This window comes from Echiichthys vipera (genome assembly GCF_963691815.1).
Source record: "Echiichthys vipera genome assembly, chromosome: 7".
Classification (NCBI taxonomy): domain Eukaryota; kingdom Metazoa; phylum Chordata; class Actinopteri; order Perciformes; family Trachinidae; genus Echiichthys; species Echiichthys vipera.
Window position 1 is genome coordinate 3325040 of NC_139832.1, and position 144179 is coordinate 3469218.

General features: G+C 43.7%; 9 protein-coding genes and 1 pseudogene across 14 annotated transcripts; 7 read left to right on the forward strand and 3 right to left on the reverse strand.

Moving 5' to 3' along the window:
• Nucleotides 1–8400: 8400 nt before the first annotated feature.
• On the forward strand, nucleotides 8401–23615 carry cdhr5b (cadherin-related family member 5b; the record flags this gene model as incomplete). Its single annotated transcript, XM_083916381.1, has 15 exons — nucleotides 8401–8494; nucleotides 11519–11697; nucleotides 11810–11866; nucleotides 14308–14334; nucleotides 15002–15088; nucleotides 15312–15413; nucleotides 16451–16636; nucleotides 18735–18825; nucleotides 18923–19020; nucleotides 19256–19459; nucleotides 19760–19870; nucleotides 19956–20022; nucleotides 21874–22146; nucleotides 22578–22747; nucleotides 23052–23615. 15 exons carry the CDS (start codon nucleotides 8401–8403, stop codon nucleotides 23613–23615), a joined length of 2310 nt encoding a protein of 769 aa, XP_083772507.1.
• A 1993-nt stretch (nucleotides 23616–25608) lies between these two features.
• LOC310949268 (GRAM domain-containing protein 4-like) lies at nucleotides 25609–49365 on the reverse strand. Of its 2 annotated transcripts, XR_014593273.1 has the most exons (20): nucleotides 49182–49365; nucleotides 45352–45602; nucleotides 44407–44512; nucleotides 43403–43523; nucleotides 42633–42700; nucleotides 42360–42492; nucleotides 42242–42267; nucleotides 40616–40707; nucleotides 40287–40378; nucleotides 39918–39966; nucleotides 38308–38379; nucleotides 36947–36990; nucleotides 36541–36650; nucleotides 34756–34910; nucleotides 33054–33201; nucleotides 31947–32040; nucleotides 30669–30759; nucleotides 30429–30497; nucleotides 28157–28904; nucleotides 25609–28004 (listed from the first exon to the last, which is right to left on the reverse strand). XR_014593273.1 is itself a non-coding variant. In XM_083916645.1 (19 exons), the coding sequence occupies exons 2-19, from the start codon at nucleotides 45538–45540 to the stop codon at nucleotides 28797–28799; spliced, it is 1767 nt and encodes a 588-aa protein (XP_083772771.1). In that variant the 5' UTR covers nucleotides 45541–45602; nucleotides 49182–49365; the 3' UTR covers nucleotides 25609–28796. The 2 variants fall into 2 exon arrangements, 1 of the variants encoding a protein (XP_083772771.1); XM_083916645.1 differs by having other exon boundaries at nucleotides 25609–28904.
• A 1348-nt stretch (nucleotides 49366–50713) lies between these two features.
• On the forward strand, nucleotides 50714–53781 carry LOC310949274 (cytosolic 5'-nucleotidase 1A). The gene is made up of 6 exons (XM_083916651.1): nucleotides 50714–50876; nucleotides 51537–51647; nucleotides 51791–51926; nucleotides 52741–52863; nucleotides 52963–53087; nucleotides 53175–53781. The coding sequence occupies exons 1-6, from the start codon at nucleotides 50841–50843 to the stop codon at nucleotides 53418–53420; spliced, it is 777 nt and encodes a 258-aa protein (XP_083772777.1). The 5' UTR covers nucleotides 50714–50840; the 3' UTR covers nucleotides 53421–53781.
• Nucleotides 53782–60410: 6629 nt separating this feature from the next.
• LOC310949050 (D(4) dopamine receptor-like) lies at nucleotides 60411–75139 on the forward strand (annotated as a pseudogene). Its single transcript has 4 exons — nucleotides 60411–60751; nucleotides 65741–65853; nucleotides 71479–72068; nucleotides 74922–75139. The product of its transcript is annotated as a D(4) dopamine receptor-like (transcript).
• Nucleotides 75140–78379: 3240 nt separating this feature from the next.
• Nucleotides 78380–89364, reverse strand: deaf1 (DEAF1 transcription factor; the record flags this gene model as incomplete). 2 transcript variants are annotated; one of them, XM_083917308.1, is made up of 13 exons in its annotated part: nucleotides 78380–78998; nucleotides 80034–80123; nucleotides 80283–80384; nucleotides 80746–81041; nucleotides 83561–83710; nucleotides 83923–84046; nucleotides 85274–85318; nucleotides 86595–86660; nucleotides 87290–87429; nucleotides 87696–87845; nucleotides 87956–88082; nucleotides 88205–88302; nucleotides 89163–89364. In XM_083917308.1, 13 exons carry the CDS (start codon nucleotides 89359–89361, stop codon nucleotides 78897–78899), a joined length of 1689 nt encoding a protein of 562 aa, XP_083773434.1. In that variant the 3' UTR covers nucleotides 78380–78896. The 2 variants fall into 2 exon arrangements, with proteins under 2 accessions (XP_083773434.1, XP_083773433.1); XM_083917307.1 differs by lacking the exon at nucleotides 86595–86660 and having other exon boundaries at nucleotides 89163–89361.
• A 3805-nt stretch (nucleotides 89365–93169) lies between these two features.
• Nucleotides 93170–97910, reverse strand: bet1l (Bet1 golgi vesicular membrane trafficking protein-like). The gene is made up of 4 exons (XM_083917380.1): nucleotides 97880–97910; nucleotides 95986–96071; nucleotides 95654–95710; nucleotides 93170–94083 (listed from the first exon to the last, which is right to left on the reverse strand). Exons 1-4 carry the CDS (start codon nucleotides 97896–97898, stop codon nucleotides 93916–93918), a joined length of 330 nt encoding a protein of 109 aa, XP_083773506.1. The 5' UTR covers nucleotides 97899–97910; the 3' UTR covers nucleotides 93170–93915.
• A 6182-nt stretch (nucleotides 97911–104092) lies between these two features.
• Nucleotides 104093–130766, forward strand: LOC310949247 (plasma membrane calcium-transporting ATPase 1-like; the record flags this gene model as incomplete). Of its 3 annotated transcripts, XM_083916615.1 has the most annotated exons (20): nucleotides 104093–104288; nucleotides 109716–109913; nucleotides 110970–111230; nucleotides 112769–112894; nucleotides 114836–114994; nucleotides 116417–116443; nucleotides 119271–119414; nucleotides 121031–121245; nucleotides 121388–121633; nucleotides 123301–123542; nucleotides 123626–123863; nucleotides 123964–124143; nucleotides 125059–125146; nucleotides 125746–125852; nucleotides 126318–126509; nucleotides 128560–128773; nucleotides 128866–129077; nucleotides 129173–129280; nucleotides 129995–130183; nucleotides 130268–130766. In XM_083916615.1, 20 exons carry the CDS (start codon nucleotides 104093–104095, stop codon nucleotides 130619–130621), a joined length of 3696 nt encoding a protein of 1231 aa, XP_083772741.1. In that variant the 3' UTR covers nucleotides 130622–130766. The 3 variants fall into 3 exon arrangements, with proteins under 3 accessions (XP_083772741.1, XP_083772742.1, XP_083772740.1); XM_083916616.1 differs by lacking the exon at nucleotides 116417–116443; XM_083916614.1 differs by lacking the exon at nucleotides 116417–116443 and having other exon boundaries at nucleotides 129995–130766.
• Nucleotides 130767–133153: 2387 nt separating this feature from the next.
• On the forward strand, nucleotides 133154–133465 carry LOC310949606 (histone H4; the record flags this gene model as incomplete). Its single annotated transcript, XM_083917097.1, has 1 exon — nucleotides 133154–133465. One exon carries the CDS (start codon nucleotides 133154–133156, stop codon nucleotides 133463–133465), a length of 312 nt encoding a protein of 103 aa, XP_083773223.1.
• Nucleotides 133466–137124: 3659 nt separating this feature from the next.
• LOC310949900 (histone H3.2) lies at nucleotides 137125–137535 on the forward strand (the record flags this gene model as incomplete). Its single annotated transcript, XM_083917506.1, has 1 exon — nucleotides 137125–137535. The coding sequence occupies one exon, from the start codon at nucleotides 137125–137127 to the stop codon at nucleotides 137533–137535; it is 411 nt and encodes a 136-aa protein (XP_083773632.1).
• Nucleotides 137536–140190: 2655 nt separating this feature from the next.
• LOC310949443 (histone H2A-like) lies at nucleotides 140191–140574 on the forward strand (the record flags this gene model as incomplete). Its single annotated transcript, XM_083916918.1, has 1 exon — nucleotides 140191–140574. The coding sequence occupies one exon, from the start codon at nucleotides 140191–140193 to the stop codon at nucleotides 140572–140574; it is 384 nt and encodes a 127-aa protein (XP_083773044.1).
• Nucleotides 140575–144179: the final 3605 nt, after the last annotated feature.

Consider the following 144179-nt stretch of genomic DNA (forward strand, 5'->3'; position numbering starts at 1 on the left):
AGGAGTGTGTTGTGTTGGGTGTCTGTGTATGTGCGGTGTGTCTGGGTCATCTCCAGGGTGGGTTGGGGAAAGGGGTAGTTTGGGGTAAGGGGAGGGTTGTGGTGGAGGGTTTCTATGATTAGGTGTCTGGTTTGGGTAGGGGAAGGGGGGTTGAAGGTTAGGTTTAGGTGTACGGGGAGGGGGGTGGGTAGGGTCAGGGGACAGGTGGGGTAGGGGGTTAGGATAGGGGGGAGGAAGTAGATGCAGGACCTGGTTCGGATGGGGGAAAGAGGGTTGGGGGTTAGGTTTAGGCATAGGGTGAGGGGAGTGGTAAGGATTAGGGGACAGGTGGGGAGTCTCTACGACGTTCCTATCAAAAGTTATGGCCTATTTAAAATAGGGTTAAGGTTTGGGATTAGGGTTAGGGTTAGGGTTTAGGGTTAGGGTTTAGGGTTTTGGGTTAAACTTGGTTTTTGCACTGGCCTAGAGTATTGTATAGAAGAAAGAAAAGGGGAAAGGGTGGAGAGGGAGAAATATATAAGAAAACAAAAAGAATAAGAAGAGTAGAGGTGGTGATTGTTTTTATTGGTAGAGGGGGGGGGGGGTAGCCTGAGTGTGGGTAGGGTTGGGATTGAACCTAGGGCTACTGGTTGGCAGCCTGCCGTCTTAAGCCTTGAGCCATTGTCCTCAGGTGGATCGTTTGTCCATAGACTTATAAGGAGCTGGATATTTGGAAAGAAATGAAAAAATATTAAAAAATAATAGAAAAAAAATTATTAAAAAAAGGGGAAAGGGGGGGGGGCAACTTATTAGAAGAAGGAAGGGAAGGAGGAAGGAAGGAAGAAGGCGGGAGTGGAGTGAGAGAAGTGGCGAAGGGACATGGTGTGTTTAGGTGTCATTGAGGCCTGCCGGGGTTATTGTGTTAAGTTTGTGGATCCAGATTTTTTCCGCTCTTTTTCTTTGTGAAGTTGTCCAGTGATTGTTGTGTTCTAGTCCTGAAATGATGAGGTGGTCGGGGGGATGGGTTTGGAAGTGTTGGACGAGAGGGGTGGTGAGTCGACCCTCCCCAATGTTGTACAGGTGTTGGGATAGGCGGGTGTGAATGGAATGTTTGGTTTCCCCTATGTAGTGTTTTTGGCAGAGTGTGCAGGTGATGATGTAAATGACGTTTGTGGAGGAAATGGATAATTGTCCAAGTGTGGGGAATTCTGTCTGTGTGTATGGGTTTTGGATGAATTTGCGGTGTTTGTAGTGATGATTGTACTGGAGGGGTAATGCCGGTCTATGGTCAGAGAATTTGGATCTGATGAGGATGGACTGGAGGTTTTTGTGTTTCCTGTAGGCTGAGATGACTGTGTGGTTGTGGAAGGCTGGGTGTTGAGGCTGGAGGGAGGAGAAGTTCTGTTTGACTTGGCGGTGGAAGCCTGTTATTTGGTGTGAAAAGGTGGAGACAAAAGGGATGAGATGTGTGGTTGGGGGAGGAGTGTGTTGTGTTGGGTGTCTGTGTATGTGCGGTGTGTCTGGGTCATCTCCAGGGTGGGTTGGGGAAAGGGGTAGTTTGGGGTAAGGGGAGGGTTGTGGTGGAGGGTTTCTATGATTAGGTGTCTGGTTTGGGTAGGGGAAGGGGGGTTGAAGGTTAGGTTTAGGTGTACGGGGAGGGGGGTGGGTAGGGTCAGGGGACAGGTGGGGTAGGGGGTTAGGATAGGGGGGAGGAAGTAGATGCAGGACCTGGTTCGGATGGGGGAAAGAGGGTTGGGGGTTAGGTTTAGGCATAGGGTGAGGGGAGTGGTAAGGATTAGGGGACAGGTGGGGAGTCTCTACGACGTTCCTATCAAAAGTTATGGCTTATTTAAAATAGGGTTAAGGTTTGGGATTAGGGTTAGGGTTAGGGTTTAGGATTAGGGTTAGGGTTTAGGGGTTAGGGTTATTTTAGAGACTTGAAACTTGGGCTACCCCCCCTATTTCGTGGGTGCCGAGTGCACTCGTGCTGGTTTCGTTGCGATCGGACATCGGGAATCCTTTGATATTTAACAATTGTGTGCCTATTTTTTTTTCCTTAAGTGCTCATTTGTTGAGACTTTGCCTACCCCCCTAATTATGGCCACGCGCTTTCCATTGGTACCGAGATGGAGTCTCTACGACGTTCCTATCAAAAGTTATGGCCTATTTAAAATAGGGTTAAGGTTTGGGATTAGGGTTAGGGTTAGGGTTTAGGGTTAGGGTTAGGGTTAGGGTTAAGGGTTAGGGTTAGGGTTTAGGATTAGGGTTAGGGTTTAGGGGTTAGGGTTATTTTAGAGACTTGAAACTTTGGCTACCCCCCCTATTTCGTGGGTGCCGAGTGCACTCGTGCTGGTTTCGTTGCGATCGGACATCGGGAACCCTTTGATATTTAACAATTGTGTGCCTATTTTTTTTTCCTTAAGTGCTCAGTTGTTGAGACTTTGCCTACCCCCCTAATTATGGCCACGCGCTTTCCATTGGTACCAAGATGGAGTCTCTACGACGTTCCTATCAAAAGTTATGGCCTATTTAAAATAGGGTTAAGGTTTGGGATTAGGGTTAGGGTTAGGGTTTAGGATTAGGGTTTAGGGTTAGGGTTAGGGTTAGGGTTTAGGATTAGGGTTAGGGTTTAGGGGTTAGGGTTATTTTAGAGACTTGAAACTTTGGCTACCCCCCCTATTTCGTGGGTGCCGAGTGCACTCGTGCTGGTTTCGTTGCGATCGGACGTCGGGAACCCTTTGATCTTTATTAATTGTGTGCCTATTTTTTTTTCCTTAGGTGCTCATTTGATGAGACTTTGTCTACCCCCCTAATTATGGCCACGCGCTTTCCATTGGTACCGAGATGGAGTCTCTACGACGTTCCTATCAAAAGTTATGGCCTATTTAAAATAGGGTTAAGGTTTGGGATTAGGGTTAGGGTTTAGGGTTAGGGTTAGGGTTAGGGTTAGGGTTTAGGGGTTAGGGTTATTTTAGAGACTTGAAACTTTGGCTACCCCCCCTATTTCGTGGGTGCCGAGTGCACTCGTGCTGGTTTCGTTGCGATCGGACATCGGGAACCCTTTGATATTTAACAATTGTGTGCCTATTTTTTTTTTCCTTAAGTGCTCATTTGTTGAGACTTTGCCTACCCCCCTAATTATGGCCACGCGCTTTCCATTGGTACCGAGATGGAGTCTCTACGACGTTCCTATCAAAAGTTATGGCCTATTTAAAATAGGGTTAAGGTTAGGGTTAGAGAGACTAGCTGGTGAACTCGTGGAGCGTTCAGAAGCTACAGCGACTGATATCAGGAGTTGATAGAGATTATTACATTCATCAGGTGGACACTGTTGTGGAAAATGGATTTATTCAACAAACAGGATCAGCTTTTTCTCCGTGGTTCATTTTGACAAAGTATTTTCCTCTGCAGACAAAAATACGTTCACCCCTGCTTCCTCACAAGGCTCAGAGTTTAGCAAGAATGACCCCGTACCCACTGGTGCTCAGCCTTTTAGAGGAGGAGACCCCCCCATCCAGACTGACAAGGTCACAAGGTCATAGATAGAACGAACTGTCTTTGGCTGTTGCATTACGTTCTGATTTTATGTTGTTCCAGCTCTTTATTTTAACCTGTACGATGTAATATTCTGTGAATGGTTAGTCTGAGTCTACTACATACTGTCTTGTCTTGATAAAAGCACAAAGACAAAAGCAAAATAACATCTAAATTGTGAATTTGCATCAAAAACTATACGATTATTGCTGATTGTGTTTCAGGCAGCTGCTGTCTGCAGGACTGGACCGCAGGAGGCAGCTCGGGGACATCGAGTTTTCCAACAGATACGCAGAGTTCCTGCGATCCAAAGCCAAACACACCTCCGTCTGCGCCTTCCTGCGTCGCATGCAGGGTGTAAAGAAGAGGTGCGACACTTCAGACACATTATCACAGATGTCATAAACTGTGATAAAACACAAGGACACACAAACTGCTGTGCTAATGGGAAAACAAACATTTTCAGTCTGTTGTTATAACAAGAAAATGTCTTGTTAATAGGACGTCTGTTTCTTGTATAGAAAATATACATAAATATAAAAAATGACATCATAAAGAGAAGATAAGTTTGCTTTCCAGCAGTATCCTCAAAGCAATTTCAGTCCAAAGCAACTGGACTTGGTTGTTTGTCTAGAAAGACATTTTCACCTCTCATCCAAGAGGCTTCATCAGTTCATGTACGCATCTGACCAGGCTGGGACTGGACCAGGACCAGGACCAGGACCAGGCTGGGACTGGACCAGGACCAGGACCAGGCTGGGAGTTGTCCAACTAACTGGTGTGGAGATCCAGGTATTTAACCTCTCACAAGGCCGATGATGTCACTGGAACCCTTTGTGCTCCAGGTGCCAACGCCCGTCGTTAGAGTGACAGTCGTTAGTGGAAGTTGGTTTGGACTTGGTTAGTGCTCTATTGAGTCTGAACGACAGTCGTTGGGGTCACACGGGGCCATTTGTGAACAGTTGGTCCCGAACCTGGTCCTGGTCCTGGTCCTGGTCCTGGTCCTGATCCAGTCCCAGCCTGGTCAGATGCGTACATGAACTAATGAAGCCTCTTGGATGAGAGGTGAAACGTCTTCCTAGACAAATAACCAAGTCCAGTTGCTTTTAACTGAAATTGCTTTGAGGACAACGATGAGCTGGACGAATGAGAACATTCACAGGCCTCTCCAGCAGTGTTTCACTTTTGCTGTGTTTTTGTCCGCAGCGGGATGGGAGGAGACTTGGAGAGGGTGAACCTGCTGCTGAAACAGTACATGTGTCCGTCCGTCTACAACAACTGGCCGACCGACCTGTAGAAGACAAAAGAGAAAAAGATAATGAAACTGTTGTTAGAGGGACAAACGTGTTTCTGACCTTTGTATGTAACTGTAATCGTATTTAATGTGAAAACACAGATTTCTTTGTTATTAAAAATATGTTTTATGAAGTACTTTACATGCTTGGTGTGCTTGTTAACTTCACATTTAGCCTGTATTAATGAGTACTGGTAATTTAAACTTGTACTACGTAAGAATTGAGATACCTTGTTTCTAGCGGCCTCTTTGGCGGTGAGATGTAACTGCAGGCGAGCCTGTTCTTTCAGAGCCTCCATCTTGTCGCAGTCACGGTCGCTAGGTGTTGACTTTTCCTTTTTTTGCTCTATTGTAAACTTTTTGAGTCACCTCTCTACTTCCAGACCTTAAATCCACACACACACACACACACACACACACACACACACACACACACACACACACACACACACACACACACACACACACACACACACACACACACACACACACACACGTTCCTATTACACCTCTGCCCTTACTACGAGCCTGACCCAAGTTGGAAGTTCCCAAATTCAGATTACAAGTGAACGCAGCATAACCGGCAGTGGCGAGCTCCAGCTGCAGAACAACGGCTGGCAGCAGCGTCACTAACATGGCGGCATATTTCCATTTAGATAGGGAACGTCTCCACAGACATCTGGTAACGATGAACCCTGGGCGCCTCCCTAGGGAGGTGTTCCAGGCACGTCCAGCTGGGAGGAGGCCTTGGGGAAGACCCAGGACCAGGTGGAGAGATTAGATCTCCACACTGGCCTGGGAACGCCTCAGGATCCCCCAGTTGGAGCTGGTTAATGTGGCCCGGGAAAGGGAAGTTTGGGCTCCCCTGCTAAAGCTGCTGCCCCCGAGACCCGACCCCGGATAAGAGGCTGAAGATGAGATGAGATGAGATCGCTCTGTGCCACGCTCTCGATTCAAGAATAAAATTCAGTCTTGATCTGCGAACCTCCGCATCTGAGTCCTCATTCCTGTCTGGGCCTGACATTAAAATTCATCCAGATACATCAAATATAAAAAAAACAATTACCACATTTTACACTTTGACTTTTCATACTTTAAGTGCATTTTGCTTTAAATTAAACTTACAAACTTTAACTCCTATAAAGTTTAATTCTTCACGTTTGTAAAAGCTTTTACAGTGAATACAGTGAAATTAAAGTTTTTCTAAATTGTTGTATGACTTTATATATTACTATATTATTTATTGTTAAAGGTAAGATCATGGTATATTATTGTTAGCTATAATTGTTATATAAAAAGGTTATTTTTATGAGAAATGATTGTGTAAGTTCTATTGTTTATTATTAACTAGTGTATTAACTTTTATTAGATTAATACATGGAAGACAGCTCTTATTATAAAGCATCTAAAGGTAAACTGCCTATAAAAAGGCTGGCTCCTGAATCCTTCAACTTCAGACGGTTTACCACGGCCAGTGATGTCTGCATGTTGGAGATCCTAATGTCAGCAGCGTCACTAACATGGCAAGGCATTCGCAGGTCTCTGCTGATCGTGGTGGTGCCTGCTGCCGTGGTCCTACATGACGCTTCCTGCTGCTATTATCACTGTTACTCATATGTACTGTCACTACAAGCGGCCGAAATTTGTTTCCTGAGGAGGGGGGCTGGAGTCTCCCTTAGAGAGAGGGGGAGAAGTTCAGCATCCGTGAGGAACTCGGAGTAGAGCCGCTGCTCCTTTGCGTTGAAAGGAGCCAGTTGAGGTGGTTCAGGATCATCTAGTAAGGATGAACCCTGGGCGCCTCCCTAGGGAGGTGTTCCAGGCACGTCCAGCTGGGAGGAGGCCTCGAGGAAGACCCAGGACCAGGTGGAGAGATTAGATCTCCACACTGGCCTGGGAACGCCTCAGGATCCCCCAGTTAGAGCTGGTTAATGTGGCCCAGGAAAGGGAAGTTTGGGGTCCCCTGCTAAAGCTGCTGCCCCCGAGACCCGACCACGGATAAGAGGCTGAAGATGAGATGAGATAAAATCTGTAGCCATAAAAACACCATCAGTGGTGTGTCTCTCTGTGTCGTAGCTGCTATTGCCACTACTCATCATTTATCATGTTTGCCACCATAATTATTATAATTTTCATAATCTATCACCTTCGCTGTGCTTGTTTCTGCTATTCTGCTGCATTAACTGCCATAACATATAAGTCATATTCACATTACTATAGATATTATTATAGTTACTGTTACTCTTTGATTGCTTGCATTTCTGGAAGTGTGTCTGTCTCTTTCCCTTTTGTCATTCCTTTTCTCTCTCTCTCTCCTTTTCTTCCTCTCTCCGGTGCAGACTTATATCCTAAGAAAATGTCACTTTGTCACTTTATATCATCACTGCACCACTTTATTCAGTTGTACTGTAACTTACTGCTGCTACATTTCACTGTGGTTTACTGTAACGTGTCTCAGTAAAATGCTGCTACACTGTACTTCACTGTAACTGTACTTCTGTCAGAAATGCTGCTACACTTTTAACACTGTTATCACTTATCGCTCGTTATCACTTATTTAGTTTGTACTTATTTTACTTCAACATGCTGCTAAACTGCACGCTGCGTATTGTTGTATATTGTATAAACCTGCGTTTAACCACAATGTCTGTTGCACTCTGTCACATTTAGTTATTGTTTGATTAATTTTATGTTAGCTTTATTTTGATTGATGTTTTTATGCTTATTGTTACTCTGATCCTTTCCAATCTATGTATTGAAACTGTTGCACAATAATTTCATTCATTCATTCATTCATCTTCAACCGCTTGTCCCGGGGTCGGGGTCGCGGGGGGCTGGAGCCGATCCCAGCTGACAACGGGCGTGAGGCGGGGTCCACCCTGGACAGGACGCCAGTCTGTCTCTGTTCGTCTCTATGTGCCCTGTGATAGACAATAATTTCCCTCGGGATAAATAAATAAAGATTCTTGAATCTTGAATCTTGAATCTTAAATCTTGAAAAAACAAAATACTACCTCTACCTCTGGACGTCAAAGGTCAAAGTGTAACCACACATGATGGTTTGAATGGAGCTATAGCACATTTTGGACATTTTAAAGCAGCTCTAGTTGCAGTAAATGTAATTTGGATATCTCCATTTTGGACGTGTAACCCCCAAAGGAATCCAACCTTCTGCATTAAATACATTTACGATGTCTAAGGCTTCCTTTCTGTAATTGAGTTGTTTGTTCCATCACTGTTGTCAACCATAAATGGAAACTTGGCGACAAGATCTGCTGATAAAGGGAGAGGGGAGAAGAGGATCACAGAGGGCATGCTTATAAAACATTCATTTACAACGCTTCATTACGGCTATTATTAATTATTTTCGCTTCTGTGTACGTGTAAACATTTAACCGTGATAGGCCTCGAGTCAAACTCATCAAATAAAGGAGAATTTGTCACCAAAAAAGAAGAAATGTTATATGACTTCCAAGCAAACATGCGTGTGCGTTGGGTTTTTACGACAGGGAAAAGTCCACCGCGGCCATAAAGCCGAGCAGATAAGCCGAGAACAGAGACGGACGAGGATCAGTTCAGACAGGACGGACAGAGACATGGACGGGATTCATCCGCGCCTCACTGTGAGGACGTCCTTTGGGTTTTTACTTCTGATTCTGCTTCAAACGTCCACTTCACGCGCCCAGAACAGTGAGTACTGAAATGTGCTGCTTCACCTGAGGCTTGTTTGTTTTATCTGTGACTGGTGGTGTCTTCGAAAACCAATAACAGTGTCCAGACAGACCGACTCTAACGACTCGTAATGTGTGAATTTAGATAAATAATGTACAGAAAACCAGAGGGAGCTCAGACGACTGAAACAGGAAATAGTGGAACATTTGTTTGTTTGCGTAGGCTAGAGAGGTGAGGGGTGAAAACATTTACAAACGTTCTATTTAGGCTTTCAAACTATGATTATCGACGATTTATGAACTGGTCTGAGGTTAATTTTGGGCTTTCTTAAAGGTTGAATATGGAGAATGAGCCGAACGCCGCCATCTAGTGTCTAAAGATTGTAGTCGCAACAACAAAAAAAAGGGTAAATGGACTTGTACTTATAAAGCGCCTTTGCAGTCTTCTGACTACTCAAGGCGCTTTCACACTACTTGATGGCATTGGACATCTATATACCATCTAATCCATGGGTGTCAAAGTGATCCAGTAAAGGGCCGCTGTGGCTGCAGGTTTTCATTCCAACCAAGCAAGAACACACCTGACTCGACTTACTCAATCACCTGAACTGTCTTCACACAGTTGATTTGTTGGACCAGGTGTGTTTTTGATTGGTTGGAATGAAAACCTGCAGCCACAGCGACACTTTACTGGATCACTTTGAGACCCTTGATCTAATCTAACCATTCACACACATTCACACACCCATGAGCAGCACAGGGAGCAATTTGGGGGTCCAGTGTCTTGCTCAAGGACACTTTGACATGCGGACCAGGGAAGCTGGGGATCGAATCTCCAATCTCTCGAATGGAGGACGACCCACTCTACTACTGAGCCACAGTTGAGCTGCAAGGTTCATTGCTGAGTGTGTCAGCGATCAGCCTGCTCCATGTCAAGTGATGATTCATACAGGGTAACGATTTATTGGACTAATTAATTTTACAACACTATTTAACGTCCAGTCTTCAACTGAAGTCTTTCTTTGAGCGCTGTGTAATCGATTAACTAGCTCTCAACTCAAAATGATTCCTTGTTCCTATAGCAACAACAGACAAACCTGGCAACCAGCAACGCCCAACGCTATTGGCTGCTACAACGGAAACAGAACGTGACAGAAATTCATTGTCAAACCCGTCAAAAAGATCTTTAAATATTAATTCAGACAATGGAAAAGCAATATTTTCATTCTGTACCCCTCAAATACGCCCCTTGGGTGTATTTTTTTTTTTTTAAATATAGCTTTTAATAACGATTCTACATATTCAACCTTTAAACAGCAGATTGCTGCATGAAGCACAATATTATATGCACGTTAAATCACATTCATCTGTGTACAGTCCTGCCTCGCACCAGCTAGACTCAACTCAGCTACTGGCAATTACCTCAAAATGGTTTCCAGAACCAAGCTGAAGTGCACGTGCTGTGGGAGAGGAAAACAGACTCATAAAATGCATGATACAAATAAATCCATAAAAAAACGCAGTGACACCTTCAGATTCCAGTGGCAGAAGCTCAGTGGATTATGTTACCTGCGTTTCGTGCTAATCAGACCAACTTGTCATCTGTTGTTGACTGTTCTATAAGATCAACTCGTATATCGAAACATATTTTTCTGCTTTTTTTGAGATTTGACGACTGTTTAAGGCGCCTTTCAGTTGGAAAAGGACCGATATACTGGGCTTCATTGAATAAATAATACTTTCCAAACATGGATACATGGAGAGGAAGCAGAACTGCCAAGTATGAATCATTTGAGAAGAAGCAGTTGGGGGTTCTGTGCCTTGCTCAACAGCACCCCGGCAGTGCCCAGGAGATGAACTGGCACCTCTCCAGCCACCAGTCCACGCTCCATACATGGTCCACACAGGGACCTGAACCAGCGACCCTACGGTTCTCCAGCCAAGTCACCTATGAGCTGAGCTACTGCCGCCCCTAACTCAATATTTACGGTTTATTTTATAGTTTGTTGAACTACAACTGGCACCAGTCGATGGTGATGTTGGGTTCAGGTTAGCATAGCAGAAAACAAGTAGTTGTTCTAAATAACACTTTTTGTGCAACTTAAGACACATCATCAGACTTGACACATGGGTTCATCGGGTGTTTTGGGTCTCACAACAGACACCCTCGCCCAGGGGACCCAGCCGGGGTGATCAAGTCCCGGCTTAGAGATAATATGAACTGAAGAAGCCTTCTTGGAAGAGAGCTGAAACATCTTTAAGTATCTTCAACCAAACTGTTGCTCAAGGTTCAACCCTTTCTTGGATTTGGGGCTATGAATATGTTTGGGCTCAGGTTACATAAGGGGAAACACAAAGCAAATGGAGAAACAGAACTTCATACTGGTATCCATGTCAGCAACTGCTGCACCAATTTACATCAGGTTTCAGTCTCGCCGCTCCATGTCTGTTGACTTTACAACATGAAAAGAAAGTATTGATACATAGGAAACCATTATTTTTAACCAAGAGCATCTTGAAAAAATCAAGTGCTTAAGACAACACCTGAACAAGCCTCAAACAAACAAGTGGCGTCGGTGTTTATTCCCATTTTAAGTGAACGCAGCATAAAAGGACACAGGTGGCAACTTTACATGTTAATACTTGTACTTTAATACTGCATAACTCCTACTAATATTTTGTTTGATTTTTATTTAGCAATGTTGGCATTTTTTTCAACTTGTGAGTCTTTGTGTATGTCATCATGGCAAAATGTGGCTTTGGAGATGCCACGAACTTTGAGTAGATTTTTCGAGGTGTTTTGTTACTGCGATGGTATCGCAACCGCAAGATGAAGCCATGAAACTGTGCGGTTGTGGAGATGAAATCAAAATGAAGGCCATGTCCAGTTGTTGTGATCCCAGTAAGGGTATTCCCTCATTTTAGGCTCCTGGCCCTGTTTGGCACCATGGTCTGTTAAGTTTTTCATGTTTTGGTGCTAGCACTCGCTGTACTGGACACACTGATATCCATTTTCTAATTTTTTCTTCTTCTCTTCCAACAGTCTGTTCTGCACCTCCACAGGTAAATTTTAAAGAAAACAATACTGTGGGTGATGTTGTGCAGCCGATCACAGTCCTACCAGGGGTGACCCTCCAGTTCAATCCTCCCCCTGCAAATCCCGACAACCCATTCAGCCTCGAAGGAAACAATCTAACAGCTGCAAGGGTGCTCGACTATGAGGTACTGTATGTCACGACTAATGGTGTAACCCAGATCCAAACCCATGTATGAGTTTAGACACTAGTGTGTGAAAATACCCTACTGTTAGACATTATGTTTGTTTTGTTTGCAGGCTTCAAATACGCATGAAGTCGAGATCACCTGCACTGAAACAGCCTCGGGCCGTTTGGTAAGTTTTTGAAGAGGTTCTATGGGAGCTTGAGAAGGCTGTAAAGGTTCTTGATGAAGTTTTACAGATGCTTAATGAGCATATATAGGCTTTTATAAATATTGTACAAGGGCTTGAGGAGGTTCTCCAAGGGCTTGATGAAGTTGTAATTGGGCTTTGAAGAGGTTCTACAGGTTCTTGAGAAGGCTGTTCTTGAGAAGGCTGTTCCCAGGTTCTCCATGGACTTTTGTACAGCTTTTTGAGAAGGATGTAAAGGTTCTTGATGAAGTTCTGCTTGAGGAGCTGACATGGGTTCTTGAAAGTATTGTTCAGGTGCTTGAGAAGGTTGTCCAAAAGCTTGAGGAAAATGTAATTGGTGCTTGAAAAAGTTGTACAGGTTCTTGAGAAGGCTGTTCTTGAAGAGGTTCTCCATTTGCTTGAAGTGGTTTTAAGGTTTGGGGTTCTTGAGAAGATTATTGGTACTTGCGTAGGGTGCTTAAGGAGGCTCCCAAGGGGCTGGACAAAAGTTGTTCAGCTTCTTGAGAAGGTTCTCTAAGGATTTGACACGTGTACAGCTTTTTAAGAAGGATGTAAAGGTTCTTGATGAAGTTCTGCTTGAGGAGCTGACATGGGTTCTTGAAAGTATTGTACAGGTGCTTGAGAAGGTTGTCCAAAAGCTTGAGGAAGATGTAATTGGTGCTTGAAAAGGTTGTACAGGTTATTGAGAAGGCTGTACTTGAAGAGGTTCTCCATTTGCTTGAAGTGGTTTTAAGGTCTGGGGTTCTTGAGGAGATCATTGGTGCTTGTAGATGTTAAAAAGGTGTTTAAGAAGGTTCTCCAGGGACTTTTGTTCAGCATCTTGAGAAGGATGTAAAGGTTCTGGATGAAGTTCTGCTTGGGGAGCCTACAAAGGTTGTTGAAAGTATTGTACAGGTGCTTGAGCGGGTTCTCCAAGTGCTTGAGGAAGATGTAATTGGTGCTTGAAAACGTTGTACAGGTTCTTGAGAAGGCTGTACTTGAAGAGGTTCTCCATTTGCTTGAAGTGGTTTTAAGGTTTGGGGTTCTTGAGGAGATCATTGGTGCTTGTAGATGTTATAAAAGGTGCTTAGGAAGGTTCTCCAGGGACTTTTGTACAGCTTTTTAAGAAGGATGTAACAGTTCTCGATGAAGTTCTGCTCGGGGAGCCTACATAGGTTCTTGAAAGTATTGTACAGGTGCTTGAGCGGGTTCTCCAAGTGCTTGAGGAAGATGTAATTGGTCTTTGAAGAGGTTCTATAGGTTCTTGAGATGGCTGTACTTGAAGAGGTTCTCCATGTGCTTGAGGAGATCTTGAAGTTTGAGGTTCTTGAGAAGATTATTGGTACTTGCATAGGGTGCTTAAGGAGGTTCTCAAGGGGCTGGACAAAAGTTGTTCAGCTTCTTGAGAAGGTTCTCTAAGGATTTGACACGTGTACAGCTTTTTAAGAAGGATGTAACGGTTCTCGAGGAAGTTCTGCTCAGGGAGCCTACAAAGGTTCTTGAAAGTATTGTACAGGTGCTTGAGCGGGTTCTCCAAGTGTTTGAGGAAGATGTAATTGGTCTTTGAAGAGGTTCTATAGGTTCTTGATAAGGCTGTACTTGAAGAGGTTCTCCATGTGCTTGAGGAGATCTTGAAGTTTGAGGTTCTTGAGAAGATTATTGGTACTTGCAAAGGGTGCTAAAGAAGGTTCTCAAGGGGCTGGACAAAAGTTGTTCAGCTTCTTGAGAAGGTTCTCTAAGGATTTGACACGTGTACAGCTTTTTGAGAAGGACGGAAATGTTCTTGATGAAGTTCTGCTTGAGGAATCTATATGGTTTCTTGAAAATATTGTACAGGTGCTTGAAGAGGTTCTCCAGGTGCTTGAAGTGGTTTTGAGGTTTGGGGTTCTTGAGGAGATCATTGGTGCTTGCAAAGGGTGCTTAAGAAGGTTCTCATGGGGCTGGACAAAAGTTGTTCAGCTTCCTGAGAAGGTTGTACAGCAGCTTGAGGAGCTTATACAGGTTCTCAAAGGGATCTTTAAAGAGTTTGTACAGATTCCTGAGATGGTTATAAAAGCTTTCAAAGAGGTTATAGAGGTGTGTGAGCAGGTTCTCTGGGAGTCCTTAGAGGTTTTACAGATTATTGAAAATGTTGTAAAGGATCTTGAAGTGACTCCACTGGGTCTTGATGCTGATACACATTAAAGCACATCACGCAGACAGAAAACCAGGTCACATGTTTCCTTTTTACAGAGTCATGCAGCTAAAACATGTCAGAAATTTGTGTCTACGATTTATTTTGTATTCTCAATATTTTTAGTCACATATTATTTTCAAGTGGTAGAAAAGATGCAAAACATGACCTTTAAACTACTTTAATTTCTGTCTCTTTTTTTTAACAGTTCCCTCTAACCATTGTTGTCGTTTTGCTCAATTTGAATGATAACCCCCCGGTCTTTGCTCAGAACATCTACCCCATCAACGTCAATGAGGTAAGTCTGATAAATAACTTTAAATTCACAGGAACTGCTGTTCATCATTGTAGTTTTTTGTTTGTTTCTAGCTTCAGGTACCTTACCAATAACTAAATGTTGTTTACTGGATTAAAAACTCATTTTCATCCAGTGTTACTATCCAACTTCCTCTGAAATACAAAAATATGTCCCTATATTTCAACATACCTTTGGTCTGTAGCTGATTTGTTATTGGCCCTCTTTTGTTGCAAGATGCCAATATCACTATGCACAAAGCCAGTTCATAGATAAATGGTTTTCCCAGTCCCAGTCCCGACATATCCATATATACACCATATCCATATCCATCCAACACCTTTGGCATGAACTGCAACACCCACTGGGTGCCAGACCTGATCACCCAACATCAGTGTCATTAAATCTCTTGTGGCTGAATGGGGGCAAATCCCTGCAGCCAGGTTCAACATCTTGGGGAAAGACTGAAACCAGAAAAGCCTGTTACAGCAGCATTTGCCCAATATTTTGGAACATCATGTTGAACACATACTTTTGGCCATGAAGAGTATATAACTTTACCTTTAGATAGGTCTGTTGATGACTTTTCTGTGTTGTGGCAGCTAATGTAGGGTTGCCAAACTGTGTTTCATGTATCACATCACACTGTCACTGACTGTTTTTGTCCCAGATGACTCCTGTTGACACAAGCGTCGGCAGCTTCCCTGCCACAGACTTAGACGGTGAAAGGCTCTACTACACACTGACGTCTGAATCTGTAAGATCTTATGTTTGTTTTTCTTTTAACTCTCAGAGAGTCCAACATTTAGATACATCCTCTTGTTGTTTGTCTTTCACAGAGTCACGAGAGGTGTTCATTTAATCTTCTGTACACATATGTGACCAGGATGTGTTTAGCATAGCTTAATGGAAACAGAGGGAATCTGCTAGCTCAAGAAGCAGATCTAAATAGTTTTTATTGTCCTGTTTGATTTCTGCAGAACGGCTTTAAACTGAGGTCCAGTACCAGCCCGGATCTCTTCGTTAAGACACCTCTTGAGTACGAGAAAGTCCAATCTGTCAAACTGATATTATTCGCTCAGGTGAGTACTGCCCACTGCTGGTTCTATCACTGATCTCCTTTTGATCTCTGGAGGTCAGGTATGCTTTCTTATACGTTCAGACAGCAAATGAACATGGGCAGCTGTGGCTCCCGGGGTTGAGTCCGTCATCAATCGATTCCTGGCTTCTTCTGTGCACACGTCGAAGTGTTCCTGAGCAAGGCATTAAACCCTCCTGAAGTGCTTCAGTGCATTGGCATGCTAAGTCACGACTTTTAGCTGGAATAACAAAGCATTTTCTAACTTTGATAAAGACAAGTTAGCTAAAACATTCGGAAAGAAAAGCGAGTAAAGAAAATTAAATAATCTTCCACTAACTTGGCCATAGATGAGAAAGACATCCGTAACCATGGTAATTGTCTATGAAAATAATGGCGACAACAGTAGCTTTTTTAAGCTCACAGAAGTGAGATGAAAATTGTCTGAAAACTAATAAATATTGTCGTCAAAAGACTAAGAAACTAAATCAAAATCAGGTTAATTTAAAAACTGGTGTTTTCAGGGCATGGGCGATACGGTGCTGTAGTGGTTAGCACTGTCGCCTCACAGCGAGAAGGTTTCTGGTTTCGCTGGGGTCCTTCTGTGTGGAGTTTGCATGTTCTCCCCGTGTCTGCGTGGGTTTTCTCCGGGTTCTCCGGTTTCCTCCCACAGTCCAAAGACGTGCAGGTGTTCGGTTCATTGATGACTCTAAATCACCCGTAGGTGTGAATGGTTGTCTGTCTCTGTTCGTCTCTATGTGTCCTGTGATAGACTGGCGTCCTGTCCAGGGTGGACCCCGCCTCACGCCCGATGTCAGCTGGGATCGGCTCCAGCCCCCCACGACCCCGACAGGGACAATCGGTTAAAGATGAATGACTGAATGAATGAATGAATGTTTTCAGGGCATTTAAATCTTTTTGAAATGTTTGGACATCACAGAATCAAGAGTCTAGTTTGAGACTAGTTTCTCAGACACCTGCCAACCGTCAAACTCTACGTTGCACTGAAATAATCGATTGTGATTCCTTTTTTTTTTTAAGGACTCTCCGTTTACACCGGCCAGTAGCAGGGTTTCATTCACTGCCACCACCACCATCATGGTCACCATCTTAGATGTGGACAACAGACCGCCGTGGTTCCAGCCCTGCAAAAGGCACGAAATCGGGGGCGCTGTGGTCTGTCAGGGCACCGGCTACACCGGCAGAGTCAACTTAAATGAACAAGAGGTGCGACACTTCATCTGTAAAAGTCCAAAAATCCAAAATATAAGTCCAATCTATGAGTAGCCAATGAGCAAGCTCTGTGGGTGAAACTCCGGATATGTTTGAAACATACTAGTTGGAGCATTGTCACATAAAGTCAAAGAGTTTCTATCTGTTGTAAATATCGACACTGGACGATCTTTATCCCTCAGTTTCCTCGATCTCACACCAACAACTTTGTCTTTAAACTTGACGCCATGAATCATACGAACAGGGATAATGGAACAACCACTTTCAAAAGCAGTGATTAAGCTGCACTGAGGTGGAAAAGTTGGTTTATCAATGTGAGGAAAGTGTAAAAATGGAAACAGACTTGGTGAATGAATCATGATGTACATGAAGCGTGTGACTTACACACAAATTACACATTTCCCTCATGTTTTCCAACATTTGAGGTTTGACTGGAAGTCATTTAATTACCTCATGTTGTTGCGCCTTCTATGGCATTATTAGTTGAATGGCGGCCACGTCTCGATGGTAAAGGTTGTAAAGGTTTGGCAATGATCTTGAATGGTTAAGGTTAAACATTGATCTTAGATGGTTAAAGTTAAATGAGTTAGTTAATTATTCTCATGAGTTCTTGGGAGTTTTTGTAAGTTTTCGTAAGTTTTCCAGAATTTTTTTTGCATTTTGGTGAGTTTTTATTTGTTCTCATAGGTTTTCATGAGTTCTTCTGGGTACTTGTAAGTTTTCCATGAGTTTTTGTGCGTTTTTTTAGAGTTTTTGTGCATTTTTGTGAGTTTTCATGAAATTTTGTGTGTTTTTCATGAATTCTCATTGGTTTTTCATGAGTTCTTGTGGGTTCTCGTAAGTTTTCCATGAGTTTTTGTGCGTTTTTGTGAATATTCATGAATTTTTGTGTGTTTTCATGAGTTCTCGTGAGTTCTCGTAAGTTGAGACGAGATTTTTTTAGGGGTTTTTTGCGTTTTTGTGAGTTTTCATGAAATTTTGTGTGTTTTTCATAAAGTCTCATAGGTTTTCATGAGTTCTTCTGGGTTCTCGTAAGTTTTCCGTGAGTTTTTGTGAGTTTTTTTGCATTTTTGTGAGTTTTTCGTGAATTTTTTATGTGTTCTCATAAGTTCTCCCAGGTTTTCATGAGTTCTTGTGGGTTCTCGTAAGTTTTCCATGAGTTTTTGTGCGTTTTTGTGAATATTCATGAATTTTTGGGTGTTTTCATAAGTTCTCATAGGTTTTCATGAGTTCTTGTGTGTTCTCGTAAGTTTTCCGTGAGTTTTTTTGAGGGTTTTTTTTGCGTTTTTGTGAGTTTTCATGAAATGTTGTGTGTTTTTCATAAAGTCTCATAGGTTTTAATGAGTTCTTGTGGCTTCTCGTAAGTTTTCTGTGAGTTTTTGTGAGTTTTTTTGCATTTTTGTGAGTTTTTCGTGAATTTTTTGTGTTCTCATAAGTTCTCCCAGGTTTTCATGAGTTCTTCTGGGTTCTCGTAAGTTTTCCGTGAGTTTTTGTGAATATTCATGAATTTTTGTGTGTGTTTCCATAAGTTCTCATAGGTTTTCATGAGTTCTTGTGAGTTCTCGTAAGTTTTCCGTGAGTTTTTGTGCGTTTTTTTGAGGGGTTTTTTGCGTTTTTGTGAGTTTTCTTGAATTTTTGTGTGTTTTTCATAAGTTCTCATAGGTTTTCATGATTTCTTGTGAGTTCTCGTGAGTTCTCGCAGAGTTTTCACAGAAGTTTTCGCTGATCTAAGGTTACCATCCAGACATAACCTTTAATGTCACCCGACTGGAGAATAAGCGCCACCAACTGTTTCTCTTGATGAACAAACTCACAGTAATTGACATTAAATGCATTTTACTTTGCTAATTTCCTTAAAATTAGTTTAAAATTTGTGTTCATATTTGGATGGACGCTTGGCTAATCTCTCCTCTGAGACTTTCATCCTGTTGAGGATTGAGTTAAAGATCTAAAAAGAGACAGAAGTAGTTGAAAAAGAGAGCTAAAGAGAGTCCAAACCCCTCACGCTTCCACACACCTGAACAATCCCTGCGTAAGGTATTCGTGATTGTTGCCAGACACATGATGATGATCAGTGCTTTCTTCTCTGCAGACTGGACCGTTAGCTCTGGAACCAGGACCACTGTACGCCATCGATGGAGACTTGGGGATAAATGAAGGGATAACATACTCGTTCCTGGGTGGTAAGCAAGCTGGATTGAAAACCAAACCACTGTAGTTAATTATAGTCTGACGTTGATGATTGGCAGGTGGAAGCAGCTCAGTCTGTATGTGTTTCAGGAGACGCTGGAGGTCTGTTTGCGATCAATCCAAACACGGGGAACATCAGCATGCTGAAGCCGGCCGACGTGTTGGGAACAATCAGTCTGACAGTTGTGGTAAAGACAAAACATTCCCTTTTTTTTAATAATCCAATTTGTTTATTTGATGGTGTCTTTAATATTTTTACTGTTGGATCTAATTAATTGAAAATTAAATTCATCCTTTAAATCAATAAATACACCCGTCATTAATTGAAAGATTGGGTTGGTGAGTAGTCTGAAATGTTTCATGTTAGGTGTTCGATTCCTGACTCCAGTATTTCTAAGATCCCGGTTTGTTTCTCTTTCCCAGGCCGCTCAGAACACCAACAGTCATCAGTTTGCCACCACCACTGTCACAATCAGCGTCCAGGTGAAGAGTCTCCACCCTCCGCGGTTTCAGAAGCCTCAGTACGAAGGCATCATCACTGGTGTCGGCATGATGGCGACGGACCCGACGAACAAGGACGAGCCCCTGCGGATCTTCGCCACGGATGCCGACTACGCTGCTACCGGGGTGAAACACTGATTTCATTGACTTAAATGCACATCCATTCACTATTTCTATCATTCCTTGACATGCGTGACAGAAGGTGTCTTTTCTAATGGCAGCAAATTTGAGACATGGTTGATGATTTTGTATCAGATTGCTTTGCATTAACGACATTTTTAAACCCTCTTAACCCAGTTTCACTGTGAACTAAAAGTTGTGGGCTGCTGTTAAACTGAATAATCATCAAATCAAGTTTTGTGTGACTGAAGAAATCTTCTGTCTACTTGATGTGCAGCGCTAACCCCTAAAACTCTGCTCAAACAGGGTCTGAATCCTCACATCACTTACAACGTTAGCGACGGACGTGACTTCTCCATCATTGACGGCTATTTATTCATGACAAACGATCTCCCAGAGGGCACATTATCTCTGCAAGTAAGTTTATAAATCTAGTCAAACTTAAAGTGACTAAAAGGTCATTTCTCTTATTAAGCACCCTACTTCCTCTCCGTGCTTCCAGGTGGTGGCAATGGATGCGTCTAATGATGAATCGGCCACAGCTCAGCTCATCGTGGAGGTGACATCAGGTAAACTTTCACAAAGAGCTCTACTGAAATGTTGAAAGGCAGTCTACAAAAGGGCTCTGTCTCTGCTTCATCTATGGCTCAATGCAGCTTGACTATCAAATACATGCAATCATTAAGAGTGTGGAGCTTGTAACATGCAAATTGCAATGTGCAAATTAGTTGCTGACCTCCGCCAGACCAAAAGATCCTTTCATTTAAGCTTTATTCAGTTTCCACCACAGAACGTTTCCAGATAATGGATTTCTCTGGTGGAAATTTACCGTCATTTCCACCAGAGGAACCAGGGTATGGCTTAAAAGTACCTGGTTGGTCTGGTCCTGTGGTTGGTCTGCTCTGATGTCACCAAAAAGAAACTGACAGAGTTCACTTGGATGTGGTCAAAGATCTTTTCATGCAGTCTCTTTAAAGTGTTTGAATGTCTCAGCGTTCTCATCGGTGTAACGTAACACCTGAGTTTGTGTTCAAACGTGAAAGCTCTTTTTAAGTTATCCTCAAAGCAATGTCAGTCAAAAGCAACTGGACTTGGTTCTTTGTCTAGGAAGACGTTTCAACTCTCATCTGGCCAGGCTGGAACTGGACCAGGACCAGGACCAGGCTGGGACTGGACCAGGACCAGGACCAGCACCAGGCTGGGACTGGTCCAACTAACTGAGACACCACTTATCTCCAATTTACAATGCTGCCCTTTCATCCCTTCCCAGGAGATTCAACAATCTAACCTCATAGAACAACTGTTCACAAATGGCCTCATGTGACTCCAACAACTGTCATTCAGACTCAATAGAGCACTAACGAAGTCCAGACCAACCTCCCACCAACGACTGGACCAGGACCGGGTGGGACTGGACCAGCACTAACCAAGTCCAAACCAACTTCCCACCAACGACTGCCACTCTAACGACGGTCGTTGGCACTTGGAGCACAAAGGGTTCCAGTGACATCATCGGCCTTGTGAGAGGTTAAATACCTGGATCTCCACACCAGTTAGTTGGACCAGTCCCAGCCTGGTCCTGGTCCTGGTCCAGTCCCAGCCTGGTCCTGGTCCTGGTCCAATCCCAGCCTGGTCCTGGTCCTGGTCCTGGTCCAGTCCCAGCCTGGTCCTGGTCCTGGTCCAATCCCAGCCTGGTCCTGGTCCTGGTCCTGGTCCAGTCCCAGCCTGGTCCTGGTCCTGGTCCAGTCCCAGCCTGGTCAGATGCGTACATGAACTGATGAAGCCTCTTGGATGAGAGGTGAAACGTCTTCCTAGACAAATAACCAAGTCCAGTTGCTTTTGACTCAAATTGCTTTGAGGAGAACGACGACCTGGACACATGAGAACATTCACAGGCCTCTTTTTAAGTTCTCTTTAACATGCGTCTCTGCCAACGCCAGTCTGCTCCAGTTGGCGTGAGTAGACATGGAGACAATATATGATTCCACTTGCCTCATTCATTTATGCTTTATTTGACGTGGTTAATGGCCCCGACCATGGCTCGTAAATATCAGCAGCAGAAATAATAGGGCCTGTGTCCACAGCTTTTTTTTGTGCCAGTGTTTTTCAATTATGCCTAATGAGGAAAGAGCATATATGAGCACCTTCGCCCACAAAGGGACTGGACCCAGCGTCTTTCTCTGCGTCCTCTCCGAAAAGAGTCGTTCATGGGGTGGTTCCGGCTATTCGCAGGTCAATGAGACGAACCGGGTCTGTGCCCCATGTCAAAAATGTAAAACATTGTCTACTGCGGTCAAGTTTGTGCAAATAAATCACCGTGAAAATTCCCTTTGCGTCCAGTCTGAAGCACCTTTAAGGTACGGAGACAACAGAGACAGGAAGTACCAACTATTAAGCTTCAAAGTATGTTCTCCTCCCAGGTCTCACCACCACCAGTTTGCCTCTGAATACTACAGACAGTATGGCCACGACGTCCATAGTGGAATCCACCACCAACAGCAACACCACTGAAGATATTATGTCCACTTACAACCCCAGTACGTCCACTGACAGCAGCCTCTCAACCACCATCCCTGACATGACCAGTGAAGGCAGCATTTCCACCTCTGATCCCAGTATGACCAGTGAAGGCAGCATTTCCACCACTGATCCCAGTATGACCAGTGAAGGCAGCATTTCCACCACTGATCCCAGTATGACCAGTGAAGGAAGCGTCTCCACAGCCAGCACAGCTCACCCACACACAGGTGGTCACACTTTTCTCTCGATCTTTTCGGTCATATCAAATATTTTGCTGCCTGCTTTGACCACAAAAGGTGTCTTGTTGTTGACATTCAAAGCGACCAACCACCACAGGGGTTCTGATTTGTAGCTCTACCAGGTTTAAAATGTTGTATGCCAAGAAAAGTCAGAAAAAGTCATAGTATAGTATGTAAAACAAATGTTATTTGAGAAGTCGTAGTAAGGTATGCCCTAATGTTTTCTGTATTTAGTTAAGTATTTCATAGACTCATCATGAAGTCACCATAATAAATATTAAGGTTTCGAGTGAAGTCACCGCCAAGATTGACTGCCAAGTTGTTTCCAGAGTAAGCTGCTTACTGCTTGACCTCTGTTCCCGCAGTGATGGTCTCATCAGGTGGCTACGGGCCTGTGGACATGGCAGCGCTCGGTGCAACCCTGGGGGTCCTGCTGTTCATCTGTGTGGTGGTCATCGTGGTGCTGGCTCTTCGCGTCCAGAAGGGGAAAGCCGCCTGGAGAAAGATCTTCGAAGCCAGCGCCTTCCAAAGCTCCATAAGTTCAAAGTCCAAGGTGGTTTTTGAAGTGTTCAGATTAGGGTACAGAAACTGTCCGGACTCATGACTGCCCCCCGGTTTAAGATTATTGTACACGCCACTTCACTAAAGTGACACTAGATTATTGGTATTTGTCCCGTCTATCCAAGACTTTGGTTCGGATATCCCTACGATGACAAAACTTTCCATTTGCACGCAAAAAATCTGAATGTCTCCCAAGAATTAAGTCACATTTTAGTGGTCACCAGCAGGACTTTAAACTGTTAATCTTGATTTTAAGTGGCTGTGTTGTGCCTCCACAGCTGGGTCAAGGTTCAGGTCAGAAGGAGGGCATCCAGTACACCAATGAGGCCTTCGAAAACGATGAAGATGGAGACAGCACCGGCTCCGGCGGTCCAATCGGGGGAAGCGGAGTGTCTGATGGAGTGGTGCGCGACTTTGTACTCACCGAGGCAATCTTGAAGTCTTCGGCGCCGCTTAATGCCGTCCCGCGCGACGACACCAGCCAGGCGGGCTCAGACAAGGCCGACAACGAGAAGGAGGTGAAACCCATCCTGACCAAGGAGAGGCGCGTGGACGAGGGCTACAAGTCAGTCTGGTTTAAAGAGGACATCGACCCCAACGCCAAGGAGGAGGTGGTCATCATCCCAGACAGCAGGGAGGATGACAGCGAGGAGGAGGAGGAGGAGGAGGAGGAAGACGAGGAACCGTCATCCAGCGGCAGAGAGGACGAAGACGACAACACGCAGATGAAAACCCCGAAGGTCGTCTTTAGTGAAGCAGACCTGGACAGTGGCCTCGGGGTGAAGATGGAGGATCCAGCAGAGGACTCAGAGGATGAGGAAGTGTTGACCGTTGATCTGTGAAAGGTGCCATGGCGGGAACCACCCATCATAAAAATGTAATGATTTATCAGCAGTCTTGAAACACCCTGCCTTATCAGTCCGTTGCAGAGGACAAGCGACAGAACCAGGACTGAACGCACTGAACTCAAGTGATTATGAATCTGATTTTACTCCATAAGCCTCGCCGTGTGTTTGTGAAGGTCTAAATTTGAACCTTTTACACTTTTTGTAAATACGTCACATCATAATGAATGTAGTGTAACATGTTTAAAGATATTATGTTCATGTATAAAACGAGTTTGAGGCGACTCAGATCAGTGTATTGGAAATACAGGAATGAGACCAACGTTGCTGGGTCATGTGTAATCTCTATAAACAGACTGTGCACAGGAATGTAGACTGCGTCAGCAATGGGACAGGATTTGGGTAAAAGAAGCCGTCTGGTTTCCGTTTGTAGTCCGAGTAGTATTGACCAATCACGTCTGAGCATGCGTCGTTGGCATGCAGGTAAACTGTCCTTTCTTACGTCTCAAGTTGCTTATCGGACCCGTAAATCGAAATCGTAAACAATGCTCGCCAGCTGGCAGAGGAAGTCTTGGCCCTGATATCTGCTGGATACACCGGAAACCCCAGAATATTAGCCGTTGCCCTCAGAGTCCAAATTGTTGTCAGACACTAAGCCGATGAGTTTCCGAGATTGGGCCGGGTATAAATATCAACCCAAAATGTTCAAAAGTCTCGCAAGAAGGTTAAGCGTTATGGTTAAGTTTAGGGCTTACCATCTAGAGATGACCACATGTCTGTGGACCCCTAGTGGTCCTTCTTAGTATTGCAGCTAGGACAATTTTTGGTATACATATGTGCCCCCCAAAGCAATTTCAGTCAAAAGCAACTGGACTTGGTTATTTGTTAAGGAAGACGTTTCACCTCTCATCCAAGAGGCTTCATCAGTTCATGTACGCATCTGACCAGGCTGGGACTGGACCAGGACCAGGACCAGGGCCAGGACCAGGCTGGGACTGGACCAGGACCAGGACCAGGCTGGGACTGGACCTAGACAAATACCCAAGTCCAGTTGCTTTTGACTGAAGTTGCTTTGGGGATAACGACGACCTGGACAAATGAGAACATTCACAGGCTTATAAATATGTGCATTTATTGATTTCACTAAAATTGGACATGCCTTTTAAACGTTCTTGGCGCACACACACATTTGATATTAAGTAACTCCAACTCCATTCTCACGTCTCGAGTTGCTAATCAAACCAAGAACAATGCTCCCAACTGGGGAGAGGAAGTCTTGGTCCGGATATCAGCTGGAGACTTACTTCATCACACACACAGCCGATGAGTTTCCGAAATGGGGTCGTGTATAAATGGTTACCCTAGATTTGAAACAGTCTCACGAGATGGTTAAGTCTAGGACTTATGGATACGTTTAGTAATAGGTGTTTTTCGCAAATCAAGGGCTTACCATCTAGAGATGACTAGACATGTCTGTGGACCCCTAGTGGTGCTTCTGAGTATTGCAGATAGGAAGATTTTTGGTATAAATATGTGCATTTATTGATTTCACTAAAATCAGACATGCATTTTAAACGTTCTTGTCTCTTAAGGCATTGACTTCAGGTGCATAGGCAAACACACATTTGATATTAATTAACGACCAACTCCATTCTCACGTCTCAAGTTGTTAATCGGACCAAGAACAATGCTCCCAACTGGGAAGAGGAAGTCTTGGCCCGGATATCAGCTGGATGCACCAAAATATTAGGAACCAGGATTGGCCGGTAGTTCAAGAGCTTTGCCTTCCGGCTCAGCAGCACTTTTAAGATTTTTTTTAAAATCTAACTTAAAGACAATAATTAAAGAGAGACTATTGGTTCATACAATTTCAAACTTTCCCTCTGAAACCACAGAGGAAGAATTCTGACTCTCTACTGACACCAACAGGCTGAAGCCGGTACTGCACAGAAACAACAACAAAAGGAGACTTCTAGTGTTTGTCATTTGATTTTTACTTAAATAAAAAAAAATGTACATCACAATTTCATAACAGAAATAATTTCATTTACAAAAATTACACCGATTTGTACAATGACACCACTTTTATAAAACCGTTCGAGACACAAACAGACCGACGAGAGAAAAGGTCACGGGACGAGAGAAAAGGTCACGGGACGAGAGAGAGAGAGCTGACGGGACGAGAGCGAAACCTGAGAAACCACGAAACGAACCGAAGGAGGTGACAAAGCAAAAAGGGAATCAGGAAGCGCGTTCAACAAAGACGGTCGACTGAGGCAACGTGGCGTTAAACAACTGGCTTCCGTATTGCACAACTTAAATTTTGCATTAACAAAATTACAAAACTACAAAAATAAATTGGCAACAAATGATGTTAGCGAGGCTCGATCACACCGGTGAGAAGGATTCATCAAAACGGTGTAATCGATCAGACGTTCGTGTCATAAAAACAGTCATTTTACGAGTGTTTAATGTTCCCAGAGTCCAAGTTCCCCAGGTCTAGGGTTGGTAATCCGAACAATCTCTTTTGCAGAACAATGACGTTACACTCACACATTGTTGGAACAGGAAGGAGTCATGGCGAAGAGGAAGCAACGGTGCAAAGCGTGGCGTTAAAACGACATTATCACTAACAAGCTGAAAACCCCAAAAGATAGCTGCTCATTTCATCACCAGGGGTCTGCAACCCACGGCTCCTGGGCCCCACGCGGCTCATCAGCCCCTTTTCAGTAGCTCCCCTGTAGCTTTGCCAATAAATTATATAAACAACGTGTAAATAACGTGTTTTTTTTCCGCACAGTGGACGACGGAAATCTCAGTTGGATCGGATTTGAACGCTTTAATGATTCATTTGTGTGAAGAAATTTGTTCAGTTTCAATTTACGACGTATACGGCTCCTTATAGAGTAAAAAGAGAGGCTAAACTAGCTTTAGCCGATTAGCTTGGGTTAAAAAACATAAAAATAAAAGCAGGAGCTACTCGGATAGCAAAGCTAATTAGCCTCTTAGCTTATTAGCTATGAAAGAAACCTTAACGACAACTCAAATATATGGTTTTCAATGGTTTAGCTTTAGCGGATTAGCTTTAAGCTAGCAGAGAAGCAAACGTTAAAAATAAACTGGACAAAAAGTCAATATTTCTCGCCAGTTTGTGAGATTTCTATTTGTTTTTCGCGTCTCAGCGTACAAAGAAAGCTAAATCATAAGCTGAATTAACAATGAGGTGAAACGTCAGCAGTTAATGTTGTATCGGTGTTGCTAGCTTTAGCTTTTTAGCCTCAACAACAACAACAACAACAAAATAAGCTCCTCCGAGGTTAATTTTGTGGTTTACATTAAACATTCATGTATAATACAAACAGTCTTGTTCCACCACATAGAAAAAGCCGCGTGAATATGAACGGACTTAGCTGCTAAATACAATTCAGAGTCATATGACGACGTTTTTTACAATTCCCTGAAGACGTTAATGTAAATCAGTGAGTTTAGACGCGTTTTTCTGCTAATACGTTAAAAACAAGTCTCAAAAAACAGGTTTTTTTTACAGAAGTTGGTGGAAAATGTTGAGAAAAGTGTTTCGACACTCACTAATACATTGTGCGGTAAACGTTCTGGTGTAATATTTAATCAGTAAACGCTTCAGTAATGAAAGAATATAAAGTTTTACGTCGTTAACTGAATATTTAGATTATTTTTAAAATAACTATTTATCAGACAAAAAGGAAATTCTTCACTACTTTCTGGCTTTTTATTTTTATTTTAATCTTTTTAGACCAAATAATGAATTGAGAAAATGTCGGATTTATTAGACTGAAAATACTCGTTAATTATTTTAAAATCTTTAAAATTTTGATGTCAAAATTTAACATAACGTCTTTTTTTAACTAATTTAATAAGAAGAAATCATGTTATTCACGTTCTTTTCATCTGTTTTTGTCTCTTTAGCAACTTAAACGTACATATTAACATCTTTGTTTTGTCTGATCGACAGTTTTGAACTCAAATATATTTTGTTTTTTAAATTTTATGAAACAGAGAAAAGGAGAAAAAGCTGCAACCACAGAATTATTAAACTTCTTGATTCATGAGCGACTCAATTCATGATCATAATTGTTGTTATTGTTAAATCTTCTGAACTCTAACTCCGGACCGGCACGAACAAACTGTGGTATTCAAATCGAAAATGTAAAAAAATGCATCTTTTCGATCGTAAATCACTGATTTTTTTTACCAGAATGGAACAAATTTCACAATAAAAGCCCACCAAGTGAGGGAGGGACCCTTAGAAGGCTTTTAATGTGAAACAGGAAGTGATTCACTCATAATGTATGAGACCATTATTGGGAAATGTGCTTTATACTGACGTTATAGTTCAGGTAACCACATCTTCCTGAATGGTTTTACCCGGTTTCTAAGTGTTTATACTTGGGCGCTGACTTGATTTTTACTAAAACAGGAACACATTTCATAATAAAAGCCTACCAAGGGAGGGATTATGCCCTTGGAAGGCTTTTAATGTGAAACAGGAAGTGATTCACTGCAACTTTAACAGGTAACCCCACCTTCCTGAATGGTTTTACTCGGTTTCTAAGTGTTTATATTCAGGCGATGACTTGATTTTTACTAAAACAGGAAAAAGTTTCATAATAAAAGCCTACCAAGGAAGGGATTATGCCCTTAGAAAGGCTTTTAATGTGAAACAGGAAGTGATTCACCCCACCTTCCTAAATGGTTTTACCCGGTTTCTAAGTGTTTATACTCGGATGATGACTTAATTTTTACTAAAACAGGAAAAAGTTTCATAATAAAAGCCTACCAAGGGAGGGATTATGCCCTTGGAAGGCTTTTAATGTGAAACAGGAAGTGATTCATTGCAGCTTTAACAGGTAACCCCACCTTCCTGAATGGTTTTACTCGGTTTCTAAGTGTTTATATTCGGGCGACGACTTGATTTTTACTAAAACAGGAACAAATTTCAGAATAAAAGCCTACCAGTGTTCGGTTTTCTGCTGATTTGACGACTCTACGGTAGCACGAGAGCCGCTCAAACCGAAGTCCGTAGCGTTGTTTTAAAAGACATCGACGTGAAAACAGTGAAACCATTCCATCGTTTGTTTGTGTGTGTGTGTGTGCGTGTGTGTGTGTGTGTGTGACGGCAGCCATCTTGAGAAGGTATTACTATGTCTCTGGGTCATTGGCTGTAGCCATGGTAACAATCTTCATGTACTGAGAGGAGATGGCGTCGAAGGCCTCGTCTCTGTGGATCATGGCGCCGAACACCATCGGCTGCAACAGAACAGAAGGGAAGTAACTGGTTACACGTCGACTTTAATAATAATAATAATAATAATAATAATAATAATAATAATACGTTTTATTTACAGGAGCCTTTCTGAGCCCTCAAGGACACCGTACTTTTGTTAAACACAAACAAACGCACACTTTACTGCGTTTCAGAGGGAAATCTTGTTCTTTTGCTTCATTACGTTTATTTTACAGATGTTGTTTTGACTTATTTTGTAAATTTAATTCTCCGCACAGTCACACGGGTGTTTTTTTAATCATTGACGGATCAGAACTGCGTTTCCATCACGCTGTTCTGACGCTTTTCCACATACGTTTACTAATTATGACCTTATTTTACCTTTTTTCAACATATTATATTTTGACTTTTTATGACTTGTTTTTAATAATGTGCAATATTTTAAATGAGTTTTTATAATAAACTATATTATTATTTTTTTTAGGATTCAAGACTATAGCACGACTTTTTCCACAAACTATATTTTAACATTTTTATGAATTTTCTTTTACAACATATTATATTTTTGACTTTTTAATAAGTTTTTATAATAAAAAACTACACTTCGACCTTTTTATGACTGTTTTTATAACATATCAAACCTTTTTTACAACATACTATATTTGACCTTTAACAACATATTATTTTAACATTTTTATGGCTTGTTTTTAAATAACATACTTTATTTAGATTTTTTATAATAAACCGTATTTTTACTTTTTTAAGATTTAAGACTATAATATACAATTTTTTTCGACAAAATACTTTAATATTTTCATGACTTTTTTTAAACAACAGACTATATTTTACATATTTTTAACTTACTACATTTTGACTTTTTTCAACATTACATACTTTGAATTTTTAAAGAGTTTTTATACTAAACTATATTTTTTACTTTTTTAATAATAACACGACTTTTTTTCGACAAACTATATTTTAACATTTTTAACAGACTATACTTTCAACATATTATATTTGGCTTTTTCCTATTTTATAATAAACGATATTTTTTACTTTTTTAAGACTTAAAACTACAACATACGACTTTTTTCCGACAAAAAATATATTATATTATATATTTATTATATTATATTTTGACTTTTTTTGACTGTTTTTATGACATATCAAACATTTTTATGCCTTTTTTAATAACGTAATATATTTTGACTTTAATGAGTTTTTAAAATAACCCATATTTTGACTTTTTTAAGATTTAAGACTATAACATACGACAACAGACTATATTTATATATATATATTTTACCTTTTTTTTAACATAATATATTTGGACTGTTTTATAATAAACCATATTTTGACTTTTTTATGACTTTTAAATCACATTACATTAAATAACATCACCTTAATTTGATAAACTACATTTTTCTATTTTATAACAATATCTTCACTTTTGAAACTTGTTGAAAAATATGTAAATAAAGTTTGTCGAACACACTTGATCTTGACTTTTTTAACGTTTTGCGACGCAGCTCCGTCTCATCTCTCACCTTCTGCGTGGACGGCGTTGCTATGGAGATGCCCATCCCGGATCCAGGCAGAACAGACAGAACTTTGTACTGTGACGGAGAGAGAGAGACATTAAAATCAACCTTTATCGACATGAAGCAGCTTCAGTTTCTGCTGCAGAGGAAAGTTTAGGAGGCAGACGTAAAAAACAAGAGGACAGACGTATCAGGAACAAGTCTGTGGGGGTGCAGGGAGGACGCCGGGCGCCGGGCGCCGCGTACCTTCTGGATGTCGGTGATGTCGAGCAGTTTGATGACTTTGTTCCTCTTGGAGGATCCGGATCTGGAGCTGGAGCTCTCGAAACACAGATGACTGAGGAGACGAATGAGTCAGGGTTTAAAGAAGTGTGGAGACGGTCGACAGAGCGCCAACGGCAGCTCCGACTGAAGCCGCCACTAAACGCTACCTACGGATTACTCAGAACTTTCAATTTCTCTATTCGTCCATTTGTTTTATTGTTAATTTGCATTTGTTTGTTTTATTTTCTTTATCAATTTTTATTCATTTATTTTGTTTTATTTTTTTATTTTTTTCAGAATTTATTTTTTTCGCTTTCTTTTTTTATTTTTATTCATTAATGTTTTATTTTGTATTTATTTCCTTTGTTTTTTTGCATTTGTTGTTTTATTTTCTTATCAATTTTTATTCATTTTTTATTTATTTATTTCATTGTTATTTTGCATTTGTTTGTTTGCTTTCTCATCAATTTTTATTCGTTTATTTTGTTTTATTTCTTTTATTTTTTCGCTTTCTTTTTTATTTTTATTCATTAATGTTTTATTTTTTTATTTATTTCATTGTTGTTTTGCACTTGTTTTATTTTCTTATCAATTTTTATTCATTAATTTGTTTTATTTTTTTATTTACTTCCAAATTTCTATTTTCGCTTTCTTATCAATCTTTAGTCAATTATTTTATATTATTTTTTAATTTATTTCATTGTTATTTTGCAATTGTTTGTTTGCTTTCTCATCAATCTTTATCCATTTATTTTGTTTTATTTTTTATTTATTTCAGAATATTCGATGGTCGACTGTTGAACATCCTGAATGTTTTGTATTTACGTCATTAAATTTTTTTTAACGTTATAAAAAGAAGAAAAAAATCACATTTAACTATCGGCCAAAACAAAACAATGTTGCTACTATTAATCACAATTAATTAATTATAAAAGCCGCTTATTATTAGATTCATTTCCGTAAGCAAGAGTGTTTTGTTTGTTTTAAGGTAAAATAAGTTAAAATAATCCTTTTATCAGTCGCACAGTGGGGAAATATGCACTGTCAGCATTAAAGATTATAGCGTAAAGAACAAAAGAATCAATAAAAGATGCAAAATATAATAAATAAGTAACCAGTAAATCGTCAGGTTACCAATTAACAAGTAGCTAAACGATAAAAAAGTGTGTTAATTTAAAGAACATGAAGCCTGAGATTAATAAGCGTCTTCACCTCGGTTTGTAAAGTAAAAAACGAGCCGACAGGAAGTGAAGGACTTACTTCTCGGTGACGTAGAGGACGCCGTTGCGGATGTAGTCCGTGGGCGTCTTCCTGTCTCTGTTGATGAGGCAGCAGCGCCAGCCGTTCTCACACACTGAGGCGAGAACACGCGAGAGTCAGACCACAGTTTACGGCGCACGTTAGGTTTAAGTGCGTTTGATTTTTGACTCTTTTAACAACAAACGTGAATAAATAATTAAACTTTTCCCTTCAGAGTTTAAATCAGAACACTGTGAAGAGAAAGAAATAATTTAGACCTTCATGCGTGAAACTAAGGGTGGCACTCACACTGTCCATCTGCAACGTGCCCAAACACGTTTCACGGCTAAAGTCTGGTTCGTTTGACCAGTGTGAGTGCAACCGTACCACGTCTAGGAGCCATACGCTTGCCGTCCACGGCCCGTTTGGGAGAGGTGGGCTTTAGTAAAGCACGTTTGCACGTGTACGAGCACGAGCGTGCGCACGTGTACGAGCACGAGGCCTACGGCGGTTCTGAGGTCATTTCCTGTGCGCCTGTTGGGACATAGAAAAAAGAAGGAGGGACCATGCGCGGACATTTCAAACAATGGCGGTGAAAGGTTCACGTTGGTGTGATGCGGAGGTGGAGTGTTTACTGCAGATTTGGTCGATGAAAAGATTCAAAAACAGTCGACAAGACGCACAAAAACTCTGAGGTCTACGGAAAGATCTGGAAACAAAGCCACGCATCGCCATGACGTCATCAATGCGTGTGACGTGTTACGGCGTGATGACGTATAGGCAGCAAGAAGCATTCTCCGAGGCCCAGGTAGTGTGAGTACAAACGGGCCTGGAGGGGGGGGACAAGGACCCTAAAGCACGGGGCACGGGACGGAGGCACAGTGGGAGGGCGCTCTAAGTTAACCAGGAATATTCCCATTTAGATTTAAAGTCTCTTTTCCAGGGGAGTCCCGGCCGAGACGGCAGCACAAACGCACAAGTTTCACATTTTAAACCACAACAACACAAAACTAAACCTGATAAAACAACAAAATAAAACACGGTGTTGGTTCGAGGAACGTTCTTGACTCCAGTCCTGCATGAAAAGCGCCGTTTGATGACTAAAGTAAGACGCCGTCCGTCCCCCACCTGTCAGAGGGCGCTCACTCTCCGGGAGGCTGAAGACTTCGTGAAACGCTCCTCTCTTGGTGCTGTAGCAGCGTCCTCCGTCCTCGTCCCGGCTCACACCCAAAGGAGCCGCGGCGCCGACGCTGCCTCTGCCGCTCGACGCAACCACCTGGTGGGCAGAAGGGGGAGGGGCAGCGGAGGGGGGGGGGGGGGGGGGGGGGGTGTCAGTTAATCAGGAGCAGGTGAGGTTCAGTCTGAGTGAAGCTGCAGCCGCTCACCTGTCCAGGTGTCACAGTCACCGCTGTGAGAGACTTTAAACAAACTCTGAGACGACTTTTTATGACAAACTGTATTTTTTCTTTACTATTTATGACTTTTCAACAAACTATAAAAAAAACTCTCAAAATTATATTTACACTTTTTATGGCTTATTTTTCAACAAACTATTTTTACGACTTTTTAACGAACTACAAAAAACTAAATTTTTACTTTTTACGACCTTTTTTTCAACAAACTATTTTTAACTTTTTACGATTTTTTTCGACAAACCATATTTTTTACGTTTTTACGACTTTTATCAACTTTTTTTAGGAAAACTTAATTTTCCGCCTTTTTCGAGAAATTATTTTTTGACTTTTTACAAAAAAATATATTTTGACTTTTCAACAATCTGTATTTTTATTTTTACTTTTTACGATTTCTTTCAACAAACTGTATTTTTACTTTTTACAACTTTTATCAACTTTTTTAGGAAAACTTTTTATTTATTTTTTTCTACAAACTATATTAAGACTTTTTTAAACAAAGTTAAGTCCTTTTAGAAATTCTTTTCAACAAACTATATTTTCCCGACTTTTTTTGAAAAAACTATATTTTGACTTTCTACGATTTTTTTCAACAAACTGTATTTTTACTTTTTACAACTTTTTTTCGAATAATTATTTTTTTACTTTTTACGACTTGACAAACTTTTTTTCAATTTTTTAGACAAACTATATTTTGACTTTTTTACGACTTTTATCAACTTTTTTAGGAAAACTTTATTTTCCGTCTTTTTTTAAGAATTAAAATTTTGACTTTTACAACTTTTTTCCAGATATTTTTGTTTTACTTTTTACGACTTTTTTCAACAAATTCTATTTTGCTTTTTACAACTTTTTTTGTCGTCAAACTATATTTTTAATTTTCTGACTTTCTTCAACAAAAAACAAACTTTAACTAAACACCAGAATTCGGGGACGGACACAAAACTTTGGTCAATTTTAGTCAAACTCAAATTAACTTAAATAATTCGTACAAACACCTGAAAATGTCGGTTCACGATCCAAAACTCCCAGAAATGAAAAGTACGATGGGACTAAAGTTCGCCTGCAGGAGGCGCCAGAGGGAAGGTCGTTAAAGTCTAACAAGGGGGGACGAGACGTTCACTGACAATCTGACCAAAGGGTTTCAGGAAATCTAACAAACGGACTAATAATTATAACGTGATACGGAATCAGCGTAACTACGATACACACTACTGACGCTACGCTGCGACTGTAGATACAACACACATCGTACCTGTTCGCAGTCGGACAGCTGAGGGAGAAAGACAACAACAGAGAACTGAAACTAGGACCAGGAGACCCCCAAACTGGGACCAGTGAGAACCAGGACGTGTCTGAGCCGGTGGCTTCGGCCTGCGAGCTGTGATCTACGGGGTGTTTTCAGAGTTTGCACTGACCCGTCGGCTCAGCGTGGCGTTGCAGCGCTCCTTCAGCTGCAGGTCGGTGGGTAAGTTGGTCCAGATGATGTACGGGGTGTCGAAGCGCTGCCGCAGCTTGGGGCAGCTCTTGAAGATGAAGTCGATGACGAAGAACTTTATTCCTGCGTACACACCTGAGGAGCACGGAGACACATCGTACGTCTGAAAAGGTTCAAGCTGGACGATGTTTCCATGGTTACTTCATATCTGGATATATACATACGCATATAAAGCGCGGTGTCTGGTAATTCAATGAATAAATAGTCTGTTTGGAATAACCACATGGTAACGACGTGAAATAAGAAGTATTTTCTCATTTTATAAAAAACTTTAGTGTAAAAATGAACTTAACGTAAAACCTTTAAGTGTTTGGTGCGACTGTGTCTACGGATGATGTTTAGATCTTCTCTGACATCAGATTCGTGTTGTTTAAATAAACCTTTGAGCCTCCTCTGTACCTCAGGTCTCGCTGCCCGGCCATGTCTCTGTAGTGACAGCTAGTGTTTCTGTAGGTGTGAGTGTGTGTGTCTACGTCTCAGCGTGGCTGTGTGTGTGTGTGTGAATGTGTGTATGAACGTATACATGTCTCCGTGCATGACTGTGGGGGGGGTCTCTGTGGCGGTGCTCCCTGCGACCTTGGACTGGGATCTCTCCTGGTGTGGTTGGCCCCCCAAAGGTAGCTTCCTCTAGCCTCCTCTGTACCTCAGGTACCGTGTCTCTGTAGTGACAGCTAGTGTTTGTGTAGGTGTGAATGTGTGTATGAACGTATACACATGTGTGTGTGTCTCTGTGCGTGACTGTGGGAGGGTTGGGTTCTTGTAACTTTCTTCTCCTGATGTTTCTCTTTTTCTGTACATCTCTGTGAAGCACTGTGCGATACTTCTCTGTATGAAAAGCGCCGTATCAATAAAGTTTGATTTGATTTGATTTGATATGATTTGAAAAAAAGAGATATCTGTAAAATCTGTTAACTCTAATATGTCAACAAAATGAAACTAGCTTCAATGTTCACTTTTCTGGGAAATGTGTGCCGATTTAATTAGACAACGCCTAATTAAAGCCTAAAATGCATCTAAGGGCGCACTCACACTGTCCCTCCGTACCGTGCCCAAACAGGTTTCACGGCTAAAGTCTAGTTCCTTTGACCAGTGTGAGTGCAACCGTACCGCGCTAGGAGTACCGGCCCGTTTGGGAGAGGTGGGCTTTAGTAAAGCACATTTGCACGTGTCGGTGAAAGGTTGACGTTGGTGTGATGCGGAGGTGGAGTGTTTACTGCAGATTTGGTCGATGAAAAGATTCAAAAACAGTCGACAAGACGCACAAAAACTCTGAGGTCTACGGAAAGATCTGGAAACAAAGCCACGCATCGCCATGACGTCATCAATGCGTGTGACGTGTTACGGCGTGATGACGTATAGGCAGCAAGAAGCATTCTCCGAGGCCCAGGTAGTGTGAGTACAAACGGGCCTGGAGGGGGGACAAGGACCCTTAAGCACGGGGCACGGGACGGAGTGGACAGTGGGAGTGCGCCCTAAAGTGCTTTCCCTTAGTGCACACTGTGGTCAAAACTCCCGTTCTTCTTAAATAATAATAATTTTAACACCTTTGATATAAAGTACTTTTCAAAACCAGTTAAAACGCAACAGGAAGTGAGTTTGTTACATTATTCATCAAGGACTGTGTGTGATTTGTGTTAAGTTTTATGTTGGAGGTTATGTGTGTGTGTGTGTGTGTGTGTGTGTGTGTGTGTGTGTGTGTGTGTACCTATAATGAATCCCAGCAGTTTGAACGGCAGCAGGCAGGAGGAGATGAAGGCGACCCACAGGCCAACGTACAGCTTCTGAGTCAACTCTGGCTGAACCCACATGAACAGACTGCACACACACACCGCACACACACACACACACACACACACACACACACACACACACACACACACACACACACACACACACACACACACACACACACACACACACACACACACACACACACACACACACACACACACACACACACACACACACACACACACACACACACACACACACACACACACACACACACACACACACACACACACACACACACACACACACACACTTAAAGACCTGTGCACGGACCAAGACTTCCCTCTAACCTGTAACAAAGCGTGTGCAGACAAACTCACTTCTTGATCTTCTCCAGGATGTTCGCCATCTTCCCAAACAGATTCTGAGGACAAGACAAAAACACAGTTCACATCCAAACCGTCCAGACTGAAATAACAAATCATCATCCATTCATCTTTAACCGCTCGTTTTGCTCCCTGACGCAAACTGGAAGCGTTTGTGTAACGTATTTTCCGCACTATAAGGCGCACCACATTATAAGGCGCATAGAACAGACGCTACAGTCGAGGCGGGGGTTACGTTCTGCATCCATTAGATGGAGCTGCGCTAAAGGGAACGTCAACAAAACAGTCAGGGGAGGTCGTCTTGTTGCTTCCTCCACTTCGGCACCATTGATTGGTTCATGTTCAACTCTCTGGCTGCTGCTCTATTCCCGTGTTCTACTGCGTGACTAATGGCCTTGAGTTGAAACTCAGCACCGTTTCCAGATTTCACTAATTCATTATTTCTGATTGGGGGCTACACGGTGGTGTAGGGGTCAGCACTGTGGCCTCACAGTGAGAGGGTTCCTGGTTTGAATCCCGGCTGGGGCCCTTCTATGTGGAGTTTGCATGTTGTCCCTGTGTCTGCGTGGGTTTCCTCCGGGTTCTCCGGTTTCCTCCCACAGTCCAAAGACGTGCAGGTGTTCGGTTCATTGATGACTCTAAATCACCCGTAGGTGTGAATGGTTGTCTGTCTCTGTTCGTCTCTATGTGTCCTGTGATAGACTGGCGTCCTGTCCAGGGTGGACCCCGCCTCACGCCCGAAGTCAGCTGGGAACCGGGATAAGCGGTTGAAGATGAATGATTATTTCTGATTGAGTTATGAAACATTATGACGTCACAGTAAATGGTAAATTACCTTGTACTTGCACTTGCAACCTTTCTAGTCTTCTGACTACTCAAGGCGCTTCCACAGTGTTTGTCACATTCACACTGATGGCAGTGAACATCTACAGACCATCTAATCTGACCATTCACACACATTCACACACCTATGCGCAGCACGGGGAGCTTCAGGGTTCAGTGTCTTGCCCAAGGACATTTCGACATGTGGACCAGGGGAGCGGTGGATCGAACCACCGATCTCTCGAATGGAGGACGACCCACTCTTCCATGAGCCACAGCCGCCCCAGTGTAGTTGACCTTCTGGGTAAAAAAGGTCGACCTCACACTTGTATCATCCTCTACATCTGTGTGAACATTTGTCATAATCGGCACAGGAATTATTACGTTACGGACACAAAACGCGTGCTGTGACCTTTAAGATCCAATCAGCTCTTAGGCGTTTGTGCCACGTTTAAAGAAATTCCCGCGCTAGGCGTTCCATCACGGGAGGCCGCGGCGTGGCGCCTCCGACTTCTTCCCCCGTCACGTCTCACCTGAGCTCTCTGAGCGACGTCCAGAACCAGCTGGAACTTCTCCGACACCGTCAGATCTTCTTTGGGAGGCTCCTGGAAAACGACAGGAGACGATCAAAAGACGCGTGAACACCATCGAGAAGCTTTCGAAGCAGCAACACTACCGCGTAAAAAAAGACTCTATTACGAGAACAAGCTGCGTTAAAAACACTCCTCGAGTAAAAGAACAAAAGCATTCACAGAAAACTGCATAAAAAGTGAAAGTAAAGTGCTGGAAGCAGAGTTTTGGATGCGTTTCGATTAAAACATGAGCAGCATTTCGATGCGGAGCTGATTCTAACGGCTTCTATTATTTGGTAGTTTAATCAGTAATAAAACATCGCATTTTATAAAGTGAACATGTATTTTAAATGCACATTTTTAAAGCTAATGCACACCTACACTTACGTCGCCTCATCTTAAGAGAGTATGGGGAAGTTAACTGTGTTTGGGCGACCTCATCAGAGCATTTCATTGGCAGTATAACGAGGAAATATACGTGTAGAACAAATGTAGTGGGGTGAAAAGTGTAGGTGTAAAGTTGCAGGACAGAGAGTAAAGTACCTACGTGATGTGTACATGTTAATTTTTCCATCACTGCCGTCATGAGCGCCTCATATTAAAGTAGCACAATCTGTGATTACAGTTTTAAATGTTAATTAAATCAAAATTCAGTCATCAGTACGATCATTTTCAGTCCTTCCTCCATTTTAAAAGTACATGTCCAGCAGGGGGAGCTGTTCACCCGTCCAGGTAGTTCATTACTTATTATTTTACTTATTATTATTTAATGCTTAAATGGAGCCTATTGTTAATATTTTACCGTACACTACCGGCATATGATGGTTATACGTTCTGTCCACTAGAGGGCAGTTTAACGTTACCTTTGAAATCACCAACATGTAAAAGGTAACGCTCATTCTTGCCTTCTTACGGCGCACTCACACTGTCCATCCGTACCGTGCCCAAGCACGTTTAACGAGTAAAGTCTGGTTCCTTTGACCAGTGTGAGTGCAACCGTACCGTGCCCAGGTGCGGCATGCTTGCCGTCCACGGCCCGTTTGGGAGAGGTGGGCTTTAGTAAAGCACGTTTGCACGTGTACGAGCACGAGCGTGCACACATGTACGAGCACGAGGCCTACAAAGGTTCTGAGGTCATTTCCTGTGCGCACATAGAAACAAGGACGGACCATGCGCGGACATTTAACAACAACAACAATGGCGGCGAAAGGTTCACGTTGGTGTGATGCGGAGGTGGAGTGTTTACTGCAGATTTGGTCGATGAAAAGATTCAAAAACAGTCGACAAGACGCACAAAAACTCAGAGGTCTACGGAAAGATCTGGAAACAAAGCCACGCATCGCCATGACGTCATCAATGCGTGTGACGTGTTACGGCGTGATGACGTATAGGCAGCAAGAAGCATTCTCCGAGGCCCAGGTAGTGTGAGTACAAACGGGCCTGGAGGGGGGGACAAGGACCCTAAAGCACGGGGCGCGGGACGGAGGCACAGTGGGAGTGCGCCCTTAAGCTGCGGTTCCTCGGACACACAAACACAAACACAAACACAGGTGTGAGGAGAGGTTTCTCACCACGGGCTCAGAGACTTCAGGGACGATGCTCCACTGGATCCTCCAGCCTCTGAGAGCAGTGCATCATGGGAACACAGAGGAAGATATGAGATTATGTAATTATTTCAAAGAGTTTAGTGTTTAAACGATGAAATATTAATCAAACTACTGTTGGTTTATTCATATTTATCTCACTTTTATCTGTTTTTTACAAATTAACTTCTCTTTTCCTGTCAAAAGTCAAAATGTTTGCATAAGATAAAGGTCTGTGAGATTCACTGACACAGAGAAATGAATCCGCGCTGAACCTGTTTTACGTTTGGGATTCTGGCCGTGTGATTGGCCGACAGAGAGAGGGGGGGGGGGGGGGGTCGGGGGGGGTGCACTGACCTGGCGATGAGGAAATTCAAAGAGAGGCGGAGGATGGCGAGGAACAGGAACATGGGGATGGTCCAGCCGTGCCACGCTCCGTACATGTAGACCTGTGTGAGAGAGAGAGAGAGAGAGAGAGAGAGAGAGAGAGAGAGACACACACACACACACACACGCACGCACGCACGCACACACACACACACACACACGCACGCACGCACGCACGCACACGCACACGCACACACACACACGTTGTGATGAAGAATCATAAACTAAATGTTTTATTGTTTCTTCATCACGTTTTTTGTTCCGTCATCAGAAAAACGCCCGGCTGCGCGTGGACTCACGATGAAGGCGATGGCCGACGTGTAGACGGAGTACCAGCTGGATAAGGCAGTAAGGTTTCTCTTGAAGTTGGTCACAGGTTTCAATCCTCGCTCTGGAACAAAATAAGAGAATTTATCACCACGGAGAAACTTTCCTTAAAGTAGAAGTGCGGCCAAAATGGACCACATGTTGTTTTTCGGCATTAAAATCCATCGAATAAGCCGTGGAGGCAGTTTGTTTTGTTGGTCATCCATGAACAGACACTGATTAGCTCGAGGCGGTGCACTGAACGCATCCAAAACGGCTTTTTTAACCACTTAGAGCGCACTCCCACTGTGCGTCCATCCCGTGCCCCGTGCTTTAGGGTCCTTGTCCCCCCCTCCAGGCCCGTTTGTACTCACACTACCTGGGCCTCGGAGAATGCTTCTTGCTGCCTATACGTCATCACGCCGTAACACGTCACACGCATTGATGACGTCATGGCGATGCGTGGCTTTGTTTCCAGATCTTTCCGTAGACCTCAGAGTTTTTGTGCGTCTTGTCGACTGTTTGTGAATCTTTTCATCGACCAAATCTGCAGTAAACACTCCACCTCCGCATCACACCAACGTGAACCTTTCACCGCCATTGTTTTAAATGTCCGCGCATGGTCCCTCCTTCTTTTTTCTACGTCCCAACAGGCGCACAGGAAATGACCTCAGAGCCACCGTAGGCCTCGTGCTCGTACACGTGCGCACGCTCGTGCTCGTACATGTGCAAACGTGCTTTACAAAAGTCCACCTCTCCCAAACGGGCCGTGGACGGCAAGCGTGTCGCTGCTAGACGTGGTACTGTTGCACTCACACTGGTCAAAGGAACCAGACTTTAGCCGTGGAACCTGTTCGGGCACAGTACGGAGGCACAGTAGGAGTGCGCCCTGATACTTCTGAAATAACACCAAACCTCTGCAGCAGCATGAGAAGGGAAGATTTAGCCGGTGAACCCGGAGTCGACAGCGACGAACGGTAACGTTTGGATTATTTTCAGAGATATTTAAAGAACGGTAGAAAAACTTACAGCCACTTGTGTTTAAATGTGCTAATAAGACGTGATAATATCTGCACATTTCCCATTTCCAAGAACAGAAATGTGAACACTGACATATTAGAGTTAAAGGATTTTACAGATCTCTCTTTTTATCAGAAAACACTGTAGAAGAATCACATTTTCCTCCATGTTTTTAGGAATAAAGTGTTGTATAAACGAAACAAAGATACAAATAAAACTGGAAAGTTTTGTGTCTGTAAGAGCTGCGGCCTCAGAGTTTGACGTTCTTTAGAGATACATTAATTAAAATGTGTACATTTTGCAAGATACTGCAGATGAATAGGCTGAAAATAACCAACTTTATGTATTACAAGTTTTCTAAAAAAGCTATGGATGCTGAACGCTGCATCGCATCGCTCTTATCGCTCAGAACGCGTCGCCCGTAGCGACAACGCGTGTCATCGCGTCATCTACATTGATTTTGAACGGCAGCTTGACCCTTTCATCGCCTCTATTGCTTTTGGTGTGAATGCACGGTAAGACCTTTATTATAAAGCACTTAATAAAATAGTACGATGAAGTCAAATCAATACAAAGTGAGTAGGTGTAGTGATACTCACTGAGCCGTCTCATGTTCTCAGTCAACCTGTGGATCAGAAACCAGATCTTAATTCTCGATTTAAGGCAAAAACAAAACACGGTGCGTCACGATCTCCAGCTGCGGTCCGTCCTCCTCACCTCTTGGCACTCAGCGGCTCCTCCGTCTCCACCGTCTGCTCCTCCGGCTGGAAGCGGAAGTCCTCGATATAAACGCCGAAACGCTCATAAAGCCACTTCAGGAAGCTGTTGGACAAAGTGTCCTTCTGTTTGTCTGAGAGCAGGGAAGACCAATATGCGTTAACAGTTTTTAACGCTTTGATTCAAGTGCACGCGTCGGGCTTTGCACCAGACGCTGTCCTTTACGTTTGAATATCCACAGAGAGTTTGTGTTCAGGTGAACCTGAAGCTCACCTGTACTGCTGACTGCAGGTGGAGGAGGGGGCGGGGCTCTGGGTGTCTGAGAAGGGGAGTCTTCGGGTCTGTGAGGAGACAGAAAAGACTGTGAAGCTGCAGGAAAAAGCTGCTGTTTCCTTCAAACACATCTATCATGAGGGCGCACTCCCACTGTCCATCCGTACCGTGCCCAAACAGGTTTCATGGGTAAAGTCTGGTTCCTTTGACCAGTGTGAGTGCAACAGTACCGCGGCTAGGAGCGGCACGCTTGCCGTCCACGGCCCGTTTGGGAGAGGTGGGCTTTAGTAAAGCACGTTTGCACATGTACGAGCACGAGCGTACGAAAGTGTACGAGCACGAGGCCTACGGTGGTTCTGAGGTCATTTCCTGTGCGCCTGTTGGGACGTAGAAAAAAGAAGGAGGGACCATGCGCGGACATTTAAAACAATGGCGGTGAAAGGTTCACGTTGGTGTGATGCGGAGGTGGAGTGTTTACTGCAGATTTGGTCGATGAAAAGATTCAAAAACAGTCGACAAGACGCACAAAAACTCAGAGGTCTACGGAAAGATCTGGAAACAAAGCCACGCATCGCCATGACGTCATCAATGCGTGTGACGTGTTGCGGCGGGATGACGTATAGGCAGCAAGAAGCATTCTCCGAGGCCCAGGTAGTGTGAGTACAAACGGGCCTGGAGGGGGGGACAAGGACCCTAAAGCACGGGGCACGGGACGGAGGCACAGTGGGAGTGCGCCCTCATATAGGGTTGGTTTTCTTTTGAATAGCCACCTCGGTTTGAGGACTTCGTTGATCTTCTGCTCCAGCTCCATGCACCTGCTGCGCTCTCGCTCCAGCTCCTGCCTCAGTGAATCCACGCTGGACTCCTCTTTAAGTTTCCTCAGCTCCTCCTCTGAAACAGACGATGACGGAGACAAACTGAGTTCCTCTAAACAGCACTACAGGTGCACAAAACACACGCGCATGATGCCGGAAATGGAAACAGTTAAACAGTAAACAGTTTGTTGCAAATAGAACAAGTTAATAGTTGTAGTCTGTGCAACCGTACTGCACCTTCGAGCGGCACGCTTGCCGGCCAGGGCCCGTTTGGGAGAGGTGAGCTTATTACATAAAATAAAATATGTATAAAGCAATATAATGTATAAGCCTACATATAAACACATCTATATTCATATATATAACCGTAAAGAAACATATTGTAGCGGGGCGGCAGCCGGTCACTGGCAGCCCCCTCGCTCTAACATCTCTCCTTAATTGCATGTATATAGGTCCTGTTTGTGCATGTGTGTGTATTTCGGGCCTGTGTGTGTGTGTAACATGATTAATAGTAAGAGTGAAAAATTTTTATTTCCCCGTTGCGGGATGAATAAAGTGATTCTTCTAGCCCATATTTATACACAAAGCACCTTTTTGTTTGTTTATTTGTCTGTTTTTAAAGCTCTTCCTCGTCCTTGTGTCTTTTTTTAAACTGGACCATGTTTGGACATTTCTTCCTGCCACAGATTTAAATAGATAGAAACACACACACACACACACACACACACACACACACACACACACACACACACACACACACACACACACACACACACACACACACACACACACACACACACACACACACACACACACACACACACACACACACACACACACACACACACACACACACACACACACACACACACACACACACACACACACACACACACACACACACACACACACACACACACACACACACACACACACACACACACACTTTATATACTCACGTAAAAAGTGTTTTTCTAACAAGGCGATCTCTAGGTGACCTTTGACCTCGTTGAGATCCGTCCTCGAGTCGTCTTGGAGAGCTGCAGAGAAAGATCCTGAACAAGCCTGAGAAGAAATAATAAAGACGATTCATCATTCATTCATTCATCTTCAACCTCTTGTCCCTGGGGTCGGGGTCGCAGGGGGCTGGAGCCGATCCCAGCTGACATCGGGTGTGAGGCGGGGTCCACCCTGGACAGGACGCCAGTCTATCACAGGACACATAGAGACGAACAGAGACAGACAACCATTCACACCTACGGGTGATTTAGAGTCATCAATGAACCCAACACCTGCACGTCTTTGGACTGTGGGAGGAAACCGGAGAACCCGGAGAAAACCCACGCAGACACGGGGACAACATGCAAACTCCACACAGAAGGGCCCCAGCAGGGATTCGAACCAGGAACCCTCTCGCTGTGAGGCCAGAAAATTAGGCGATGACAGTTCTGATCTCATTAATCAAGTAAATGATGCTTTTGGTCTCGTCAGTGTGAAGAGTTTCTGTTTTTTTGTGAGGTCGAGAACCCGTCCCGCCTCTGGGGTCGGGTTGTCCGGGGATGAGATACCTGGAACCTTCTCGCTGTGAGGTGACAGTGCTAACCACTACACCACCGTGTCGCCTTCAACGGTACAATACAGATGTTTTTCTTTTGACGTGGGGTACCACAGGGCTCGATTCTGGGTCCTCCTCTATTCACACTCTGCAACACGTTTAACCTTTACTGAACCGCGTAAACTCGTGTTTTTACTTCTACGTTTCTTTATAAAGGAGAAGAAGAGAAGAAGAGGCAACCACGTCTGAGGATTTTAAACCCGGTGTCTAAATAAGAAACCCGTTTTCTTCATCCTGGTCTCCTAATTTAAACTCCTGGTTGTCGGATTACCCAGGCGTGTTTGCGTACCTGAGCGTCACTCTGCTGCTCGCCCTCCGCCTCCCTCAGCTCCTCCTGCTGCTCTCGGACGGAGCCGCGAGGTTTGATCACGACCTCCTCGGCACATTCTGTGTCGGACGTGTTGGGAGAATCGGCCAGATCCGGGAACTCGTCCCGTCTCGACCCGCGGAACCGGATCCTTTCCAGGTGCTTCCGCATGGTGGGGGGGCGCCGTGGAGCCGGGTTCTACCTGAACATGGCAGCCGGCGGTGCTGCGGAGACTGGAAGAAGAGGAGACACTGAGAAATTACCCACAAGACCTTCAATTAACTGATAACTGGCGTGTGTTTCCACGGGGAGCGTCAGATTCTGTCTCTGAGGATGGCAATGCTGGGATTTTTGCCCCGTTTGCTCATGGAGGAATTGTTGTTCTCTGTAAATCTTAAATACGTCGTAAATTTGGTCTAGACCTGCTCGACATGTATAATCTATATTCCTGTTAATTCCCATAAATTCACGTTAATTCCAATAAATTCACGTTAATTCCAATAAATTCCTGTTAATTCCAATAAATTCAAGTTTAATTCCAATAAATTCCACTTAATTCCAATAAATTCACATTTAATTTCAATAAATTCACGTTAATTCCAATAAATTCGAGTTTAATTCCAATAAATTCAAGTTTAATTCCAAAATATTCCTGTTAATTCCCATACATTCACATCAATTCCCATAAATTCACATTAATTCCAATAAATTCGAGTTTAATTCCAATAAATTCAAGTTTTATTACCATAAATTCAAGTTTAACTCCAATAAATTCGAGTTTAATTCCAATAAATTCGAGTTTAATTGCAATAAATTCGAGTTTAAAGCCAATAAATAATTGTAAAACACGATTATTTAATCTAGTTTTCATCTCATCGGTGGTTCAGTTGTTTCCGTCTGGACCAAAGCACTGAACAAACCAACCCATCCGAGCATCGCGCTGTTCCAACATTTGAGTTTGCACGACATTTTCACATTTTCACATTCTTGAAATAATCTGAATATTAATTTGAACTCAGGTGAACACAATAAACCTCAGTTTCAACAAAGGAGACAGAAACTAACAAACAAACTTCTGCTTCCCGTGGATCTCGTCACTGACCTGAACGCGAGGCTTCCTCACCACTGACTGAAGCTTTACTGTTTACGGAGGGAGAGTCGACGCTCGCCACGTCAGCCCGCCCCCGTAAACACTCGCACAAACAGCTCAAGCCGCCAATCGGACGCTCCCGTCATCAAACTGTTTGTTCAGGGAGGAGGAAGTGTTTCATTGTCCCCCCTCTTCATCAAACAAACACAAAAACATGACTGTAGGAGTCTTTATGCTAAGCTAAGCTAAGCTAAGCTAACTGCACGGTTCTCGCACCTTTTCCAAAGTCAAATCCAAGCACTTTTCAAGCATCTCAAGGTGCATTTTCATGTTTTCCAGCACCTCACAGCCGTGGTTAACTACATATTCTTATACAGAACAATAATCACTATGCAGTAAACGTATTATTGCACTTGTTCATCACATTAAATGAGATGTTATTGTGCTATAAACAACCAACGTGATGTTTTAAGACAGTTTTCTACAGAATGACGACAAATGAAAGGAAACTAACTCCACAGAAATATAATCAGCAATTATTCTGATCATCTGAGACTCAGCAAAGGATTTTTTTCATGCAAAAATGTCAGAAAATGTTGTTTTCAATCGCTCAGATATGCAAATCTTCCATCCTCTGTGTTAAATCATACATGCCATCATCATATGACGTGAATTTCAAGCACTTTATTCAAAATCCAAGCACTTTTCAATCATTTCAAGGTGCATTTTTCATGTTTCCCAGCCCCTTAAAGCTGTGGAAAACTGAAGATTTGTATTCAGAACAATCCTTAGTCGTCAGTAAACTTACTATAGCACTTGTTCATCACATTAAATTAGATGTTATTGTCCTGTAAACAACCAACGTGATGTTTTAAGACAGTTTTCTACAGAAGGACGACAAATAAAAGGAAAACTAACTCCACAGAAATATAATCAGCAACTATTCTGATCATCTGAGACTCAGCAAAAGTTATTTTTCATGCAACAATGTCAGAAAATGCTGTTTTCAGTCGCTCAAATATGCAAAATCTTCTTTTCTCTGAGTTCCATCGTATACGACAACGATAACGGTTCAAGCTCTTTTATTCAAAATTCAAAATACTTTATTGAAATCTTGAAAACGCACTAAAGTGCAAGGATTTTCAAGGATTTCCAGCACCTGTTTGAACCCTGTAACCACTGCTGCGGGTGTGTAGCCTGTGGCGTGTTTAGTCTGAGCATCACTGAGTCGTCCGACTGGTTCTAATGGTTATTGTCGGATAACGTGTCTGCACGACTCCAACACTGTAAACGTACACAAACGTCACGTCAGAGTCGGAGAAAACAGACTTATTAAAGTTAATTTCTATGAAAAAGACGCAGAATTAATGAGTCTGACCTAAAAACTCAAAATGCATCAGAATAAGAAGAGAAATGACGCTGACGGACCTGCATCTGTAAACAAAGTGCATGTTTTGTAATGAGAAACGTGCAGCAGAGGTTATGAGGCTAAAGATAGTGTGAAGTCTGCAGAGACAGAAATAAATACATGCAGGAATAAAAGAAATCTGGAATAAATAAATACATGAATGAAAAGATAAATGCTGACAAAATGCTAAAAGAAATAGAAACAGGAATAAATGTGCTTCAGTAATACAATAATAAATACATTCCTGCATGAATAAACAAATTAATGTATAAATACAATAATAAATACATTTATAGATTAATGTCTAAATAAAAGAATAATTAAATGCATTTATAAATAGATAATAAACAAATAAAAGAATAAATAAATACATAAATTAATAGATAAATTAATAGATAAATGCTGACAAAATGCTTTAAAAATACATGAATTACTGTATTTAATAAATAAAAGAATAAATAAATAGATAATAAACAAATAAATGCATATAGTGTTTAGTCCTCCACAGTTCTCTAAGTAACAGAATATAATTAGATATTTTCCTGTTCAACACCTGAACCTGGTGACAGCCAATCAGCTGCTGCTTTACCTGGTGACAGCCAATCAGCTGCTGCTTTACCTGGAGACAACCAATCAGCTGCTGCTTTACCTGGAGACAGCCAATCAGCTGCTGTTTTACCTGGAGACAACCAATCAGCTGCTGCTTTACCTGGAGACAGCCAATCAGCTGCTGCTTTACCTGGAGACAGCCAATCAGCTGCTGCTTTACCTGGTGACAGCCAATCAGCTGCTGCTTTACCTGGAGACAGCCAATCAGCTGCCGCTTTACCTGGTGACAGCCAATCAGCTGCTGGTTTACCTGGAGACAGCCAATCAGCTGCTGCTTTACCTGGAGACAGCCAATCAGCTGCTGCTTTACCTGGAGACAGCCAATCAGCTGCTGCTTTACCTGGAGACAGCCAATCAGCTGGTGCTCTACCTGGAGACAGCCAATCAGCTGCTGCTTTACCTGGAGACAGCCAATCAGCTGCTGCTTTACCTGGTGACAGCCAATCAGCTGCTGCTTTACCTGGTGACAGCCAATCAGCTGCTGCTTTACCTGGTGACAGCCAATCAGCTGCTGCTTTACCTGGAGACAGCCAATCAGCTGCTGTTTTACCTGTAGGACCTTCAAACAGGCGCAACAGGATCCGTACCCGGGTCCGCGTGCTCCAGGTCGGACACACCCGGACCCCCTCAGGTCAGAGACTACAGAAGGGTGAGGAAGGGGGTGAGGAGTGAGGTAAGAGAGTGAACAGAGGAAGGTTTTCTCACCGGGAACAGAAGCTGAAGCAAACTTTCCTGTCTTCTCTCTACAGAAACCCGCTCAGAACCGGGTCAAAACCAGTCCGAACCGGACCAGGCTCCTCTCAGACCCGCTCCAGGACCCCCTCCCTCCTCTGTCCTCAACAGTTAGTCCGGGTGAGGAGGTTTTTGGGGCTAAAAACACCCGGACCGCGTCCCTGAACCTGAACACAATAATCACTGCTGTGGGACAAACACGGAAGTGACGCCATCACGCTGAACGTCGGTGTGGCAAGGCTAAAGGAAGGAGGATGGGACACCAGGGAAAAATGTCTGAGTCTGACTGAATAACAATAAATAAATGTATAAATAAATGCAAATAAATAAATAAATGCAGGAATAAAAACAGAATACATGAATCATTTAATGCATAAATAAACAAATGAATACAAGAATACATAAATGCCTACATAATAATAGGAATGAATAAATAAATACAGAAATAAATGAATTTATTAATAAATACAGAAATAAATATATTTATTAATTAATACAAAATAAATAAATGCAGAAATAAATGTATAAATAAATACAAAAATAAATTAATACAGAAATAAATGTATAAACAAATGAATGAAGAAATACATGTATAAATTAATGTACAAATAATAACAGGTGTGATCTTTACCTAGTCCGTAAAGTGTCCATAGAAAACTTTTGTTATGCTTTGGCAAAATAAATAAAATTGAATGAATTGAATTGAATAAATAAATACAAAAAAAAAATGTATAAATAAATCAATGAATGAATAAATAAACAAATATATGAATATATTAATGAATAAAAATAGAAAATGAATAAATGCATAACTAAATACAGGAATGAAAAAATACACGCATTAACACATAAATACATGAATAAATGAATGTATAAATACTAAAAGGAATAAATTAACAGAAATAATTGTACAAACACATTAATACATAAATGCACGACAAAATGTATAAATACAAGAATGAATAGATGCATCATTAAAAGAATAAATACATGAATCTATAAGTAAATGAGTTACAAATAAACAAATGAATAAATTGAAGAATAAACGAATCTGTTCATGCTTACAATTATTTCTACATTACTGTTCACCTACATGTAATTATTTATTTATGTTTCCACGTGTTGAGGAGGTAGAAGGTCCCATTTATTCATGCATTCATTGACTCATCAGGATTTATTAATTCATGTATTTCTATATTTATTTATTTTTTCATTTATTAATTGGTGATTCATTTGTGTATTAATGCATTTATTGACTCATCAGATTAATTTAGCATTTATTAATTTCTATATTTATTTATACATACATTCATTTATTAATTGATGTATTAATTTATTAATGCATTTATTTATTTATTCCTGTATTTATGTTTGCATTTACTTATGGAGAGACGGAGTTCTAATGCGCATGCGTCATACCCCGAAGCTCAGACTTGTGTCCCAGCCTTCTTCGATTCGCCGCGCAGGCCGTGCAGCCCCTCAGGGCGGAACCTTAAAGGGCGGAACCCTCGGACAGACAGCTGCGTGTTTCAGGAGGAACTTTGAAGTAAGTTAGTTTGACAGTGGTCCTCCGGGCTGCAGATTCACCTGTTCACGCTCTTTTATCACCTGTGGAGCAGCTGAGGCCCGGACATGGTCTCCGTGATCCGGAACACCGACGTGAAGCAGGTAAGACTCACCTGAGGCGGTCTGAGCACAGCGGAGATAAACCCGAGTTAAACCTGAGTTAAACCCGAGTTAAACCCGGGATAAACCTTCCGAATTGATGAGCATACACACATCATTTAAATTACACCATGAGTCATTTTTTAACTGTGACATTTATTCATTATTTAGCAGCATGATGCTTAAATCTGGTGTTTTGTAAACAGGGTTTCGGACCCGAGAATGTGCGGAATTAAGGAAGTAGCTTCAAATATCTGTGCACAGAACAAATGCAACTCATCTGTAAGACACGGGGCAGGGTGCAGAGGGGCATGGTGTGTGTGCGTGTGTGTGTTTATGAAGGACTAAACAGGACTAAAGTTTCAATAAATAAATAATAATGCATAAATAAATATATGAATAAATACAGAAATGAATGCCTGAATAAATACAGGAAGAACTTAGTGAATAAATACAGAAATAAATAAATAAATATATAAATACAGAAATAAATAAGTAAATAAATACAGGAATAAATAAGTAAATAAATACAGAAATAAATAAGTAAATAAATACTGAAATAAATAAATATATAAATAAATACAGAATAAATAAATGCATGAACGATTGCGAGTGTGATGCAACTAAATGTTTACAATGAAAGATCCCGTGTCTCCTCTGCAGAAAGATGCCGATTGTGCAGTGGTTGTCGCGGTAACGTCTCGTGCAGTGTTTGAATCAGGAGGTGATGGCGAGGACGTGTACGGCATGGGCGCAGCTTTCCCTCTACTGCAGGTCAGAATTTAACACTTTAAACTGTTGTTTTTGTGTCTTAGATGCCTGTATGTTATAATAAGACAAATTACACACAAAAAAATAAAATAACACCAAACTGAAGCTTTAAAAATATCTATTTTTTAACTTAATTCATAATTCAGGCACTGCAGAGAGTGAACGAACGTCTTCTGGAGGAAAATCCTGCTGAGTCGCTGCTGTTTGATGTCGTCCTCATCACCACAGACAGCCAGCAACAGCAGCAGCGCTCCCGCATCATCAGCAGCACCAGACATTACGGTAATTGAAATTAACTAGCTGCACCAGACATTACGGTAATCTAATTTAACCGGCAGAAGCAACTCCAGAAATTACGGTAATTGTAATTTAACCAGCGGTAACACCAGACATTACGGTAATTGTAATTTAAGAAGCAGCAACACCAGACATTGCGGTAATTGTTATTTAACCAGCGGCTACAATATACATTATGATAATCATAATTCAACCAGCGGCAACACCAGACATTATGGTAATCGTAATTCAACCAGCTGCAACACCAGACATTACGGTAATTGTAATTTAACCAGGGGCTACACCAGACATTACGGTAATTGTAATTTAACCAGCAGCAACACCAGACATTACGGTAATTGTAATTTAACCAGCAGCTACACCAGACATTACGGTATTCGTAATTTAACCAGGGGCTACACCAGACATTACGGTAATCGTAATTTAACCAGGGGCTACACCAGACATTACGGTAATCGTAATTTAGCAAGTGGCAACACCAGACATTACGGTAATCGTAATTTAACCAGCAGCTACACCAGACATTACGGTGATTGTAATTTAACCAGGGGCTACACCAGACATTACGGTAATCGTAATTCAACCAGCTGCAACACCAGACATTACGGTAATTGTAATTTAACCAGTAGCAACACCAGACATTACGGTAATTGTAATTTAGCCAGCAGCTACAACAGACATTACGGTAATTGTAATTTAACCAGCAGCTACACCAGACATTACGGTAATGGAACTTTAACCATCAGCAGACTTCCTGTTGAAGACTTCCTGTCATGATGTCATCACCCCCCTGTTGCAGGTCTTGACGTCAGCAGGTTCTGCTTCGCCGGCGAGGACGATTTCATCGAGACTTTGCAGAAGAGCAACGTGCATCTCTTCCTGACGACGGACAGAAACGAAGCGCCGCAGGCGTCACAGAAAGGTCACGGGACGTTTCTTCTCCTCTCGCCGACGACCCGTCATTCGAAAAGCTCAGTTTACCCAGAGTTCAACGTGTTTTCACCCTCTCTCCGGTCCCCAGGTGTTCTCTCGGCGCTGCTGGACCCGCAGGTGGCTCCATCGGAGCAGCTCAGAGTGATGTTCTGCGGGGACGCCGTCGTCCGGCCCGACTCTGGCCCGACGCCTGCGAGCCGACAGGCCGCTCAGGTTCTCTCCGCAGCTCCCGGCTCATATGTTGTCCTTAGTTTTATAACAACAATAATAATAATAACAATTCACGTTCTTGCTCCGCAGAGTTTCTCGGCTCGACTCGGCGAGATCCGGCAGCGGTTCGGCATGTCCGACAGCCCTCTCAGCATCGTCCTGGTGACGTCACGCGGCGGCAGGGAAAGCTGCGGCGGCGCCCTTCGGACGCTGCGATCTCGCGGCCTGAGTGTGGATGAGGCGTACTGCCTGGCCGGGGCCCCGCGGAGCCCCATCCTGTCCCTGCTCCGACCTCACTTCCTGCTCAGCGACGGGTTCTGCGGCCTCGACGACTGATGACATCATGAGGGGGGGAGGGAGATGTACAGTCACATGACCTCACGAAAAAAAAAACTCCACTGTGTCTTTGAAACAAACTGCCAAAATCTCCTGCTATCTGAACTAAGGTCAACGAGCCAATCAGTGAACCTGATGCACAGCTAAGCCCCGCCCACCATCCAAATCCAAAGCACATGATTGGACGCCGTCACACAGCAGTAAACGGGTTCTTTCTTTTGTTGTTCTGCTTCTTTATTCAGATTCAGGTGTTGATACAAACACCAGACTCTGAAAGATACTTTTTGTTCTTGTGCACACGATAAAAATAAATGATAAACTTTATAAATATGTGGATAAGTATTAAAAAGCAATCGTTTCAGCAGTCCTGAAGGAGTTTAGTGGTCTTTGAGAAGGCTCCATTGGTCCTGGAGGAAGATGTGTGGCTCTTTAATCTGGTCCCTGAGATGGTTCTAGTTATCTCAGAGAAGATACCAACTATCTTTGAATATCACTAATGGGCCTTGAAGTGGTTCCAGTGGTCTCTTTAGGAGGTCCCAGGTATCCCTGAAAGGAAGGCTACTAGTCCTTGAGGGTGTTATGTGGGTCCCTGTGTAGGTCTAATGTGGTTCCAATGATCCCTGAGATGGTTCCAGTGAGCATTGAGGAACTTCAGTCATCCTTCAAGTGGTTCTGAAGGTGGTTCTAGGAATTGTCCATGTCCCAATGGTCCTGTTGGAGGGTTGCAGTGGTCCCTTTATCGGGTCCTAAGCATTATTGAGAAGGCTCCACTGGTCCTTGGGGGGGTTTGTGTGTCCTTACACAGATCCCACGGTCCTTGGGTGAGTCTTGTGGCTTTATAATGTTGTTCCAGTGGTCTCTGAGATGGTTCTAGTTATCTTTGAGAAGATCCCAGTGATCTAGGAAATCAGGGCCCTGAAGTGACTCCAGAAGTCCTCAATGTCCCAGTGGTCCTTGAAGTGTGACTGGTCCCAAAGGTCTCTTTAGGAGGTTCTAGGTATCATTAAGAAGGCACCACTAGTCCCTGGGTGGTTTTGCATGTCCTTGAGTAGGTATAATGTGGTTCCAGTGATACCTAGATGGTTCCACTGAATGTTGAGGAACTCCAATGGTCCTTGAAGGGGTTCCAGCGGTTCTGAAGGTAGGTTGTCAATGTCCTCCTTTGGTCCTTAAGAAGAGTTACATGGTCATTGTGGCGTAAGTGGTCCCAGTGGTTCTTTTAGGAGGTTCTAGGTATCCTTGAGAAGGCTTCACTGGTCCTTAGGGTGGTTTCTTGTGTCCTTGGGTTGGTCTCATGTGGTTCCAATGATCCCTAAGATGGTTCTAGTTATCTTTGAGAAAATTCCAGTGATTGCTGAGGAACTCCAGGGGCCCTTGAAGTGCTTCTGGTGGTCCTTGAGGTGGGTCCAATGGTCCTCAAGTGGCCCTTGAGAAGGGATCTCTCAGGGGTTCCTAGTTAATAGAGATTAATAGTGTTCCTGCTCATCCTTGAGGAGATCCCAGTGGTAGATGTTCAGGGCTAGATGCATCATCCTTGATGAGCCTTTCAGGTGGTTCCACTTCATCCTTAAGGAGGTTCATGGTCCATGAAGGGGTTCTGTGTGGGTTCTAGGGAAGGGCAGGGGGACCTTCAGGGGATCCAGGGCCTTGTAACATTGTATAAACAACCTCGTTTACAACCAGTCGTTAAAGGCACCAGCAGCCAAAAACAGATGCCTCATCAAACGGGTTCAGCCTTTATTATCATTCTGACGAGTCCCCAGAGAAACACAGGAGGCGTGTCCACTCTGTGGCGCCGGGGGGGTTTGCATGACATCACTGCAGCCGATCATCACTGCAGACAGGAAGGCCACCTTCACACCACCACAGTCAGAGAAGAGAGTCTGTAAAGGCTGTTTTGGATTAGTTCAATAAAGATTAAAGAGATCAATAACATGATCAGGTAGACTTCATCTGACGTCACTCTCCTACGAAACAGAACCCGAAAAATACGAGGAAATAGTTGTCAAGGCCAGTTTTGTGGTAGTAAACATCCAAATCTGGTCATAGTCTCCGTCCCAGCTTTGCTCAGTCAGTATTTAGAGCCTGTTTTCTCAGGTTTTATGTCGTGTTTCATACCGAGGACGCCCTCCAGTTCGCTTCAGGGTCCAACAGATGCTTCGACATCCTCTTAGTGCCTGCGGCTGAAAGCAGAAGGAGCCGAGGAAAGAGAAGAGGAGGGAGGGTCATTGCTGTTCCTCTCGTGATAGATTTTAACAACGTAAACAGCAACATGAGCTCTCACTTTGGTTCCTCCCAAAACCTGAACTTCCACACGTATGACACTGGTACCAAACGTGACGTTTAAGGAATTTAAAGATGCCGATTTTAGACGGGAACAGTTCACCAGCGTGGCAGCCGATATTCTATCTTCTTTATTAAACAAGAAGACGTCTGCACCGAAAAAACATCTAGAGTGAAAGGAGTGTTGTGTGGGCACACGTGAGGTCTTGATCATCCGAGGCAGACGCACGTTCAGACGTTCAGCGGGACCCGCGGTGGTTAAAACAGCAGCTGAGCTCTGGCGTCCTGACACGCAGACCGCCGCGCAGACTTGTCTACACCCGTTCATACATGTGATTAACATACAACACGGAGTGGAGGAGACCGGCAGCCTGTGTGCCCGATCAGTTCGGCTTCCCTCAGGGACTCCGTGTGACCTCCATCACTCTGGGGACTATTTTTAGCTGCTCTCTTTTTTTTAACTACAGGAACTACAAAATATATTCATTTCACACGTGCTGCATTCACGTGCTGTTGGAAGAACAGGAAAAGTAAACTCCTGAAAATACAAGTCGGAAACTACGAGAAAACGCTGCTAAATGTTTTCTGTGACGGTCTCGTCTCATCTCATCTTCAGCCTCTAATCCGGGGTTGGGTCTCGGGGGCAGCAGCTCCAGCAGGGGACCCCAGACTTCCCTTTCCCGGGCCACATTAACCAGCTCTAACTGGGGGATCCTGAGGCGTTCCCAGGCCAGTGTGGAGATCTAATCTCTCCACCTGGTCCTGGGTCTTCCCCGAGGCCTCCTCCCAGCTGGACGTGCCTGGAACACCTCCCTAGGGAGGCGCCCAGGGTTCATCCTTACCAGATGATCCTGAACCACCTCAACTGGCTCCTTTCTTAATAATTCACGTATTCCACATCAATTCTCTGCTCACGTGTAATTTGTAAGATGGTTTTAGGTTGTAACCGTTGTCCAGTGACTGGGAAAGTTATTTGTTAGCATCAACATGACGACAAGTTTAAGATAAAACGATGTTTCTGTTTCTGTCATGAACGGTGCGGGAAATAACACTGGGAGACTGGACCCAAATGCAGACACGGACACGGGGTAAAAGAACAAACAAATATCTAATATAAACAACAGAAATGGGAATAATTACAGAGGAAACAAGAACACTAAAGACGAGACGGTCGAGGGAAACAGGAACGCGGGAAACGACGGACGGTTGAGGAAACAGGAACGAGGAAACGACGGACGGTCAGGAAACAGGAACGAGGAAACAACGGACGGTCGAGGGAACAGGAACGAGGAGATGACGGATGGTCAGGAAACAGGAACGAGGAAACAACGGACGGTCGAGGGAACAGGAACGAGGAAACGACGGACGGTTGAGGAAACAGGAACGAGGAAACAACGGACGGTCGAGGGAACAGGAACGAGGAGATGACGGATGGTCAGGAAACAGGAACGAGGAAACAACGGACGGTCGAGGGAACAGGAACGAGGAAACGACGGACGGTCAGGAAACAGGAACGAGGAAACGACGGACGGTCGAGGGAACAGGAACGAGGAGACGACGGACGGTCAGGAAACAGGAACGAGGAAACGACGGACGGTCGAGGGAACAGGAACGAGGAGACGACGGACGGTCAGGAAACAGGAACTAGGAAACGACGGACGGTCAAGGGGAACGAGGAAACGACTGACGGTCAGGAAACAGGAACGAGGAAACAACGGACGGTCGAGGGAACAGGAACGAGGAAACGACGGACGGTTGAGGAAACAGGAACGAGGAAACGACGGACGGTTGAGGAAACAGGAACGAGGAAACAACGGACGGTCGAGGGAACAGGAACGAGGAGACGACGGACGGTCAGGAAACAGGAACGAGGAAACGACGGACGGTCGAGGGAACAGGAACGAGGAGACGACGGACGGTCAGGAAACAGGAACGAAGAAACGACGGACAGTCAAGGGGAACGAGGAAACGACGGACGGTCGAGGGAAACGGGAACGAGGAAACGACGGACGGTCAGGAAACAGGAACGAGGAAACAACGGACGGTCGAGGGAACAGGAACGAGGAAACGACGGACGGTTGAGGAAACAGGAACGAGGAAACGACGGACGGTTGAGGAAACAGGAACGAGGAAACAACGGACGGTCGAGGGAACAGGAACGAGGAGACGACGGACGGTCAGGAAACAGGAACGAGGAAACGACGGACGGTCGAGGGAACAGGAACGAGGAGACGACGGACGGTCAGGAAACAGGAACGAAGAAACGACGGACAGTCAAGGGGAACGAGGAAACGACGGACGGTCGAGGGAAACGGGAACGAGGAAACGACGGACGGTCAGGAAACAGGAACGAGGAAACGACGGACGGTCGAGGGAACAGGAACGAGGAGACGACGGACGGTCAGGAAACAGGAACGAGGAGACGACGGACGGTCAGGAAACAGGAACGAGGAAACGACGGACGGTCGAGGGAACAGGAACGAGGAGACGACGGACGGTCAGGAAACAGGAACGAGGAAACGACGGACGGTCGAGGGATCAGGAATGATGAAACGACGGACGGTCAGGAAACAGGAACTAGGAAACGACAGATGGTCAGGAAACAGGAACGAGGAGACGACGGACGGTCAGGAAACAGGAACGAGGAAACGACGGACGGTCAAGGGAAACAGGAACTAGGAAACGACGGACAGTCAGGAAACAGGAACTAGGAAACGACAGATGGTCAGGAAACAGGAACGAGGAAACGACGGACGGTCGAGGGAAACAGGAACGAGGAAACAACGGCCGGTCAGGAAACAGGAACGAGGAAACAACGGACGATCAGGAAACAGGAACGAGGAAACGACAGATGGTCAGGAAACAGGAACGAGGAAACGACGGCCGGTCAGGAAACAGGAACGAGGAAACAACGGACGATCAGGAAACGGGAACGATGAAACGACGGACGGTTGAGGAAACAGGAACGAGGGAAACGACGGAAAGAAACAAAGAAACAATAATTAACAAAATAACAATCAACACGAAGCATAAATACCAGAACGGACGAGAAACGGTAGCCAACCGACGAGACTTACCAAGTAAATGAGAGCGGTCCGGAGCTGCATGCGTGTCCTCTCCGGCTTCTTATACTCCTGGAGGTGATCAGCGTAACAGGCTGCAGCTGGGGGGGAACCACGCCTACCTGTACCTGGACAAACCAACATACAGGGGAGACACAGACAGAGGGAGACACACTCACACAAAAGGGAGAGAGGAGGGACCGACAGAACCGACTCTTGACAGTTTAGTGGTTTTAGAGAATTGCCCCCGGAGAAGCCGGCTAACAGCCGGACGTGGCTAACAGTGATTAGCTCGGGGCAGCACGGTGAAGGCATTCAAAGGTCTTTTTTAACCACTAATGCTGCTGAAAATAACAGCAAACCTCTGCAGCAGCGTGAGAAGAGTCCCTACACACACAACAAAGCGTCATCAGCGTAGTTAGTGAAGCCAGAGTTTATTAAAGAGTGTTTTAAAGACTTACCTACTGGCCCCTGTACCAGCTCCTCTCATAGTAAAGTCCATTACAGTGGATTACCAAAGTCAATCCCAAAGGAAGGAGCCCATTGCTGCTTTGTTGTGTGTGTAGGGACTCTTCTCATGCTGCTGCAGAGGTTTGCTGTTATTTTCAGCAGCATTAGTGGTTAAAAAACACCTTTGAATGCCTTCAGCGCACCGCCCCGAGCTAATCAGTGTTAGCCCATTGGTGCTTGACAGGAGGAGTCATCGTCTGGTTACCTGTTGGGGGTTTGTTCCTATAAAACATGGTTAAACAGTTTCTAGTCACACTCTGGATTTATTAAAATAAATCCTGGATTATTTGAATAAATCCGGATGTTGAGACACTCCTGCAGCTCTCAGTCCTTCTACACTGCAAAAAATAAATAAAATAAATGTCCTGCTGACTCTTTAACTCCACTAAACTGTGTTTAAAAATCTGATGCACACATGGTTTCGTTAACCTGCTGCTCATGTGTGTGTCCTCTATTATATTGTGTATATTACATTTTAATAACTGTTGAATAAAGAAGTTATAAGGACATTTTTTGCAGCGGTCTCTCTCTCCCTCCCTCTCTCTCTCTCTCTCTCTCTCTCTCTCTCTCACACACACACACACACACACGGACAGACAGACAGACAGTCAGACACACGCACAAACTGTCTCCTGCTGGAGCTCAAGGACTGAAGGACACCGCAAAGCGCAGCCGATAAGCGGCTTTGATCGGCTAATTTGGCTCCGGGGGCCTTTAGTTCGGTGTGTTTGCTGCAGGTTAACCTGCAAACACACCCGCGGTGCGACACACTCACCGCGGTTTGACCTCAGAGACTCTCCAACCGGAGCTTTGTGAACAGCGGGGACATGGAGTTCCTCCTCAACTTTCGGAGCATTTGAGGATTTTAACGCGTTTTTTTTTTAACCTTCACGACGCAAAATGTTCCTTCTTAAAAAGGACAAACGGAACTTTACCGGCATCTGTTCATAAGTCATGAGTTAAGGGTGTAAACGTGTCGTGCTTTTTGTAAATTAAACCCAACTCCACCTGTTTTACGCGCAGGGTTTTTTTGTGCGTAAAGTGCGCACCGGAGCGCCGCGGTAGAGTCTGTTCGGAGTCTCCGTGACACCACGATGAGACCACAGTGCGGGGACCGGAGTCCGGCTCGGCCTTCATGAGAGCCCACTGGCCGCGCTGCTGTGGCTGTGGCTCGGACCGGGACACAGGAGCGGAGGAGCCGCGGCGGAGATGGCGGCCAACGTGAGCGCGGCGGCGGCGGAGGCGGTGGAAGCGGCGACGGCGGCGGCGGCGGCGGAAGCGCGGGGACACAACGTGCCGGCGCTGCTGTTCGGTGTCCTGCTGATCGTGGTGATCATCTGCGGGAACCTGCTGGTGTGTCTGAGCGTGTTCACCGAGAAGGCGCTGAAGACCACCACCAACTACTTCATCGTCAGCCTCGCGGTGGCGGACCTGATGCTCGCGGTGCTCGTGCTGCCGCTCTTCGTCTACTCCGAGGTGAGGTTAACCGCGACACGCCGGCTTCTCCGGGGGCAGGTGCGGGACTCCAGGGGGGGGGGTGGGGGGGGGGGGGCCTTCAGGGACCGGCTCTGTGCAGGTGCAATGGATCCTGGGTTTTACAATGTGGCAAAACGCCTTAAAATACGCGAATAAACGTCATCATTTACCCTGAAAACACACAAAACACCTTCATTTAAAGATGGTTTGTCCCTTAATGTGGTTGTTAATTTAGAAAAGCAATTAAAAAAACCCTAAAAACACAAAATAAAGGGGTGCGACGCCTCATTTACCTCATTGGTCTGAGTAGATTTAAGGGACACGTGACTTTCCCCTTAATTGACACATTAATTAGCTGCTAACTGATGTTGGATCTAATGAATGGAGCAGTTAATGCAGTTTATTAATGAGGTATTAAAGGTTTGAGGCTGTTTTAAGGGTTAAAAACGTCTTCAAATGACCCAAAAAGCCTTAAAGTCATGACCAAAATATCATGTTAATTGAACTTTTAAGGGTTTTTGAAATATGCTGTTTTTACACCTTAAAAATCCCTTAAATCCATTCAGTTAAGTGCATCATTATTGTTTTGTTAATGGACATTTTAAGGTAAAAAAAACCCCCAAAAGTTCAAGTTTGATGTGAAGATTTTGCTGCAAAGAGAAAAAAAACAGGACGTAAAAACAAACAAATAAGAACAAGGAGGATTATTGCGTAATTAAAACCGGATGCACCTCGATTAAACATCGAGAAGCGAGTAAACACAGGAGGAGAATACTGTAAAGGTGCAATAATAATAATAATAATAATAATAATAAAGCCGTATTATTCTGACGGGATCAGTTACATGTGGGGACGCGGGGTACGGTCATTTATACCAGAGGTTTTTACTCCTGTTGAACGCGGTAAAATTAAAATGACTTCTGTAAACGCTCCTGAAAACATCCCTGAGGTAAACTAACCCCGTCTGAACACGACCCTCTGTAAAACGTGTTGATGCGTTGACGATTTTGAGCGTTGGAGGCGCGTGAAGAAGAACTCTGATCACTTTGTTTAGATCATTCTGTCCTTTAGTTTTGTGTTTAGCTAATTTTGTGTTTAGCTAATTTTGTGACATCAGGAAGCAACGTAGCACGCACACGGAGACTCCACCAGGTGGATTTAGTCTCATTGACTCAGCATTTCCATCTGGGAACTCTCGTTTGGGCAGGGGCGAAAACACTGGATTCTGATTGGATAAACCATCTGTCTGTCACAAACACACGGGCCAAATCGACCAATCAGATCACTGAAGCGTGTGACGTGCTAACAGCGTGGAGGCAAAGCTCAGAAAGGAAACAACATGTGGGTAAAGGAGATTTTCTGATTGTGTTTAACGTGAATTTAAGCATAAAAATGCACATCATCGTGTATAAGTGTCGGCCGATGCGGGCGCTGCGTTTCGCCAATCGTAATTCCCGCCATTATCTACAGATGAGCGTCCACAGGCAGCTGCGTGTTGCTGGAGACGCCGACATAAGGTGACACGATGTTATGGTGTGGTGGTATGGTGGTTAGCCCTGTCGCCTCACAGCAAGAGGGTTCCTGGTTGATTTATATTCGGGATCGACCGATACAGACAATTTCCTTGAGCCGATTCTACTTTTTCTCCCTCAATTTACATCCTCACAACAAGAGGGTTCCTGGTTTGAATCCCGGCTGGGGCCCTTCTGTGTGGAGTTTGCATGTTCTCCCCGTGTCTGCGTGGGTTTTCTCCGGGTTCTCCGGTTTCCTCCCACAGTCCAAAGACGTGCAGGTGTTCGGTTCATTGATGACTCTAAATCACCCGTAGGTGTGAATGGTTGTCTGTCTCTGTTCGTCTCTATGTGTCCTGTGATAGACTGGCATCCTGTCCAGGGTGGACCCCGCCTCACGCCCGCTGTCAGCTGTACGGACAAGCGGTTCAAGATGGAGTCGTAACATTTGTTTTCGTCGTTGTGTGATTGAGCAAAAGTAGCGTCGATCCTCAATTTTATGATGTGAACTCTGACTTTAAGCTCGAGCTGCGACAGCGTCTGGACGTCACCTCCGCGGGTCCCTCTCTCTCTCTCCACCGGGGGTTCGATCCCCGGCTCCTCAGGCCCCTGAAGGCCGTGCCATCGGTGTGTGAATGCATGACTGTAGCGTCTGACTGTGTGCGCTGTGATGTCACTACTTTATGAACCCCGTGTGGTCGTCACTACCGGGCCCCTCGGCTCATATTTACCCGGGACGTATTTGAGTCTAAAATACAAGTTTACCATTATTATTATAATTATTATTACATTTAAATTAAAATATTAAAACAATTTGTAACCTTTTAATCATGTTATTTTATGTATTGTACCTATTTTTATGTTGTTTCTGTTTAATCCAGGTTTTATTTACACAATAAACTTCACTTTTCTTATTATTTATATGATTTTACGTCCTGTTTTTTCTCTTTATACTTTTTTTTTTAACCTTAAAATTAATGGATTTAAAGGATTTTTTAGGTGTAAAAACTGCGTATTTAAAAAACCCTTAAATGTTCAATTAACCTGACCTTTAACGCCTCTTGGTTCATATATTATATTATATTTATTTTAAATTTTTCATGTATTTTAACCAATCAATCGTGTTTTATTTAATTATTTTATTATATGTTTTAAATGTTTAACCTTTTAATCGTGTTATTTAATTTATTGTACCTATTTATTTACATTTTACGTGTTTACTCGCTTCTTTATGGTTAATTTAGGTTTAATTTACACAATAAACTTCGCTGTTTTTATTATTTATTATACCTTAAAACGTCAATAAACAAAACAATAATAATGCAATTAAATTAATGCATTTATGGGATTTTTTAGGTGTAAAAACTGTGTATTTAAAGACCTTTAAATGTTCAATAACCTTGACCTTTAACGCCCTTTGGTTGATGACGACGTGCCCCTTTAACTCTGAACTCCAGCTGACCTCCAGGTTAAGCCCCGCCCCCTTCTGTGACATCACTGTGGACGCACAGATTACGTAAATACAGCATTTATTAATAATTGTGTTACTTTACGCCCGTTAATTGGGTTAAAAATAAACTTGTTTTCGCAGCTGACAGCCGCTCTTTGTTTTTACCGGAGAGCAACAAACTAACGAGGCGCATTCCTGCCGAGGTCGACGCCGCCGCGGGGGTCAGAGGTCGGCCGAGGGGCCCCGCCGAGAACAATGGCAACAATGGGAACAATGGAAACGAGTCCGTGTCCGTCCGCGCTTCTGTCCTCTCGCTTTATTCACGCAGACGTTTTTACACTTTTGTTTGTTACGTAATCGTCACTGTGTGTGTTTTTGATTATTTACACACAACAAACAAAAACACACTTCATTCATTAGGGACTCAGAATAAGATGTGTTACATTTTTAATTTATTTATTTATAGTTTATTTATTTATTATTTTATTTGAGTTATTCACAAAAGCAAATTAATTAATTAGGGATTCAGAATAAGATGTGGATATTTTATTATTTATTAATTTAATTTATGATTTTATTTGAGTTATTCACACTTTTTAAATGTGCATTAATGTATTAAATCTTTTCTAAACACCAAAAAACACACTTCATTCATTAGGAATTCAGAATAACGTGTTACATTTTTAATTTAATCATTTATAGTTTATTTATTTATAATTTTATTTGAGTTATTCACAAAAGCAAATTAATTAATTAGGGATTCAGAATAAGATGTGTTAAATTTTTTAAATTATTAATTTAGAATTTATTCATAAGATGTGGATATTTTATTATTTATTAATTTATAGTTTATTTATTTATTATTTTATTTGAGTTATTCACAAAAGCAAATTAATTAATTAGGGATTCAGAATAAGATGTGGATATTTTATTATTTATTTATTTAATTTATAATTTTATTTGAGTTATTCACACTTTTTAAATGTGCATTAATGTATTAAATCTTTTCTAAACACCAAAAAACACACTTCATTCATTAGGAATTCAGAATAACGTGTGTTAATTTTTTAATTATTAATTTATAATTTATTTATTAATTTTTAATATGTTACAATTTATTCATTTATTTAATTTATAATTTTTTATAATTTTATTTGAGTTATTCACAAAAACAAATTAATTAATTATGAATTCATAATAAAATGTGTTAAATTTTTTAAATTATTAATTTAGAATTTATTCATAAGTTGTGGATATTTTATTATTTATTAATTTAATTTATAATTTTTATAATTTTATTTGAGTTATTCACAAAAAGTAATTAATTAATTATGGATTCTAATAAGATGTGAATATTTTATTATTTATAAATTTAATTTATGATTTTATTTGAGTCATTCACGCTTTTTAAATGTGCATTATTTATTCCTCCCTTTAATTAATTAATTATGAAATTCATAATGAATGTGATTTAAGAAATTATTTATAATTTATTTATTTAATTATTATTCGTATTTGTTATTCACGCTTTTTAAATTTACATTTACGTATTTGTTTATTTCAAAACACCCAAAAAAACAAAATAAATAATAAAATGTGAATATTTTATTGTTTATTTTTATTTAAATATGTATTAATTTATTTAATTTATTTGATTATTTTATGTGTTTATAATCTGAGTTATTCACACTTTTTAAATTTGCATTAATGTATTTTTTCCTTTTAAAACACCAAAACAAACAAACAAAATATTTAATTATAAAAATATAATAACATGTTAATGTATAAATTCATGTGTCTGACGTGATTCATACATTTTATATATATATTTGTACTAATTCATGAACCAGTTTAATATGAAGTGTGTGTACGTGTGAACACACTGATCAATGTTTTAATTATTCATATAATTTAACTAAAATAAAAACACAAACATCAGCTCAGTCACGTAAAGTCGTGAGTAAATGAACGTTACTTGATGTTTACGCGTGTTTGTGTTTGCGTGTAAATAAAAGCGCGTTCCTTCAGTTCCAGGACGGCGTGTGGACCCTCAGCACCACCATCTGTGACGCCCTGATGACCATGGACGTGATGCTGTGCACCGCCTCCATCTTCAACCTCTGCGCCATCAGCGTCGACAGGTCAGTGCTCACCTGCGCCTGCGCCTACACCTGCGCCTGCACCTACACCTGCACCTACACCTGCGCCTGCACCTACACCTGCGCCTGCACCTGCACCTACACCTGCACCTGCGCCTACACCTGCACCTGCGCCTACACCTGCACCTGCACCTGCACCTGCGCCTGCACCTACGACTACACCTGCACCTGCGCCTGCACCTGCACGTATACCTACACCTACACCTGCGCCTGCGACTACACCTGCGCCTGCGCCTGCACCTGCACGTACACCTACACCTGCACGTACACCTACACCTACACCTGCACCTGCGCCTACACCTGTGCCTGCACCTACACCTTCACCTGCGCCTGCACCTGCACGTACACCTACACCTGCACCTGCGCCTGCGCCTGCACCTACACCTGCACCTACACCTGCGCCTACACGTGCGCCTGCACCTACACCTACACCTACGCCTACACGTGCGCCTGCACCTGCACCTACACCTGCGCCTACACCTGCGCCTACACCTGCGTCTACACCTACGCATACACCTACGCATACACCTTCACCTTCACCTGCGCCTGCACCTGCACGTACACCTACACCTGCGCCTACACGTGCGCCTGCACCTACACCTACGCCTACACGTGCGCCTGCACCTGCACCTACACCTGCGCCTACACCTGCGCCTACACCTGCGTCTACACCTACGCATACACCTACGCATACACCTACACCTGCGTCTGCACCTGCGTCTACACCTGCCTCTGCGCCTACACCTGCGCCTCCACCTACACCTGCGCCTGCACCTACGCATACACCTACACCTGCGCCTGCACCTACGCATACACCTACACCTGCGCCTACACCTGCGCCTACACCTGCGCAGATACACGCAACAAGCAAACAGCAGGCCACTGATTTAAATGAGCTTATTTACGATCGTTTAATCTAATCGTTAACAAAAAGATGCACGGCGCAGGGAGCAATTTGGCGTTCTTAAGGCTCATTTATGCGTAAATAGAGACGTACGTTATCGACGTTAATCGTCAGCGCCCTCATGCTTTCACGCGTCCTGTACGTCGGAATGGACGTCGGGCAAAACATCCACTAGAGGGCGTCGTTCAGATGCAAAAGTTACTCCGACAAACACGGCGATGGCGGCAAAATGGAGGGCAGCGGAGAAACTGACGGTGAACGTGTCTTTCAGTATTTCAGGATGTCCGTCAGGGGCGTTCCGTGACTCGATCACGGTCATGACAACAGTTTCTTGTTTGCTACTTAACGACACGTTTACGATCACTGAAAGCAGCAGTGGTGTGACTCTCTAAGGGCGCACTCACACTGTCCTTCCGCACCGCGGCAAAACCGTTTTTTTGGCTAAAGCCTGGTGCGTTTGACCAGTGTGAGTGCACACTCATAACTGCGACCAGCGGGCCGTCCACGGCCCATCTGAGAGAGGTGGGCTTTTGTAGAGCGTGTTTGAACATGTACGAGCACGAGCGTGCGCACGTGTACGAGCATGAGGCCTACGGCGGTTCTGAGGTAATTTCCTGTGCGCCTGTTGGGACGTAGAAAAAAGAAGGAGGGACCATGCGCGGACATTTAAATCAATGGCGGTGAAAGGTTCACGTTGGTGTGATGCGGAGGTGGAGTGTTTACTGCAGATTTGGTCGATGAAAAGATTCAAAAACAGTCGACAAGACACACAAAAACTCTGAGGTCTACGGAAAGATCTGGAAACAAAGCCACGCATCGCCATGACGTCATCAATGCGTGTGACGTGTTACGGCGTGATGACGTATAGGCAGCAAGAAGCATTCGCCGAGGCCCAGGTAGTGTGAGTACAAACGGGCCTGGAGGGGGGGACAAGGACCCTAAAGCACGGGGCACGGGACGGAAGGACAGTGTGAGTGCGCCCTAAGGGGGCGAGTTATTCTGTATTCTTTCCTGAGGATGAACCAGTTGAATTTAAAGTATTTAAAATAAAACGATGCACTGCACAGCTGCTCACAGAGATAGTGAACGGGAAGCCACACGTACCTTCAGACACGTTCAGCTACTGTCGAGGTTCAAACTTCCTCATCCAGAGCCGTGAGGGTTCACACGTGCGCGTGGCTCCGCGGCTCAAACGAACCTCGAAAGTCCCGCACGAACATCCCGGTGCAGCAGACTGAAGGGAGGAGGTTAAAGTCGAGCCATAACTCACACGCTCACGGGGCTTTAAATCAGCCTCGCGTCGCGGTTATCGTCCTTATCAAACCAGGGGCCCCGAGGGCGTTTTTCGCTCTCCGTCTGAAGGTCGACGCAGTCAAACAGTCACGCCGTCGTTCCCTTTCATGTGGAAATATGATCGTGACCTTTCCCGTAAAAGCTCCAAAAGAAGAAAAATCAGAACAATTTAAAAGCCCCAAATGAAGGAACGCGTCCGCGGTGACGAAGTGCCGGCTTCGCTCCGCGCTCGTTAGTTTGACGCAATGAGATTATGTGGAACTCTCGGCTGATGTTGAGGGATGGAAACACGGGGCCGCTGCTCGATTCTGACGTCCCGACTCTGAACAAATGCGATTACGCGGGAGAGCGATGGAGGCAGGGAGGCTAACGCGGACTGATGGTGATGAGCCCAAGCTTTTTTTGAAGCGGCCCGCAGCAGAGAGGGGTTTAAGAGTGAATGATTCAGCGGGGGGGGGGGGGGGGGGGGGGGGATCCTGGAGCTCCGCGGAGAGAGAGTCCGCTCGTCCGCAGGGTCCCGGTCTCTCTGCAGGTTCGAGGGTTTTAACGGTAAACTGACGGATGACCCGCTGTCAGTCAGGGGCCCTGAGGAGCCGCCGTACAAAGTGACTGTTAATGATATTTCCTGTTCTTTAAAGACACAGAGGTCGGTGAGAAGTGTGTGTTTCGTCCTCTTCACGTGCTGCGATGCTGCAGATCGAGGCCTTTGGAAGAGTATTTTGGGAAATACGATGATTTGCTCTCCTCTTCCCCCTCCTCTTCTTCCTCTTCCACCTCCTCCTTCTCCTCCTCCCCATCCTCTTCCTCTCATCCTCCTCCTCCTCTTCTTCCTTCTCCTCCTCCTCCTCCACCCTCTCTTCCTTCTCTCCTCCTCTTCTTCCTTCTCCTCCTCCTTTTACTCTTCCCCTCCTCCTCCTCTTCCATCCTCTCTTCCTCCTCTTCCCCCTGCTCCTCCTCTCCTTCTCCTCCTTCTAATCTTCTTCCTCTCCTCCTCCTCTTCCACCCTCTCTTCCTCCTCTTCCCCCTGCTCCTCCTCTCCTTCTCCTCCTCCTAATCTTCTTCCTCTCCTCCTCCTCTTCTTCCTCTCCTCCTCCTCATCTTCTTCCTCTCCTCCTCATCCTCTTCCTCTTCTTCCTCCCCCTTCTTCTCTTCCTCCTCCTCTTCCCCCTGCTCCTCCTCTTCCACCTCCTCCTCCTCTTCTCCCTCTTGTCCTCCCCTCCTCCTCCTTCTACTCCCCCTCTTCTTCCTCTTGTCCTCCCCTCCTCCTCTTCCCCCTGCTCCTCCTCTTCCTCCTCCCTCTTGTCCTCCTCCCCCTCATCTTCTTCCTTTCCTCCTCCTCCCCCTCCTCATCCTTCTCCTCCTCCTCTTCTTCCTCCTCTTGTCCTCCACCCTCTTCCTCCTCCTCTTCTTCCTCTTGTCCCCCTGCTCCTCTTCTTCCACCTCCTCCTCCTCCTCTTCTTCCTCTTGTCCTCCTCTTGCCCTCTTCATCCTCTTCCTTCTCCTCCTCTTCTTCCTCTTGTCCTCCCCCTCCTCCTCTTCTTCCTCTTCCTCCTTCACCTCCTCCTCCTCCCCCTCTTCCTCCTCCTCCTCTTCCTTCTCCTCTTCTTTCTCTTGTCCTCCTCCTCCTCTTCCTCTCCTCCTCTTCTTCCTCTCCCCCTCCTCCTCTTCCCCCTGCTCCTCCTCCTCCTCCCCCTCTTCTTCCTCTCTTCCTCTTTCTCATTACGGTTTTGAAATGAAAGATGTGTTCACTCTGATACTTTGAATATATCTTATAATTATTATTATTTTTTATTTGTAACCACTTTTCTGTATTTTAACCCGAGCGGATACGGTTTGTTCTCTGGTGCACGGGTCACTTAAGAGTCCGTAAGACTATTTAAATAAAGATTTAAACAAACATCGTGGGACATTTTGACCTTTCATTCACAAGTGCAGCTAACAACACGTATAATTGCTGCAGCATCGGCGTCATTAATATTATTATTTCTGGCTGTGAAAGGTCGAAGCGCCCGCGGTAAAAACACCAACACTGTGAATCTGATTCATTTGGGACCGATACAGAAAAAGAGGAGTGCTCTGATTCTGTCAAGACTCAAGTTACAACGATTTATTTAGACCAGAAAAAACCTCCGTCTGCTCAAATCTGTCCACGGAGATGAAAGGGGGACGCTCTTTTTAGTGTTAAGTGTTTTATTTGATCAGTTTTAAGTGTTTACTTCTCTCCTTTTATGTATATTTCTTAATATGTGAAGATATCTCTTTGCTTTTCCAGCTGCATTGCTCATGAAAGGTGCGGTATAAATAAAACCTGTTATTAGTTATTGTGTAAAATGATGGAAAGATCCAAAAAGGGAGGAAATCACTGAATATCAGACACAGAGGGCGCACTCCCACTGTGCCTCCGTCCCGTGCCCCGTGCTTTAGGGTCCTTGTCCCCCCCTCCAGGCCCGTTTGTACTCACACTACCTGGGCCTCGGAGAATGCTTCTTGCTGTCTATACGTCATCACGCCGTAACACGTCACACGCATTGATGACGTCATGGCGATGCGTGGCTTTGTTTCCAGATCTTTCCGTAGACCTCGGAGTTTTTGTGCGTCTTGTCGACTGTTTTTGAATCTTTTCATCGACCAAATCTGCAGTAAACACTCCACCTCCGCATCACACCAACGTGAACCTTTCACCGCCATTGTTTTAAATGTCCGCGCATGGCCCCTCCTTCTTTTTTCTACGTCCCAACAGGCGCACAGGAAATGACCTCAGAACCGCCGTAGGCCTCGTGCTCGTACACGTGCGCACGCTCGTGCTCGTACACGTGCAAACGTGCTTTACAAAAGCCCACCTCTCCCAAACGGGCCGTGGACGGCCAGCGTGCTGCAGCTAGGCGCGGAGTGGTTGCACTCACACTGGTCAAACGAACTAGGGTTCATCCTTACCAGATGATCCGACACGATAATGAAATAAAAATGACATCACCATCTTTTTTCACTTTGTTCAGGTCTTTTCGAACAACGTGAAATGCAGCGCGGCGGTATTGTAGAACTACAAGGCGTGGACCAATTTGGACCCGTACAGAGTACTTTGAAAAGGGCGTTACACCACGACCACGTCACAAACACCGGATACTTAAAGTCAAAATAGCAGATTTCCATGAAGTTAAAGGGATTTGCTCTGTCCTCATCATGTTCCTGCTCCCAAGAGGACGAACCCTTTAGATTTTAATGTTCCTGTGAGTTTTCCTTTAGCGCCATCCTCTGGACAAACTGTACGCATTCAGCTCCACAACTCCTGACGCTCATATCACAGACACATCTTCAGGATGTTCTGTGTTCAGGACTCTTTCACAGTGTGTTCAGGTTCGTTCGTCCCTTCACGTGCAGCAGATTGTAAACGTTTCTCTCACTTCTTGCAGGTTCATCGCAGTTTTAATCCCTCTCAACTACAACAGGAAGCACGTGGACCTGCGGCAGACGGCGCTGCTGTCGGCCACCTGGATCATCGCCCTGGCGGTGGCCTCGCCCATCATGTTCGGCATCAACAACGTGCCGGGCCGCGACCCCACCGAGTGTAAACTGGAGAACGATGACTACGTCCTGTACTCGTCCGTGTGCTCATTCTTCATCCCCTGTCCCATCATGCTGCTGCTATACTGCGGCATGTTCCGCGGCCTGCGGCGCTGGGAGGAGGCGCGTAAAGCCAAACTGAAGAGCAGCATCCAGGCCTGCCGCAAGCTGCAGGAGGCCGCCGCCTCGCTGCCCCCACTGGCCTCGCTGCCGCCGCCGCTCCCGCCCATCATAGAGAGGGAACTGACGGACAATCTGGATGAGCCGTCCACCTTCCCGTCCACAGACAAGCCTTTCAACCCGACAGAGTACAGAGACGGACCCGTGCGGGCCGTCAGCTTCGCAGAGATCAAGTTCAACCCCGATCCTCGCAGGAGGAAGACGGCCAAGATCAACAGCCGGGAGAGGAAGGCCATGAAGGTGCTTCCTGTCGTTGTGGGTGAGTTCACTTCCTGTTTGGCAGTTATACCGCGACCACACAAGGCCGGATTACCAACAAACCCATGGATGGAGTACTGACCGGACCTACCAGGCACAGGGGCCCATAAAATGTTGCAAATGTAATAAAATGTTACAAAATGACGAGAAAAATTTACTAAAGGCATGCGAAACAAACACAAAGTTTATAATTGACTGTAAATAGACTCAAAACACTATGACATGACGCACAAAATGACTAAAAACAGATAGAGAAATGAAACGACTGTATAAAAAAATCGACGTAGCGTCTCCGTCGAGGTCCGTTCTCTCAACTTGATCCAGTCGTCCTCACCTATGGGAGTCTCCATCTTGTCAGACTTTGACTCCGCCTCATTTCCTCTGACCAAAAAAGGGCATGTATGTGACGTTGGGGGGAGGGGCGTACGTCCATCTGGCTGACGTTTACCTCCGAGAGGCTAGCTGTCAGTCAAGAGGCCACACCCCTAATTATTTATAAACTTTAACCTCCAATAAAATAAAAACTAGCCCCTCCCCCTCAGTGTTGTCATGGAGATCTGAGCTAAACACACAGACTAGAATGTTCTTTTGTCCTTAAACAGGTTTAATGATGCTGTGTAAACGGCCTGTTTAACATGGGGCTCAATGAGAAACTGCTCTGTTATGAAACCTGCCCCTAGTGGACACTCAGAGAACTGCAGTTTTTGTCACTTCCTGTTTGGATCGACCAGGGAGTCGCTGTGGTGGGGGCTCGTGCAAAACCACCACAAAAAGATGCTAAATGACTAAAAAGAGATACAAAACAATTCCAAAGACATATAAAACACCTAAAAATGGACGTTCCTTGGTGTTTCAATGGCAACCTGGCAAACTGTGGTTACCGTGGAGCCCTGATATCATACAAATCGTTGTGCGTACGTTTTCGTAAGAGATCATATGAACCCGTCGATGAGTATATGTCGACTCGTGCCACTGCGGAGAACTCAAAGCGGACCAAAATGTCCGACCTGAAAGAAATCCAACATCCTGATTGGTGATTTCTCAGTGTTGCGGTAGTTTACGTCCTGAAACTGAACGTCCAACGATGGCCGATGTGGTTAAAAGACTGTTAAATGAGTTGGGAGCTTAATGCCTTTCACAGCCCGGTGTTCAAATCCTTGTTTACTGTACTCAAAGATACAAAACTGATATCAACGCCGCCTAAACAGCGAACATAACCACCCTCAAAAATGTCAAATTATCAAAGAGTTTACTGGTTAACGTTCCCCGGCCGAACACACGACCGTAAGACCAACACGTTCAAGTGACTTGTTGCAGAAGATCGAGTAAAATGGTGATATAACGTGCACCCAAGGTACCTGAACGCCTCACCTCCACCTCCACCTGCACCTCTGATGTCTGTTCAGACGCACGAACACACCAGTTAGAAAAGGTCGTCCTATAAATAGCGCTCAGTGTTGGTTCTCTAATACGTAGAAGTGCTTCCCTTTAGCACACGACAGCTAATCCCGCAGCTCCTTAAATCTCAAATCCAATTATTACGTAAAGCTCGGCCGGTGCACAGGTAGATCCCGTGAATCTCCGTCTCATTAGGTCACTTGACAGTTCAGGTGACCTTATGGAGCTTAACAATATATAGCAAAGACTATAACTCGTTTGCAAATTAGACTGGAAAGTAGGTCAGACAGTTGTTTGGTTGGTGGACTGTGAAAGAGGGAACCTGAGTGCGTAACTGCGCAGTGAGCTGGTGTAAGGTGTTAGATTTGGTAGTTTTATTTAAATATAATAAAGCGTTTGAGGGTTTATCTACATCCACACTGCTACCTTTACTGTGTAAAAGTGCATTTCTCATCTCATCTTCAGCCTCTTATCCGGGGTCGGGTCACGGGGGCAGCAGCTTTAGCAGGGACCCCAAACTTCCCTTTCCCGGGCCACATTAACCAGCTCTAACTGGGGGATCCTGAGGCGTTCCCAGGCCAGTGTGGAGATCTAATCTCTCCACCTGGTCCTTGGTCTTCCCTGAGGCCTCCTCCCAGCTGGACGTGCCTGGAACACCTCCCTAGGGAGGCGCCCAGGGTTCATCCTTACCAGATGATCCTGAACCACCTCAACTGGCTCCTTTCAACACAAAGGAGCAGCGGCTCTACTCCGAGTTCCTCACGGATGCTGAACTTCTCCCCCTCTCTCTAAGGGAGACTCCAGACCCCCTCCTGAGGAAACACATTTCACACGCTTGGACCCTTTGCGTTGAAAGGAGCCAGTTGAGGTGGTTCAGGATCATCTGGTAAGGATGAACCCTGGGTGCCTCCCTAGGGAGGTGTTCCAGGCAAGTTTGGGGTCCCCTGCTAAAGCTGCTGCCCCCGAGACCCGACCCCGGATAAGAGGCTGAAGATGAGATGAGATATAAAAACGACAGACCGAGACGATACATAATGTGGCCCGTAGTAATAAACCTATCAAATAAATATAAAAATAACAACCTCAGAACTGTATTTGAGTCCCTTTCCACTGTAACGAGGCGTAATTTTATGCTAACGTCTGGTGAATTAAGGGCAAATCTACGGACACAAACAGACGAGAATCTTTATACGGTCCGCTCACGATGCTTTTCTTTCATTTTGTTGGACAGGAAACAGTTTAAAATAAAAGAACAATACTCAAATTTGTCATTTTTTGATATATTTTGATGAGAAATACTTATCTCGGGTAAAAATCACCTCTGGCGTTGGCGATGGAGTTGTTCTAGGGTTAAGAATAGAAACGTAGTCACGCGGGCGAATCCTAAATGTCAGTAAAATAAAAGTGGCGTTCTTGGTTTTCCCGTCTTCTCATTCTTCTTCTACTCCTCCTGCAGGTGCCTTCCTGTTCTGCTGGACTCCCTTCTTCGTCCTCCACACGATGCGAGCTCGCTGTCAGGACTGCCACGTCCCGCCGGCCCTGATGAGCGTGGTGACGTGGCTCGGCTACGTCAACAGCGCCCTCAACCCCGTCATTTACACCGTCTTCAACACCGAGTTCAGGAACTTCTTCAAGAAGTTCCTGCATCGCTGCTTCTCCAAGAACCCCCGATGAGGACGCCAACGCCAACGCCGCCGCCGCTTCATAAGAGACGCTACAGACTGCTGAGTCAGTGTCTTTAGAGTGTGTTCGTTTCCGTGAGGTTTTTATTTTTCTACGTCACGACAGCAAAAGTTTGTTTGAGCTCCGGAAAAGAAACTGTTTCAGAGGATCGGCGACGCGCGTCTACGTCAAACAACCCACAAGGACTGATTTTATATGTTGAGATTCATCTTTTCAAAATAAAAGTTTTCATAACAAAAAGAAGCTGGTTGCTGAGATCTCTGCGTCTGTGGTCGACTTCTACTTTTAGTGTTTTCACAGTGAAATTTGAGTCAACAACTATTAACGGAGTAATCCAGGAGAGTCCCTAACAGCCGGACTTGGCTAACAGTGATTAGCTCGGGGCAGCGCGGTGAAGGCATTCAAAGGTCTTTTTTAACCACTAATGCTGCTGAAAATAACAGCAAACCTCTGCAGCAGCATGAGAAGAGTCCTTACACACAACAAAGCACCAATGGGCTCCTTCCACTGTAATGGACTTTACTATGACAGGAGCTGGTACAGGGGCCAGTAGGTAAGTCTTTAAACACTCTCTTAATAAACTCTGGCTTCACTAACTACGCTGTTGCTGCTTTGTTGTGCGTGTAGGGACTCTTCTCATGCTGCTGCAGAGGTTTGCTGTTATTTTCAGCAGCATTAGTGGTTAAAAAAGACCTTTGAATGCCTTCACCGTACTGCCCCGAGCTAATCACTGTTAGCCACGACCGGCTGTTAGCGACTCTCCCAGATTTCTCCGTTAATAGTCTCGATGGTTTACTTTATTATGTATGTTAGTGCTTATAAAAGACCACGGGATGATTTTGCGCTGTAATTCCACTTTAATAGGGGAGACTGGGGTTTGGTGTCACGGTGCTTATTGCATTTCAGAATATTATGTGATATTATTGACAGATTAATGTAAGTATCACTTTAATTTTGCAGCTAATTTTATTAACTTTATCATCCGCTGTGTAGCTTAAGCTCTAACAATATGTGTTATTTAATTTGTTGATTCTATTTTGCATCAATAATCTGATTATTTTTGCTAAAGTTAAAAGTTAAAACTTTATGAAACTGATGCATATAAAAATGACAAAATTTGGAGATACAAGGTTTAGCTCCAGATGGAGACGATACGTAAAGTGGCCCATGGTAATTACATTTATCATTCATTCATTCATCTTCAACCACTTATCCCGGGGTCGGGGTCTCGGGGGGGCTGGAGCCGATCCCAGCTGACGTGCGTGAGGCGGGGTCCACCCTGGACAGGACGCCAATCTATCACAGGACACATAGAGACGAACAGAGACAGACAACCATTCACACCTACGGGTGATTTAGAGTCATCAATGAACCGAACAGCTGCACGTCTTTGGACTGTGGGAGGAAACCGGAGAACCCGGAGAAAACCCACGCAGACACGGGGACAACATGCAAACTCCACACAGAAGGGCCCCAGCTGAGATTCAAACCTGGAACCTTCTCTCTGTATTTTAGTAAATGTAGTTAATCACTTTCCACCACAGGCGTTATTTTATGCTAACGTTTTGTGAATTTAGGAGAAATCTACGGACGCAAACGGACGAAGTGAAGTAAAATAAATGTTTTTGTTTCCACTCGTCTGAAAGAAGAAATGATAAGGAAGCAAAAATCTCAAAAGTGGCCGGTGCATGAAAGGAGGACCTTTACAGTTCCTTGCCTTTACAGATCCTGGCGATGACCGCAGGAAATGTCTGGTCCTGTGAGGGGCGGCGAGCGGCGGCAGACACCTGAGCGCCGCTGAGACCGAGACGCAGCAGAAACCAAATGTCAAGGTCAATCCACAATTAAAAGAGTGGCGTCCTCGTTCTGCATCACATGCAAAACAAGCGTAGAGTTATGTTCAAGTTTAATTTAATGGTTTAACACTGACACACTTCCGTCTTCCTGGAGTTTGAATCACAAGTGAAAACAGAAAAACGACTTCAAAATCACCAACGATGTTTTTTCCTCCTTCAAAGAATCTTTCACGACGTCCAAACTGTTTAAAACAGACTCAAACTGAAATGTTCACGTAATAAAAAACAGATTTTTTTAGCTGGAAGAAAAACGAAAAGAAAACCTTTCAGACAACAATTCATCGAGACTCATACGGATAAAAAACAAACATTTAAATCATGTCTAGTTACCGTATTCTCCGCACTATAAGGCACCTAAAGACCTTCAGATGTCTCAGGGCGCACTCCCACTGTGCCTCCGTCCCGTGCCCCGGGCTTTAGGGTCCTTGTCCCCCCCTCCAGGCCCGTTTGTACTCACACTACCTGGGCCTCGGAGAATGCTTCTTGCTGCCTATACGTCATCACGCCGTAACACGTCACACGCATTGATGACGTCATGGCGATGCGTGGCTTTGTTTACAAATCTTTCCGTAGACCTCGGAGTTTTTGTGCGTCTTGTCGACTGTTTTTGAATCTTTTCATCGACCAAATCTGCAGTAAACACTCCACCTCCGCATCACACCAACGTGAACCTTTCACCGCCATTGTTTGAAATGTCCGCGCATGGTCCCTCCTTCTTTTTTCTACGTCCCAACAGGCGCACAGGAAATGACCTCAGAGCCGCCGTAGGCCTCGTGCTCGTACACGTGCGCACGCTCGTGCTCGTACACGTGCAAACGTGCTTTACAAAAGCCCACCTCTCCCAAACGGGCCGTGGACGGCCAGCTGGCCGCAGTTATGCGCGGAGCGGTTGCACTCACACTGGTCAAACGCACTAGGCTCTAGCCGAAAAACCTGTTTGGGCCCGGTGCGGAAGGACAGTGTGAGTTCGCCCTCAAAAGCCGACAGTGCTCCTTATAATGCGGTGCTCCTTATATATGGACCAATATTGAGCCACAACAGGTCTCGCAACTACGGTGAGCAGCCGCCGACTCTATTTTCCCCCATAGAAGAAGTAACGCGCGGTGCATGTTGAGATATACGACTGTGTGAAGCGTGCCGTTTCATTTCCATGTGTGTGTTTGTGTAAAGAGCCCAAAATGGCTCCTGTTAAGAGACACGCTTACGACGCAGAGTTTACACTCAAGGCCATTAGTCACGCAGTAGAACACGGGAATAGAGCAGCAGCCAGAGAGTTGAACATGAACCAATCAATGGTGCCGAAGTGGAGGAAGCAACAAGACGACCTCCCCTGACTGTTTTGTTGACATTCCCTTTAGCGCAGCTTCATCTAATGGATGCAGAACGTAACCCCAGCCCCCACTGTAGCGTCTGTTCTATGCGCCTTATAGTGCGGAAAATACACTATTAGCCGCGGTGGGGCGGGGTTAATGTTATTCCTTCTTATTTCATTAATGTATTGGACCTTTATTTAACCAGAATGTTCCGTGGATGGAGATTTAAATCTGTTTATCGTGAGTAAAAATGTCTGTTTCATAAAAAAACAGACAGACAAACAGAAATAAATCCTAATTATGGTCATTAAATATGAATCCATGATGAAATAACACCGTATCTTCCGTTCTGTCACATCATAAAACACAGGTAATGGAAAAAAAACCTCTGACTTCTCTTCTATAAATATAAAGTTTTTAAACATTCAGCGTCCTTCGTTTCCTGTCCAGACGAAACCTTCACAATAAAAGTTCCAGTGAGGAGATTTTTGTTCTTTCTTTCTTTAGGAAAGTCTCTCTCTCCTCTTTGCACCGTATCAGGACTTCCTGTGTGATGACCTCGTGTTTGTTTCTGCACCTTTATTTCACTTTGTCCAAGTCCAAGGCTGTGATTGGCTCCTCCTCCTGAACAGACACGCCCCCTGATGATTGACAGCAGGTGTGCTGATGTTCCTTCCAGTCCTGCAGAGACAAAGAAAACTCATCTGTGAGGGGTCGTCACGCGGGTTTCTCCGCGCGGTTCGTCCTTTCATCCGCACGTAACCGCGGTTGTTGACACAGCAGTCGTGTGTGGACGGGAAAACCGTTGTTTGACGTCACACTGTGCGATGCTAAACAGTCAGTTGTTTCCGTGGAGACTTGTGGAGCGCTCCAGACGTGACCAGAATAGATTACAAAGTTAAGAGTTTGAGGGCGCACTCACACTGTCCGTCCGCCCCGTGCCCCGTGCTTTAGGGTCCTTGTCCCCCCCCTCCAGGCCCGTTTGTACTCACACTACCTGGGCCTCGGTGAATGCTTCTTGCTGCCTATACGTCATCACGCCGTAACACGTCACACGCATTGATGACGTCATGGCGATGCGTGGCTTTGTTTCCAGATCTTTCCGTAGACCTCGGAGTTTTTGTGCGTCTTGTCGACTGTTTTTGAATCTTTTCATCGACCAAATCTGCAGTAAACACTCCACCTCCGCATCACACCAACGTGAACCTTTCACCGCCATTGTTTGAAATGTCCGTGCATGGTCCCTCCTTCTTTTTTCTACGTCCCAACAGGCGCACAGGAAATGACCTCAGAACCGCCGTAGGCCTCGTGCTCGTACACGTGCGCACGCTCGTGCTCGTACACGTGCAAACAGGCTTTACTAAAGCCCACCTCTCCCAAACGGGCCGTGGACGGCAAGCGTGCCGCAGCTAGGCGCGATACGGTTGCACAGACTTTAGCCGTGGAACCTGTTTGGAACGGTACGGATGGACAGTGTGAGTGCGCTCTAACAAACCTTCTACACACAACTATTAACTCTTTTGTGCAGTACTGCAGCTGCCTCGGTTCGCCATTGTTGTTTTTCCCGGTATGAATTTTTCCAGACCCAAGATTCGAAAGTTTCAACTATTTGCGGCGTGCAGGTCTGCGACGTTCTGAAACCGCTCAGACCGAAGCGATGAGACGAGACGAGACGGTGTATTAGCGTTAAATGAACACACTCTAGATGAGTCTTACCTTTCTCTGACAGAAGGTGGAGCAGTAGTTGACCTTGTGACAGCCCGTACACTCGCTCATCGCCACCCGGCCGCAGTTCACACACATCTGCTACAGGTGGAAACACCAGCACATAGTCAGTTAATCCCGACATCCTCATTTTCCATGACAAGGAAATTTGGTCAACTGGTTTTCCAGGACACGTGGGAACCCTGGTGTGTGTGTGTGTGTGTGTGTGTGTGTGTGTGTGTGTGTGTGAGTGAGTCATACATTGATGATGATCTCTGTGATGCTGTCAGAGCTCCTCTTGACGTCCGAGTCGTCCGGCTGCTGAAATGTGATCTGGTTCTGAAACGAATGAGTGAGACCACACTGCGCACACGCACGCACACACACACACACACACACACACACACACACACACACACACACACACACACACACACACACACACACACACACACACACACACACACACACACACACACACACACACACACACACACACACACACACACACACACACACACACACACACACACACACACACACACACACACACACACACACACACGCGCGCACACACACGCACACATACACACACAGCAATAAAGTCATCGACTCATCATTTCACTTCCAATTATCACATGTAATAATTACGGTTTATTGTTAATGATCTAAATATGAGACTGTCTGTGTGTGTGTGTGTGTGTGTGTGTCTGTGTGTGCCCACCTCCTTCCTTCCACCGTGACCTTTGACCCCCGCCGTGTCCCCTGCAGAGTTTTTGGCCTGTTCGATCAGAGCCTTCAGCTGCTGCACGTTGCTCATCAGCGTGTTGGCCATGTCCTCCAGGTACAGCCAGCTGTTCTTCTGCGCCTCGCCGTCCGCCCTCCCCACGGGCCCCACCTCCAGCCCGCTCACCAGCCCCGCCGACGGGGACGACGCCTCCGCATCCGCCGCCATCGTCACCGACATCTTGGCCTGAACCGGCTGAGGGGTCATGGCCAGCGCCGGCAACGCCGTCAGCACTGAGAGGGAGAAGAAGAAGAAGGGACTCACAGAAGTGTTTTCAGCTGCTTTAGGTTCATTTTTGCCTTTAAAAGATAAAAGTTTCACACAAACACTGAAGATGAGAACGACTGCGAATGATAAACACTGTGAGGGAAACAGCTGATGATCAGTTTCATCATCAATACGACTTTTTATCGATTATTTTCTCTATAAAACGCTGCAAAACTATAAAAACAAAAGCTGTCCAGGCCAGTTTCTGAGAGTTGAAGAAGAAGAATTCCTTTATTTAACACACACACACACACACACACACACACACACAGACACACACACACACACACACACACACACACACACACACACACACACACACACACACACACACACACACACACACACACACACACACACACACACACACACACACACACACACACACACAGTAGTAAGCAGTTAGACGTAATCATGTAGAATCAAAGTGAGCAGGTGTTGGGTAGATCCATCTCCCTGAGTCTGTGCGTCCTCCTCCGCGTACTCCGCGCACTCGCTCCTGACCTACATACGCCGTATATTCCTCGGAGCTCCTCTGAGAGCAGACGGGTCCAAAAATAAGTGGACATCCATCTCAGACTGCGGTGGTCGTGTCCTCGCGGGTCAAACTCACCCAGGGTTAAAGAGAAAATCACTTTCACTCGACTATCTTTGAAGATGTTCCCGTTTTTTTTTACCCACAGAGAAGCTGCCGTCACACCGCAAAACCCTTATATTCTTAATTTTAAGAGATATATCGTTGGGTAGGATCATCAGAGTTGGTTTTACAGAGAACAGAGTATCATTTTATTCCAATGATCACGAGATAATTAACTTGTAATCACGAGAAAATAAAAGATTACTTCCTTTTATTACTTAGAAATGTTTTATTTGATTTAATCTCAGAGGATCTTTTTGCTGAAACTTTTACGTTTTGTTGTTTTCTTTCTTTTAAGTGACCTTTTATGTGTTTTTTGTTTAGTAAACTGCAATGTAACAATGTTTTTTGTGTTTTAAATGGCCTTTTATGTGTTTTTTGTTTAGTAAACTGCAATGTAACAATGTTTTTTGTGTTTTAAATGGCCTTTTATGTGTTTTAAATGGCCTTTAATGTGTTTTAAATGGCCTTTAATGCGTTTTAAATGGCCTTTTATGTGTTTTAAATGGCCTTTAATGTGTTTTAAATGGCCTTTTATGTGTTTTAAATGACCTTTAATGTGTTTTAAATGGCCTTTTATGTGTTTTTTGTTTAGTAAACTGCAATGTAACAATGTTTTTTGTGTTTTAAATGGCCTTTTATGTGTTTTTTGTTTAGTAAACTGCAATGTAACAATGTTTTTTGTGTTTTAAATGGCCTTTTATGTGTTTTAAATGGCCTTTAATGTGTTTTAAATGGCCTTTAATGCGTTTTAAATGGCCTTTTATGTGTTTTAAATGGCCTTTAATGTGTTTTAAATGGCCTTTAATGCGTTTTAAATGGCCTTTTATGTGTTTTAAATGGCCTTTAATGTGTTTTAAATGGCCTTTTATGTGTTTTAAATGGCCTTTAATGTGTTTTAAATGGCCTTTTATGTGTTTTAAATGGCCTTTAATGTGTTTTAAATGGCCTTTAATGCGTTTTAAATGGCCTTTTATGTGTTTTAAATGACCTGTAATGTGTTTTAAATGGCCTTTTATGTGTTTTAAATGGCCTTTTATGTGTTTTAAATGACCTTTTATGTGTTTTAAATGACCTTCTATGTGTTTTTAATGACCTTTTATGTGTTTTAAATGACCTTTTGTGTTTTTAATGACCTTTTATGTGTTTTAAATGACCTTTTATGTGTTTTAATGACCTTTTATGTGTTTTAAATGACCTTTTATGTGTTTTAAATTCCCTTTTATGTGTTTTAAATTCCCTTTTATGTGTTTTAAATTCCCTTTTATGTGTTTTAAATGACCTTTTATGTGTTATTTCTTTGTTTTTTAAGTAAACTGCACTGTAAATTATGTTGTATGTATTAACTGTTATATTTTAAATCTTTTATATATTTTAAATTCCCTTTTATGTGTTTTTCCCCAATGGTTTTAATGTTTTATCTAAAGAACTTTGAATCACCTTGTTGTTGAATTGTGCCACACACACACACACACACACGCAAACACGCACGCACACACACACACACACACACACACACAAACACACACACCATTAACCTCAGGTGAAGGACATAGAGACAGTACTGACAGCTGGATCATTGCTGTGTGTGTGTGTGTGTGTGTGCGTGCGTGTGTGTGTGTGTGTGTGTGCGTGTGTGTGTGTGTGTGCATGTGTGTGTGTGTGGGCGTGTGTGTGTGTGTGTGTGTGAGAGGTGATGATGATGGATCGGCTGCAGCAGGTCAGCGGCGGTGCAGTGGATTGAGGGACAGGTGATTAAATAGCGAGATAACGCCCCTGAGCTGCAGCTGAGGGAACACGACACAAATGCACCCGAGCGTGCGCGGTTAACAGCCATGGACCTGGTACCTGCTGTGCTGGCGTACACCTCGCTCTGAGCCGAGCCCTCGGAGATGATGGCGGCGGCAGCGGCGGCGGCGGCCGTGGCGTCGCTCGTCGGAGTGCGGTCGAACGTCAGGGTCCCGGAGGTGGTGAACTGTCCCGACGGGGACATGGTGACTGCGGGCGGAGGGAGAGTCCAGACACATACGTTCAATTTAACTCGCAGGACGAAGTGGCGTGAATTTCAAGGTCATTTTTCAAGGTCGCCATAATGAAAAAGGGTCTAATCTGATGAATGGAGATGATTTTTCCTCCCAGACTTTGTTACTTTTTAGCACATGGATCGGATTTAACAAAGAACTACAAACGTATCCGGTCGCCTCACGTACATGTGGTCCCCGGGGTCAGCGTGATGTTCTTGGCGGCAGGAAGTTCCTTTTTGGGCGAGGTGACCGGAGCCTCGTTGTCCTTCTTCCGTCTCTTGTACGGGACGAAGAGGCGGACGGGACCCGTCTGAAGGAGACGGAGAAAACGCTTTAAATCACAAAAACGAGATTTGTTTCATAAAAACCTTAAATATAAACGTGGTTTTGCTGCAAAACACTTTTTGGCGGAAGAAGAACTCCTTGTTTTACTTCCGTAGACGTAATAACGCTCAAGATTTAACTAAATTAAAAGTATAAGCATCAAAATATGCTTAAAGTACCAAGAGTTTCCATTTCAGACTAATATTTTATATTAATAATGTAAAAACAACAGTAATCTTTACTCACAAGTCAGAAAATCATCAGGTTTTTAAAAGAAAACGTAAATTATTGGATAATAATATTAATGCATTAATGTGTTAATCAGTGTTTGAGCTAATTTTAATTACTTTATATGCTGCTTATGAGTTTTACCAAGGGATCAATAAAGTCTTTATCAATATTAATACTTCATTATTTATCTGTTAATGATGTTTTAGTTCATACTCTTAATCTGCAAAGTCACTAAAACGGTCAAGCTACAAGTAAGGTACCGTATTTTCCGCACTTTAAGGCGCATAGAACAGACGCTACAGTGGAGGCTGGGGTTACGTTCTGCATCCATTAGATGGAGCTGCTCTAAAGGGAACGTCAACAACACAGTCAGGGGAGGTCGTCTTGTTGCTTCCTCCACTTCGGCACCATTGATTGGTTCATGTTCAACTCTCTGGCTGCTGCTCTATTCCCGTGTTCTACTGCGTGACTAATGGCCTTGAGTGTAAACTCTGCGTCGTAAGCGTGTCTCTTAACAGGAGCCATTTTGGGCTCTTTACACAAACACACACATGGAAATGAAACGGCACGCTTCACGCAGTCGTATATCTCAACATGCACCGCGCGTTACTTCTTCTACGGGGGAAAATAGAGTCGGCGGCTGCTCACCGTAGTTGGAGACCTGTTGTGGCTCAATATTGGTCCATATATAAGGAGCACCGGGTTATAAAGAGCACTGTCGGCTTTTGAGACATTTGAAGGTTTTTAGGTGCAACTTATAGTGCGGACAATACGGTAACTTTAAAATTACCGGAGTAAATCTTTCCACCAGTGTGTGTTTGGAAAGATTTTAACATTTGCAGACATCAGAAACAAAAAACTAAAGACTAAAACTGGTTTAAATCAGACGTACTTTTGTACTTTTTAACCTTTAAAAACACTTTTAAAAAGCAGTGAAATAATGAAAATCCCAGAAAAGAATAGAAAACTAAATGAAATTTACCATACTGATGTTTTCTGCCTCCAGAGTCTCTCCGTCCTTCGAACACTGGAGAGAAAAGACGCAGGAAATCAAACACAAACAGATCTGGTTCAGTCTTTTATGATAATAATAAAACTCTATTTCCTACATGTACCAGTGAACCCTTTGTAGTTTATACGTGAGATGACAGGAAACGTCTTTAGTTTCCTTCGTTCTTCTTCGTTTTGAACAGAAACTGGAGACTGGAGTGAAACCGAATCTGCTCCCCGTCTCTTCTCTCAGAGAAAAAGACGTGAAACTTTAAATGAAACTGAGATTGACAGCCTCCATTTTGTACAGTTCTCTGTTGCTGCACTTGGGCATGTAATAATAATGCATTTATGTGAATTTACATAAAAAAAGGAATAAAAAACAAAGAAATACGTGAGTGGAAATATGACAAAACAGCCCAATCAGAAGCTCAAACCTGCCTGATCATCGTAAAAGAAGCCTCATTTTTCACTTTCAGCGGCCGTAACGTCCTGTGGTTTTATCCTGTGTGATGGGACGGTGCGTTCAATGTTCGCTTCAGTAGAACTACTTAAGCAAAAGTGTTTCCCATTTAGCATCAACTCTTTTCCCCCTCAAAGGCAAAAAACTCCTCAAACAGGCGTAAAAAAACGTTTTAATGTAACTGTTTTTTCCTATTTTTCTGTTTCCATTCAGCTTTTCTTACGCGAAACTTCAAAATGTGGATAAAACATGGGACTGAATGTCTGAATATCTCACTTTTCTCAGAAAAAAAGACGTGAAACTTTAAATTTAACTGAGATTGACAGCCTCCATTTTGTACAGATCTCTGCTGCTGCACTTGGGCATGTAATAATTATGCATTTTTGTGAATTTACATAAAAAAGGAATAAAAAATAAAGAAATACGAGTGGAAACATGACAAAATGGCCCAATCAGAAGCTTAAATCTGCCTGATCATCGTAAAAGAAGCCTCATTTTTCACTTTCAGGCTGTGTTTTCTGTTGTTGTTCCTTCCCAGCAGCGCTGGGAGAAGCTGGAAGCGGCCGTAACGTCCTGTGGTTTTAAGCTGCGCTGCTGGGAAGGAGCAAAATAACACAATTTGTCCCCTCGGAGCTCCGCTGTTATGTTCTGCGACTGAGCGCGAGAAGAAAAATAAAAGCATTTTATCTGAAAAACTTCAGTCACGATGATGAGAAATGATCTCCGGAGCAGAAAGACGGGATATTTTACTGGAAGAAGTCACTGAAAATGTCTGATGATGAACTAAACTCATGATTTATGTCAACGGTTCGATCCTGCGGGTTCTCCAGGACCTGCACGGCTAACTCACCCCCGTCAGGTCGTCACAGCAGGCGGCACAGGTGCAGGACGCAGCGTGGGGGTTCAGGATACGCTCCTACACACGCATACACACGCATACACACGCATACACACGCATACACACACACACACACACACACACACACACACACACACACACACACACACACACACACACACACACACACACACACACACACACACACACACACACACACACACACACACACACACACACACACACACACACACACACACACACGCACACAGGCACACAGGCACACACGCACACACGCACACACGCACACACCAGGTGATCTGTATTTAAATAAGTAGATCTGCTTTGTACCCGGCTGTTAAGTCGTGACGTAACGCCCTCTCAAAACATGATTTCCCGGTTCAAACCTCGTGTTCCTCGTCTTTTGAACAGATTGGAGTTTTTGCGTAATTGTTGTCGTGGAAACTTTTCTATCAATGTTTCCACTGGTTCCTTTGCTGCACAACGAGAAATCTTCGTCTCTGGAACAGAACTTCTTGAGACCTCGTCTAACTGACCAAAGAGGTAATCCTAATTGTTCACGTGTTCGGTTGCGTGTCTGTTTTGTTTCAACTGAGCGTTTGAACCCGGGAATCGTATTTTGAAAGGGTGTCACGTCAGACTGAACACAGCAGGTGCAGTTCTGCAGGAGGTCGGCGTGGTCGTACCTGTATGAGGCAGAGCAGAGGTCTGCCTGCATATCTGATGCTCCTCTTCCAGTCTTTGCTGCTCGCTCTTCCCGCCAGACCTTCGAACTCAGTGGGCGTGAACCACTGCTGGTTGTGTCGGATGCAGCGACCTTTACCCCCTGAACCGCAACACAACAGTTTTAGTTTCACTGTCGTCTTTTATTTAGTTATTTGATATTAAAAGCGTTTGAAGAGTGACAGAAAACACACTGCAAACAAACAAACACGCAACACAGGTGGGAATCGAACCCGGGCCGCTGCATTGAGGACTTTAACATCTGTATATGGGGCATTTGCTCCAACCATTGAGCCACAGGGCACATCAAGCCTGATATTTTCTGTCATGTACAGAGTTTGAGGACGACTGGTGTAAAAAAACACAAACCGGATCCCAGTCGGCTCTTATAGAGGACGCCGCTGGTGTTCCTGCAGCGGACCGGCAGCTCGCTGTTGTACACCGACGGGTCCCAGTTGTACTTGGAGCAGGAGTCTTTGTCCTGGGGGGGAGTCAGCGGCGTGGGCGGGGTCTGTGGGCCTGAAGGGACGAAGAAGAACAGGGTGATCAGGTTTATTGACAACCTGGTTCAACACACACACACACACACACACACACACAAACACGCTCGCTCACACACACAGATGTACCTGATGACATTGCGGCGGCAGACTTGAGGCCGGTAGCCTCCACGATGCTGCCGTCAGTGTGAACCACGATCAAGGTGGCCTTCTGGGTGCTGAGACCGTCACCCAGCTGCAGGGTGGCCCTCCCACTCTGCGACAACACACACACACACACACACACGCACACACACACACACACACACACACAGGTTCTAGAGGGCCTTTGTTTATGTGCATTAGCGTGATTAACCATCAGCGTAATAAGTGATCTACCAGCACGTGTTCGGGGAGACTTCCGGACGTGGCGACCGTCGTGGTGTAAACGTTGTCCTCTGCACCTTGAACGTCCGCCACCGTCACAGCCGTCACCTCTGAGCAACGACACAGAGATTCAAGTGTTTATCAGCACGTGTTATAGTTTCTTCAGTATTCCTGTGATTGTTAGGATACGATTATAACATCACAGCCACATTTGAAGTATTATGGTGACAGCGCGTAGGGCCACACAAGGAAATATGGGGAATTATTAATAACACTATAATCAGAGGACCTTTTGTGTTAATACATATGACCTAATATGTGCTAAAGTAAGGAAATAACTCTTTAATTTGCCATTTCCAGCTGCATTCACAATATTTCAGACATCCCTTTAATGCAGCATTCACATTAATTTAGATAAATATGATGGTTGCATGATTATTATTATTATTACAGCATGTTTTTGGTGTTTTTCAGAGCTGGTTGTCCAGTGGTGACACAGACTGTTGACATATAATTCACCTTCACCAAACTCCATTCAAAAAATACCATTTTAATCCTGCAGAATGGGGAAAATACATTAAATTAACCTATTATAAATTAATTAATTAATCAGCAAATTAAGTGTTAAAACCCTTTAATTCGGCATATATGTGCAATTAATCAAGCAAACTTGATTTCCGGTTTATTTTAATCTACAAGTTCAAACTAGTTGGAGGGATAACAATGTAAACCAAATCTAAAAAGTGTATTTAATTAAGGTTATGTAGTTTTAAATGATGTCTGTCACTGCCGAATTTGAGTAAAACATGTTAAATTAGTAAACTGAACACCTGCGATAAGATATATGTGAGGTTTATGCGATAACAAGGTTAAACATCATTAAAATGCACAATAAATGAACGGAGGCTGGCGGAGTAGGCCCGCTGTTAGCTGCTAGCTGTTAGCCGTTAGCTGTTAGCTGCTAGCTTGCCTGCGAAAGCCGCCTCGGCCTCGTCTTGGTTCGGCAGGGACTCGGCTCCCATGTCGATGTTTCCCGGTTCCGCCATCACCGCCATCGTCGTGACTTCGGCCTCCGACTCGGTATCCGAGCCCACTCCCTCCACCGACGGCATGCCGATGGGCGGTTCATGCAGCTCGAGCGCCTTCGTGGCCGAGTCCGCTTCGTCCATTCCGCCGCCCGAACGACAAGAGCCGAGTGTGACCGAGGGGGGGAGAGTCTGGTCCCGAGAACAGCCGAACCCGACACGAACCACGGGAGAACCGCCAACACGGAGCCCGCTGTTACCGTTATAACCGTTATGACCGTTATGACCGTTATTACCGACAAACAGTCAAATTCAACGGGGACTGGAAGTAACGACAGTCAGGCAGCGAATCCGGAGAAAGGACGGGCTTTTGTTTTTCACCGAGTCTCAGGGAAGTGCGGGAAACCGTTTCCGCCAGTGAATAAAATAAATATTTACTTTAATATTATATTTAAAATAATTATATATTATTATTATATTAATATTTATATTTATATTTATATATATAATTAAATATAACATTCATAAACATGTGGAAGACCATTTCCGCCAGTAAATATAATTAGATACTTTAATATTATATTTAAAATAATTATATATTATTATTATTTTACTATTTATATCTTTATTTATATATATAATTAAATAGAAAATTCATAAACATGTGAAAGACCATTTCCGCCAGTAAACATAATTATAAACTTAATATTATATTTAAAATAATTATATATTATTATTATATGAATATTTAAATATATATTAAATCATAATTATGAAATAGAAAAGTCATTAACATATGAAAGACCATTTCCACCAGCAAATATATATGTATATACTTTAATATTATATTTAATAAATATATATTATTATTATTGACTATTTTAATAAATATTAAATCAGAACTTTGAGATAGAAAAGTCAAATATGTGGAAGACCATTTCCGCCAGTAAAAATATACTTTAATATTATATTTAAAAATATATCTATTATTATATTAATATGTATATCTTTATTTATATATATAATAATGAGGTAGAAAAGTAATTAATATATGAAAGACCATTTCTGCCAGTAAAAAGAATAAATATACTGATTTAATAAATATTATATATATTATATTTATAAAAATATTTATATCTATATTTATATATAATTAAATAGAAATTTCATAAACATGTGGAAGCACATTTCCGCCAGCAATATATAAATATACTTTAATATTATATTTAAAATAATTATATTATTATTATTATTATTATATGAATATTTATATCTATATATTAAATCATAATTTTTAGATAGAAAAGTCATGAATATATGAAATACCATTTCCGCCAGTAAATTTTTTTAAATATAGACTATAATATATATATAAAATAATAAAATAATATACGTCTAAATATGGTAAATCATAATTTTACGACAATAAGTCATAAATACAAAGAAGCCCATTTATGCCATTAATATCATTAAAAATAATAATATAAAATGATTATAGTATTAATGTGAATAATATAACATTAGTATTATAATATATGGCAAATATTTATATATAGTAAATCATAATTATGAGCTAAAAAGTCATAAATATGGCCAATTTTCACCAGTAAAAGAAAAAACACTATAATATATATGTAATAAAAATCTGATTATCTGTAGTTCTGGTAAATCATGATTAAAAGTCATAATTAAATCATGTTTTAAACTCGTTTCCTGCAGTAAATTAATAAAAAGTTGCCTGGATTCAACGAAAACATGGTGAAAAATGAGACAAAAAGGACATAATTTGAAATAAAGTCAGAATAAACAAACAAAACCTTTAAATGATAAAAAGAAATAAAACATTTAGACATCAGTGATAATAAAAAACAACACCGCTGCTGTGATATATGGTTGAAACGTGTCCTGTAGGCTTTTTATTAACATGTAAAAATGTAAATATAATCTTTAACATCTTCTCAGAGTCAAACTATGATCATGAAAATAAAAATATACACTTTTTTAACTGAAGGCTGTGATGAATATTGTTAGGACACCTCACTTTATGACCCCAGTTTGAATAAAATCATGTAAAAATAGCAAATATCCCCAATTTAAACCATTTATAACGTGTATTAATAATGATATTTAACGTCTGGAATGTAAACACAGAAAATCAACTCTTTTTTTACCCTCTTGAGTCTTTTTACAGAAGTGACGACAGAGAATTTGCGATTAAAAGTCAGAAATGTGAATAAATGTTCCTGTAACGATAAAAACAGGTCACAGCATTTAATGGGAATTGTTAGAAGGAAACAAACGTTACGGCAAACGCACCCTGAACCAAACCTGCTCATCGAACCGAAGCGAAACACGACTAAAAACATGAATGTTTAAAAGAAATAACATGTTACGATCAAAGTGCAGGATCAACAAACTGTCATTAGATGCTAACGAACGCTAACGATATCTCATCTCATCTTCAGCCTCTTATCCGGGGTCGGGTCTCGGGGGCAGCAGCTTTAGCAGGGGACCCCAAACTTCCCTTTCCTGGGCCACATTAACCAGCTCTAACTGGGGGATCCTGAGGCGTTCCCAGGCCAGTGTGGAGCTATAATCTCTCCACCTGGTCCTGGGGCTTCCCCGAGGCCTCCTCCCAGCTGGACGTGCCTGGAACACCTCCCTAGGGAGGCGCCCAGGGTTCATCCTTACCAGATGATCCTGAACCACCTCAACTGGCTCCTTTCAACGCAAAGGAGCAGCGGCTCTACTCCGAGTTCCTCACGGATGCTGAACTTCCCACCCTCTCTCTAAGGGAGACTCCAGACCCCCTCCTGAGGAAACACATTTCAGCCGCTTGTACCTGCGACCTGGTTCTTTGGGTCCTGACCCAGCTTTCATGACCACAGGTGAGGGTAGGAACCAAGATTGACCGGTAGATCCAGAGCTTTGCCTTCCTCAGCTCTCTTTTCATCTCAACGGTGCGGTAGAGCGACTGCAACACCGCCCCCGCTGCTCCGATTCTCCGGACAAACTCACGCTCGTGAACTCCTTCACTCAGGGTCAGGACTCATTCCCTTCATATTTATATATTTATTTATTTAAAAGCTTTCTCTGTAACGTCAACCACACTTTGACATTGTAGAATGCCAATTAAACTTCATTAAAGCAAAATGTGGTTTTCCAGGTTTAATTAGGTTTTTTAGATGTTTTGCGTCTTTGAGTTGTAAAATTCTGCAGCTACGACTCTAAAACGTGCTTTAAATTAGCATGATTTAGTCCTAAAACCCCGAATAAGTTAGCATTTCTGCACTGAACCCAATGTTTTTCTCTGGTTAATAAGTCTGTAATAAGCTCTGTAGTGAACTCAAGCTTAAGAGACGTTAAAGTTTTGTCCTACGACATAAATACGTCAGTAAAAACCCCACTTTGACGCTAGCTGTTGCTACAGTCGCTCTGTAATAAGGGCGCACGCACACTGTGCCTCCGTCCCGTGCCCCGTGCTTTAGGGTCCTTGTCCCCCCCTCCAGGCCCGTTTGTACTCACACTACCTGGGCCTCGCAAAAATGCTTCTTGCTGCCTATACGTCATCACGCCGTAACACGTCACACGCATTGATGACGTCATGGCGATGCGTGGCTTTGTTTCCAGATCTTTCCGTAGACCTCGGAGTTTTTGTGCGTCTTGTCGACTGTTTTTGAATCTTTTCATCGACCAAATCTGCAGTAAACACTCCACCTCCGCATCACACCAACGTGAACCTTTCACCGCCATTGTTTTAAATGTCCGCGCATGGTCCCTCCTTCTTTTTTCTACGTCCCAACAGGCGCACAGGAAATGACCTCAGAACCACTGTAGGCCTCATGCTCGTACACGTGCGCACGCTCGTGCTCGTACATGTGCAAACGTGCTTTACAAAAGCCCACCTCTCTCAAACGGGCCGTGGACGGTCAGCTGGCCGCAGTTATGCGCGGAGCGGTTGCACTCACACTGGTCAAACGCACTAGGCTTGACCCGAAAAACCTGTTTTGGCTCGGTGCGGAAGGACAGTGTGAGTGCGCCCCAAAACGTATTAGGGATCGACCGATTTTGATTTTCTTGAGCCAATTCTACTTTTTCGCCTTCAATTTACATCATGAAAGTTACACAATGATGAAAACAAATGTTACAAGCCTCAATTCTTAAAAAAAGGATCGTTTATTGGACTTAAAACAGGCGTCTCCAGCATCACGGAGCAGCCTGTGGACGCCTGTTTGTAGATAACTCTGGAAAAAAACAATCGGCCGTTACGATACACCTAAAAAACGCAAATATCGTCCGGCTGATGTATCGGTTTATCACTAAAACGTTTATTTTGGGTGATTTGATTGGCGAGTTCGTGTCACTCAGCTGTTGTAGGTGCTTCTCCCACCTGAGCTGCATTCAGGCTCCTCCTTCCCATAATAGGACTTCCTGGCTTCAGCGGACGAGCCCCCAAGTCCAGTTTTTTGTTGTTTTTCAGCATCTTTGGTTTGACCACACCCACCACCGTCCCCCCTGTACCCCCCCTTCACTAGTCAGTTATATAACAATTCAACAAAATGTCTCCTGCCAGCTTTCGTCCTCACTTCGGTGTGGAATAAAAAGTATTTCCCCCCGTCCGTCAGAGCCGCGGAGACGATTTAAACGTGTCACATGTGAGTCCGCGGTGTCCCGGCGGATCTGGGTGTCTTAGTCCCGTCAGCGTTGAATCCTGGAGACCATGTAGTAAAGCAGGAAGAAGGTCACGACCAGGCCCACGGAGACGTAGCAGAGGATGCGGCGGTTGTCTCTGCCCGATCGCACCATGGTGGAGAACCGCTTCACGCTGCCGGTCAGCAGGCCCGTCGCACTCATGAAGTTTGAATCCTGAAAAGAAAAAGAATAATAAAGAAGGGACTCTGATAAACCTTAACATTAGAGAGAATCATGGCTAGTTATTGTAATGTTCAGGCAGGTCCGTTCAAAGCCGAGGGGTTTGTAGACGGTAAATTAACTCTTTTCCCGCCAAATTAGAGCAAATACGCAGGTGTTTAAACACGGGAACCTGGTAAAAATAGGTGATAAAGACTTCCACATTGCCCGTGGACGAGTACGCCTTTCTGTGTTGTTTCCTGGTGCGTCTCGTTCAACGTCAGGGTAGTAAACAGCAGGAAGCAGCGTGGCAGGAAGTGCGCCCGACTAAATGGTCACTGGGCCCGAAAATACACGTTCCCCGTTGACTTAAATGGTGAAAGAGTCATCTGTAAACCCGCGGATTGGTTTTTTTGAGCCTCACAACCCCCAAAATTAGTCTTTTTAATACCAGAATTTGTTTAACTCGGACTGATAACATTTGGAAAGTCTAGAAGATGATTAAATCATTTAATCGCATTCAAGTTAGCCCGAGCTGTTCAACCGGAAGCGGCCAGCTCAGCCCGCGGAAGTCTCCAGTGCGCCTGCTCTGTGGGTCCAACAGTGTGGAAGTAAATGCAGAAATTTAACTGTTTTGGCTTTGTGCCACTGAGCAGCTTTTATAGGAATGAATTAAACGCTGCATTCGGAGGTCAGTGACAATGTGATGGTGATTAATTCTTCAGAGGAGACAGACAGAATTATTGCAGAGATGACAAAGAGACGCAAAGGTTAAAGTGTAATTCCAGCGCAAAATCATCCCATTGGTCTTTTTCGGCACTTACATACATTTCTTACAGACAGTTTTGTGTGTAGGGACTCTTCTCATGCTGCTGCAGAGGTTTGCTGTTATTTTCAGCAGCATTAGTGGTTAAAAAAGACCTTTGAATGCCTTCACCGTGCCGCCCCGAGCTAATCACTGTTAGCCACGTCCGGCTGTTAGCGACTCTCCTGGATTTCTCCGTTAATAGTTGTTACACGAAAAAAAAAACTGTCTCCATGGCTTATTTCATGAATGTAAGTGCTGAAAAAAACACCATGGGATGATTTTGCACCAGAATTTCACTTTAAGGGTGGAGGCGACGCGCTGGAAAGTGGCCGCAAATGAGTTTCCACCTGGACGTCACGTTTCCATCACCGCCGCTCGGAGCTGGAGCCGGGGACGACGAAAACCAGATGTTAGTATTTTTTTGTGCAGTGGGAAAGAGACTTTGGATTTAAGCTTCAACTTTGACGAGTGGAAAGGCTTCATGTGGGGATCTGAGTGTGCGGACCGGCTCATATGCGGGTTAGCATGTGCAGAATATGTACAATATTGTTATTTGGTTGCCATTCAACAACTACATCAAACTTTCAAACACGCACTGATGGCTAAGAATCATGGGATACGTTGTTGATGAATGCAAAACCTACCACCTACCAGGGACATGACATGTTCGTTTACAGATATTTATATAAAGCAATATATATATATATATATATATATATATATATATATATATATATATACAGTATATATATTGCTTTATAGACGGGGTGGACTCACCATGCCGTCCAGATACTCGTTCTGATCGTCAGCCTCTCTGTCGATGTCGTACGCCAGCTGTCAGATTCAGAGACGGGACAGACGATCCAGTTAAAATGGCACTTTTAAAGGATTATTAAGGATTAATTAATGGCCTCAAATTAATCTTAACATCATCTCAGGGTGAAACCTCAGCCAGGAAAGAGAACGTAAAAGCAAATTTGGAGAAAGGAACATAAAACAGGGGATGATACAGATTAGAAAAGTAGAAAAAAGTCCATTTTTGTTTGTTGCTCAGTGTAATTTATATATAAACCGGTGGATTGAGACAGTAATTGTTGATTGAGACTCACAGATTTCAGTCTGGAGACTTTGGTTGCCAGGTTCTCAGCCAGCCGTTTGTTTTCGGCGTCCAGCATGTCGTCCACGGAGCCATGACCTGGAAACACACAGTGGATTACCGATGAAACGGTGGCACAGCCGCGTAAAACTGTCCTCGGGTTCTGTTGTTGCATTCAAACGATCATTTACACAACGGATAAACCATCATGCGGCGACATGGTGATGTGGTGGTTAGCACTGGTTCGAATCCCGGACGGTTTTCTCCGGGTCCTCCGGTTTCCTCCCACAGTCCAAAGACGTGCAGGTGTTCGGTTCATTGATGACTCTAAGAGCCTGCTCACACTGTCCTTTTGGCCGCGGCCAAAACCGGTTTTTCAGCTAAAGTCTAGTACCTTTAAGTAGTGTGAGCGCACCCCCTCCGCGCTCAACTGGGGCCAGCTGGGCCGCCACGGCCCGCTTGAAATAGGTGGGCTTTAGCGGAGCCGTTTGCACATGTAGGAGCACGAGCGTGCGCACGTGTACGCGCACGAGCACGAGCCCTACGGCAGTAGCGTTATGTCCGCCTGTTCGGACATGTAAATAGAAGGACGGACCATGCGCGGATATTTAACAACAACAACAATGGCGGTGAAAGGTTCATGTTGGTGTGATGCGGAGGTGGAGTGTTTACTGCAGATTTGGTCGATGAAAAGATTCAAAAACAGTCGACAAGACGCACAAAAACTCAGAGGTCTACGGAAAGATCTGGAAACAAAGCCACACACACGCGATCAATGCGTGTGACGTGTTACGGCTTGAAGGCGTATGGACAGCAAGAAGCATTTGCGCGAGGCCCAGGTAGTGTGAGTACAAACGGGGCTGGGGCGCGGGGGGGAGAGGGAGGGGGGACAAGTACCCTAAAGTCCGGGTCTCGGTCCGGGAGGACAGTGTGAGCGCACCCTAAATCACCCGTAGGTGTGAATGGTTGTCTGTCTCTGTTCGTCTCTATGTGTCCTGTGATAGACTGGCGTCCTGTCCAGGGTGGACCCCGCCTCACACCCGATGTCAGCTGGGATCGGCTCCAGCCCCCCCGCGACCCCGACAGGGACAAGTGGCTGATGATGAATGAATGAATGACTAAACATCACACACAGTCATCAGACCTCTGTAACGTGCCAGAATCAGCACCATTGTTGTTTTAATAGACCTTTTTTAAAAGTGTAAACATAATTATTCTACGTTTGATGCCTGTTGGGGTGAATGACATCAGTGGACAGGAAGTAAACAAGGACCGAGACTGTTGCCTAGCGCTAACTGTCAGTCAAACTCCTGTAATCCTTGTTTTTATGGTGTCATTTGCTGGAGGGGACGGGTTCAAACAGGCTCAAACTGACTCCGCTCTCCTGTAGCTACTGGGCCGGTCTGACCAACCTGGCAACCCGACTGCTGGACTTATTTTTTGTTGTTGCGACTGCGATCTTGAGACACAAGATGGCGGAGTTCTGCTCATTCTCCATATTCAACTTTTATCTAAATGTTCTTAATGAAAACAGTGCTTTAAACATCCTAAATATAAACTATTAGCACCGCCGCGTTAATCTACTTATAGTACAACGTAATGCTGATTCACTTACGAGCTCACATGACGTTAACGCGGTGACGTCATCGACGTAACTTACGTAAAACTCCTCAGCTAGTTAACTTAGCTGCTTTAGCTCCGGTGTTGTGGACTAAGATCCGGGCATTGAACACTCCGCTGACCCGGTCTGACATTTATCGGTTATAACGGGACACTGGTGACATCACACGGCTGTAACGGCTGCTCTGTAACGGCTGCTCTGTAACGGCTGACGACGGTTAACGGCTGGATATTCAAATAAGTGAGAAACGTTACGTGTCAAAAAACAACAACAACAACAACCCTACCTCTGTTCCAGTCCGCCATGTTGAAGAGTGACGTCACGTTCAGCTGTGTGCGCATGCGTCTGATAGATGCACGGCGAATGGAAAGAGGCTGACGCACAGAAATACACACATAAACGCGCGCACACAGAAAAAAGGATGAGCCTTGGGGTACGGCGCATGCGCAATGGAACCTGAGCTGCGCTGTTGTTCCAGCAGATGGCGCTAGAAACAACGTCAGGTACCCTTTAGGAGCGCTTTCTTTCTTTAATTTTCATTTTTTAACATTTATATTAATAACACAAATTAAGTTAGAGGTTGAATATGTAGAAACTTTATTAATATATATATATATTTATATATAATACACCCAAGAGCAGTGGCGGATTAAGGTGGTCAGGCCCCTAGGGTGTTGTTTTTTACATTATTAATCAGGTTTTATCAGAGAAATCCTGTAAATTTAGGAATTTTCTTCAGTATATTTTGGTCCCATTGTGCGTTTTCATGCTCAGCTATCACATTTCCTTTCTGACATGTTGCCGCTAAACAGTACGTGGTCATATTTACGTATTTACGGACCCGTTTCTCCCGGGTTTGCATATTTGTGGATGTCCCCCTGTGACTTTGTGAAGCTACATAACATTTGTGGCCTCTTTTTTATTTATGTGCTTAATTTTGTAAGTGAACAAATACATATTTGTGGAAAGTCAAACACATGTGAATTGTACTTAAATAATAGTCTGTTTATTGTTTTTATCACAGGTGCCCATGACGATGGCACATTAGGGCCAGCTATGAAAAAAAAAACACAGACCCACGGGAGGGGGTGATATTTCAGGAAAAATGTCGCAGATTTATGAGATTAAAGTTGCACATCTACGAGAAAATAAAGTCGCAGATTTACGAGTTTAAAAACTAGCCAGTCTACAAGAAAAAACTCGCAGATTCACAAGATTAAAAAGTATCAAATCAACGGGAAAAATGTCCCAAATGTATTAAATTAAAAGCCAGAAAAGTAAAACGCTATTTTTCTGACTTTGAATTTAATACATTTTCGACTCTTTTTCTCGTAGATTTGCTAGTTTTTAAACTCGTAAATCTGCGAGTTTTTTCTTATAACTCGTAAATCTGTGAGTTTTTTCTCGTAGATTTGCTCGTTTTTAAACTCGTAAATCTGTGATTTTTTTTTCATAGATTTGCTAGTTTTTAAACTCGTAAATCTGCTAAATTTTTCTCGTATATTTGCTCGTTTTTAAACTCGTAAACTCTGCAAATTTTTTCTCGTAGATTTGCTAGTTTTTAAACTTGTAATTCTGCGAGTTTTTTGTCATAAATTTGCTACTTTTTAAACTAGTAAATCTGCGAGTTTTTTCTCGTAAATTTGCTCGTTTTTAAACTCGTAAATCTGCGATTTGTTTCTCGTAGATTTGCTAGTTTTTAAACTCGTAAATCTGCGAATTTTTTCTCGTAGATTTGCTAGTTTTTAAACTCGTAAATCTGCGAATTCTTTCTCATAGATTTGCTAGTTTTTAAACTCGTAAATCTGCGAATTTTTTCTTATAACTCGTAAATCTGTGAGTTTTTTCTCATAGATTTGCTCGTTTTTAAACTTGTAAATCTGCGATTTTTTTTCATAGATTTGCTAGTTTTTAAACTCGTAAATCTGCGAAATTTTTCTTGTATATTTGCTCGTTTTTAAACTCGTAAACTCTGCAAATTTTTTCTCGTAGATTTGCTAGTTTTTAAACTTGTAATTCTGCGAGTTTTTTGTCATAAATTTGCTACTTTTTAAACTCGTAAATCTGCGATTTGTTTCTCGTAGATTTGCTAGTTTTTTAACTCGTAAATCTGCGAATTTTTTCTCGTAGATTTGCTCGTTTTTAAACTCGTAAATCTGCAATTTTTTCTCTTTAATCGGCCCTAAGACGTCGTCGTGGCCCGTTCATATAAAAGGATATTTTCTTAAATTCAAGGTGGTCAGTGTGTGCAATGTGTTGACTATGTGTGACCACTGGGTGGCAGCACACACACACACACACACACACACACACACACACACACACACACACACACACACACACACACACACACACACACACACACACACACACACACACACACACACACACACACACACACACACACACGCACACACACACTGGTAAGCTGATCTCAGGTCCATTTGCCCAACAGTCTCCGTCCTAATCACCTTCAGATGTGAGTCGTTACCTGCAGTTGCGTGCGACTAAATCAAAAAGGTAACGGTGCATCGATGAGAGCTCTAAAGGATCAACTCTGTAAATTAACTTCTTCTTTGGTGGTTTTAGAACAGGGGGTCAAAGGTCACGCTGGCTCAGTGTGAAATCACTATCCTGCAAATGTGAAACAGTGATATCACCTTGTGTTCGGTTAATCCTCCTGTGTATCTAGGTGCTGTAATCCGTGTGTGTGTGAGTGTATGTGTGTGTGTGTGTGTGTGTGTGTCACGTGTGTGTGTGCCACCTCAGACGTCAGCTGGCATCGCTGCAGCTCAGAGCGTGGGGGGAAGGGAAGCGTTCATGAGTTAATTGGTAGTGAACAACAACTAATTAGTCAGTGCACCAAGAACAGGATGGACGTTATTACAGTCAGGGCCGAACACACACACACACACACACACACACACACACACACACACACACACACACACACACACACACACACACACACACACACTATTGTTGTGTCTGTAAACGCGTGGAAGGTGCATCCAAACGCAAAAGAGCGACCCTGGCACAGTCACACTCACACTGTCCATCTGTACCGTGCTCAAACAGGTTTTATGGGTAAAGTCTGGTTCCTTTGACCAGTGTGAGTGAAACTGTACCACGTCTAGGAGCGGCAGGTGTGTGTAGACCAGGTGTGTGTAGACCAGGTGTGTGTAGACCAGGTGTGTGTAGACCAGGTGTGTAGACCAGGTGTTGTTTTTATTTGCGCGGCGGATGCTTCAGACGCGTTTGGCCTGAATGCAGATGCGGTGTGTGTAGACCAGGTGTGTGTAGACCAGGTGTGTGTAGACCAGGTGTGTGACTCTGTGTAGACCCAGTGTGTGTAGACCTCCATCTCTCCCTCTCTCTGTCCCTCTCTCTCTCTCCCCCCTGCACCAGGTGTGTGTAGACCAGGTGTGTGTAGACCTCTCTCTCTCCCTCCCTCTCTCTCCCTCCCTCTCTCTCCCGCGCAGGTGTGTGTAGACCTCTCTCTCTCCATCTCCCCCTATCTCCCCCTCTCTATGTCTCTCTCTTCCTCTCTTCCCCTCTCTCTCCATCCCTCTCTCTCTCTCCCCCCTGCACCCTGTGTGTGTAGACCTCTCGCTCTCTCCCCCCTCTCCCTCTCCCTCTCCCTCTCTCTCTCTCCCGCGCAGGTGTGTGTAGACCTCTCTCTCTCCCTCTCTCTCCCCTTTTCTATGTCTCTCTCTCCCTCTCCCTCCCTCCGTCCCTCCCTCTCTCCCCCTCTCTCTCTTCCTCTCTCCCTCCCTCTCTCTCCCGCGCAGGTGTGTGTAGACCTCTCCCTCTCTCCCTCTCCTCCCTCCCTCTCTCCCTCTCTCCCCCTCTCTCCCTCCCCCTCTCCCCTCTCCCTCTCTCCCCCCCCTCCCTCTCTCCCTCTCCTCTCCCCTCCCACCCTCTCTCTCCCCCCCTCCCTCCCCCTCCCCCTCCCCTCCCTCTCCCCCCCCCCTCCCTCCCTCTCCCCCTCCCTCCCTCCCTCTCTCCCTCCCTCCCTCCCTCTCTCCCTCTCTCTCACCCCCCCCCCTCCCTCCCTCTCTCCCCCTCTCTAATTAGATTAAGCGAGGCTTTCCTCAGATCCTCATCCTCCCTGCTCGTCCTGCTCGTCCTGTCTCTCCCTGCGCTGCAGCGCTGCTCGTGGCTCTGAGCTCACTGAAGGTCAGAAACTCTCCTTCCTGGAACCAAACACTTGTTTTTATTTCATTTCTTTTATCCGCGTGGTGAAAGCTGCGGCCCGGGTGCAGCGTGCGGGCCGCCCGGTGAGCAGCTGCGGCCGGGTTATGGGCTGTTCCTGGAGCTGCGAGGCTGCTCAGCGTAATCGCACCGACACTAATACCTGCTGCTGCTGCTGCTAACAGGAGGCGATGGGGGAAGTTTCTGTAAGTAAAGCCTCTTCTCCTCCGCAACAAAACCACAATAATGTTTAATTTTTAACCATAAATCCTGAATTTTGAGTGTGCAAAAGTATATTCTCCTTTAATTATCTGGTTTCAGCTTCTTAAATGTGAAGATTTTGCTGCTTTTTTGTCGTTTTTGTGTCATTTTTGCTGTAAATTTAATGTGTTTTTTGTGTCGTTTCGTCGCTCTTTGTCGTTCTCTCCATCCTTTAAACTGAAAATGAGATTCTTCTTCTCTTCTTCTCTGTGTTGCTCAGATTAAGCCGCGGCTGACTGATTGACACAGATTACAGTTGAAGGCACAGAGGTCAAAACCTGTGCATGCACATATATATTTATATATGTTTAGATTTCTTTATTTAAAAAGAACAATGCACGTTAATGACAAAGTCACACCTGTGCAGAAGTGTGGCTCGTTCGTCCGTGCACGCTCAGTTTCACCTCAGGTTTAAGAAAATATATAAAAAACCACAAAAACATAAGAAATAAAACATAAAACTAAGCATGGAAGCAACTTATATTTCATTAAAATGTGTCATTTATAACACAAGGAGCACGAGTGCACTGAGATGTAAGGATAAAGAGTTTATTTTAAATTTTTATTGTTTAAGAATATTCATAAAAATGACAAAAAAATACATAAAATAAATCAAATAATAGAGAAATATTTTACAGTTTATTTAAATCCTCCCCAAAGAACAATTCACAAAGTTATTGAGGTTTTAAAATGTAGAAAATAACAGAAAATAACAGAAAATCACAGAAAAAAAACAGAAAATAACAGAAAATAACAGAAAATAACAGAAAATAACGGAAAAAAACAGAAAATAAAATGGTTTATTTGTTATTTACATAAAAATTACAGTGTAAATAAACAAATAAACAATTACAGTGTAAATTTAAAATTTAAAAATGTAAATAACAGAAGTAAAATGTAGAATAAAATGAAATAATTTAAATAAAGTAAAAAAAATTAAATAATAATTATAATAATAAATAAATAAATACATGAAATAGAATCCAGTAAATGGAATAGTTAAAATGAAGTAAAATGTATTAATAATAATAATAATAATAATAACTGTAAATGAAATAAAATCCTCTACATAAAATAATAAAAATAAAGTACAAATATAATACTAATAATACTAATAATAATAACAATAACAATAATAATTATAATAGTAATAAGGATATTAATAATATTAATAATATTAATAACAGGTTCACTGAATACTGAGTATTGTTGTGTTCTCAGATGTTTAAAGCAGCTGAAACATTTTGGAAAAGACTGAAAACACTTGAAATAATTGAAAAGTGTTCGAAACTGATTGAAATTCATGTTTCACAACGATCATAAACATATGAGTTCACAGAAATGAGCATCTGCACATCTGAGAAAACAGCGTTTTACAACATTTCTGCATTTTGACTGAACACTGAGGATTGTTGTGGACACAAATCTTTAGTTTAACTCAGATTTAAGGCGTAAAAAAGCATAAAAATGCACCTTGAAATGATTGAAAAGTGCTTTAATTTTGAATAAAGTGCTTGAAATTTACGTCATATAATGATGGAATACATGGTTTAACACAGAGGACGGAAGATTTGCATATCTGAGCGACTGAAAACAACATTTTCTGACATTTTTGCCTGAAAAATAACTTTTGCTGAGTCTCAGATGATCAGAATAGTTGCAGATTCGTCGTCCTTCTGTAGAAAACCGCCTTAAAACATCACGTTGGTTGTTAAAAGCACAATAAAATCTGATTTAATGTGATAAACAGGTGCAGTGTGTGTTGGAAAAGCATGAAAATGACCTTGAAATGTTTGAATTTGACTTTGTAAAGTATCTCATCGTGTAATTTAAACACACACACACACACACGTACAGCTACGTCCTATTTATGGTCCTTTAATTACTCGTCTCTTTCCCCGTTAACCCCTGAAATGACCTCCCGTGTCCGTCCGTCCCCCCCGCAGACACAGAGTCCCTGCCACGCCACATCTGCACCTCAGGCCGACCACTGAGTCCGTGTTATTCGGGAGGCGTCCGTCGAGCCTCAGAGGACGGAGAGAAAATGGCCAACAACTCTTTCCGAGCGTCCAAACATGGCCGCCGTGGCGAGGCCAACCACGAGGCGGAGTTCAGCTGCTCGCTGCAGGAGTTGCGCTCCCTCATGGAGCTGAGGGGAGCGGAGTCGGTGACCAAGGTCAAGGAGGCGTACGGAGACGTCAACGGACTGTGCGCCCGCCTGAGGACGTCGCCCGTCGAAGGTAAATGACACTTTGAGAAAGGAACAGGGGAGGTTGTTGTGTTTTCAGTCATGATGTCAGAGGGCGCTTCACCTGTGACTCACAGACCCCCCCCCCCCCCCCCCCCCTGGCGTGGACGCGTTAGCTTTAGCCCGACTCCAGGGGGCTGTTGACCGCGCGATGTTCAAAGTCGACGACGACCCGCAGCCTCTGGTTACCCTGCTGTGCTCTGTGTGTCCTCATGAGACAACCAGCACGTTCCAGTCTCTAAATAACTGCATTTAAATGAAGGAAAAAGCAAATTAAAGAGGATTTATCTTGTTTTTCAGACAGTTTCAGGGTGTTTTTCTTTTTTCTCAACCGACGAACCACCCGTCCTCCGCTGACTGTGACTTTGCGCTGAAGTTAAAGATATAATCTGTGATTTAAATGTATTTAATCACCTTTTAAGTTCCTATCTGTTGTAGAGACTCTCTCTATTGATCCTTTTGGGATGATCCCCCCCAAGGAAATTAATTACAAAGCACTCGTGTCTTAGCTAAATAAATACAGAAAGTAAAACAATGAGCTAAATATATATATAGAGGGTAAACAGTGGACAAAATGAGTAAAAAAAGATGCAAAATGACTTAAAATAGATGCAAAATGACTAGAAATAGATCCAAATCAATCACAAAGGGAAGCAAAATCATTAAAAACACACAAATGACCACAAAAACATGCAAAATGAACATGGGCCACATTAACCAGCTCTAACTGGGGGATCCTGAGGCGTTCCCAGGCCAGTGTGGAGATCTAATCTCTCCACCTGGTCCTGGGTCTTCCCCGAGGCCTCCTCCCAGCTGGACGTGCCTGGAACACCTCCCTGGGGAGGCGCCCAGGGTTCATCCTTACTAGATGATCCTGAACCACCTCAACTGGCTCCTTTCAACGCAAAGGAGCAGCGGCTCTACTCCGAGTTCCGAGAGAGGGGGGCTTTTGTAAAGCACGTGCGCACATGTACGAGCACGAGGCCTACGGCGGCTCTGAGGTCATTTCCTGTGCGCCTGTTGGGACATAGAAAAAAGAAGGAGGGACCATGCGCGGACATTTCAAACAATGGCGGCGAAAGGTTCACGTTGGTCTGATGACGCCATGACGTCATCAATGCGTGTGACGTGTTACGGCGTGATGACGTATAGGCAGCAAGAAGCATTCTCCGAGGCCCAGGTAGTGTGAGTACAAACGGGCCTGGAGGGGGGGACAAGGACCCTAAAGCACGGGGCACGGGACGGAGGCACAGTGGGAGGGCGCCCTTAGTTTCCACTAAAAAAACAACAACTTGCTTTGTGCTGCCGCATTTGAATGCACCCTCCACCTGTGTGTGTGTGTGTGTGTGTGTGTGTGTGTGTGTGTGTGTGTGTGTGTGTGTGTGTGTGTGTGTGTGTGTGTGTGTGTGTGTGTGTGTGTGTGTGTGTGTGTGTGTGTGTGTGTGTGTGTGTGTGTGTGTGTGTGTGCACCAAAATATGTCACACAAGAGCATCTACGGACCAGCGTGATATGAAAATGTCCCCCGTTTCAATCTGGCTGCGATCTTCATCACAATAACAGTGAATGTAGTGGAGGCAGTGAACGCGTCGTGACCTCTGCTGAACCCTGGAGGCGTTCAGGGTGTTGGTGTTCTCGTTCCGTACATGACCGGAGGACTTTTTGGCTTTTTGCGACCAGCGTGTTTAGCTTCGAGCGCTAAACGTGGACTACGTGACCCGACTGTGTCCGCAGGTTCAGACCGAGCTGAACGCTTCTGTCATCCTGAGCTACAGACGGCGGACTGGAGAGCAACAAACGCCGTGTCAACACGTTACCCTGGTTAAAACAACAGAGTTCTGACGGGGTTGGTCTGGTGTGGGGATGTTGTGTGAGGTTGTTCTCACCGGAGGTTTTACTGCAGTCCTGTCCGAACGCGTCACGTCAGTAATTAATCCAGAGAATGACAAAAAAAACGTCGATTTTCTTCTTCTTCTTCTGTAAAACGGTCCAGAAAAATGAGCTGAGGTCGAAACCCATCCTCTGTAAAGCGCATGTTGCTTTCCCGCCAATAAGTAGTTTCCACACTTTGTTAAGCACGGAGGCCTTTATTATTGTTTACTGTTTTTTTATATACTTTCTGTATTTACTTAGCTGAGAGTTATTGGTTTTCTTTTCTGTTTGTAAGATGCTGGAAACTTAATTTCCTTGCGGGAGTTCGTGCAGAGGGATCAATAAAGCGAAGTCTAAGTCTTTGGATACCCGCATTTTCCGGTCTATAAGTCGCACTTTTTTTCATGGTTTGGCCGGTCCTGCGACTTATATATTGAAATATCTTATGTCACATGTTCGTTATTTTCACACTTTGCTCCAGGCTTGTGTGCCAGTATCTGCTGCTCCTGAACCGCTGAAGGTGAAAACAGTGATCGAGCAGCAGAAAGAAAGTTCGGAGTGAGCGAGAAACTTGTGAGGGACCGGGAAAAAGCAGAGGATACTCTAACTGCAATGAAGAAAACAAAAAAGCAAATCGCAGGTCTAAAAGCTCACAAACATGCTCGAATAACGTGCTGCGTGCTGCCCAGGTAGTTGCCAAGGCGATGAATATAAACAACTTTCAACTTTGATGAAAATTCTCCCCAAAAATGCGACGTACATATGTTTTTTTCTTCCTCAGTTTGCATTTTTTAGCTGGTGCGACTTATAGTCTGGAAAATACGGTAATCGATTCTGTTCTGTTGTGTCTGTTGTGTGTGTAGGGACTCTTCTCATTTTTTGCTGTTATTTTCAGCAGCATTAGTGGTTAAAAAAGACCTTTGAATGCCTTCACCGTACTGCCCCGAGCTAATCACTGTTAGCCACGTCCGGCTGTTAGCGACTCTACCGGATTTCTCCGTTAATAGTTCATTCATTCATTCATCTTCAACCGCTTATCCCTGGGTCGGGGTCATGGGGGGGCTGGAGCCGATCCCAGCTGACATCGGGCGTGAGGCGGGGTCCACCCTGGACAGGACGCCAGTCTATCACAGGACACATAGAGACGAACAGAGACAGACAACCATTCACACCTACGGGTGATTTAGAGTCATCAATGAACCCAACACCTGCACGTCTTTGGACTGTGGGAGGAAACCGGAGAACCCGGAGAAAACCCACACAGACACGGGGACAACATGCTAACTCCACACAGAAGGGCCCCAGCCGGGAACCTTCTCACAGTGCTAACCCCTACACCACCGTGTAGCCATCCGTTAATAGTTGATACACAAAAACAACAGTCTCAATGGTTTATTTTATGTATTTAAGGGCCTCAGAATAAGACCACGGGATGATTTTGCACCAGAATGACACTTTACCCGGGGTAAGACCGCACTCTGGTTACTGCGGTGCATGTAAACGCACCGACAGACGGTGGACTGTGTGTCTCAGTCGTCTGCCCTTTGACATTTCCCTCCTCCTCATCATTAATTCATCCCGTCTGTCCGTCTTGCACGCGCCCAGTAAACACCTTCAGTGTTTTCGACTCCTGCTGACAGAGCGGTAAAATGTCAGCAGCAGCTTGAAATCAGTGGAAAATCCATCGCCCCGCTTTGCTTCTCTGTGTGTCTCCGCGAGGACGGCTTGGGACGGATCCATTTCCTCACAGAGTGACATAAGCGCTCACCTGAGAGCAGAGGGCATGGTTTTATTTCACGTGCTCGGTTTAAAGACCCGTTCACACCGACCGAGTCAGCTGCAGTCTGTCCAGAGGGATCCGAACGTGTCCCGACGTGTCGTTGGGCTCCTCAGAGGGAACCAGTTTGCCCCCACGCATCACCCCACCACCACCACCACCACCGCGGAGACACAAACACCAGACACGGGAAACCAGGCGTCACATTTTTATTTTATGTTATTAATGAACACTGAATTTGTTCAATGTAATCGTGATGCAACCCGTGTCCAGTCTTAAAGGAACACATAGATAATGAATATCTAAGGGAACACGACACCGTGGACGCCTTAGTTACTACATGACCTCAAACATACGCAAAATTATTACCAGTGACCCACAATGACCGCAAGGAAGTGCAAAATGACTAAAGATGCACGCATATGGACCACAAAGAAACTCAAAAGTACTAAGTTAAGCAACTGAAAAAAGATGCAAAATGACTAGAAATCGATGCAAAACCAACCACAAAGGGAAACAAAATGACTAAAACATACAAAACACCACAAAAAGAAGCACTAGACTGCAAGGTGATGCAAAACGACCATAAAAAAGACGCAAAACGACCACAGAAGATGCAAAACGACCACAAAAAGATGCAAAACGACCTCACAAAGATGCAAGACAACATGCAAAATGACTAGAAATAGTTACAAAAACCAAGACAAATAGATGCAAAATTATAAGAAAATAGGGACAAATAAATCACAAAGGGAATGACTAAAATCAGATGTAAAACCACCACAAAGGGGATGCAAAATGGCCACCAGCAGACTCGTTCCTACTCGATGTCTTGTTCCTCCCTGGACAGAGTTGGGGGCCTCCCACACGTCTGTGCCCGTATTATCTTCTCCCAAGCCTCGATACGAATAATCCAAACACTGAGACGAATGGTTGATGCACTTTCAGCTCGTTGTTCCGACAAATTCAAAGGTAACACAGGGAGAGAAATGAAAAAACAAATGATCAAATGAATGATTTTGTCTGCAAAGTATTCCTTTAAAACACAGCTGTTACGTTTCCTCACTTTACTTTTTCAGTTGTTTCCTTTTATTTGTCGGTTATCTTGTAGCCTCGCTGTGTGTGTACCGTCTAAAACGCTGGTATCAGTGAGTACGGAAGTATACGCACGATCAAAGACTCTATAAAAAAATGGACGTAGCGTCTCCGTCGAGGTCCGTTCTCTCACCTTGATCCAGTCGTCCTCGCCTACAGGAGTCGCCATCTTGTCAGACTTTGACGCCGCCTCATTTTCTCTGACCAAAAAAGGGCATGTATGTGACGTTGGGGGGAGGGGCACCACCAAAAGATGCAAAATGTCTAAAAATAGATGCAAAACTATCTCAAAGGGAAGCAAAATGATTAAAAACAGACAAATGACCACAAAAAGATGCAAAACCAGCACAAATACATACAAAATGACAAAAAATAGATGCAAAATGACCACAAAAAGATGCAAAACGACCACAAAAAGATGCAAAACAACCACAAAAAGATGGAAAACGACCACAAAAAGATGCAAAACCACCACAAAAAGATGCAAAATTAATAAAAACATATGCAAAACCACCCCAAATAAATGCAAATGACCACAAAAAGATGATCAGTAATAGTTTCTTAATTACCCAAACATAAGGTGACTGTTTCCACTGTATCCACGGTAACCACTCTGAGAGTTAGCGTTGAGCAGGTGTGACGCGTGTGTGATGCCGTCTTCGTGTCTCCGGCTGCAGGTTTGGATGGGAACTCGGAGGACATCGACAGAAGGAAACAGGAGTTTGGACAGAACCTCATCCCTCCGAAAAAGCCAAAAACCTTTGTGCAGTTAGTGTGGGAGGCCCTGCAGGACGTGACGCTCATCATCCTGGAGGTGGCAGCCATCATTTCACTAGGCCTTTCTTTCTACAGACCGCCCGACGGGGACAGGCACTGTGAGTCTTTACCTTTGTTTCAGATTCAACGTCTTTGCGTCCTCAGAGGAACACGCGCAGGCATCTCACTGCGTGTGATTACAGGAACTTCCTGTGACTTCCTGTGACTTCCTGTGACTTCCTGTGACTTCCTGTGACTCATGATCCATGAGAGTCACTCTGCAGTCGAGCTCACCCGTAGAGCCCTGACTCAGGTCCCAATGAATAAATGCTGAAATAAATAAATAAATAAATAAATAAATAAATAAATAAATAATACATAAATAAACAAATTCATAAATGCTGAAATAAATGAATAATTAAATAAAGGAATGCATAAATAAATAAATAATGCATACATAAATAAATTAATTAATAAAAAATACAGAAATAAATGCATGAATAAATAAATAAATGAAAAAATGCTGAAACAAGTTGATAAATAAATAAATATAGGTGAACAACAATGTATTTTACTTATTTAATTATGTATTTATAAATCTTTTAATTAATTTATATACACATTTATTTCAGAACGTTTTTATTTATTGATTCATTTGTTTTATTTATTTTTTTAATTCATTAACATCTGTATTTACTTCTATTTTTAAAGAATAGATAAATACATATATTATTATGATTACATAAATAAATGTATAAATAAACGTATGAATAAATAAATAAAATAATAAAATAATAAATAAATACTTTACATTTAATTCTAAATTTTTGTTCACCTACATTTATTTATTTATGCATTCATTTATATATACTTATATCTGTAATATTTATATATCTATTCATGCATTTATTCATTTATTTGTTTTCTTATTTCTGTATTTGTACATTTATTCATTCATTTATTTAATTATTTACATATTTCTTTATTTATTTGTACATTTATTTTAGCATTTATTCATTTATTTATGTATTTATTTATTTATTTATAGATGTATTTATGTATTTATTGAGACACAACTGTGTTTGTCCACAGTTGTGACAGTAAATGCACTAAAACTCAAGTTTAAATGTGTGTAAAGTTAAAAAAAACAAACTAAAACACTCGTCTTTGTTCAGTTTGTGGCAAAGCGGCCGGAGGCGTCGGGGAGGAGGAGGGCGAGGCGGAGGCCGGCTGGATCGAGGGCGCCGCCATCCTGCTGTCGGTGGTCTGCGTCGTCCTGGTGACGGCGTTCAACGACTGGAGCAAAGAGAAGCAGTTCCGCGGCCTCCAGAGTCGCATCGAGCAGGAGCAGAAGTTCACGGTGGTCCGCGGGGGGCAGGTGATCCAGATCAAGGTGTCGGAGATCGTCGTCGGAGACATCGCGCAGGTCAAATACGGTGAGAGGTCACAACGCACGCTAGTAACGGCGGCAGAGCTATTTATTCATGTATTTATTTCTCATAATAAACAGGGGAGAGCGGGGTCGATCGAAACACTTTTCACTTAAACGCCTTTTTTTTCAAAGACGACGTTACGTTTGCAAATAATTTCATCACGTGATTAACGATTCACATGTGTGTTCTCTCAGTGACAAGTGTAATTTAACGATTACGCTGTTTTTTTTTTACTTTGAGCGTACTTTGATGTTTGTTACGTTTTTAATACGTCGTCGACATCGTTTTTAAAAAGACGTTTTTTAATGAAGTCATTCTTCTTTTTCTTCTTCTTCTTCTTCTTCAATCACCACCACCTGGTCGGGACATTTAAACAGATTTGAGGACGAATGAATCAGCAGATTTAAACAGAAACTATCGACCTTACTGTTGTTTTTATGCAACGTACCAAACACCATACTCTTGAACACATCACTGCTAAAATTTCACATCATTTCTCAGAATATAACTGTTTTTGTCCCGTGCGTCATTGTCAATATTTCGATTAAACTCCCCTTTCTTCTTTTATCCCAGCTGCACGACTACATTTTCATTTAATTTACTCATTTCCCTGAGTCGTGTTTAGTGAAAAACAGTTGTACTTCCTGTTATTTATTGACTTTTTTCCACTCTTTGGTGATTAATCTGTTAATTGTGTAATGTATGATCCTAAAAACAATTAAAAAAGTATCTTGGAATATCCCTAGAGTCCACTGTCAACAAATCGTTGGACTGTTTAAAATAAAAAACATTTAAAAAAATAGCAAAGAAATATATATTTTTTATGATATTGTTTTTTGTATCACATTTTGTACATTAGGTTGTTATGATAATGATTTCAGAGGAATCGTTTTATGTGAAAATACCCCAAAATGTATTTTAAGATGGCATTTCTGTCATAAAGATGAATTAAATGATCAAAATAGTGGGTTTGTACTGTGGTTTAGGCATGATGTAGATTGTATTACAAACAAAATGTGACATAATAAAGCAACTTTATAGTTTCTAATCAATACAAACATTTTTAACACAATTTAATTGTTATATAAATAATGAATTATAAAGTAATTATGTATAATATTATCATCAAAGAAACTATTTCTTACAAATGAGTAGCAATATATCTGTTGTTCTTACGCTAAGTACTGAAAATCTGCAAAGTATTTTCCCGCTAAAATGTTTTCCCGCCAAAATATTTTCCCGCCAAACGTATGTGGATGACCTAATGACGGCGGCCATTTTGAGAAGGTTTAAAAAAGGCCATAACAATAGTATTATATAATCCACTAGAGGCAGAATACATGTGTCAGGTCAAGTATAACCGTTTTTTGAGGAAGGTGTTGCTAACGTCAAAAACATCGATGTCTCAGAAACTCGCGTATCAAATATGATACAAACGTTTAAAAGCTGCAGATGAATTATTACGTTTTTTCTCATGATGACAGAATAATAAAACAGTCTGATGACGTTGTTCCCTGTGTGTGTGTGTGTCGGTGCTCCAGGTGACCTCCTCCCCACCGACGGCATCCTGATCCAGGGCAACGATCTGAAGATCGACGAGAGCTCTTTGACCGGAGAGTCGGATCACGTCAAGAAGACGGTCGACAAAGACCCCATGTTGCTTTCAGGTGCTTTAACTTTAAACTTACAGCCGAGGTCGTCTCTACCTAAGCCGTCACCGTCGGCTCTTTAGCAGCCTGATCTTTTAGGTTCAATTCAACTTTGAACCTAAAATACTATAGAAAAACGTATTAGTACGGACGATGTTTGATGTCGACTCACAGTGAAAAAGAAATCCCAATGTCATGGTTATTAGGTGAGGGGGCGTCACCATAGTTACAGTAACATGATGATTTAAAAATACATACTTTTGTGAGGTTCCCTGTTAAATCAGGGGCCTCATTACAGTCTGAAATCTTATTTTGTCTGAGTTTCAGACCAGCAAACTGCCTTTATGTTCATTACACCATCTTTAACTCATAATAGACCGTAAGAATTGAGATACGTTGTCTCTAGCGGCCTCTCTGGCGGTAAGATGTAACTGCAGGCGCCATTGGGACTTCATCTCCCAGAGTTCATTTGGAAACCGAACGGTGTCGACTGTGTGACGTCAGTAGATCGGTGGCTCTCACCTGCAGCGATGCGGCGTGATGCCTTCACATGCTCCACGCTGACAGGAGGTCCGAAGAGAGAAGGGGAACGACGTAAAAGGCGTCACTGACTGGGCGCCACATTTGAATTTTAGCGCGGGAAAGTCGCCACAGAGGCTCAGATCGTGTTTCTCTGCAAAACAGCAAAAACAAGTGAATCATATGATCATTTATCGTTGTTTTAATGTTATTTTTTGTAAGATTTACATGTTTTTAATGGTCGGTGAAGTTCCTCGCTATCACAGAGTGAGTTAAAACAATAGGGATTGATCATGTGACCCACTAATCAAACATATACGAGACGACGTCAACGCACATGGTGACCGGCTTCATGTGTTTAATTCATGACACAATTCAAACAGGGTAAAAAAAGAATAATCGTCCCTCCTCGTTCACTACTGTACATCATTTTTTCTGAAGTAAGGTCTCGTGGTCGTCCACCGGAAGGGAAGTGACTTCGCCTCTCTGAGGGGTCGTCCACATCAAGACGTGCCGAGCCTGAAAACGGGTCCCAGAGTGGATAAATCTCAGAACGCCGCACTTTGCGCTTTCGTCTGAACAGCTAATGTTATGTGAAGCGCTCACCTACTGACCCGGCGGCGTAACAACAACGTAACCACACAACTGATTCCATTCTCGTCCTTGATCTCGCACTCGCCATTTTCGTCTTCTTCTTGTTGTCGCAGTGAATTTGTACCACAGTCTGTTTAAAAAACGGACGTAGCGTCTCCGTTGAGGTCCGTTCTCTCAACTTGATCCAATCCTCGCCTACGGGAGTCGCCATCTTGTCAGACTTTGACTCCGCCTCATTTCCTCTGACCAAAAAAGGGCATGTATGTGATGTTGGGGGGAGGGAGATACGTCCATCTGGCTGATGTTTACCTGCGAGGAAAAGTGAGGGCCAGAGGCTAGCTGTCACTTAAGAGGCCACGCCCCCTAATTAAAGCCTGTTTAACATGGAGGTTAATGAGAAACTGCTCTGTTATGAAACCTGCCCCTAGTGGACACTCAGAGAACTGCAGTTTTTGTCACTGCCTGATCGGATCAACCAGGAGGTCGCTGTGGGCGGGGCTTGGTTTGTAAAGGCCGCACAACCTTTATGCGCGTGCTTCGTCTCTTCTTCTCTTTTTCTTTTTTGGGTGTATTGCTGCGGCAGAGTTACAGCGCCACATACAGGCCTGGCATGGGTACTACAGCGGTTTTAACCGTTTAATGTAGATATTTCCAGAGACAACGCTGTGTTTGCGTAAAACATTTTAAGAACGACGGGGAAAAAAGATTGTTCTGGGACGCGTGGACTTCTTCAGATACGCACACACCTGCAGAGGGCGCTCGAACCCGTGTGTACCTCTGAAAATACAACGACATCTGCAGTTAAGATAAACGATGTAGAGTTAACGCTCTCTCTCTCTCTCGCAGGCACCCACGTGATGGAGGGCTCCGGGAAGATACTGGTCACCGCTGTAGGTGTGAACTCTCAGACTGGAATCATCTTCACGCTGCTCGGCGCCGGCGAGGACGGTGACGGCGAAGACAAGGCGGAGAAAAAGGAGAAGAAAGAGAAGAAGGACAAGAAAAGTGAGTTCAGAATATGACAACTAATCGGTCGGTGCGTCTGCAAGATCTGGAACCAAAGGATCAATTTACAGAGACGGCTTTTTCCTTTATTTGGTTAAAAAATTTAGGTTTAATTTAGTTTTATTTCACGTGTAAACAATATAAAATAATGATAACACGTAAAAGTACAACTGTGGGTGCAGCAGAAACCAGAAAACCACACCCTAAAAACATGTGACAAAACAACTATTTCAAGCAACAAAACTAGAATTTTAAGCAACAAAACAACAATTTTAAGCAACAAAACAACAATTTCAAGCAACAAAACAGGAATTTTAAGCAACAAAACAACAATTTTAAGCAACAAAACAACAATTTCAAGCAACAAAACAGGAATTTTAAGCAAAAAAACAACAATTTCAAGCAACAAAACAACAATTTTAAGCAACAAAACAACTATTTTAAGCAACAAAACAACAATTTCAAGCAACAAAACAACAATTTCAAGCAACAAAACAGGAATTTTAAGCAACAAAACAACAATTTCAAGCAACAAAACAACAATTTTAAGCAACAAAACAACTATTTTAAGCAACAAAACAACAATTTCAAGCAACAAAACAACAATTTCAAGCAACAAAACAACAATTTCAAGCAACAAAACAACAATTTCAACAAAACAACAATGTTAAGCAACAAAACAACAATTTAAGCAACAAAACAACAATTTCAAGCAACAAAACAACAATTTAAAGCAACAAAACAACAATTTTAAGCAACAAAACAACAATTTCAAGCAACAAAACAACAATTTCAAGCAACAAAACAACAATTTCAAGCAACAAAACAACAATTTTAAGCAACAAAACAACAATTTCAAGCAACAAAACAACAATTTAAGCTGTCAAAACAACAATTTCAAGCAACAAAACAACAATTTTAAGCAACAAAACAACAATTTCAAGCAACAAAACAACAATTTTAAGCAACAAAACAACAATTTTAAGCAACAAAACAACAATTTTAAGCAAAAAAAAAATTTTAAGCAACAAAACAACAATTTCAAGCAACAAAACAACAATTTTCAAGCAACAAAACAACAATTTAAAGCAACAAAACAACAATTTTAAGCAACAAAACAACAATTTTAAGCCGTCAAAACAAGAACTTTAACCAACAAAACAACAATTTTCACCGTGTTAACCCGAGCTAATCACTGTTAGCCCCGCCCGGCTGTTACAATACAACAATACAAAAATAATCAAAAACCAAATGCAAAACAATCCAATACATATGTTCAAATACGTAACTAAGCGTAGGGCGTACACGTGGGGTTAAAGTTAAATAGCAAATATCATGTTTTTTTTGTTGTTCTTTTAATGTTTTGTTAATGTTTGGTTCTGTATCTTTAAGTAATGGCTGCTGCATGTTTTTCCTCTACAGGTAAAAAAGACGACAAAGGAAAGAAAGGTGAGCATCTGCTTCAGGTCTGTGCGTGACTGCGTAAAACTCTGAGTGGATGGTTTTTTAATAATAATAGTGCTACAGGCCAGTATCGGTTCAGTATAAGAATAATAAATAGCACTGATATGGAGCTTTTCTGGAGCTCGACGTCGCTTTTACAAAACAAAACACCTCAACTTTATTTCTAGACGTATATCCAGGTAGGGAATGAGTCCTGACCCCAAGTGAAGGAGTTCAAGTCCCTCGGGATCTTGTTCACGAGTGAGGGGACGATGGAGCGTGAGTTTGGCCGCAGAATCGGAGCAGCGGGGGCGGAGCTGCAGTCGCTCTACCGCACCGTTGTGACCAAAAGAGAGCTGAGGAAGGCAAAGCTCTGGATCTACCGGTTAATCTTGGTTCCTACCCTCACCTGTGGTCATGAAAGCTGGGTCAGGACCCAAAGAACCAGGTCCAGGTCCAAGCGTGTGAAATGTGTTTCCTCAGGAGGGGGGCTGGAGTCTCCCTTAGAGAGAGGGGGAGAAGTTCAGCATCCGTGAGGAACTCGGAGTAGAGCCGCTGCTCCTTTGTGTTGAAAGGAGCCAGTTGAGGTGGTTCAGGATCATGTGGTAAGGATGAACCCTGGGCGCCTCCCTAGGGAGGTGTTCCAGGCACGTCCAGCTGGGAGGAGGCCTCGGGGTCAAAGCTCCCTCCTCTGCACACACTCTCACCGTGGTTTCAAGGCTGAGAGACAAGCACCTACTGTGTGCATAATACATGAAAATTACAATAAACACAGGCGACACGGTGGTCAGCACTGTCGCCTCACAACAAGAGGGTTCCTGGTTCGAATCCCGGCTGGGGCCCTCCTGTGTGGAGTTTGCATGTTGTCCCCGTGTCTGCGTGGGTTTTCTCCGGGTTCTCCGGTTTCCTCCCACAGTCCAAAGACGTGCAGGTGTTCGGTTCATTGATGACTCTAAATCACCCGTAGGTGTGAATCGTTGTCTGTCTCTGTTCGTCTCTATGTGTCCTGTGATAGACTGGCGTCCTGTCCAGGGTGGACCCCGCCTCACGCTCGATGTCAGCTGGGCCCCCCGCAACCCCAAGTATACATGTATAACACCTAATGTTCTACTTTTAACCACTATAACAATCAGCATATGTGCTTCAACACTTCTGTGTTTGGGTTTGGATCAGTCATTAAAAATGTTCTGATCAGACCGGTCAAAGAGAGCCAGACGCCCGGTCTCTTGTGTCCCTGCGGTGCCACGCGGGCCGGTGTGAGTCTCTGCGGCCTGAGCAGCAGCAGCAGGTGCTCCTCCTGACTCTGGTGATGGTGATTAGGACCAAGCAGATTATCGGCCTTAAGCTCGGCAGCTGCTTTCTTCTCCTGCCTGCTGCTGCCTGCCTGTCCACGAATAACCTCAGCACTGAGCTGGGATCAGCGTGCTCACACACACACACACACACACACACACACACACACACACACACACACACACACACATATGGAAACAAACACACACACACACACACACACGCACACGGAAACAATCACACACCTGAAGATTCCCTAACTCTGTCACAGAGCTGCAGCGGCTGTGTTTGTAGTGACGTTTGTTTCCACCATATTTCTACTTTACTACGTTGTTTCTATTTTTGGTAATTTTCTGTCCATTTTTAGTTGTTTTGTATGTCTTTGTTATTGTTTTGCATCTATTTTTTAGTCATTTTGCATCATTTTGTGTTGGTTTTGCATCTAATTTGAGTCATTTAGCATCTTTTTGTGTTGGTTTTGCATCTAATTTGAGTCATTTAGCATCATTTTGTGTTGGTTTTGCATCTAATTTGAGTCATTTAGCATCTTTTTGTGGTGGTTTTGCATTTATTTTTTAGACATTTTGCATCTTTTTGGGGTGGTTTTGAGTCTATTTTTAGTCGTTTTGCATCTATACACTGATGTTATGTTCAGACATGTTAGCTTTGATGTTGACATGTGTGTCCATGTGTGACGGACAAGAGGACAGTATGACATCACGGCGTCATCATCCTCCTCAAGTCCTGCTGTGTGTGATTCATAAGTGCACCAAGTGTTCATTAAGGAAGATATAACATACTGTAGTGTTTGACTGGATGAGACGTTTTTGTAGAATTGATAATAGTAAAATTAGTCAAATTAATTAAAATTTTACTGATCTCTTTAAAGGCCCTTTAACCGTCCCATAGTCGAGGCTCAAAATCACCAAGTATACACAAAACGACCAAAAATCACCACAAAAAGACCAAAAAATAACTACATAGAGACAAAAATGATGACAAAGACGCAAAATGATTCAAACTAGATGTAAATGACCACAAAGAGAACCAAAACGACAACATTGAAACGTAAAATGTCTTAAAATAGAAGCGAATCCACTGCAAAAAAAGATGCAAAATGTCTAAAAAAAGGTACAAAACAATCACAAATACATAAAAATAATCAAAAAATGGACGTAAAATGACCACAAAGAGACGAAAAATTACTATAGGGATGCAAAACTACTACAAGGAGATGCAAAATATCTGAAAATAGATGCAAAACCACCACTAAAAGATGCAAAATGTCTAAAAAAAGATGCAAAACAATCACAAATACATAAAAAATAATGTAAAAATGGACGTAAAATGACCACAAAGACACAGAAAATTACTAAAGGGATGCAAAACCACTACAAAAAGATGCAAAATGACCAAAAAAAAGAGAAGATTAATAGTTTATTGAGAGAGTTCATTTGAGAATGGATGCCAGTCCGTTATAATTACTCTTGGCTTGCTTTGAAATGTAACATATATTACTGACTTCCTGTTTCCTCCGTAGGAAAAAACAAGGATGGAGCCACGGTGGAGATGCAGCCACTCAACGAGGACGGAGAACCAGAGAAGAAGAAGAAACTACCAAAGAAGGACAAGTCGGTCCTCCAGGGGAAGCTGACCAAGCTGGCCGTGCAGATCGGCAAAGCAGGTACGAACGTGGCGACGTAGACGACTTCCACCACGATCTGGTGGACAGGAAACAAACTCCACCTACGCTGCTGGAAACTTGTACCGAGAAGGAGTCGTGGTGGAGAGGAAGACACGGTCCGACATTTGATATCCAGGAATTTGCGTTATAGACACCGCTAAGGTCGTAACCTGACTCATCTTTGGAAACTGATTGGTTAGAGGGAAGGTGCTTTCAAAACATACCTGGTAGGTGATTGGATGAACCATCTGTCAATCAAACTCTTGCTTAAGTCACCAAACGAGGAGAGAAAACACGTTAACCATCAAGAAAATGAAGAAAAAACTCTCCAGTTCTGATAAAACTGATGCTATTGCAGCGTCTGAGCTAACCTCTCCATTGTTGTTGTTTTGAACGGGCGGTTGTTGTCTTGTGTCATTGTCTCGTATCGTCGTCTTGTGTCGTCGTCTCGTATCAGGACACTGATTGGCTGTCTCACTTTCAATCACAAACACATAACTCAAAGCCTGACAAGATGGATTTCCGCATGACATTTCGGGATTATCGCGTGATCTCGTGTTATCGCGAGAAATCAGCTGCTGTGCGAGGTAACCACCGACTATCCCTGTAACACAACTGAGCACCTTCACCTAACACGGTGCAGTCCTACACCAGGTTTGCACTAAGCCCCCGACCACAACGACTTCCTGGTTAATCCAATAAGGAAGTGCCAAAAAATGTGTGTCCACTAGGGGCAGGTTTCATTAATAATGTTGCCGTTTCACATCATAATTAAACCTGTTTAAGGCCTGGTACAAAAAAACATTCTAGTCTGTGTGTTTAGGTCATATCTCCATGACAACACTGAGGGGGGGGGGTAGTTTTAATTTTATTGGAGGTTAAAGTTTATGAATAATTAGGGGCGTGGCCTCTTGAGTGACAGCGAGCCTCTGGCCCTCACTTCTCCTCGGAGGTAAACGTCAGCCAGATGGACGTATCTCCCTCCCCCCAACGTCACATACATGACCTGGAGTCAAAGTCTGACAAGATGGAGACTCCCGTAGGCGAGGACGATTAGATCAAGTTGAGAGAACGGACCTCAATGGAGAGGCTACGTCCATTTTTTAGTCTATGGTTTTCACCTTATCTTTTTAGCCTTATGGGCTGGATATTGTCAAGAACTTCAGGTTTGTAACGCGAATCACACTCCGGCCATAGAGTGGCGAAATTCCGCCTTTGTATTTCTGGTACATGGGACCTCAAGGTTATGACGTAACGCCACATACTCGACACAACATGTAGTCTTTCCCATTGTGTTTACTCTACAGCCTTAAACTGAACAATTGCACAATAAACGCTCAAACTCTTGACATGAAAAATGACAATTCACAAACTACTTATTTCTAATTCGGGGCATATAACCACTGGGACCAGCAAATAATTACATCATCTGCATTGAGACCCATTCATTTTTTGCGATCTCAGAGGTCCTGAGGGGGTCTAGTGGAAAGGGTGGGACTTCGCCACTCTTATCCACCCCGAGTTGTAACTGGGGTCAACTCAGCGTGACCCCTTGGCGTGGGGTGACATGTATTCTGATCATGAACTGAACTAACGCTGTCTGTCTCTGTCTTCAGGTCTGTTCATGTCGTCTCTCACCGTCCTCATCCTCATCACTCGCTTCCTGATCGACACGTTCTGGATTCAGGGGGTCCCCTGGGCCACCGAGTGCCTGCCCATCTACATTCAGTTCCTGGTGAAGTTCTTCATTATCGGCGTCACGGTGCTGGTGGTGGCTGTGCCTGAAGGTCTCCCTCTGGCCGTCACCATCTCCCTGGCCTATTCAGTCAAGGTTTGTCTGTGTCTAGAGCGTTAACACATCCCGTCGCTGAATATACAATCTTTTCCCGTTTGACCCTCCGGACAATCCTGGATCTTTTCATTATGTAAATGTTTTTTTAGCGTAACGTAACGCTGCTTTCCTCTCCTGTCAGAAAATGATGAAGGACAACAACCTGGTCCGCCACCTGGACGCCTGCGAGACCATGGGCAACGCCACGGCCATCTGCTCCGACAAAACGGGCACGCTCACCATGAACCGCATGACGGTGGTTCAGTCCTTCGTGGCGGCGCGCTTTTACAAGACGGTGCCGACACAACCCGACCTGATCCCCGCGAATGTCATGGACTTGCTCGTCCAGGGCATCGGGGTCAACTGCGCGTATACCACCAAGATTATGGTGAGCAGTAAAAATAGCCGTCCATTCAGGAGGCTCTGTGAGTTAAGCGTTTGGCCGAGAGAGCAGGTTGGTTTTTGGAGATCTGCCACAGCAGCTCAGGACTCATCTGAGCCTCCTGGATTCACAGATATACATGATACTAGGGATGGGTGTGAGTAATCAATTACTCCATTACTCGCCGTTATGAGGAGTTAATGAGGGAACTCGATCTATTATCAGTTATTTAGACCACACCTCCTCACTTCACTGCAAGCTAAATGGAGCTAAATGACCAAGTAAGGTACGACCAGATGAGTCTCTGAGGTAATGAGTGTGTCTGATGCACTAAAAGCATGGATGGATTACTAAACAGGTCCAGGGGCCCTGACTCATGACATGTTGCTGAAAGAAGCAGAAAAGGATCTCAAAGAGATGCTTAATGACCACCAAGTATACACAAAACGATAAAAAATGACCAAAGATGACGACAAAGACAGGCAAAATCATTAAAAATAGATGTAAAACGACCAGAGAGAGACAAGATGATGACATAGAAACATAAAATGTCTACAAATAGATGCAAAACCACCACAACAAGATGCAAAATGTCTCAAAATAGATGCAAAACAATCACAAAAGATGCAAATTGTCTATAAATAGATGCAAAATCACCACAAAAATATTCAAAATGACTAAAAATAGATGCAAAACCACTACACCAAGATGCTTAATGTCCAAAAGAGATGCAAAACCACAACAAAAATATTCAAAATGACTTAAAATTGATGCAAAACAATCACAAAAGATGCAAAATGACTAAAAATAGATGCAAAACCACCACAAAAATATTCAAAATGACTTAAAATTGATGCCAAACCACCACAAAAAGATGCAAGACAATTACAGAGACACCTAAAAATGGACCCTAAATGAGCACAAAGAGAAACAAAATGACCACAAAACGACTATAATAGTGAACTCTCTGAGTTTGGGAGTCTTGTTCCCACGTACATGTCTGTGCCCAGGGGCCCGTTGACTCATCATCCGTCCGTTCGCTGCGAGTCCGAGACTGTACGGCTGCTTTTCAGAAGCATGTTTTTCTAAAAATAGATTTCCCTCTCTGAGAAATCGATCTCCCCTCGCGTCATTAATGCGCTCACTCCATCTGTGAAAACATGACTCACGCCCATCCCTGCATGATACAGCATTGTTTGATTAGACTGCTGGTTGTTTAACAGTGGCTCCTAACCTGGTGTTTGCAAGAATAGACACAAAAACATTTATTTATTTAGGTTTTTTCTCAAATCTTTGCTTTTTTCTTGTGTTGTGCCCTCAGTTCACAGACATAAAGATAAAGGGTCATTTGCTGAGACGGTGAAAAATGTTCATTACAGCTTCTAAAAGGCCAAAGATGATGAAATGTCTTGTTTTGTCTGAGTCACCGTCCGAATCCCAAAGATAAAAATCTTCACAATTTAAAGGCAATATTTGGTATTTGAGCTTTTTACCACTTTGACTTAATGATTGCCAAATAGCTTCCTAATGAATTAGCTCCCATATTGTTTCAGTACATATACCTGGAACACTGTTTACACCTTTAGTGTTTGTTGTTTGTCAGTAAATGTAATGTAAAGCAGCAGATTTGTGATTAAAGACTAAAACATCTGCTGTGATCGAACGTTCTGCAGCCTCCAGAGAAGGACGGCGGTCTGGCTCGCCAGGTGGGAAACAAGACTGAATGTGCCTTATTGGGATTCTCCGTTGACCTGCGCCGGGACTACCAGACCGTCCGCAACCAATTCCCAGAAGAGAAACTGTTCAAGGTCTACACCTTCAACTCCGTGAGGAAGTCCATGAGCACCGTGCTGAAGAACCATGATGGCAGCTATCGAATGTTCAGCAAGGGGGCCTCTGAGATCCTGCTCAAGAAGTAGGTTTCCTGCTGCTGCCGCCGCTCACGCGTCTCTGAACTCGGTTACATGACGATCCTGTGACTCTTCTCTGCGGTTCCAGGTGCTGTAAGATCCTGACGGCCGACGGCAGCCCCAAAAACTTCAACCCGCGCGACCGAAACGACCTGGTGAAGAAGGTGGTTGAGCCGATGGCGTCGGAGGGCCTGAGGACCATCTGCCTCGCCTACAGAGACTTCCCGGTCGCTGACGGAGAGCCCGACTGGGAAGACGAGGCCAACATCGTCACCAGCCTCACCTGCATCGCCGTGGTCGGCATCGAGGACCCTGTACGACCGGAGGTACGTCAAAACCATTTCTACATCAAAGAGACCCCAGAACCCAAAGAGAGGGTTTTGACAGAAATTCAACGTTTTCTTCTTCTGTTGTTCTTGTCCTCAGGTACCAGACGCCATCAGAAAGTGCCAGCGGGCCGGGATCACAGTCCGCATGGTGACGGGAGACAACATCAATACCGCCCGGGCCATCGCCTCCAAATGCGGCATCCTGCAACTCGGAGACGACTTCCTGTGTATGGAGGGCAAAGAGTTCAACCGACGGATCCGCAACGAGCTGGGAGAGGTCAGACGAACACACACTGGACCATAAAGACTTAGGGCGCACTCACACTGTCCTTCTGTACCGGGCCAAAACCGTTTTTTCAGCTAAAGCCTAGTACGTGTAAGCAGTGTGAGTGCACCCGTTCCGCGCATAACTGCGGACAGCGGGCCGTCCACGGCCCATTTGAAAGAGGTGGGCTTTAGCAGAGCCGTTTGCACATGTACAAGCACGAGCGTGTGCATGTGTACGAGCGCGAGCACGAGCCCTACGGCGGTAGCGGTATGTGCGCCTGTTCGGACATAGAAAATAGAAGGACGGACCATGCGCGGACATTTAACAACAACAACAATGGCGGTGAAAGGTTCACGTTGGTGTGATGCGGAGGTGGAGTGTTTACTGCAGATTTGGTCGATGAAAAGATTCAAAAACAGTCGACAAGACGCACAAAAACTCTGAGGTCTACGGAAAGATCTGGAAACAAAGCCACACACACGCGATCAATGCGTGTGACGTGTTACGGCGTGATGACGTATGGACAGCTAGAAGCATTTGCGCGAGGCCCAGGTAGTGTGAGTACAAATGGGGCTGGGACGCGGGGGGAAAGGGAGGGGGGGCAAGTACCCTAAAGCCCGGGGCGCGGTGCGGAAGGACAGTGTGAGTGCGCCCTTAATGATTTAAAGAACCCGTGACATTTCTTCTAGCTCCAAACTCACGTCAACCTCACAGTTTTAGCTCCTACTGGCAAGTTTTTTGTTGTTAATTAGCTTCTTAATTAAAGAGGGACTGTTTTATTTGAACAGTTTCTCGCGGCTTAAAAGGTAGAGATATCTAGATTCTGAAACGTCTGAAAACAGATGATTTAAGGGGACGCTTTAGTCTGGAAGACATGTTAAATAAATGTTTTGCAACTTACTGTCTTTCTCTCTCTCTGTGCAGATTGAACAGGAGCGTATTGATAAGATTTGGCCAAAGCTGAGAGTCCTCGCCAGATCGTCTCCGACGGACAAACACACTCTGGTCAAAGGTTAGAAACACTTTTACCAAGTCTTCTAAAGAGGGCTGGGGGAGACAGACAGACGGACAGGAAAGGGTATTTCATCTCATCTCATCTTCAGCCTCTTATCCGGGGTCGGGTCTCGGGGGCAGCAGCTTTAGCAGGGGACCCCAAACTTCCCTTTCCCGGGCCACATTAACCAGCTCTAACTGGGGGATCCTGAGGCGTTCCCAGGCCAGTGTGGAGATCTAATCTCTCCACCTGGTCCTGGGTCTTCCCCGAGGCCTCCTCCCAGCTGGACGTGCCTGGAACACCTCCCTAGGGAGGCGCCCAGGGTTCATCCTTACCAGATGATCCTGAACCACCTCAACTGGCTCCTTTCAACACAAAGGAGCAGCGGCTCTACTCCGAGTTCCTCACGGATGCTGAACTTGTGCAGCACAATTTATACATGAGGCAGTTTCTGGTACTTTACATACGTGGAAACATCCAAATGAATAGAAAGCAAACTGTAGACGAGTAAACGAAGGCAAACGTGAGCGTAAAATGAAAACAAAGACATAATAGTGATGAAAAAGCAGAGTTTTAGCTGTTTTTTAAAGGATGTTTGTCTGTTTTTGTCGTCTCAGGAATCATCGACAGCACCGTGCTGGAGCAGAGGCAGGTGGTGGCGGTCACCGGGGACGGAACCAACGACGGGCCCGCCCTCAAGAAAGCGGACGTCGGCTTCGCCATGGTAATGATTGATGCCGTTATCATCATGCTGCTTTCGTAACATCTTGTTCATACGAGCTGATCGGACTTCTGTATTTCTGCACAGCTGCAGATCAAGATGAAGCTACACTATATTATTAGTATAATACTATTTGTAGGGTTATTTCCCAGTGTCTGCGTAGAATTGACTCCGACACGTGTTATTCAAACATTTCCAATAACTCCAGAACGTCGCTAAATCCAAAAGTTTACATTTTTAGAAAAAAAGATAAAAAAATGTTGCTTTATCTAACAAAATATTTTGCGTTAATCAATATTTGTTGTTCAAAAACATCATTTTTTTTACTTACATCAATCAAGCAGCACTATAAATGACATTGATATAACCACAATAATAAAACTTATTATATTAGATTCATTTTTCAAAGATTATATTATGTATTTACGTTAAGGGCAGTAGCTATAACCCTAATGCTGTGTTCTGCAGGGCATCGCAGGGACGGATGTGGCTAAGGAGGCGTCCGACATCATCCTGACAGACGACAACTTCAGCAGCATCGTAAAGGCCGTGATGTGGGGCAGGAACGTCTACGACAGCATCTCCAAGTTCCTGCAGTTCCAGCTCACCGTCAACGTGGTCGCCGTCATCGTGGCTTTTACCGGCGCCTGCATCACCCAGGTGAGAGCCGCCAGACTCCGCTTCTGCACACAATAGCGAAGTAAAGTTATTTCACCTGGACATTTAACGTCATCGAGAAATACTTGAGGTTTGGAACAAGGTCTTCAGAAGCTTTGCGGTTTCTGTTAAAGTCCAGTTCAGACCAATGAGTCACCGTGTATCCTCTCCATACTAACGACTCTCTGTACTTCCGTTCTAATTTCGGACTTTTCAGGCTTTTTTTCATAGCTGGATTAAATTTGCAGCATCATGAAACATAAATGAGGGCAGAGATAGTGAGATACTTGATAACAGCGGCATTAATATTTGTGATGAAACGCTGTTTAATTTCTCCGATTCACTGCTTTGTTCTTGATAATGGCGCTCCCTCTCTTCATTTATACTCTAGTCTCCTTTTTCTTTCTCCGTCTTTCGCACTTGTTGAGCCTCCGTCCAAAACCACCATTTCAACCAGCTGTTACAGTTTGTAACTGACTTGACCAGCGGACTTTGCCATCAGCTGATTAGCTGTTGAAAAAAGTGACTTATGTAAAGAAACACAGCTTCCGGAGACTTGTTTACAGTGCTGCAACGTTTACCTGCAACGGTCCTACAACGGTTTTGCCAGGTCGCAAATCTGTGGTGTGAAGTTTACTTTACTGTAACAAAAATGATCAGCATCTGCGAATTAATACAAATACACTAGTAAATACATGTTATACAAAGTTGTGTTCTTTACTCAAGGAAAACCAGACTTCTTCTTAAAGTTTAAAAAGTTAGTTATGAAAACAGCGAATAATTTTCCGCTTGGCCAAGGGGTCTTCATTCATTCATCTTCAACTGCTTATTACGGGGGGGGGGGGGGCTGGAGCCGATCCCAGCTGACATCGGGCGTGAGGCGGGGTCCACCCTGGACGGGACGCCAGTCTATCGCCCTACGGGCAATTTTAGAGTAATCAATTAACCTTACACTTGCATGTCTTTGAATTGTGGGAGGAAAACCGAAGTACCCGGAGCGAACCTGGAACCTTCTTGCTGTGAGGCGACAGTGCTAACCACTACACCACCGTGTAGCCCCCAAGGGGTCTTGTGCATCAGAATTCGCAGTTAGCGGAGTGCTAGCTCTCTGTAAACACCTCAGACAAAAGAGCCCAGAGCCTCGCATGTGCAATGTAATCATACAGTCTTGGCTTGTTGCCTTACAGTGAGATACTTGTTGGGTCATCCCTAGTTTACATTAAGGACCGTCCATCCCACACGCACATTCTTTCGCACGCAATCGCTCCAACCAGCCGCTCATTACTGTAGAGAGAAATACCTCCTTCCTCAGGTGACGCTATCAACTCTCAGGGCGCACTCACACTGTCCTTCCGCACCGTCCACGGCCCGCCTGAGAGAGGTGGGCTTTTGTAGAGTGCGTTTGCACATGTACGAGCACGAGCAGCATGCCTACGGCGGTTCTGAGGTCATTTCTGTGCGCCTGTTGGGACGTAGAAAATAGAAGGAGGGACCATGCGCGGACATTTAACAACAACAACAATGGCGGTGAAAGGTTCACGTTGGTGTGATGCGGAGGTGGAGTGTTTACTGCAGATTTGGTCGCTGAAAATATTCAAAAACAGTCGACAAGACGCACAAAAACTCAGAGGTCTACGGAAAGAACTGGAAACAAAGCCACGCATCGCCATGACGTCATCAATGCGTGTGATGTGTTACGGCGTGATGACGTATAGGCAGCAAGAAGCATTCTCCGAGGCCCAGGTAGTGTGAGTACAAACGGGCCTGGAGGGGGGACAAGGACCCTAAAGCACGGGGCGCGGTGCGGAAGGACAGTGTGAGTGCGCCCTCACATTCCTTCAGTATCAGATTTCTTGGACCCATGTTATTGTTTTTCTGCCTAACCTGAGGTCGGCTTTAACGTTCCTTCATTGGGTCATCTGTGTTAGGTTGCTAATTATGTGTTATTCATGTTTTAAATCTCCGCAACAACCAGGATACCCTCTAAAAACAGTCAACGTAGACGATCATTTCAGTCTAAAGGTGTTTGAATCTCCGGGTCTTTCTTCCCCAGGACTCTCCTCTTAAAGCCGTGCAGATGTTGTGGGTCAACCTCATCATGGACACCTTCGCTTCACTGGCGCTCGCCACCGAGCCGCCGACCGAGGCGCTGCTGCTCAGGAACCCGTACGGTCGCAACAAGCCGCTCATTTCCCGCACCATGATGAAGAACATCCTGGGGCACGCCGTCTACCAGCTGACCGTAATCTTCCTTCTGCTCTTCATTGGTCAGTGAACGCATCACATTCATAAACAATGCAATTTAATGGAAACCGTGGCGGCGATTGTGTTGATTTCTGCACCTCCCTCCCTCCTGCAGGTGAGACTATGTTCGACATCGACAGCGGGAGGAACGCCCCCCTCCACGCGCCGCCCTCCGAGCACTACACCATCGTGTTCAACACATTCGTCCTGATGCAGATCTTCAACGAGCTCAATGCCCGCAAGATCCACGGCGAGAGGAACGTGTTTGACGGCGTCTTCAAAAACCCCATCTTCTGCTCCATCCTCCTGGGAACCTTCGTCATACAGGTGACCGGCGAGGGGCCGACGAGGAAACGCCGTGATGAAAGTGATCAAAAAAGATTCCTCTGTGTGTGATGTCGTCTCTACTATTCCTCCCGTAGATCGTCATCGTGCAGTTTGGCGGCAAACCGTTCAGCTGTGTGAGTCTGACGGTGGAGCAGTGGCTGTGGTGCATCTTGCTGGGTCTCAGCAGCCTCCTGTGGGGACAGGTGAGACACTTTCTGACATTGTTTTGACAGGGGTAGTTAGAAACACAGGTGTGGCTGCCCCTCGTGGCCCAATTGCGGAAAAACGTATGCTACAGTAGTCTCTACGAGCCAAAATGCGTGCTAAAGTATCCCAAAATGCATGGTAAAGTGCCCTCTAGGAGCCAAATTATGTGCTAAAGTATCCTCTTGGAGCCAACTTGCGTGGTTAAGTGCCCTCTTGGAGCCAATACAAGTGCTAAAGTGCCCTTTAAGAGCCAAAATGCATGCTAACGTGCCCTCTAGGAGCTAAATTGTGTGCTAAAGTGCCCTCTAGGAGCCAAAACATGTGCTAAAGTGCCCTCTAGGAGCCAAATTGCATGCTAAAGTGCCCTCTAGGAGCCAAAATGCATGCTTAAGTGCTCTCTAGGAGACAAAACGTGTCCTAAAGTGCCCTCTTGGATCCAAAATGCATGCTAACGTGCCCTCCTGGAGCCAAACATGAGCTAAAGTGCCCTCTTCAGTAGCAAAGAAGCTCCATATGTCGCGTTTTTTTTCCTTTCGCCCCTGCCCTTCGAAATGTCTGTGCACGCCACTGGTTAGAGATAAAGATTCGGTTCTCTCTGCAGCTGATCGTCATCGTTAGACAAAAAAAATTGGTCTCAAACCTTCAGTAACGTGTTCAGGTCACAGAGGTGTTTAGTCTGATGCCGTTTGTGTCGGTTCCCCTCCTCTCAGCTGGTGTCCAGCGTCCCCACCAGCTGGCTGAAGTTCCTGAAGACGGCGGGTCACGGCACGCAGCAGGAGGAGATCCCCGAGGAGGAGATGGAGGAGATGGAGGACCAGGACGAGATCGACCACGCCGAGATGGAGCTGAAGAGGGGCCAGGTGCTCTGGTGCCGCGGCCTCAACCGCATCCAGACGCAGGTACGGTTATTTACTATTCTAACGACGGTGTTCACTCCGCAAGTAGAGACTTTAACTCATGACTGTCTTTCTCTGGTCTTCCAGATTCGCGTGGTGAACGCCTTCAGAGACAGCGTGTCTCCCTACGAAGGTCTGGAGACGGCCGAGGCGCGCAGCTCCATCCACAGCTTCATGAGCCACCCGGAGTTCCGCATGGAGGACTCGGTGAACCAGATCCCCCTGATCGACGAGGTGGAGTGCGAGGACGACCCCCCGACCAAACGAAACTTCATCATCCTCCCGCCGCCGCTCAGCGGGCTCGCCACCCCGGCCTCGCCCAACCAGAACAACAACGCCATGGAACGAATCAACGCGCTGCCCGGCCTGATCACGCCCAACTCCGCGGGGCTGCCGCAGTGTCCCGGGAGCCCCCTGCACAGCCTGGAGACCTCGCTCTAAAGCCCCGCCCACGGACCTGACCACTTCCTGCCGCGATGGTCCGTTTGTACTGTTTTTTTTTGTCGTTGTTGTCGCGGGCCAGAGTTCTTGGTTCTTCCGAGAGAACGAAAAACAAAATATTTTTTAAAAAACAGACTCGCAGAAATGTACCCAGGTGTTTTCGTGGTTGTGTGCTGAGCGGCTGCGGCGGCGGCGGCGGGTTCACACGGACTGATGTTTCCTTTCTTTACTTTAATAGACATGAACTCTGCAGTTGTTGTTTAGGAGAAGAGTGTTCGTGAGGTGATCGACCAATAACCATTGATGTAAATATTGATGTTTGTGTTTAGACGTAGCCGGAGCCGATTCCAGCCGACGGCGCCGAGTTCAGGTTCGTTTTGTTGTTGAAGTTAAACTTTTAAGGATCAGCGACTGAAGTGTTTAGAGTCAGTTAACGGGGGAGGGGGGGGGGGGGGGGTTCATTCAGAGACGTGTGTTTAGACAGAAAAGTTTTGAGTAAATGTCCTGGGATTTTATTCGTAACGTTTTTGTAAAGAAAAGATTTAGGTTGTTTTTGTCGTTTCAAAAAAGATGTAAAAAACAAAGTTATTAAAAGTTACAAAACGACTTTCCAGAGCGGGATGTTTGTGAAACGCGACAAACACGACAAGAAAGCGCTATTTTACCCTTTTGTCGTCATATCAACCGGCTGAAGCTCCGCCTCCTGCGTGATGAAGTTATGGCATCATCGATCCTTCCTGTTTCTGGCTCCGCCTCCTTTATTACGTCACCACAGGAAGCACCGCAGGACACAGACAAAGAAATAACTCACAGTACGACATTGAGATTATCGTAAAGGTCGTGTACAGACGAAGGGTTTTTCTTAAAGGGATGATGTCGTTTAAGTTTAAACATCCAAGTTAAAACTGACTAAATTACGACGTTAAATGACTGCAAATAGATCCAAAACAACCAAATAAAGATGTTAATTGACCGAAAATAGACCCCAAAATTACCTAAAAGACGTTAAATGACTGCAAATAGACCCAAACGACCAAAAAGAAATGTTAAATGGCTGAAAATAGAACAAAAACGATCAAAAATGTCCAAGAACAGATGTAATTTACTGAAAATAAACCCAGACCGACCAAAAGAAGATGTAAATTGACTGAAAATTGACCCAAATGACTGGAAAAAAACTAAACCGACCACATTGTGAGACACACAGGGGCCAAGAAGAAATACAAAGCATCCAAATGTGATGCAAAACCACCCCAAAAAGATGCAAAATGACTCAAATTGATGCAAAGAAACGACAAAGAGACACACGACCGCCACAAAATGACCACAAAGGAAATGCAAAACCACTTAAAAGAGGCAACAAAAAGACGACAAAGTCACACAAACAACTATGAATGACCCTTAACGACTACAGAGACATAAAACTGCTGAAAGATGTTCACAAAGAGACACAAAGTAACTAAACGTGGACTCTTTGGGGGTCTGTTACATGCAACATCTCCCCCTGGTGGAGGATTTGATCTCCAGCTCACAGATCTGAACACTGACAGTGATCAGATGTGATTTAACGCTTAATAACGATTAAATAAAAGTCAAAGTCAGCTTTACTGTCAATTCTTCACATGAACAAAACATACAAGGAATCAAAATTGTGTTTCTCACTGTCCCATGCGTAGACACGGCAAAGACAAGACACAGTTATTAAGTAAAGTGACACGACGTAAATGATCTAACTGCTGTAGTAACAACAACACACCCTTTCCTGTAGTGTGTCTCATCGCCCTAGGTGATGAGACACACCAGAGTTGTGTCGTCCGCAAACTTGATGAGGTAATTGGTGCTGTAAGTTGGTGTGCAGTTGTGCGTCAATAGGGTGAACAGCAAAGGACCCAGCACGCCGCCGAGTGGGACCCCCGTGCTCAGGGTGATGGTGCTGGAGGTGTTGTTCCCAACACGTACTGCTTGTAAAAGTGGATATTATTACATTCATTTCCTTTATTGGTTAAAGGTCAAGCATGATTTGTACTTCTACACCTGGAGAGACAGAAGCTGGACGTTTCAAAGAAGCACTCAGATATTTTACTCCTGTTTTATATTTTATATTAATCTGAATGATGCAAAGTGACTCATGTTCCCCAAAAAATGTGGTGGACGAGCCCCCAGTAGCTAGCCTGGTAGAGTGGGTGCACCATAGACTGAGTTGCTGTAGTTTTTACCTTTTTAATAAATAAATAAATAAATAAATGTCGTGGACGAGCCCCCAGTAGTCAACTCGGAATGTTTTGTGTCTTTTTCATTTTAAATATTATTGTCAATTAAATTAAAATCAAACAAACAAACAAAAAACGTCCCAACTCGGAGAGATGGGGAAATTCCGAGCTGCACCTGAATGCAGCACAGCCGTTGGACGGACCGTTGACGTTTTGGCGCCCAGTAGACGTGACTGTTTTCTTTCACGTCCGCAGTGAAGATGTAAATACAGACGCTCAGACACCGACGACTTCATTCGCTTGTAACCGAACATCGATCACCATGTCTGGCAGAGGAAAAGGAGGAAAGGGACTCGGGAAAGGAGGCGCCAAGCGTCACCGGAAGGTTCTCCGTGATAACATCCAGGGCATTACCAAACCCGCCATCCGCCGTCTGGCTCGCCGCGGCGGAGTGAAGCGTATCTCCGGCCTGATCTACGAGGAGACCCGCGGTGTGCTGAAGGTGTTCCTGGAGAACGTGATCCGTGACGCCGTCACCTACACCGAGCACGCCAAGAGGAAGACGGTGACCGCCATGGACGTGGTGTACGCGCTGAAGAGGCAGGGCCGCACCCTGTACGGCTTCGGCGGCTAAACCTGATCCCGGTCCCGGTTCTGACCCACTCACCCGAAAAACAACGGCTCTTTTAAGAGCCACACACTTCCTCTAAAGACCGCGATGGTTCAAACTCAGGCTACTTTATATTATAACCGTGTTTCATTGTAATAATATAAAACCACAGTCCATAGGTGACTTGGCTTGGAGCCGGAGGGTCGCTGGTTCGAGGCCCTGTGTGGACCATGAATGAAGAATTACTTTGTTTATCCCACAATGGGAAAATTCAATTTTTTTCACTCTTATTAATCCACACACACACACACACACACACACACACACACACACACACACACACACACACACCTGCACAGACAGGACCTATACATATATATTGAATACATGGGATAGTTGGGGATTCGGTGCCTTGCTCAACAGCCCCTCAGCAGTGCCCAGGAGATGAACTGGCACCTCTCCAGCCACCAGTCCATGCTCCACACAGGGACTTGAACCAGCGACCCTGGCACTGCTGAGATGCTGTTGAGCAAGGCGCCGAACCCCCAACTGCTCGGGGCGCCGGTCACTGGCAGCCCCCTCACTCTAACATCTCTCCTTAATTGCATGTATATAGGTCCTGTCTGTGCATGTGTGTGTATTTCAGGCCTGTGTGTGTGTGTGTGTGTGTGTGTGTGTGTGTGTGTGTGTGTGTGTGTGTGTGTGTGTGTGTGTGTGTGTGTGTGTGTGTGTGTGTGTGTGTGTGTGTGTGTGTGTGTGTGTGTGTGTGTGTGTGTGTGTGTGTGTGTGTGTGTGTGTGTGTGTGTGTGTGTGTGTGTGTGTGTGTGTGTGTGTGTGTGTGTGTGTGTGTGTGTGTGTGTGTGTGTGTGTGTGTGTGTGTGTGTGTAACATGATTAAAAATAAGAGTGAAAATGTAACTTCCATTGCGGGACAAATAAAGTAATTCTTGTTGTTCTAATTTAGCAGTGAGAAAGTTCCCATGAACATTTCAGATTTAACAGTTAAATCTCTAACCTTTGTTTTGTCTCATTTCATTTTGAGTTGTTTGTCCCAATCTTATGTTTAATGGTAGAACCTTAGACTCTTATTTATTCAGTGTGTTTGTAATAAAACCTGTAACACAGCCTCTCATTGGTTTATGTTTTATTTTAATTATAGATTAATTTGACAGTAACAATTTACATACATTCCTATTTATTTGAATCACTTTTATTTAAGGTATTTCTGTTTTTTGAGGTCTTTTCTTACTCACACATGCAACAGTAGTGCTCTTTAATTTTTATTTATACTGTATATAAACTAATATGATTTTACATTTAAAGGAAAGATATTTGATCTCAACATTTAATATTAAAACTGTGTAAATTGTATTTACATGTTCTGTCAGTTAAAATATTCATTATAACACTTTGACGGATGTTTTTGGTTGAACTAAATAATAAATACGGACAAAAACAAACATTAACAGATGCAAATAAACCCATATAATAATGTTTTATACTAATATTCTAAGTTTACCTTCACTATACTCTGAATTATTAATGTAATACTTTACCTAACTTCAGTCTCACTTTCTATTTTAATCATGTTTTATTTTAATGTGACATTACCCAAGTTTAACTTTAGTATATTTTGATTTATTATTATTTTAATACTTTCATTAATTTATGTCTTTACTTGAGGACTGAAAATAAACCCACTCTTATATTTAAATTACATATAAAATATGATTTTATATCTTTAATTTAAATACAGCGATGACCTCGACTGCAGCTGCACGAAGAACACGGTTAAATCACTGATGTTTACACTTTCATCAAACAAATGTGTTTAATTTAACAATGTTACATTTTTAATTTCTCAACACTTCCTCTGTTTTTGTGTTTCCGACCTGGATAGCTTTAAAATTTATTCACTTTTTAATTTGTGTGGTGGTGTTTTTGTAGGTGACAAGATTGCTTAGGTAGACACCGTGCTAACGTTAGCTTTGTTATGCTAATTAAATAGCTGCACTTGCACCACGACTTGCATTATAAGCTAGCCTGCTATCTACGGCACAGACACCGCATGCTAACCTGGAGCAGCGGGAGGATTCGGGCCGTGAGGGTCGGTGTTTTACCGTCTGAGCGTGTTGTTGTGTTGAATATCAGTGTAAATCGTAAACGCTGCCTGCACGCGACTCCACGAGCTAGCGTTTCTTTTATAACTTTATTTCACATCATAGACGGTGAAGTCTCCGCTAGAGACACGGGACTCCCACTCCTGTTTAGCTAGCTACGTGTTCTGTTAGCCTAGCTCCCGGGCGGTGGAGCTAATGTGGCTAATTCTGTAAACGTCACCCAGACGGATGTATACCCCTCCCCCCCAGCGTCACATACACGCCCTTTTTTGGTCAGACTTGAATGAAGATTTCATGTCATTGTGGAAATAAAAGAAACTTTTACGTTATGATTTTCTGACTTTCTCCCTTCTTTCTTTCTTTTTATCGCTCTCTCTCTTTCTTCCACTTTTCTTTTGTTCTTCCTTTTGTCATTATTTCTCTCTCTTTCTTCCTCCGTCTCCCTCCTCTCTTTCTTTGTTCATTCTTCCTTTCTCTCTCTCTCTCTCACTCTATCTCCTCCTTTGTTCTTTTCTCCCTCTCCTTTCTTTCTCTCTTATTTTCTTCCCCTCTCTCTTTCTTCCTCAGTCTCCCTCTTTTTCTTTGTTCTTTTCTTTCTTCCCTCTCTCTCTTTCTCAACATCTCCCCCTTTCTTTCTTTATTTTCTCACTCTCTCTCCCTTCCTCATTTTCTTTCTATCTCTCATTTGTTCTTTTTTCTTTCTTTATCTCTTTCTTCCTCATTTTCTTTATTTCTCTCTCTCTCTCTTTCTGTCTCTTTCGTCTGTTCTTCTTTTCTTTCTCCCTTTCTAGCTCTCATTGTCTCTCTTTCTTTATTTGTTTGTTCTTTTCTCTCTCTCTCTATCTGTTCTCTCTCTTTCTTGTTCTCTCTCTTTCTTTCTCTCTCTTTCTTGTTCTCTCTTTCTCTCTCTCCCTCTCTCTCTCCCTCTCTCTCTTTCTTGTTCTCTCTCTTTCTTGTTCTCTCCCTCTCTCTCTCTCTCTTTCTTGTTCTCCCTCTCTCTTTCTTTCTTGTTCTCTCTCTTTCTTGTTCTCTCCCTCTCTCTCTCTCTTGTTCCCTCTCTCTCCCTCTCTCTCTCTTTCTTGTTCTCCCTCTCTCTCTCTTTCTTGTTCTCTCTCTCTCTTTCTTGTTCTCTCTCTCCCTCCCTCCCTCTCTCTCTCTCTCTCTCCCTCCCTCTCTCTCTCTCTCTCTCTCCCTCTCTTTCTCTCTCTCTCTCCCTCTCTCTCTCTCTCTCTCTCTCTCTCTCTCTCTCTCTCTTTCTCCCTCCCTCTCTCTCTCTCTCTCTCTCTCTCTCTCTCTCTCTCTCCCTCTCTCTCTTTCTCTCTCTCCCTCTCTTTCTCTCTCTCTCTCTCCCTCTCTTTCTCTCTCTCCCTCTCTTTTTCTTTCCCGCCTCTTTGTGGCTGTTTCATTTTGAATTTCCTTCGTCCAATAGTCGATCAGCTCGTGCTCACGTGTCTCCTGCTCTGGACCAATCAGCGCTCTCCTGGCCGGACGGTTCCTGTATAAAGCCGCTGTTCACCGCGGCTCAGCATCTTTCTTTAACCGAACCCGGAGCAGAGAAACCACCATGGCCAGAACCAAGCAGACCGCCCGTAAGTCCACCGGAGGAAAGGCTCCCAGGAAGCAGCTCGCCACCAAGGCTGCCCGTAAGAGCGCCCCGGCCACCGGCGGAGTGAAGAAGCCTCACCGTTACAGGCCCGGTACCGTGGCTCTGAGGGAGATCCGTCGCTACCAGAAGTCCACCGAGCTGCTGATCCGCAAGCTGCCCTTCCAGCGCCTGGTGAGGGAGATCGCCCAGGACTTCAAGACCGACCTGCGCTTCCAGAGCTCCGCCGTCATGGCTCTGCAGGAGTCCAGCGAGGCTTACCTGGTCGGCCTGTTCGAGGACACCAACCTGTGCGCCATCCACGCCAAGAGGGTCACCATCATGCCCAAGGACATCCAGCTGGCCCGCCGCATCCGCGGGGAGAGGGCTTAGAGACCAATCCCCCTTCACAACAACACGGTTCTTTTAAGAGCCACCTAAACACTCTGAGCAACAGTTCCTCCAACTACAGCATATGTTTAATTTATTTTAGCTTTAAAGTTATGTGTTAATGTGATTATTAGCATGAGTTAACTATGTTTCCAAAATATTAACACAACAAATAACAGAAAATACAATATATCAATTAAATGATACATTACCGATTATAATCAATGCATTTAGAAAGCAGTCAACCGTACTTGTACACTTTGGTTAAACTGCTGGTGCACAGAAAATCACAATCATTCAATCAATATCTTAAATGTGTGAATATCTTTATATCACAACAACATTTCTTATTGGTGCACTGTGGCAACCAGTATTTAACTCGCATACATTGGCATGAATGTCAAACAATGTTGCCAAATCATAACTTATTGCTACACTAACACAATAAATAATGACATAAAAATTACAATAATTGATAAAATGGTACATAAACATGTATATATTTAATACAAGTCAAAATAGTTTACAATATATTATCATAAAATGGTATCAAACTATATTTGTTACACCTGCTGGCGCATAGAAAAACAATACAAACATAATTATAAATATAAACACGTTTTTATTGCACTGGGACACAAAGCAACATATTGCAACTTTGTAATCAAACATTCAGCTAAAACAAATATAATCAGATGCCACATTTGTGAGATTATATTAAAGCAGCACAAGATTTAAAAAATTACAGATTAGAAGGAAATCAAAAACGACCTACGTCTTTACACAATCTTATTTACTGATATGTGCAGTTTATTGTATGAAAAGGGTGGATTCAATGTCATGTTAGTAGTTTCCGAGCAGCACTTGAATGCAACATAACGGAATAACGGACTGATGACGGTTTGGCGCCACCCAGGAAAGGGACTGTTCTCTTTTACGTCCGCAAAACCAGATCAGTTACAATGTTCCCATTTACTGCTGCAGATTTCTGCCTTATTGTTTATAGTGTAACGACCTTTTTATATATATTATTGCTACATTTCTACATATTGTTGCTGCATTTGTAGATATTGATAAATGTTTGTGTATAATATTGCTACATTTGTGTATATTGTTGCTACATTTGTGTGTATTATTGCTACATTTGTGTATATTAGTGCTACATTTGTGTGTATTATAGCTACATTTGTACATATTATTGCTACATTTGTGTATATTATTGATACATTTCTACATATTGTTGCTACATTTGTGTATATTATTGCTACATTTGTGTATATTATTGATACATTTCTACATATTATTGCTACATTTGTGTATATTATTGCTACATTTGTACATATTATTGCTACGTTTGTGTATATTATTGATACATTTGTACATATTATTGCTACATTTGTGTATATTATTGCTACATTTGTACATATTATTGCTACGTTTGTGTATATTATTGATACATTTGTACATATTATTGCTACATTTGTGTATATTATTGATACATTTTTGTATATTATTGATACATTTGTACATATTATTGTTACATTTGTGTATATTATTGCTACATTTGTACATATTATTGCTACATTTGTGTATATTGTTGCTACATTTGTACATTTTATTGCTACATTTGTAGATATTATCTAGATCATCCTTTTGATTATGAGGCAACTTCAAGGGCGTAGTACTTAATATTATTGTGTCGTAAAAACCTCACATTTCTGAAGAGTGTCTGTGATGTGTGTGGATGAAATATATTGCAGTAAATTCCCATTTAACATTGTTGTTCACGTTTACATTATTCATGGTTTGTGCACCTTCTCCAAGGTCAAAATCAAGTACTTTCAAGGTCCATTTTCAGGGTTTTCCAGCACATTACAGCTCTTGAATACGTCACATATTTCTACAAATACATACATGTAAAAATCATTTTTAAAAATCATGTTAAAAGACACGTTATGATGCTATAAACCACTGAGATTGTGTCCCGTAAAACCAGAAGGATAAGAATTTAAGTTATATTCTCAAGCTATTTGTTCTTAAAGAATTGTGGAAACAATTTCAGGCATTTTATCCAAAATTCAAGCACTTTTCAAACCTTTATAACACAACATTAATATTAAAGCATTTCATGGATTTCAAGGCTTGTTGATGTGTTTCTGTTGTGTTAATGATGTAAATGTGGATCCAACACACACAAAAGGAAACTTACAGAATAAGAAGGGGAACAGGACCAACAACAATATGAAAATAATAATAAATATACTTCTGATTAAAACAGAAACTTGATATGAGTCTAATTATTAATGACAAAACTGTATTTTTTATGTACACAAATGCAAACAAACCGAAAATAAACCACAATTACAGCAATTTATAACAAACATGGACTTCAAAATAGTTAAACACACTAAAAAAAATAATTTTTTAAAGCCTTACATATGTTTTATTGTTTGTTTCGGTGCCTTTATGGTTATAATTTAGGCTCCTTTTGTTGGTGAATTTTAAAACTGGAGAAAAAAGGCGGCAGTTGACTGACCTGGTTTCTGATTGGACGGTTACAGTTACGCTCGCTCTGGCCAATCAGAGAGCAGCTCAGGAGATAAAAGGCCCGTTCAGGCGCCGTCCCAACATTCTTTTCACTCTCAACGAACAGGAAACATGTCTGGAAGAGGCAAAACCGGAGGCAAGGCCAGAGCAAAGGCGAAGACCCGCTCCTCCCGTGCCGGGCTCCAGTTCCCAGTCGGCCGTGTCCACAGGCATCTGAGGAAGGGCAACTACGCCCAGCGTGTCGGTGCCGGAGCTCCCGTGTACCTGGCGGCGGTGCTCGAGTACCTGACCGCTGAGATCCTGGAGCTGGCTGGAAACGCCGCCCGTGACAACAAGAAGACCAGGATCATCCCCCGGCATCTGCAGCTGGCTGTCCGCAACGACGAGGAGCTCAACAAGCTGCTGGGCGGAGTGACCATCGCTCAGGGCGGCGTGCTGCCCAACATCCAGGCGGTGCTGCTGCCCAAGAAGACCGAGAAGGCCGCGAAGAAGTAAACACCCGGAACCGACTGAGAACAACCAACGGCTCTTTTAAGAGCCACCCACTTCCGCCTGAGAGCACTCCTGATTTACATTACACTCACTGTTTAAACAGCACTTTTATAAGATGTCTTACATATGTAGCTGCTCAATATACTGAAACAACGACAAATGCTAATTATGTAAATGAACTTAGAGCAATTCAGTTTTATTTACAGTGCCAGATCATAACAGTTGTATCTCAGGACACTTTACAGAGTAGGTAAAGACCACACTCTATGACTTATTTATGATTTACAGAGACCCAACAATTCCCCCGTAGAGTACGGTGGCGTTGAAAACCTTCACTATAACAGACAGGAACGTCAGACAGACCCTGCTCTGTGGAGGACGCACATCTGTCTGCACCGGAGAGAGGAAGAGAAGGAGAGAGAGAGAGAGAATCAGAATACTTTATTGATCCCCGGGGGGAAATTCTTTCGTTCCAATGCTCCGTGCACAGTAGAAGCAAGCCATAAAGATGAATAAGTAGAAATAAAATAAAGTAAAGACTCAAATAAAATACAATTAAAATAAATCTAAGTAGCTAATAAATAGCCAATAAAATACAGTACAAATAAATAATAAACAATCAAGTAAACAATCTGAAGTGGGTGTGAAAATACAATCTGAGATATATACACTGTACAATTAGGTTGTTATGGCAAATGAAATGAAATGAGAACAGATATTTATATTTTGTTTTGTTTTGTTTTGAAGTAGTCAAGAGAAGGAGAGAGAGAGAGACAGACAGACACAAGTCCAGAGATGCAAGCAGCCAGCGAGTAACAGTAACTATAATCATATCTATAGTAATGTAAACATGACCCACATGTTATGGCGGTTAACACAGCAGAACAGCAGGAACACGCAAATGCAGGGTGACAGAACGAGGAAATGAAAATAACTATGACAAACATGATCAATGATGAGTTGGGGCAATAGCAGCTACGATACAGCGAGATACACCAGACATACCAATTCCAGCAGAATATTTTAATTCAACAATGTTAAAAACTAAAGGAATTAACTCAGGGAAGGCCCTAAAGCAAGAGATTAAAAGCCCAAAACAATGAAATGTCATTATACAGATTTCATTGCGTCTTCATCTGCTTATCCGGGGGCAGCAGCTTTAGCAGGGGACCCCAAACTTCCCTTTCCCGGGGCCACATTAACCAGCTCTAACTGGGGGATCCTGAGGCGTTCCCAGGCCAGTGTGGAGATCTAATCTCTCCACCTGGTCCTGGGTCTTCCCCGAGGCCTCCTCCCAGCTGGACGTGCCTGGAACACCTCCCTAGGGAGGCGCCCAGGGTTCATCCTTACCAGATGATCCTGAACCACCTCAACTGGCTCCTTTCATTTACAGACTTGTTTTTTTTAAACTGTGCAGTTCAATATGGAAACTACTTTATTTCAGTTTCTTATGTTTATATATTTGTCTATTTTAATAGGACATCCTTATTCTTAACTATATTTACTATTTAAACTTTATGTCTGTATTTAGTCATTTAACTGACAAATGACAGATCCAACTTATGTAAATTATGTTAAAGCAAGAATTGCAAAGAAATAAAGTCAGTAAAGACACTAACATAAAGATGAGGAGCTAATAACAAACATCACTACACAGGCGTGTTTCTTAAATCTGCAGTTTAATATGTGAATGATTTACATTATTTCAGTTCCTTCTGTTTATTTATTGATATATTTATTTTAATGTGACAACAGTTTACTGCAGATGAGGAGCCAGTCCTTTAGCTACAACACAACTGAAACATAATTATATATTTATATTTACTGTGACAGTGAGCGATATATTGCAACTATGGAGCCAATCATTTACCAAAACCAACAATAATGTGACATTATGTTAAAGCAGCTCCAGCAATAAACAAGATTCAAAGAAAAATAAATACAAGTCAACCTGAAGAGCTCCTTATTTTGTTCATGTATTATTGTGCACATATTATCTAAGTATGTGTATGTATTTATATATTTATGATTTCAATGAGTTTACAAACAATAGATATGAATTCACATGTTAAAGCTGCTAAAGAAATGTGCTTTGAAAAAAATATATGTATATAAATGAAAAGCTGGGATCGGCTCCAGCCCCCCGCTACACCAACAGGGACAAGCGGTTGAAGATGAATGAATGAATTAATATATAGTGGATGGGAGCAAAAATAAGTATTATTAATGGATAAAAAGTGCAATATAACCAGGTCAAAGTGGCTGAAGAAATCTCTATACTATGCATAAGTGTTAATACATGTAAATCACCTTTCCGGGAACCGTCACCGTATCGTGGGGGAGAGGTTTGTGTGTCCCTGTGAAACCTGAGGGCTGTGTTGTCTGGAGCCCCGTGCTCCTGGTCTCCCGTGGCAGAGTGGTCTCAGGCGAGGGACCGGACTAAGAACGGTTCACAAAGACTCAATGGATAAACAAGGAAGAGGAAGAGAGACCGGAGGTAGCCTGGGGCCCCCGTCTGGAGCCAGGCCCAGACGGAGGGCCTTGTGATCGGGTTTGCCATGGAGCCTGGCCGGAAAAGTGTCGTGGCACCTCCCCCTTCTTCATCCTGTGGGCCCACCACTCACAGGAGGAACCACTGGGGTCGGGCGGCTGCGGCACGGGTGGCAGTGAAGGTGAAGGGCCTCGACGGACCAGACACGGGCAGCAGAGGCTCTGGGGACGTGGAGCGTCACCTCTCTGTGGGGAAAGGAGCCCGAGCTTGTGCGGGAGGTGGAGCGCTACCAGTTAGATCTGGTGGGGCTCACCTCCACACACAGTCTCGGTTCTGGACCCGTACTCCTGGATAGGGGTTGGACCCTATACTTCTCTGGAGGGGCCCAGGGTGTGAGGCGCCTGGCAGTGTGGGGATACTCACAAACCCCCGGCTGAGCGCCGCAGTGTTAGAGTTCACCCCGGTGGACGAGAGGGTCGCCTCCTTACGCCTGCGGGTGGTGGGGGGAAACTCTGACTGTTGTTTGTGCTGATGCACCGAACAGCAGTTCAGAGTATTCAGCCTTCTTGGAGACCCTGAATGGAGTCCTGCATGGGGCTCCGGTAGGCGACTCCATAGTCCTGCTGGGAGACTTCAACGCCCACGTGGGCAATGATGGAGACACCTGGAGAGGCGTGATCGGGAGGAACGGTCTCCCTGATCTAAATCTGAGCGGTCGTCAGTTATTAGACTTCTGTGCTAGTGTTCGAACATAATGATGGTCATAAGTGTACGTGGTACCAGAGCACCCTAGGCCAAAGGTCGAGGATCCAGTTTGTGATCGTCTCATCTGATCTGAGGCCGTATGTTTTGGACACTCGAGTGAAGAGAAGGGCAGAAATGTCAGAGGATGGGGGAAGATTCTGGACAGACCAGGTAAACCCAAACAAGCAGAGCGGGTGAACTAGGAACGTCTGGAGGAGGCCCCTGTCCCAGAGATCTTCAACTCACACCTCCGGTGGGGCTTTTCTGTGGCTCGACCCTCCCCCCAGCGTTCTCGTGTACAACACATCTCCATCTGCCCTGCCCCCTCTCCTCCTCCTCTACTGATGACATCTGCACCAACCCCCGCCCAACG

Coding starts and splice junctions, on each gene's coding strand:
- LOC310949268 (XM_083916645.1), bottom strand. CDS start 45,540: ATGCGGAAGCACCTGGAAAGGATCCGGTTCCGCGGGTCGAGACGGGAC. Junction 34,911..36,540: donor ACTGCTGGGATTCATTATAG/GTACACACACAC, acceptor CGTGCTCCTCAG/GTGTGTACGCAGGAATAAAG. Junction 28,905..30,428: donor CAACGCCGTCCACGCAGAAG/GTGAGAGATGAG, acceptor GTTCTGTTGCAG/CCGATGGTGTTCGGCGCCAT.
- LOC310949274 (XM_083916651.1), top strand. CDS start 50,841: ATGGTCTCCGTGATCCGGAACACCGACGTGAAGCAG. Junction 50,877..51,536: donor GGAACACCGACGTGAAGCAG/GTAAGACTCACC, acceptor TCTCCTCTGCAG/AAAGATGCCGATTGTGCAGT. Junction 51,648..51,790: donor CAGCTTTCCCTCTACTGCAG/GTCAGAATTTAA, acceptor TTCATAATTCAG/GCACTGCAGAGAGTGAACGA.
- bet1l (XM_083917380.1), bottom strand. Junction 95,711..95,985: donor AAGTCTCCAGACTGAAATCT/GTGAGTCTCAAT, acceptor TGAATCTGACAG/CTGGCGTACGACATCGACAG. Junction 94,084..95,653: donor ACGAGTATCTGGACGGCATG/GTGAGTCCACCC, acceptor TTTTCTTTTCAG/GATTCAAACTTCATGAGTGC.